We start from the raw sequence: 144,179 nt of genomic DNA on the forward strand, positions 1-144,179 counted from the left end.
ACCACAGGAGCAGACATAAGACCATTTTTAAAAAATTTAACATCAGAAAATGGAGAAAAATACTAGTCACTACTCAAAAAATATTTCAAGGATGCTTTTGAATATTTTTCCCTGCAAAGAAAAATCAATTTTCAATAAAATTTGGGTATTTTCTGTGTTATCTGTTTGCCCTTTTTTTTGTGCAGCTCATTATTAGGGCAGCAAGCAGTGTCGTGATGTAGGCATCCAGTCGGTAGCAGCAAAGTGGAGATGAGAGATTACAAATAATAAGAGTTTCAAAATGTATGAGTATTTTTAAAAAAATATTTCATTTTTAAATTTATACAGTCAGTGAAACAATCCTATAAAATGATTTTTCTAGGATGTTACAAGGCACATAAATTACCAAATATGAACATAGAAAAGTAGCCAAAATAATGAACTAAGCCCACATACACCTTTAGCTATATTAGAGGTGTGTGAATGATTTATGAGAATGTGAATCACTCTATTTACAGGGTAATGAATATTTCACATTTAGCATGACCAACAACATTAAAAAGAAGGGGAAGGAAAAGCTCAAATCCAAGAACAGTGCCAGGTTTTGTGACTCCAGAGGGACTTGCATCTTCTGAAGCTCCTCTTTGGCTCTGAGGGCTGTGCGCCTGTTACTGCTTCCCCTATGGGCTGCAGAACATCACCTCACTGGTGTGACCAGCCAGCTCCACTGTCTGACACAGCAAGGGGCAATCTCTCCACTTCCCCATGCTTCTATCTTGGGCAACTTTGTGAAAAACAGAAAGGATCCACACACAGATCCAACACTCAGCATTGCCTTCAGCTTTAAACAGTAAAATGGTGTGAAGGGGTTTCTTGGGCTTTTTTTTATCTTTTAAGTAATGGCTTTGAGAAGTTGTTTGGCATGCAACAAGCCATTATATTCTACTAATTAAGAAAAGATTGCAAAACATACAAATAGTCAATTTTTATTTCATTTCAAGAGACATTACCAAATAATTTCCCCAAATATCCATTTCCCACCTGCATATATATATTTCAACTAGCCTAAAAGTCAGGGATTCAAAGTAATAAGTTTTTCGTACAAATATATTTCATTGTGTATTTTCTTCCATTAACAGGATCCACTCCTTTATGTGGCTCTAAGTATACATTCACGTATTAAAGAGTAATAATTTGGCTAAAAGTATATGTCTATTTATTATTTGATTGTAGTAATTAGCCTATCAAGGGTAATTTGCTATAAAAGATACAGTACTAGAAATAAATAGTTCTAAATTCAAAGATCTTCAAAATGGGGTGTCATTTCCAGTCTGTGTTAAATTTTCCAAAGTCCTTTTAAAGCATTAACTAAATTCACTACACTTGGGAGAATAATTTTGACCTACATAAATGAAGTCCCACTCACATGAGAAGCTCGTTTCACTTAATCTCCTTCTTGGTTTTGTAATGGGCAGAAACAACCAGGTAATTGTCTGGATTCATGTCCCTGAGGTTTGGAGACTTGCTCTGGACTGGGGAAGTTTTCCCATCTACTCGGGAGATCTGAAGCATTCGGCATGGGTCGTGCTTCAGTAAATAACCTGCAAAAGTCTCCCAGCCTCCTCCAACACGAACCATCACGTGTTTGTTGTGCAGCATCTGAAATCACACAGGCACAGGGAAAAAACACAAACACTGTTGAGAGGCAACCATTCACAACGAAATCTTTTTTTTTCTGTAAAAAACTGTTTAATTGAAAGTTTGTTAATCGTTTAATCAAAAACATAACATGGCAGTCTACTTTACAATAAGAGGAAAGGAAAACAAATAGTAGAGTGGTTTTTATTTGCATTTAAAAAGTGAATTTAAAAAGAACTGTAAGAAAATGAGCTGGTATTTTAAAATAAGGATTTTCATACTTTATGTAAATAAATGCTACATGTTTTTCTAATCCTTTAGCATGGAGTCTTTCTGTTCTTCATGTGTTTAGTAGAAATATACTAGGGAACATGAATGCTTTTAGATTTTTTTTTTGAAAATATGTTAGCAAATACACAATTTTATATTGTCTTGAAACTGGCTTTTCTTTATAGGAATAGTGAAGGGCAAACAACCAAAAAAATTTCCTCTGAAAAATTACAAAAAAAAAAGGAAAAAAAAAAAGAAAAGAAAATGAAGTTCCATTTATTTTAACAATTAAATCTTGCTGACAATACATTCTAATAAAATAGTTTAATGATGTAATTAAAATAATCCAATGAGGTGCATCAGAAGTAATTTATCTGGAACTGTTTGGAAACACCTGAATTTTCTGCCTAAATTCAAAAATAATTTTTCTTCAAGTGTCAGTGTAGTTTCTCCCTTGCCTACCCTTGAGTTCAGCTGGCAATTTTACCCATTTCTCCCTTTTGTTTCTCCATGCAGAACAATCATATAAATACCAGCAAGGTATCATAAAGCAGTACATCCTATATTTTATTGGTTTATTTAATAACCAACATTATAAATACCACATTGAAAAATACTTTGATCAGGATATCTCATGGAATGCTAAACAACATTTACCTGTAGTACCAGAAATTAAAAATTGGTTCTGTAAAAGGCAACTACATGACTTTTAACACAGTCTGGGTTTTTGATGCCTTTATGAACATGTCCAAAACTCCCTTGAGGGCTGGCAGTATTTGCAGTTGAGAATTACATGGCACATAAACCTTTTGTAACACAGCATAGCCAACAAAACAAGAAACATTTTCAATCAAACAAAATAACACATAAAAGAAGGCAAAAACTTAACCTAAAAAAAAAAACACCTCAACCAAAAAGCCCCCCAGCTCAGCCTATTGTTTAAATTCTGTGACATAAGGAAGCAGGCACTCTTCACCTGGAGTGAAGAAAGCATGGCCAGCTGAACAACTTACTGGAAGTCTGAAAATCAGGTTACATTTATAAGGGAATGGATCTCTTCATTAAAATAAGAAGCTGCAGATGAAATCTTATTTGACAGCTTTCATTTAAAACATTTTTACACAAGGAAATTCTTGCTTGTGCACTTTGGTTTTCATGTGAAACACAATGGGAAATCAAGTATGGATACTGAAAAAGAGTTACTTCTGACCCATTGCAAGGAGATGCTCAGGGATTCTCAGTTTAATGAGTATCTCCCAGCTACTGAGGCTGTGCTGTTCCTCTGGGTTTGTGTGAGGGTTAGCTTCTACAATATCCGTACATGAATGAGGTTCTTCTCTAGATTTATGGGAGTGAAAATGGAATCAGAATTTCAAGGTTTGTTTTTGAGAAATTTATAGGTAACTGTTTGTTGCTACACAGAGTTTTTCTACTTTTCTACTTCCCTGAGAATTCAGTGACCTGAAAACACCAGAGTGTGTAATGGGCTCGTGATTCTTTGCTTGCAAGCCAAATTTACAGACATTAAAACTACCTTGTTAACGAAGATTATGCAATTTTATCTCTACAATTCCTCATAAAATTTATAGCAAAATCCTGAGGTATGATCTGATTTAATCATCAGCCAGGTTCTATTTAGATAGAATCCTGTTTTAAAAAGTTTATGGACACTGTAACATAAATACTATAAAAGGCAGTACTGCTCTTACACACAGAGGAGTCACCTACACACAAGGAATAACAGGAGTAATTCCCAACAGAATATGGAAGAAAATCAGCATCCAGTGGGAAAGCTAGAAAGCTTCCTTCCAACTGCACTATTTCTTGGCTTTCTTTCCCCTTTTGTCATTGAATTTGTCCCTTCTTAGAGACGTGTTTGTGTCTAATAAAACAATAAAGCTTATTTTAGACTTTTAAGGAGTCACTTATGTGCCTGAGTGCATGTCCAAGAGATTCAAATTTAACCTCACCTCTACAAATCTCAAAAAGTGTGAATTATGTAGCCAGTTCTAGGTAGTAATTATTCATCCACACTGAAGTAATCTATTTTCAGTCTATAAATGTGCATTTTGGCAGATAACAATTTATTAATCCCTTCCAATCTAAATTTTCCTAAAAATAAATAAGTAAATAAGTAAAATAAATAATTAAATAAAATAAGTCTTTCTCCACCTGGAAAACAGGAAATGTGCACTCCTCATTTTCTCCTGTCATTCCCTCATTAAGTCACATTTTGCCTAGCTCCCCTCTTTATATAGGATTATAAAAAAATGTTTTGGATTATGTCTACTAGTTTTAAAAGTTCCAAATGATGTGACTTCAGCCATTACACATGAATTTCTTTAAGGACCAGCTCCAACTTTCTGTGTTGTCATTCTAAAACCCCAATAAAGAAGCCTGCACTTCCCCTCTCTTCAGACACCATGATTAATACATTGAAAATAGACAGCTCTCTGGATTAACATCCCCCTCTCATTTTTGGGGAGTTATATGTTGTAAATCACACTAAACAAATCTCATTTAGTTGGAAAAAAGGTCATAAAAAAGCTCGGTCTGAGAAAAAGATGTCTAGAGCATACGTTAATTGCTTGTCACAGTATTTCTAGCTATGCTACAGTTTGGTTTTAGAATTAACATACTTTCTGAGTTATAAATAATTTTATTTAAATGTTACATGTTAGGCTGTATCAAACACATCAACAGGCATCCACTTAATTTATTAAAACAACCTCTGTTTCAGATCAAAAGAACAAGCAGATTTTGTGTATGCCAATACAAAATGCATCTCAAAAATCATTCAGATATGCAAACACCCAAAGGGCTATTTAAACATTAAAAGTATGAAACACAAAATGGCAGGTGTAATTATCCACTTTTCTTACTTTCAAAATTTGGCTGTCACTTTCACAAAATTCATCAAAGAGGACTGTAGACATCTCTCTGCAGGCAGGACATTGAGGTCAGCCACAGTAAAGACAGTGGGTTTAAGCATACCCTTATCCTTTCCAAGTTAAAGGTAAGTGAGGTTTTCTGCAAAAACCATGTAATCCTCCTAGGCAAAAACTATTATGATAGAAAGGTCTGAAGGAAGCTAGGAAACACATATTTGATCATGAAGACACAGGGTGTCTAAAAAATGAATAGGATGCTGAATCATTAAAGCCCTGTGTGATCTAAAGGAAATAAGTAGTTTCACAAGCCTCTGTTTATAGCAGAGAGCAGGTAAATGGCATGTTTGCAGTGGCGTCAGGAACAATGTACCAGAAAAAACTTCTATTTGATGTATCAGCAGAACATCATACTAGCACAGTACCACAGCCTCCCAAAAGGGGCAGCAGCAATTGCTGAAAACAGTACTCTGATAAATTTAAACAGCACTCTGATAAATTTAACAACATACAGGGGTATCACTGAAGATCAGCTAGTGGCAGGTTGTGAGAAGTACAGACTGAAAGTACAAACTGGAAGTGGGACTGTCAACACTGTCCCATAAATTATTGGATCTAGCACAGTGTGATTTTTAGCTGATACACAGTCTGCTGAAGAGATAGTAGAGATTGTTCCATAGTTTCAATGATGAAGAAAATTGCACATGATACCTGACCTCAGGACATGAGATATTTGCAAAGACACATATGGAAAGCAGTGCCAGTGAAAGTGAGAATTTTATAGGAATAGTGGGTAGGAACAAAGAAAGATCCACTTGCATGGTGAAGTGAATGGGAAGATCTCATGAACCCTGAGACATTGAAGAACAATAATTTGATTACTGTAGAAGTCCCAGTATGAGGGTGAACATTTCTGCAATCATTCTGTGTGTCATTAAAGATACTTAAAAGCTATGAAATAACATCTTGCCTTCTGCAAAAGAAATAATCAAGTGAGGGAATGGAAATTTTTCCCTTTTCACATTGCAAAAATGCAACATCCTTCATCTATTTGTGCATGGCAAGAGATGAAGTCAATATGCTTGGTATAATGGCATAAACCACCAATGCACAGGAGTTCAGCTATTTGTATAACTGAAGCAGTCAGGAAGTGGTTTAGAGGATGAAACCACAGCCAGGTAAATCCTGTACGGCACAGATAGCTATTGACCTCTGGAGTTAACCGTTGTGTTAAACATTTCTACAAAGAGAAGGCATTGGGTTGACTATAGCAAAAATATTGCACTTAATGAAACTGTTTATTTCTGTTTTCAGACAATAGCAGACTCATTGAAATAATTATTCCAAGTATTCCAGCCTAACTAACTGAAATCAAGACACATTTTTGTACTGATAAAAATAACATGACAATCTGGACATTTGAAATTCTTATTCTTGATTTAATTTTCCCTCAAACCCTACATTTAGTTTCTGTCTGATACCATTTTATAGAATTTGGAAATAGCATATGTTTTGTGTCTAACACTAGATCTTGCTTTACTGTGTGAAAACAGCATCCTGCAGAGGTGAACACTGTGTGTGCAAGAAATAACACAGATGTAGAAGTAAACACAATCCCTGTTCATAAAGAACAAGTGAATTTCTGACAAGTGAAGGCATTTATGTCTGGGACAAAGATTATTAGTGTCAAGAAAAATTATTCAGACATGGGAATCATGTTCAGAATGGTATTTGTAGGTAAAAGGACTGTGCATTTCCAAGCACTTTGGGTGACACCTAGTGCACCTGGTTGAGGTCTGAGGGCAATGAAGATGACACTTTCTTGTTCCTTACCCTCTAGACGCAGATGTCTGGGCCAGCCACAAGGAGGACCTAGTCCCTAGTATCACACCTGAAATGTGTGATACTGAGCAGAAATCTAGTTGCCCTTAGCTGCAACACTGACTCATAAGAAATGCTTTATGCAACACTCAGCAGAAGAGATATGGCAAACAGATGAAATACATAAAAAGAAATCAGACAGACTTTGCGAGAGTAAGTGAAAGCATCAGCTTGCAGACAGTATGTCTGGATGGAGTTATGGAAAACTGTGTGTACTAAAATCAAATAATGGGGGTAGGGGAAGACTGTATTTAAGAAAAAAAATTTCAAAAACTTTTGCATGAGGCTACTAAAATAAATTTATGAGAGATTTCTTAAAAAAAAAAAAGAAAAAGACTTTACTCTTGTGTACTCTCAACACTCTTGCCTTTGAATAAAAACCCAAACAAACAACTAATTTTCTTAATTGTAATGATTATTTCTATTAGCATTTGGGGCCCTGAAACATTTCTCTTAAAAAACCCCAAATAGCTAGAGACAACTCTTTCTCACTTTCTGATGTCAACTAGGTTTTTACTCCTCAAGAAATACCTCTAAAATTTTGTATCAGAGCAGTGAGGTATTTTTCAGAATAAGTTAGAAGCAGAATTTAATAAGAAAAAAAAAAGAGTTCTATTTATAAACTGAGCACAAATTTAAAATAGAAACCCTGCTAAATAGAAAAAAGAATTCATTTTACCCAGACTATCAAGATTCTCCTAAGTTACATTCCTTTAAGGATATTGAGTCACTTACAAAGTGTAATCATGCAGACTGATCATCTATTTAGTTTTTGCCACTGAATTCAGCTAATCTGGGGTTTCATCATGCAAATGTGCGTGGGTTGCATGTGAACATGTTCGTGTTACAGGATTGCAGAAGTACATAAAAATGTTCTTATGAATTCTGAAGTGCCATCTGTTTTCTAGCTATTTTATCAAGACTCATTCTGTCTCTTCTAATTTCCTGCCTCAAAACAGCCCAAAAAGGAGAAAATACCTCCTGCAACTAAACAAAAAACTGCACATCTTCTTCTACAATTTTTTCTCACTGCCTATCTCTGGAAGCATGTGGTAAGTGACAGATGTTTTAAGACCAGCACAGACTGATTTCAGTTATCATACGCATCCAACTGCAGCAACATGTGTGTTACCCTCTCTGAATTTTTTTTACCTTCCAAATTGCTTCAAACAGCTACTGTCAGGTGTATGCAAGAATACTGCAGAAGCTGGAGTTAAAATGCTTACTTGTTTCTTTTATTGTGTGTCCCCATCCTCCAGGACACCAGTACAGCAAACCCAACAACACCTTCCCTGTAGTTGTGATCTTTGTAATATTTGTCACAAAAGTGACTGTTGGCTATTTCCCCCAAGATTACTGTCCTTTGCACGCTGTTGAAATAAAGATGCTGCCAGTCCTTTAGTGGTAAAAATCATGACTCATAAACTTTAAAATTACATTTAAGGTATTTTGATTTACCTAACGTTCAAAGTTAAGTTTAGCTGAGATAGGTATGATAACATCCTCGAATTGTCCATTAGCATTTCAGTTTAACGTGTGAAGTCCGAAACAAACAAACAAACAAACCAACAAACAAACAAACAAATGGTATGTCTAGAGGCATCACAATTCAATTCAAGTAGCTTAGTATGGCCTATTAAAACAACCAAACAAACAACAATAAAAAACCCAACCCCAAACTAAACCAACCAACCAACCAACCAACCAACCAAAAAACCAAAACCAAAACCAAAACAAACCAAACCAAGCAAACACCCCCCCCCCCCCAAACACATCAGGTCAGGATTGCAGTTCTAAAGAGAATCACAAGGAGGCAGGCAAACACCACAAACAATTAAAAGCATGAGAAATAGAAATAAAAAAGTATATTCTAGAGAAATGAAGATCTCAAAAAGGATAGGTAGGACTTTTTCATTTCCTTGTAATAGAAACTAATAGAAAACTAATAGAAATTAAAAATAGAAATTAAAAAAAGAAATTAAAAATTTCCAGATACTTTAACAAGGACCTGAATGCCATGTATGTTATGTTTGCAGATTTATCTTTTGGAAGAACTAAAAAAAAATATGAGGCTGTAGAGGTCTTCTGCACTACTAGTCGGTGTCAGGAATACTTTGACTTCAGATGGTTTTCTGCCTTCCATGAATTTATTCAGGATTAGTAGCTGCCTCATTTGGTATGACACTATGAAGTAAGCAAAAGGAAATTCAATAGTTTTAAAGTGAGGATCCCAGCAAAAGAATACCAGAAAGATTTGCATTTTTCTGGACATTCTCAGAATCGTCTTTACACTTTCAGATGTAGAAACTGCCTACATATTTTTGGATGAAAAGTTCAATAATGCCCTTATTACTCAGGCTTTTTACTTCTTCGTGGCATTACTTTCAATAATTGCAAGTGCTGAGGTGTCTGATCCAACCCATAAGAGAAAATAATATGTAATGACTATAATACTATTTCACTTCCTCAAATTTATGAGAGATGTAGGTTTAATTATAAGCTCTAAAGACATATTTTTCACATGTCCTTCAGCAAGTAAATATACTTTAATTCTATGCTTCAAGTCTCTAGGCTTGGCATAGCATGACTTACTCCATTTCATCTGTGTACAGGCTTGCTGGCTAGTCAAAGGTAGGAACTGTGAATATATGTGGATAAAACATTAATATGAAAATGTAAAGTTTACAATAACTGAGATAAAACCAGTCAGAGGGTAGCTGTAGTTGAAAACAGGAGTTTTTAAGATTCAACATATGCATAAGTCCCCACTGAATGCTTGCAGATGAAACTGGTCTGTGCTCAAAATTATTGAGCTGTATATACAGCCCTGAAGATGAAGAACCTAGAGTGCATAATTTCAATGTACACTAGCCCCTACCTTACTGTGACTGCAGCTTGTTAAAAAAAAACGCGTGAAAATAAAGAAACAAACATGAAAGACCACCACCAACATGATGCATGGCAATGAGTGTAGTAATGAAGTTTAATTAAAGTGAGACATTTAAAACTGGGGAAATATCAGCCATACGACTACACTGGCCTGCAGAGATCATGTACTAAAATCCTACTAGAAATTATCCAAGAAAAGCTGTAATATGCTTACAATCAGCTTATCCCTATGCCAAAGAACAAATGTTCTTTTAAAAGGCTTTTTAAAGCAATACAATATACTAGCCAGACATAAAGCCATTTGTCCTTGGTTGCTTAGCAATCCTAGAATAGAGATGTAAATAAATTCATCCATCCTTTATTTCTGACTAATTCAAAATTACATTCTATTGTCTAGTCATTGTAAATATATTTAACAATATAGTCATTTAGAAGGAAACTATTATTTAAACAATTCTCTACAAAAAGATTCATTAAAATGTGGCTATATTGAGGATATTGCTTACACGAATCTCTTCTAATAGCATCAGCAATTAATAAATAAAATTGAGATACATTTATTGTTTTTTAGGGATGGGTTATACTTCAGTAATTTAATTCATCTATTTTTCCTCCATCTTTGCTCCACAGGATGTTTATTTCCTGTACTTCCATAACCTAACTCACAAGCTTCATGGAAGTATGCTCCCCACATTACAGGTGAAAGAAAACTAAAACCTCCTAAGGAATAGAAGCACAAAGGAGCGACCAGTGAAACAGAGAGGAGGGCAAACCTTATCTTTACAAGTGCCCCAAGGCAATCCAGTACTCCAGAATGGCAAGGAGAAAACAGGGAGCTGTTCTTGTTCCAGTCTCCTAGCTGTCTTGTATTCTGAGGCCAGAATATTCCTCAAAGAGATGCAGTACAATTTTAGTATCAGTCCAGTAGGAACTATTGCTTCACATTTGCATTAAGGTGAAACACTACATAGGGACATTTGTTGTGGAGTAGTAGTAGCTGATAACTCAATTCCTAAAAGTAATTTGGTTAATTTGTCCAAAACCCTAAGTTGCACAGTCTAGTTCTACAGAAATGAAAATTAATTCCCAATATATGGAATGAGATTTTCTAGTCTGACTCTCTTTCAAGAAGTTCTGGACCATGGTGTGAAGGCTTGGCCTTCCATGGCTTCTCCTCATGCTGTAGTGCAGCAGTAGCTGTGACCCCATCTCCTCCCACCAAGACTCTCTTCTGAGTTCCCAGGTTTCCAATACTTCAGACTCCACCTCCTTCCCCTGATGAGTTGCACCTACTACCACTTACTACTTCCTAAGCAGTAAGGAACTCTGGATGCTAGACCAATGCCACTCCTCCTTTATCCTGGACTATATAAAGTATACTTTAAAAGAAGAAAGAGTACATGGAGAAAAGAACAAATAATGGGCAGAAGACTGCAGAAATGAAAAATACTTCCCCCCCCCCCCCTCATATTTATGCAGTTCCACTTCTACAGCTTCATTCAGCTAGATGTCCTTTTCTTCTTTTGAAAAATGCCCTCCGAGATTCATAACCCTGTATGTTCATAAGCCTGTAGGTGGAGCATGGTAAGGTTAAAAACATGAGCTGACCAATATTCAAAATTAAAGGTAATAATGTTTATATGTCTGTATCTGCCCCCTTATTTGTTGTATGTCATGTGAACAGACAGTAACTGACAATTGATACTTAACGTTACAGTAATTATACTGAATATCAGTATATTGTACACTCATTCTAACAGCTACTTGTTATTAATTCCAGATTTTCTTTGCCCATGGTGGGAAGGTTGGAACTAGTTTATCTTTAAGGTCCCTTCCAACCATATGGCTTTTTTTTTTTTTAATTGTAGAGCAGTTATCCTTGAAAAATGCATGACTTATATATTTTATTTCATTCTTTTTCACACAGTCTTCTCATCATAATCCTGAGTGCCAGCAAGTTTCTGCTATCATTGTCCTTTGGCCTCACTCTAATGTCAATTCACAGAAAAAAAAAAAAGAAAAAAAAAGAAAAAAAAGACCCTTTTATGTTTTAACAATACTGTGTTCTCAGTGTGGCAAATTTCCAGATCAATTTGCCTTTACCTATAGGGTACATTATAAACGGAAGCCATCTTTATAGTTTCATGTACATTGAAGGAAATATCTAGGAAAGCCAAGGTCCCAAGGAGTGAGCACACTGCCAGCCAACTCTGCCCTGCAGTATCACTGCTACCACTGGCTTATTACTGGAAAAGGGGCAGCTACAGCTTTCCTGAGCAAGTTATTTCAGAGAAAAATATTTTGGTTACGAGCACCTCTAACAGAGTTAAAGGGCTTTTAATAAAAATAGCAGTGAGCTGGCAATATCCAGATAATATTACTTCAACCAATACCAATTATATTCATGAGAACTGTCAGGACTTTGTAAGGTAGTTCAGAAAACCTATGCAAAGCACAGATAACCCGTGATTCTGCTTGGCTGCCTACAGAGTGCCTCACATTCTTTCTGTTTTATGATTCTTAGTTATGTTGGAAACCTTAGTCCATGTGCTTTTAGACAAAATCTAATAGTCAAAGAAGAAAAAAGTCTCAAGTTATGTTTTCCAGCCTTACAAACAAACAGTTAAGGGCAACACCAAAATTATGAAAACAGTCACACCGTAAGAGACAGAAATCTGGAAACTCTCCTACCTCCAACCCCTGGTTTCTAAATCAACAAAGTTACATACATGAGCAAGAAAATTGCATTTGGAAAGTATCTAGAGGCAGATTGTTTTATTAGATCTTGCTTGAATTTAGACAAGAGGTTATTCTTTTAAATGAACAGGCCTGAAATAAATTTATTTAACTTCATGGGTTTCATTAAAATGCCTTCTAATTTACACTGGGGTAATGAGGGGAGAACAAGGGTGGCATAATTTCAATAATGTTTATCCTTAGGCTTAATTTCCTTTAAATAGTACAAAGCATTCTCTCAAAGTTTTCAAAATGATGTCAGTGTGAGTCCATGGGGCATGATGTTACAAAGCTGGAATGAAATTATGTCACTGCAAATCTATGAAACCAACATTGTCAGTAATGAACCAAAGCTATACTAACGTGTTAAAAAATTGTGAAAATCATCCAAATGGAATGAAAAACTTTAAATAAAATTAAGATATTGCAGATCACAAACTATTTATCCAAGTCAGCCATCATTGGTTTTGACTGTAGATCCAAATACACGTATATATTTGGCTAGAGAGTCAAATGCTCTCTGTAGTATTTTACACATTTCAGATCTACCATATCTCAAGTGACTTGACTAGCATGGAAGTCTTTGGGCCAAATTTGACCAGAGTATAAGTAATACTGGGAATTACATACCAAGTATTGAAGAAGAGTACAAATGGCTGGAAAATTTAAACTAGCATGCTAAGTGTACAAAATTTACTCTTGCTGCAATGTGAAAGGAGAAAATCCACAACTGGTCACTCTCCCAGCTTCTAAAAATAGCCATACAAATGCAAGGTGAATTAGTTGCATTTACAAGGATAGAATGAGCAAAAGTTAACATATGACAATATGGCTGCATGATATTTCACTGATACCAACTTTTCTTGCTACACCTTTTTCTTTTCTTTCTGGGCTCAGATTAGCACTTGCCATTGGCCTGAAGCAACGTTCTAATGTATTTGAACTTAAAATGCTCTTTTTGCTCTGTAATTCTACTGCTACAGAGGAATTAAGGATCTGCATTTCAGCTTAAAAAATGTATGAATTTTACATATTGAAGTTAACTATTTAATTTCATGCATAACACTACTTTGCCAGAGTCATTACACCCATTTTTAGAATCTCCTTACCAATGCCATGTGTATATCCTTCCAGTATTACTTCCATTAATACTGAACATAACTAAACATACAAATTAGAAGTATTTTATTTCTCAGCCACATTTATACATCTTATTAATGTCCTAAACTGTACACATATAAATCACTTCAGAACTTTTTTTTTTATTCAGGCTTTTCTTCTACACAGTTTAGCACAAAATAAATTTCAGCTGAAATCAGTCTCCTCTAGTTTGATGTGTTAATGTTGAATTTTTAACTGCTTTGACCCAAGATAAGATGTTTTACATGGACACGAAACTGCCAGAATTTACTAGTTTGGTAAATTTGGGCAATGAAAGACAAAATACTGATGTTCTTGTGCTCCACAGCCCTACTTTGACAGCACATCTGATACTAACTTTGTTCATAATCCTCACTTTTCCAGGAGACAGATCCAGGAAAAATCATGGTAATACTATCACTTTTGTTCTGTGGAATTCCAAGTTTATCTTTGGAATGCTTTCCAGGAGTTTACTGTACTTTCATGACACTTGTGAGTGGCTCACCAGGTGCCAAGCCTTGAAATCCCTTTGAAGTGCAGTGAATGCTACCAAAAACCCAGCACTTCCTTGGCATGAAATTTTAAAAATAAAAAATGAATGGGGTTAAAAGGAGAAGCAATCAGACTTAAAGAATGCACAGATTTTTCTTGTGCTACTTTTCTGTGGGGTATTTAATAATTTTAGGACTCTGGTAACTCTCCTGACACAGGAATGAATTATTTAAAGTTAGTATTAGTAATTCAGTTTAGTTTTGATAGCTGCTAGCTGTAACCTGACAGCACTTCAGTTCAGTCACATGGAAATTCCCTCTTGTATATATTCTAGTATGCTGGATCTCTTTGCACTCATCAGTTTTATATCTTTCTGCAAATACCAGAAGAAGGATCATTCTAGGTTCTGGCAAAGATCTTGGAAAGGGAAAATGTACTAGTTGCCAAAAAGACACTGATTACTCTAACAGAGTAGCCCAGAGTATCTCTCCTTTCCTTTTCAATATGTAAACTTGTTTCTGATTTAGACCTGATTCCTGGCAAAGGTGTTTTCCTCAGTGCTCATTTGTGTTTAGCTGGGCTCTATGTTGACTCTCTTGTCTTAGAGAACACAAATCACTTCTCAGTTATGTAGAAGCATGAAAAAATTTTATAACATCTAGTCCTGTATTTCAGGATAGGAAGGCAGAGCTGGCACATGTAGTAGGAACAGAAACAGTATTTCTATTGCATGTATGCTTTTAAATCATGATTGTAATAGCAATTATTATTTGCAATAGCAAGAATTATGTAAAACTCCTTTGAAAAAGTGAAACAAAAGGAAGAGCTATGCTTAGGCACATGCAGTATGTAAGCATCAAGTATGCAAGTATCCTTGCATACTTCAATATATAATCTTTAGATTTCACTTCCTTCAGAGATATACTTTTTTACTTACTGCCAGAATAACAGATTTTCCTTCGATAATGTTCCAATAGAGTGATAGAGAATTTAATGAATAGCTACAAGATGACTTCATGCTATGATGATATTGTTCTGAGGTGGTTTGGGGGGGTTTAGGGTTTGGAGGTTTTTTGGGTTGCGTTTGCTGGGCTTGGGCTTTTGTGGTTTTTGGGGTTTGTTTTTAAGGTGATCAGGTGATGCTTCGGTTAAGCCTGAAAAAGCAATGGGGACAGTCTTGACTGAAATGCCTTCTCAAATATTGTCTCTCATTCATTGCTGCTACATCTGAACTATGGGGTAGACAGTGCTTCCTGTGTTCCACAACTGTACAGTGCACCCTGGCCATATCCTAATCCATGAGAAGGCAAGATTTTCATTTTTAACCCTACCTCTCCTCCTGTTTTCAGGTTATCACAGAAGAGGCACCACAACAACTCCACCTGCATACTCCATCTGAATATTTAAGAAACCCCGTGTATCCAAAATTATATCTACTTCATATTCTAATAACAGACCTGACTAGGAACCACTGCTGCAGTTTCTAAAAATTTCAGTTGACTGTCTACAGGTCTGTTAAATCTTTAAAGCTTTATTCAATTTTTATTGAGCAACCAGTTTCCCAGCTGGCACTGAGGAAAGTAATTCCTACAGAATCTTTGTGCACTGATCTTTGCCTTCCAAGTGTCTCTCCATATATGCAGTTTAATAGAAACTTTTCATTATAGTGAATATGTTCTGCAAAACAGTTTGACTAGATTTAAAAATTAGCATGCAGACATAAATATTTCAAACTCAGGGCCAAAACAGAGAAGGTTAAATCAACATTTCCTTCTTGCATTTGCATGGGTAAAGGGTACAAGTTCTCTCTTTCAATTCACCTGGATGTCTAAAAATTACCCAGTTAACATATTAACTCTCCTTTGATGTATTTTAAGTTGACAGCACCTTAATTTTTAGTCAAAGGACTATGGTTTCACAGATAGTAGTGTGGCATTTGTACACACCTGTATGTAACTGTGTGCACACACACACAAAATACATGAAGTACCCTGTGCCCAGATAAGATGGGCTATAAAGCATACAAGAGTTCCTAAATGCAAACATATGTGTTAAGTTGGTAGATCATAATATATCTTCATAACATTTTTTTCCACATCTGTATTATGAATAAAGCAAAATGAATGTGTGTTGTAGAACAAAGCTTCTTCAGACTGGAGAATCTATTAAGTTAGTGTTGGCTTTTGTTCTAAAAAGATTTTGCTTTTTAAACAGTTTTTGTTATTATGTCAGTCTTGAAAGTAAAAACTAACAGTTAGGACAAGACTTTTAGTTCTAATTGCATCATGGATAGCCCCAAGTAGTAGCTCTAAACAGAGATAAAGCTACAGAGATCTCTCCCTTAGACAAGCCTTGCTAATGCTAATCACCAGTGCTGAGAAATTCTTTCCATGTAACATTTTTGTCAAAGTATCTCCTAAGCAGTTATTATAAACTTTGAACAGTTAAAGAAACATGAATGTGAAGATGGTAGTGTAAAACGCAATTATGTCTATTTTCACATCAACATCATCTTTCATCATCAGGATGCTCTTAGTTTTTGAATTGGACTCTACTTCAGTATTAGCAAAAAGGGGATATTACATAAAAATTCCTGTCAATACATTCATAGTCACTAAAATCTGCAAAAAAATACTTGATGGGTCAAAGCGAAATACAGCCAGAGTCTTAACTTCAAAAAATACTCATTGACAAACCTTTTTGAAATACTTATATACACACTGTCAGACCTGAATCAAACACTTGATCTCCACATTTCCTACAGCAAAGATTTCATGCCACAGACACCATGGTATATAGTATGAACCTTTGAGCTCTAAGGCATCTCCTCTGGCTCAGACCTCAGGCCAGTTTTCAGACTAAATGGAAACAACAGTAGAAAACAGACAGAGAAGCACCATCACAAGCCTAGTCAGTGTGTTACAGACATATTGTAATTACAGACATATTGCTTTTCACCATTCTGAAAGAGGGGATGTGGATGCCTTGCACATTTAACAAAAAATCTTTGCCCTACTATTCCATATGTACTGAGGTACTCCAAAAACACTGGTTGCTTACTTGTCTTCAATAGCTTTATTGTCCTGATGAGATTTCCTGATACACTGAGAACCAGCTTTACTTCTCAGAGATTTAATTTTTTTGGTGTTGTTTGCAAGGGACTTCAGGCTAGGTCAAGACTGAATGCTAAAATGATAATAGCTAATTAAAAAAACCCTGAACAAAATCACATCCCCTTTGCTATCACTTTTCCTCAGTTGAAAATGTGTTCTAAAATTAGGCCAGTAAAACTGTAACCCTGAGTAAATTAGCTACATTATACCTCAATCTGTAACAAAATTAAACACAATTATCAATACACGTAGGCCAGGTTTTCATGGGCTCCTTAAAAATATGGGTTTATGTCCAGAATTGCCTTAGGTAGGACTTGCTGTAGCATCTTTTGCAAACACTATATTATATTTTAACAAAAACAAAACAGGAAAAAAAAATCCCACCATTCCAGCAAAGACTTAAGGGAAGGAGGGAGACTTAAGAACAATATACACTTTCAGCATGAAATTGCCATGATATCATTCATTGGCTTGCCAATACTTTGAGAAACTGGGGTGGAGAGGAGAAAATGAAACAGAAACAGGGTTCTTTGTACCCTTATGAAATGCTTAATTTTCTTTCTCCCTCTTGCCTGTCCATAAAACATGAGGAAGTTGTTCAGTAAAAGAAATTTGCATGAGCATCACTGAAATTTCTGAAAACCTGGGTTTTTTGCAGCCTACCATTTTACTTGATTTATGTGAGTTGGGTTTGAAGGTTCTACACATTCTGAATACTACTATGGTTCTACACCTTAGACACAACAGAAATACATTTAAAAGAAAATTTAAAATAAAAATCTAAAAATGTCTAAAGTATATACATTTTGACTGGGAAATGTTTTAGGTTAGGAATTTTTAAAGCTTATCATATAAAGAATTCAATTTATTGTTCAAAACAATATTCAAGTATTATCTTCAACTACAGCATCTGAAAATAAGTGAGCTATATTAGTTTAACTTGGCATATAATAGGCTAGCTAATGGCAACATGTTTCTCAGGTCTGATATAGAAAGTGAAACCTGAGATGTAAAAGGAAAAACTGCTTCAAAAAATTTTAATGTATTCCCTTGATGGAAACCAGGAGGTATTTTGGAACCTGAAGAAAAACCAGTTTAGCTGAGCTCAAATATCTTCTAGGGAAAGCAACATGCTAGAGCAAAATGGTTAAATATCTCTGTCAGCTAAATATATATATATATATTCTAATAGAAACTCATTTTGTGACTTAGCTGGGTCATCTTTAAGTGTTCTATTGATATGTTTCATGGCAAATCACACTAGTAGAACAGGACCAGGAAGCCATCGGTTTGTTGCCAAGACAAAAGGCCCAGGGTCCACCTGTCTCTGAGTCTCCCTGCCACACCAGAACCACCTGCACCAGCACATATCCATTGTTACTCCAATGGAAAGATTCAAAATTGGGTTTTGATCTGGGTTCCAGATCAAAACTTGGAGTGTAGAGAGCAAGTATTCCTTGAGATCTTCATTCAAAAGGAAAAAGAAAAATTAAAAATTCAGGAAAAGGAAGGGTTTAAGATGGGAGCGTTGCAGGGGGAGAACACAGATGAGGTAGAAACCAGTTCCTTTACAGGTAGTCTAACACATGGATGACTTTGACATGGAGGCAGAAACCCATTTCCTTCACATTTAGAAAGTGAGATAATTAAAACCTGCTTCAAATGAGACAGGAAATTATCATGGTTATGCATTTGCAAAATTGTTATAAATATGTCTCCTTATGAATAAACAATTGCTCTTAAATACAATGAAGTTCACATTAAGTTAACGTGGTAATATGTTAAAGCTTATATGAGAAAAGCAGGACTGTCAAAGGCAGTAAACACAGCAGAGGAAGCAGCAATTTTCCTTCTGCTGTGCTGTGACAAGACAGGGCAAATGGTAGTGGTTTTAAAACTGATGGGAGAAGTTGATTTAGATTAGATATAAGGAGAAAGTGTTTGACAAGGAGGGTGGTGAGGCCATGGCACAGGTTTCCCAGAGAGGTTGTGGATGTCCCGTCCCTGGAAACATTCAATGTTGCTTTTATCTTCTTTTTTCCAGAGTCAGGATTAAATGCACAAGACAGTGTTTCTTGTTTGAACTCAGATGTTTATTAATTCTTATCTACATTACAGTCTCACAAACTGTGAGTTCTACAGCACTTCTAACTAACAAAGTAAAAATGGAGCCCTATCTCTCTCCCTCTCCAAGGTATTTTAAGGATAAACTGTCAGATGAAGAAATGACACCTCATTTTTTTTTACTTTTAACCCAATAACCAACCACCCATGGCCTGCAATGCGGACTTTTCTATCCAATTACAAAATACCACCCAGACCCATGAAGAAGAAGGTGAAAAAGAAGGACTGGCCTCCACCCTAAAACCTCCATCTTGCTTTATGTATATATTACTATATTCTAAAACCTTAAACTCTAAGATTTCCACCTTGTGATGTTACCCACTTCTATTCAAATTACACACCCATAATCCCAGTGCTGTCACTCAATTTTGGAAGCCTTCTCCATGGCCTCAGGTGAAATGCAGTGTTTTCTTGGGGGTCAGTGCCTGTCAGCACAGAAAGTCTGCAATTCTCAGTGTCCAGGGTTCCAACAATTCAAGGCTAGGCTGGATGGGTGAGCAACCTGGCCTAGCTGAAGATAACCCTGCTTATAGGAGAAGATTGGACTAGATTACCTCTAAGAGTCCCTTCCAAACCAAACCATTCTATGATTCTATGTATGATAAAACCTTAATGCAAATTTAAAAATTACTTAATGTCATGTCAGTATTATTTACAAAAGCAATCACAACCTAATAAGTAACACAAATGGCATGTTTTGGGCAACAGTTCTGGCTCTCTTCTGAATTTTAAAAGCTTCAGACAGAGTTGCATCTAAGTGGTTAGAGAAGAGGTGTATTCTTAGGACTGCAAAACCTAAAATATCTAGTAAAATATCTAATAAATTCCATAGCATATATTCATCTAAATGGATGTGTTTCTAGCACTTCAGCATCTGTTGCCATGATTGAAATACTATCTTAATAACATAAGACAATTTTAGTGTGCTGGTATGTGGAATTTGTGGGGGTACGAGCTTGAGTTATGTTTTAAACCTTAAGGTAAATCCATTTCTGATGAGTTGAAAGCAAGGCATGATAGCCCACCATAAAGAAATCTGTATCAAGAGACACTCATTTATGACTCAAGGAGCAACCTATCGCTGGTCTTCAGTTTAGTAGATGCTTTTGGTAAATACACTTAAGAACAGTTGACTGGGATCTCTCAAGTTTGCTAATCTTTGGCAAAGAAAATGTTTCCTGTGTTTAAAACTTCCTTATAGCAACATATTCTTGTTTTGTTCTGAGTTTCAAAAATCAGTGACAACAAAAAGAGTAAAAGGAATGCTCCTAAACTTCCATTAAAACATGCAAAACTATGTTTAAATGTCAGAGCAGTTTTACATCTGTTAGATCTCAATGAGATTTGTAAAACAAACTGTTAAGAAAAAAGTATTAAAAAGAGTTTTAGAAATTTGAATATTCACCATTTTAAAAATCAAAGTATAGCGGAAAGTTTGTTTTTGTTTTTTACAGTTAACCGTCAATGAAACAGTTAATTACTAGAAGACAATCACAAAAAAAAAAAAGCATTTCTGGAAGTATGTTGAACTATATTGTTTCCAGAAGGGAATAAATAATGGCAAGTGCATATTCAGTTTTAACTCCAAATTCCACATTAGGATTGAAGTTTTATCCTTTGTCTTGTGTGGGCTACCACTGACTTCAGGGTATTTCTAGCAACCTGAACCCATCTCAGAGTTGGTACTTACTCTGTAGCATTCGTGTGATAATGAATAAACTCTTCATCAAGGCAAAAATGCAGTAACTACAGTTAATGTTCTTAATGTTCTGTTGCTAAAGGAGAGAAACTACACAGTGAACTTCAGTGAAAATTCATTATTTGATGCACAAAGGGTGTAAGGGGTCTTGGACTCAAACCTCTAATATCAAGAAGAAAATAAACAAAACCAAAGAAAACAAAGTCAGGATCAAAGGGTGACCTTTGTTGGGCATTTATGATTTCTGCTGGTGGAGGGGCCATGGAAGCACAACCCTGGTCCCATGTGAACTGGCACAGTCACTTGATCCAGCTATTTCCATTTGTGCTATACAAGGAGATGAGCATCTCAAGAAGTAGAGACAGTAACTAATACACACTAGTCTAGGATCTTACAGGGACCTGTGCAGAACTACTAAAACCTGTACTTTAATCTGTTCATGTATTTTGATCATGAACTCAATTTTATACAGTTCAGCACAAATAGCCAGAGGATATGTTGTCATTATATTAAAATAACATTTATAATGAAATTTGAGTGCACTTAACCTTAAAACCTCTTTCTGTATTTATACCTTAATGGAGGCAAGAATATTTGCCAGTTTTTTTTTCTTTATTATTTACATTAACAAATGGAATTTAAAATATGAAGTAAAAATAGCTATTAATACTATCCTATATTATTAAAATAAATTATATTTAAAAGGATTTTTTTATGCTGTAGTCAGATAAAAATCCAAAAATCTGACTGAAAAAGCATTATTCAGTATATCCTAAGAGTACTATTTCTATGTTATTGCAATATAAGAGAGATACACTGAATTAATCATGACTGTTTCATACACTTTGGCTCCTAGACTAATAAATAATTAAAAGGGCATAACTGTTATGGATAAAGGTCTCATTGTTTTATTCCTTTGCTACCATGAGAGTTTCTTGTTAAATAATTCTTTTTACTTTTTGAAAGATAAATCTATTCCTACTGACAGACACAGATGCAGCTGAAGTTTTGTGTGGTTTTTTTTTCTTTTAAAGTTGGAACATAATATCTCAAAATAGAATCTTAATAAATCAATGTAAAACACATCCCCACACTTTATAACACAATATATATTTATGTATATATTGTGTTTTATGTACTATACTTACTTTATAACACAATATATATGTTACAATGTAAAACACAGCCCCAAAATATACATTCTTATATATAAGAATATATCAAATTGGCAGTTTAATTTTTACACTTTTAATCTGAAAGATAAATAATTGAAAATGCTATGTAACTGTACTGTTTGATTATCAGCCCCATTAATCATCATAGAAAATAGAGAGGAATTTCTTGTTCCTCCCCACTGAAAGAACCCTGTAGGGGATATGAAGGCATTCCTCTGATTCTAAAAAAAAAAACCCAAAACCAAAACAACAACAATGAAACCCAAACAAACAACCCACAACCCCACAAAAAAAACCCAACAACAAAACACCAAAAAACCCACCACCAAAAAACCCTAAACAAACAAACAAACAAACAAACAAACAAACAAACAAAAACTTCTTAAGAGAATAAAAATCAAAAATAAAAATTCAGCTTCCCCCATCTCTCTAGAAAGAGTGGGCATCTGACAACTTCTGCTAGGGAAGACAAAATCCTAGTGGAACAGACTAGTTGATAAATTCTCTGCCATGCAAATCATGACTATTCTCATTAAAACACATATTCTCTATTTCAACATGACAAAGGTTTTGGAAATATTTACTACTTTTCCTCTGGTCAGAACAAGAAAGCGTCACAGAGGACAAAGTCATCAATAAACACATGGGATAAAATCCTGCTGTGTTGATATATTGCAAAAAAGTACTTTATACCTTTACATACATGTTGCCAGAGGTGCAGTGGAGACTGAAAACGAACTATAGTACATATAGTTTTTGGTGAACAGCACGAATGCTTACAAAGTGTAACTGGATATAACGAGAGGAAAAAACTTTCTTTCACACTGACAGGAGAATGACAAAGAAATAAAAAATATTTTTAAATGCACTCTATCTTCCTCCTGTTATTTTAGGAATAGAAAGGTAAAACCACATTGTATTAAATGTTTTAAAAGCCTACATACCACTTCTGTTAAAACGTGGCCAGCCCAATTCTATGCAGAACCATCATTCCTGAGTCAAGAGATGAAGCCCACCTGGAAATTCCCAGGTAGGCTAAGATTTCTCTAAGAGTATTACACTAAAGCTAAGGAATTGGGCAATAGATAATCCATGCCTGAATTCTAAATGTCCAGTGACAATCCCTTATGAACAGTGCAGAGGCTTTGGTTAACCAATGCCACCACATAATTCACATCTATTCTTTTCTCCAGATGGCAGCAGAAGTTATGTTTACAGTATAAAAGTATATACACACAACGTATATCATAAAGAATCAGGTGGGTTTTGTCCTTTTCAATTAGCATTGTAAAGTAATTATCTAAATAGATACAGTGAAGAATATTAACTTAAATTCACCCTAAAAAATATTTCAGCATTCTTCTATAAAAGACTGACGTACTTACCTTGACTCTGTTAAATATAATTCCTCTTAGTGTCATACCGAGTCAACTCACCACAGAAGAAGTTTAAAGGAGAAATGTAAGGCTCAGTGCTATCCATTAAGAGCAACACTACAAACAGCAGCATCTCCGTTTCTAAAGCATCAGGTCTAATAAACTCTTTTCTAAACTGGAAGCACATGCTGCTGTCTCACCATTAATGCAGAATATTTTATTGTCAAGTAAATGTCAAATGGATTCTTACAAAGTGATTCATCTATTTAACAGAAACACAAAAAAATAACTGAGAGAAAGGAATTCTTTCCCCCATTAATGTTTTCACAATAAACTTAAGGGACCAAATCCATAGTTCTCAAGAATACACTATAAAGAAAGGCCTTTTTGTTTTGAAAATTCTTGTCTGTAGATTAATGGTGGACTTGATTAGCAGTCTTTGTGTGCTCTTAGCTGGGGAGATCCTGGTCCAGTTCCTTTTATATAAAAGGAGGAAGAGAAGCAAAAAAAGGAGAAGAGGGGAGTTATATAATTTGGTCTAATTTTGTATTCTCGGTATTGAGGGAAAAAAAGAAGTCTAGAATAATGAGATCAACAATACATGTTTTCTAGCTTTGCTTCTCATCTTTATTTACCTTTAAAGTATTGACAAGTTTTAGTATAATTAATTACCACACAGAAAATACTTCTGATGCTGGTGTACAGGGTAATTTTACCCTGGTTTATTCCTGCCAGAGAGGAAACTCATGCACCTGGGGAAAGTTTTGCTTTGCCATCTTTAGCTCTTGCTAAGGAAATCAGCTGAGATTTAGGGTGATGCTTTTAGACACAAAGCTTCAGAGTACTCTACCCTAGCTTCCCCCTGAGGACAATTCTCTTTCTACTAATTTCAGGTAATGTAAATATTGTTATAACTTCAGTTCTAGAAGCCTAAATTATACATACTATGACAAAAAATTACCACAGGTGTATTAGTCATCTCAAGAACTAGAATGTTACACTTTTTGAAGATGCCTTGCATCCTAAAAAAGCACAATATGATTTGCTAAAATTTTTTCTTAGCTCCAAGTGGAGCTCTCATTGTGCACTAATGAATAGAGGGAGATGCTTGGAATTAAGGAAGTATTTGATTTGTATTGTCCAGAGAAGGAGGTCACTGAGGCAAACAAGTCTAAGCTAGTGAGAAAAACTACAGAGCTTTTGCAAACCCCATCAGTTCCACTGAACCTGAATATTGCATCAAAGATATATTCTGTAAAAAAAGAAATCCAAGTCTAACAAGAACTTCATTGGGTGAAAGTAAAAAGGAGTAATTTCAACAGTTTTCCATTCAATTAGGAGCTAATGATTTGTCTTACAAAGGGCTTGGTTTTTTTTGTAAAGGAGTTTATGATGAATTCTTTCAAAGTTCCAGGCACTAAATTAACATGAATGGCTGTGCAAATGCAGTGAGAAAAGGTAGAAAATTAAATCAAGAGGGGCAAAAAATATTTATTTCATTTCTCATACTTTATGGGTTTGGATAACCCTCAGTGAAACTCAGTCAACTATTTAACTAAAAATGTCAGTTCTTCAAAGGACCAGATAGTGGAGATGTAGGTGCTTTTCTATCGAGTGCAAAACCAGCATCATCAGGCACAAAGTGAGGAGAGAGATGTCCATGGACTTCTGGCTCCATTGAGGCATCTAGACCTACATAAGAAAAGCTGAAGGCAGGAAGGGGAATAAAAATAAAGAATAAAAGGAGAGGCAGGAGAGAAAGGGTAACTAAAAGAACAAGAAAGCTGCAACTTAAGATGGGGCAGGGCAGGGTTCTGCCTAATATCAACAGATTAATGACTGAGTATAGAACAAAACAGATTTCCTGACAGTTCTATGGGCAGCACTCAACTCCAGCCTCCCACTGACACATTCAGGACCACTGTTTGTCCACAAGTTTCTGAGTCCTGTGAAGTGGATTTTACTGGCCCTTCAAGGACTTATTTTTTGTTAAACAATAAATGAGACCTGAGAAGGCTGAGAAGAATTTCACCTGCAGTAGCACAAGTAAGACTGAAATGACATCTATTCCGAGGTTCTAAAGCTGTTGGAGAGGAATTGGCACAGAGTAAAGAAGTGCCCAGCTGAAAGGTCTCCAAAACCAGCTTGCATCTGGGCATAAACTAGGGCTGGACTGCAGACATGCCTTTCCCCAGGTCTTTTGCAGCCTGGCGTTGAGAATTACTGTAGTTTTCTACAAACAAAAGAAGACGGAGATTAGAAGCCCAAAGAGACCAATGACTCTTGCTGCCCTGAGGCCCAAGATGTATCTTCAGAATTCACTCACAAGATCCCAGGCATTCCACTATATCTCCTTTGGAGTTAGGTTAATTGAAACTCCTGATCTGCCCATGATTTTGACATTTTAAACACCCTGGAAAGTTATTTCTTATGGATAAAGCTTAGGAAAGCATTTTCACTACTAAAATCATAAACTCTTTTGCAGACTGGAAGTGAATAGGCCCGGGAAAGGCAGAACAACTATGAAAATCTCTGAAATAAGGAACACAAAAAAAGCTAGGAAAATGATACTGAATAAACAACAAAAGACAGAAACACACCATGCAAAAGCTATGAGTACAACTTATGGACAACTTTGAATTAGAAAGGCAGAACAAAGCATTTGAGTCTTGAGATCTGTATACTCAATCTGCTTTCTGTTTCTCCTTATTTCCAATTCCTATATGGTGTATGGTACATCACCCCTACCTGGACGGTAGGAGTAAAACGTACTTCTATATTTATAAACACGTATATTTTTCTGACCAGGAAGAGGCAATAGGGCATACTAGATTGTCTGCAGAGTGATCTTTTTATATATATAAAAACATACATATTACACATACACTGTTTTAGTGCATCTGAAAATAAAGTTTCTATGCAGGTGCTGTAGCAGATAAATAACACCTTTCCTTTCCTGGGATTTAGAAGAAGAAATTATTAAATAAGCATTTTATTATTACTATAGCAGAATAATGTTGCATGATGCTAATTATTAAGAACATAAGGTAAATCATTTAAGAGCAATCACATACTTATCAACTGGTCTGCAAGATAGAGAACATCTCTATGTCACAGAAAAAATCAGAAGCTTTAAAACCAGGATCCATTATACCATCTGATGAGACTCCAGTTGCACTAAAGACAGTTCCCCAACAATTTGAATGCCATCATGGGTATTGACCAAAACCACAGATCTTGGAGAGAAGCTGGTTAGTTGGTGGGAAATGTTCATACTGATGCATATACAATGCAACAGGAGGTAACCTGGAAACAGAATTGCTGTCACTGAAACTGTTGAAAAAGTACTTTATGTGAAGGTGTGACTGACTTCTCTTACTATAAAAAATCTCTCTTAATAACTACTTTGCTGCCTTCTGTGGCTCTCCTTCCCAATTTATAAACCAAACATTTGTACAAGTTTTCATGACTTGTTATTCTTTATTTTTAAAAATAGGCTTATTCATTCAGTTCCATTCTGAAATATTAAGACATAATGGCAGGATGGTAGGAGAGTGAAAAGACAAATGATTAATTGTTTATGTTGCACACATACGGGGATCCTACTAATTAGAAAGCAATGTTTCAGTTTAAAATAAACTGGTCATTTATTTCCACTTATTAATATAATCCATTACTGTAAAACATGTCTTCCATCTTTTCTGTGTAAGTGGAATTTAGAATCATTCCTGTTTTGAAGAAAGGAAAAGGAATCTATAAGCAGATACATTTTTACTGAAAATACATTTTTAGCATCTAAGCCACCACAGCATTATGTTAATCTAATTCAGTTTATGCATGATAAGATCACTTCAGGCATTAAAAACTGCTTTGGGGGCATGCAATTTTATCAGGAGATTTAAGTATCTTAATGTTTTCATGAAGTTTCATAATTTCTCTTAATTCATGGATTTAAACTTCTATTAGGAATTTAAATATTTTCCCATATTATAAAAAATTACTCTAATTTTAATGGGACTGTTGGAGGTTAGGTTTGTTCCTTCTTTCTCTAAAGAATTTTTTCCCCATAAGTTACCAAGGAGACCAAGTGTTGGATACTTGAGAGTACTTAACCGAAACAAAGAGGTGGACAAAGTTGGAAGGGGGAGATAATGCAGGTACAAGACAGAGCTTGAGGCAGCTGCGGGCTCTTCTTTTTTCTGGCGTTTGGCGTTCGGGGAGAGAGAGAACGGCTGTTGCTGCCTGGAAGAGTTTCACTGTGGCCAAAGGGATCCAGTCCTGGGAAATCTACTATCGCCGGTACGGCCTGAATCCTGAGTTTTCTCTGCCACCCGCGGGAGCTGGGCCGTCTCTGCCTCGCCTTCGGCTTCTTCGGCGCTGCTCCTCTTACTACAGTGTGACCCTGCACCCCCTGCGCTGCCGGGACACCCTGCCATCCCAGCTACCATCCCGGGACTTTTCCACTGTTTCAGCTTGGTGCTCTGAGGATCCTGCAGGGACACCGAAACCAAACTGCCCTGGGTTTTGTGAAACAAAGCCTTCAAGGTTCTTGGTACTGTTTTCGTTTGTTATTAATGCTGTAGTTGTTTGGTGGGGGTTTTTTTTGTGTTTGTTTGCTTTGTAACACATACTAGTAAAGAACTGCTATTCCTATTTCCCAAATCTTTGCCTAAGAGCCTCTGATTGTAATTTATAATTGAAAAAGAAAAAAAGGGGGTGGGTTTACACTCTCCATCCCAAAGGAAACTGCAGTTGGTTTTTTTTTTTATTACCTGGAAGATACCTGTCTTCCCAAAGCAAGACAAAGATACCAGTTATAAACATAAATGCAATGCAAAATATTAGAATTATTTTTTTCCCCCAAAGATCTTGCAACGTTATTAGGGATAATAAGTTCTATAAGCTATAGGCTGACTTCATCATGCTGCATAACAGCTGAATAGAGTCTGGAAGAGGAGACTTTCCTGTTGTTATGCATTTTATGGGTGGCATTTTTAAGCATATTGATTTGAGACAATAACTATAAAAGACTTCAGGTAAGACAGTGCTCCCTAAAAAGTTTCCCTTGACTTTGTCAGAAATGACAACTGAATGAAAAAGCAAACTGAACCTCTGGTTAGTTATATCTTAATTTTATGATGTTTTCTATTTGATAAATTTAATCTCATTTGTCTCCAGTAGCTTAAATGTTACTAGTGTTGTCCAAACACTTCTTGAATTCTGTCAGGCTTGGTGCTTGTGACCATTTCTCTGAGGAGCCAGTGGCAGTGTCCAGCCACCCTCTGGATGAAGAACCTTTTTAATATCCAAATTTATAATTGAAAAAGAAAAAAAAAGGGGTGGAGGAGGGGGTTTACACTCTCCATTCCAAAGGAAACTCCAGTTGTTGTTTTTTTTTATTACCTGGCAAATACCTGTCTTCCCAAACCAAGACATGGGACCATTACCCCTGTGCTTTTTGCTACATATTCCAAAGTGTTTCCTTTCCTTAGAATTAATTTAAATTGACACATATAATTTGTTTCTGTGAATTTTTGCATGAAATCAAAAAATTCACTCTGCCATGTTTCATTTTCCTTTGCTGTTCCTTGTTCACTTATTTCACATATAGATATAAATTAATAAAAAGAGGAATTTGGGACATGTTCTCTTCTGGTTTGCATGTTTGCTTTGGGTTTTTTAACTAACAGAACTTGCAGAATTAGAAAAAAAATTACAGATATTATATTATTAAATAATTTCTGAAAAAATAATCTTAACCATCAATTACTAGGAGTTAACTCCTACCACAAGGCATACTTGTAGCAGCACTGAAATGATGGAAGTATTAAATTCTATAGAGGTTACTAGAAGAAGCTAATAGGCTAATACAATACAGTAATGGATATACTAAAGCATCTTAAACAATGAAACTTTGGGTTATAAACACATGGTATGTGTTTGGCTGTGTCATGCTATGCAAAGAACATACAGCGTAGGAGGAACTACCTCAGTGGCATCAAATAGGGTGCCAAATACCAAAAAAATTAAAAATCAGCTCCATATCCTAAATGTGCTTTTTCACAAGTGTCCAAAGGATTCCAAAGAAAGACTAATAAATCTCAGTTATGTACACAAGAACATGTACAGTGAAGTGGAAAAACTTACTGTGATCCAATGAAGTGTTCCAAAATGAAATTCAAACCAACCAAAAGACAACTGACTTTCAAAAGCTAGGAACATGAACTTGTTCCCATTAAAATGCATGGCAAGTTTCCATTGATGTAAGTTTTGAAGGAATGATCTTTAATACTGCTATTTAATACCTAATCTATATTACTATTTTTTTTTTTTTTGCACAATTGAATTTGGAATGCAGTCGTGTGATATGAAAAGGGTGTTTTGTTTGCAAACTTGGAATAAAATCTGGCTTGGACTAGATTGCATAGTAAAGAAGTAAGCAAAAGGGAATTCAATACCATTCTGGCAGAATTCAAGTTCCTCAAAACTAAAAGATTAAAAATACTTTGATACTGTTTTTAAAATGAAAACCAAAAGGAAGAAAATGTAAATGTTAAGCTGTGCCAGATTACTGAGATCTTTGGTTAATAATCATTACCTTCTTCAAAGTGCTTTGAAACCAATAATAAAGCTATTACCTAAATATACTGCAGAATTAAAAACATCTCACTGGCTACAAACCAGAAAAGCTAGTAATCCTTTATACTTTCATGTTAAATCTCAAACTATCTGTGAGATTTAACAAATCCCTTATTTCTTCTTCTTCATGATTTATTACTGAATTAATTAGGAGTTCTCAATACTTATTCAGCACAGTGCTTATACATGTTCCCAACTTCACACTCCTGAGAAAACCCAAATCTTCATCTGGCTTCATTGGCTTCATTGTAAGTTATGTTAAGCAGAAGTTTATGACTGAATAAGCACTCTGGTATTTTGCTGAACCAGGAACTTGACTTCTGCAGATAAGAAGAAGTCATGACTCAAGAACAGTACACATGGAGGGGAAGATAAAAGCATAGTATGAATCAGATTCTTAACATACAACTACAAGAATAACAAGATTAGCATATTTTCAATCATTATTACCATAGACATATATAGAGAAAATTAAGTGGATCAGAAGTATTAAGCTTTGAAAGTATAGATGTGCTAAATTCAGCCATATAATAATGCTAGCAAATATTGACACTGATTAATTTTGTGCTATGGGAGTTAATACTCTACATACAAAGTCTGAAATACAGCTCTGGGTTTGGAAATATCTGTTAATCAAATGAAATACTGTGGATTTTAATGGTTTGCTCATGCTATTTTAGCGATATGTCTTAGTCGTGACTTGGCAATTCAATGATCATAAAGCCTTTGATCTGTTTCCTGACCTGTTCAATAGCATCAGTCAAAATAGAGTGGGAGAAAGACTGTTTTAATGCAGTGGATATTCTTTCCAGCCAAACTGAGAAGTCACCAGGTCCATTTCTGAAGACTTTTCTTTCAGTTGCAATTGATTAAAGAGAGAGAGAATTCAATGACCTGAAGTGAGAAGGATATTTATCACATACTAATAATTCCTTCGGTCAGTTAACACACCATAAGTTATTTATTCTCCAACTGTGTCACAAAAATGAGTGCTGGTTAACCAGAAAATATTTTTTCCTGTTAATCAGTGATGTAATTTTCAAAGTGAAAGGTAGCAGTAAAGTAAAAACAAAGCAAAAATAAAAAAGTGAAAGTAAAATCTTTACCCTAATAAAAAGAATCTTCTCTCCAACTCTGTATCTTCCCTGTGAAAGACGCTCCACACAGAATTTAGTAGGGCATTTACAAGGTGGATCTTCAGAAATGTGTTTAACCTATAAAACAAGAAGTTTTTAATGGGAACTGTTTAAAATAGCATGGATAGTAAAACATTCAGTAAGAAACTTGTCATAACGTATCATTTGATAGAAGTCTTAATTGATGATATTTTTCTTGTTTTTTCTTAACACTACTGTAACCCCAGAAAGCACCCTATGGTGCTTCCAATAGCAATGATTTAGTAGCTGAGTTAAAAATGTCACACAGTTCAGCATCAAATTTGCACTCTATATCTGAAGTCAAGCAGTTTGTTACATGGAGTTTAGCACCAAACTTTTGTAAATGTATTCTCAGTATTTTATGATGAATCAGCTCAAAGTGCTAATACAGCTAACGGGCAAAATTAAGATGTCATAAGGTGCATCCTGCCTTCTAAATATTTATAAATATAGAGGTATCTTTCTTACCAGTAAGAGGCCCGGCCTCTTTAAAACTGTGCACTAACACCTTAGGGAAAAAAGCATACAGAAAATACTGTGACATGGTTAAAAATTCATGCCAAGACACTCCCCAGTAGTTTCAGCTGCCCTTTGATGATTTCCTTGTTAGGGCTAGTTCAATCAAAGTTAATTTAAAGGGACCTCAAGTACACTATCATTGCCAAACCTAACTACATAGGCCCAAAAATAACGGCTGAGAAAGAAACAGATGAAAGCCACTTTCCTGCTTGTTAGTAGCTGCATCAGCTTGGCTTTGACCTCCTTGGTCTGGCATGTGCTACCAAAGGCAGTGACGTTCAGTAAAAGTATATTTTGCATTCTTCAGTGATGGGAAAGTAGAAAGAATATCAAATATCAATATCAAATCAGTATCAAAAGAGCAGATCTGGCCGTGAAACTCTTACTTGACATTCAAATTGCACTTCTGCATGGGAACAGCAAGAATAAATGCAGCATTTTCATACCCTGTGGTTTTCTTGGACAAAGTACGTACCAGTATGTCAGAATCAAACCATGCAAGATGCCAGAGGAGCTTGTAGATGTTTGTCCACTTCAAACAATATTCCAAAGACATTCTCATATACAGTTTGTTAACCAAGGCCTGTAAAAATGGTCTGAGGCCCAGGAAACAATATTTTCAGAACAGCTAACAAATTAAAGTCTTAAATTGTTTCATAAAAAGAAAAAATGCCTGGCCAAAGCTGTAGCACTCTAATATTAAAGTGTTTTGTTTATCATGAATAGATAAGGCTTCTGAAGTACAAACGTTTTTCAGATCTGCTTTAGGAATTAAGTTACAGTATGTTAAATAAGCAAAAAAAAAAAAACTTATAAGGTAACCAGTTATTGTTTCTATACTTTTGAAGCTAGCCCTGTTGAGTGATTTAAAGGCTTTCCAATTATTTCTGAAATTGTTCAATGCCTTTATCTGAATAACTTTATTACCTTGTGGAGGGTTTTTTATGAGTATTCTAATGACTTCTTTTTCTTAAATCAGGGCATAATATTTCTATGAAGAAAAATAATTAAAATAAGAATTAACAGAGAAACTCTACATGTATTTTACACACTAAAAGTGTTTCTCAAGTATCAGATGAGTTGTCCTCAGTTTGAATGAGTCACGTTTTGAATTTTAAGGTAAGTTACTCAAGTGATTTTTATCAACATGGACGAGACTTAGCCTCCATTTCTGGCGAATAAATTATTTAGATAGTCAATGTACAATAGGAATAACTTACATGAAATCAGTGGTTGATGACTTAAATCCAAGTGCAGGTTGTTGAGGGTGAAAAAGATGTATTCCTGTATTTCTTGGGATGTGGTACCAAGATTGGTACCAGTGCTTAGGGAGCTTTTAGGCAATGGCCCTGTGAATACTGTTCAATCATCAGGGATTCCTAACATAATATCCTATGGCATTTATCACCCTGAGAGCTGAAAATGGGTAGTAGGAACTTAATGCTTCATCCACCAGAGTTCATACAAGGAACTAAAACCCCAGAGCAGCTGGACCTAAACAAGTTCAAGGTTGCTTTGAGCTGTGTAAGCAAAATAGACCCATCTTCAGCCTGCAGAGAATGAAAGCCAACAGATCTATCCTGGTGTACAACAGAAGATAATAAGATATTCATTGCTGATCCTGCTCTTGAGGGTTCCACTGCCTTACTGGCCCAAAGGACACAGAAGTCCTGAGGGGAATTTGGAAATCAAATCAGGAAGCAGAGGGAGGAATTATATTCTATTTTATTTTGTGTCTGGACTACATGAGCAACTGCTGCTGTTTTATGGTGTGAGTGTCTGGGGCAGTGGGGGTCAGGAATCTAGCTGGATGAATTCCATTCTGTTTCTATCCATGCTGCTTTCTAAATTAAAGGAGGTGGTTAGAGAAAGCCTGCATACTCTGTTCAATTTCCACATGATATGTAGTTACCAGCCTCCTTCTACGCGTAACTGCTCTTTCTCAGTTCTGTTGAAACATGAGTGCTTTTGCAAAGAAAAAGAAAGAAATACAAACCAGAAATTTTAAAATGTAATTATATGGATCAAATTAAAAAAAAAGAAGTGTTTCAATAAAACAAACGAACATTATATTCCATCTGCTCTTTGTAACAGGAAAGTGGCACATGGTTTTTCAAGAAGTGCTTTGTAACTCCCAGGTGGCACATCTACCTTGCAATGAAGTAGTTACTATGGTAACTGCTTCTTTTTTACAGGCTAGATTTGTACTTTTCCAGTTTAACCTCTTCATGGTCTCAAAATGTGTCCTTTTCATCTGATTCCAGCTATTTCAAATGAACCCCTATGGGTTTGCACCAGAAACATGAACACTCAATATGCTGCAACAAGTTTAATGAAATTCAAAGCAAGATTCTAACAATGAGGAAAACAATGCTTGTTTGTTTGGTTTTTTTTTTACAATGCGAGAATCATGCAGAACAGCATAAAAGTTAGGCTGAAATATCTTAGAAGCGTTTGTTAACACTCAGTACAAGTCAGCAGGAGCCAAATCTTGTCCTGACTCAGTCCTTCCTCAGACAATGCACCAAGTGGGAGTTGGTGAATAAGGAGTAAAAGAGTAATAAGAAGGGAATGTGGCCCTAAGCACAAAGCTAGGCTAAGCTGCAGAGCTCCTACACACTGTGACTTTTTTTTTTTTTCCTCAAGCTTCAGACGTAAATAATTGTGGTCAAAAAACAAATAACTCTATACAAATGTTTAAAATAGAGTGTGTTGTGTGTGTTTTGCAAGTAAGTGCATATCAGAACTGATAAGAGAGGAAGAAGTTCCACAACTTACAGCATCATCCAACAGTTTCCCTGTGCTCTTTTTCCCAGGAGACTTTGTGGGTGATGGTGAAGGAGATGGAAGGGGAGCTGAAAGGGTTTCCTCTTGTTCAATCTCTTTTTCCAATTTTATTAACCCAGGAGGCTCCACCCCAAACCTTTTGGAAACATGCAAATAATAAATAACTAGTCCATTTAAAGTTTTATGTATTTTAAAACAAAAGAGTGGAAAGAATTTCTACTTTGTGTGCAATAACAGAATGATACACACATTAATAAACATGTATAAAAGACACCAACCATTATTGTCATCATTTCAAATTAATAGAAAAAAATGACTAAGATGCAGTCTCTCAGTTCATCAAATTCACAGGAAATACAGGTACTTTTTCAGCTTCTCTGTCTGATTTCATATAGTGAATAATTTATGAACAACAGCAGACCTCAAAAATTGCAATACCATGCAGTCAAGTTCAGTACATTTGTGCTTTTCTTAATTTTATTTTTTTCTTTTCAAATTACTTGACAACTCATATTTTGTGTTAGAATTTTCCAAAGAAATCCAAATGAAAAGGGATTAAGGGTTTTCTTGACCTCAGCTATCGTATTGAATTTATAGGTAAGTAAACTGAGACATGGCCACTACTCTTCAGAAGTGGTTAGTGTTTTAACTAATTGATTTTTGACAGCCAGTCTTCAGATCTCTGTTCACAGTGGCAACACACTTGTAGCCCCAGCTAGAACAAAGTATATGCAACTTCAACATGGGTAAACTCAAAACAGAGCACCTGAAGAGCAAGGTTCTTTTTTGAAAGATCTTTCGAAAGCTTTCTGGCAAGTGATTGAGTCAGTATCTCACAGCAAGCAGCAGAGCCTGGACAGAAGTCAGAAGTCTAAAAGCGCATCCCATTTTCCTTATTACTGATAATCCCCCTCTGGGTTTTTTTGGTTTGTTTTTGTTTTTTTTTAATCCGCCAACACTGAACAAACCCCAGAAAGAGCACCCAGAGGTCCTTTTTCAAAGAATGACTTCAACTTGGAATAGCTGTCATGCCAGGTAGACTAGTCATAGCAAACCACTTGCACAAATGAAATCATATTTTCTTCTGTAGCAGAAAAGTCCGTAGTCCAGATGCAGAACAATACTGACTTATCTAGATAAAGATCTGGACATTAAAATATTGAGCAGCAACGAACATATATAATGAAAATTTAAGATAAATACAATAATGATCTTGGAAGTGCACAGAGAAAAGATAAAAGAGCATATACCAGCTTCTGTGTTTTTCTGATAACCTTTAATTTAGTCATACTGCTGCCTAGTAAATTAATAGAAAGTAAACCAAGAACCAAATCTGTGCTTGTATTGGCTTCTAACTGGTGCAGTCTGCCTAATGAAAAGTCAGCCAACATTGAAGCAAGCACTTATATACAATCTATTTACTTCCTGTCTGTCTGCAGATGCTGACAGGTTGTAAATCATTTCATTCCCACTGGGCTCTAAGCCTACTCCTGCATACAGCCTTACTCATCAAATAAAACTCTTCCACTGTAAGAAATGTTGCTTCTTTGCTTCTACTACTTTTCATAGGTTCCACATTTTGTCTTTGTGACAGATTTTTAAAGTTTCCTGTACTTCCAGTATTCTGAATTCGTCTGATGAACAGTTGAAAAATAAAATCAACAAACAAACACACACACACACGCTTTTTTCCACATGCTGTATGAACCTGAAGAAAAGTTGCTGGAAAGCTGAAATTGTTAAAACCACATCTTTTCTGAGAGAGGTAGAGGTGCAAATTCTGGGAAGGTATGCTAAGCAATTCCTTTTCTGCGCCTTTCTAGCCTGGCTTCTCACAACTACACAGGAAGCAGCACTGGACTGTAACATGATCTCTGTTAGACTTCTTAGAGCACCACTTTCCATTTTTATCAAGGTAAAATTAAATACAATAGCAGAAAGACCTTGAAATTGCCCAACAGCAATTCCAAAAGACCTGTGAGGGTCGTTTAACCCTGCAGAGTTTAACAGTAACCCAAGAACTCCATTCTTTGTGCAGAAAAAATAATTTAGCTGTTTTCCATTGTACAATGTCTGACTTTCAAATACTTAGGGAGAATGTTGGACCTGTGCAACCCACTGCAATAGTGCTGTGCATTGTCAGTGGTCAATTCCACCCTGCAGGTCACACTTCCCTCTCTCATAAATCTCACTGTACTGGCATAATATCTGCCAGTGACACAAGGGCTCATTTTAACTATTGAAGTTCTGCAGATGATCTCAGAAGTGAAGTTTGTTTTCAAAAACAAATGAAATCCAGGAAAATTTATCAGGCAATTTTATTTTTATTACTATCTTTGAACTGCCACTCTTTGAGCCAAGTGGTCACACCAGTTTCCCACTCACTGTGCAGTCCATCCATCAAGACCATCTGTTCCTAATTTGTCTAAGAAGACACTATGAGTTAACATGCTAAAAGCATTACTAAAGCAAAGGTAAATTATCACCTGTCTTCTCCTCCACAGAGTATCTGTTGAAAACAAGTTCAAGTTCAGCAGAACAGAGCTCAATTTAACTCCTCCTCAAGCAACCCTCATTCTTCCTCACTTGTGCCTCAATCACAAGTCTATTTGCATTAAATAAAAAATAAAAAAAAATAATCTTCAGGTGTTACAGACCCTGAAGACCAACAGTAATCTAGATGGGCAAAGTGTGCCAAAAGCTGAGTCCTTGTGATGAGTAAACCACTTTGGACATCTTTCTGCTTCTAAAATTACTCAGTCTCTCTTACTCTTTTAGTTCTTTAAACACAGACTGAGGCCCTTTTTCAAATGTCTCTGCAGCTCCTGTTTTGGAAAGGAGATCCTTAGGACTGCCAGCAGACCTGGGTTGCTTTATAAAGCACACATCTGACTCCTGCCTTGTTTCAAGCAGCTCAGCAACCTCACTTGAATATGCTCTTTCCTACACTTAATGAAGGCAACTATCAATTCTCCTTTTCCATACAGTTCTAGTTTACCACAGCTCAGGCAAAACAGGCATCATATTTTTCCTTTTCAACTGTATTAACCTGACATTCCACTTCAGTTTCTATGTACCTTGAAAGTGTACAAGATTATAAATGGGGGTTTGTTCGTTTTTGAAGAGATACTAGAGCAGGGAAAAGTAGACAGACATGTTATTTGACCCCTAAGTTATAAATAAAATTTAAAAAAAAGAAACATAAATACAGAAACAGAAACACAATATATAAGATAATAATTAATGATAAATGATAATATTTGTGTATTATAAATAAAAAATAACATACAAATATTATAAGGGTAAAGGGATAGATATGCAATATAAATGAAAACATGGCTTATTTACTTGTTCAGGACTTCATGTCTGGAACAGAAAGTATCTGAGACATGGAAGCTTAAGACAAATATAAAGGATAAGATTCTATTTTCATTCCCATGTAGATTTATTGAGACATCAAATCTCACTGCAAAATGAGATTAATATAACTCAACCAACTTCAGTAGAATCCAACACTGCCTAACCACAAGCATGCATTACCTGAGGAAGTTGGATACTATAAAGTAACCACCTGGGGCAGATACCCCTGACAGTTCTGGCCCAGGCACAGGGTCTTTGAGCGCTGGTAGGCTTATCTCCAAGCTGGTCTTGAAAGCACAGTTTGTTTGCTCATGTAAATTAAGATTCATTAAAATTAATTTCATTGTGCACCTGCAGATCAAAATACTTTCTTCTTTGTGGGAGCTTAAAACAATTTGCCATTTGAACCCAAGTTCTAGAGATAACAAAATATTGAAAACCTGAAATCACTATTTTTTGGTAATTGCTGTTCTTATGCAAGCTTCCAGTGACAGGAAGGGTTTTTTCTGAAACTTGATCAAGAGACAAATTTCTAGTTTTCCATGTGAGTTCATTCACAAAATATTAATACACATGATACAATTTTAACACAGCCAATACTAGTTTTTAAACTAGGAATAAACAGGGGTCTTCTTCACTTTGACTGTTACCACAAGGAACTCTTCTGAAATTAACGAAACTATCTAAACAGCAAAGTACTCCAATTTGATACACATCGATGAATGTAACTGCAATTTACATGCAAGACTGGGCAGCAGTGCTGCTGCTCATGTATTTTTCAGTAAATCTTATGCACTATGCTGATTAAATCTACATCTGCAAAAAGGGGGAAAAATCACATTCTAGTTACTGTAATTTTGATTATTTAGCAAAAGTCTTTGTGTTGATGTCAAAGATAACATTACAGTGTACTGAAGGTCTAGCATAGCTAGAATAATCTTGGTCAGATTTAGGTCATGTGAAAATTAACTTATTATCAGTAAACTTAATTAAGTTGCAGTTGTCTATAGAGAGATCTGACTTTATAAGGAGAAACAGCTCAAAGGTTTATAGAAAACAGAATTTTCTCAAACCCTTCCTCTCCTAACACAAGGATAGCCAACAAATATCTTCATTGAGATACAGAGATTTTGTAATATTTGCTAACAACTGAGACAAGACAAACATTCTATTTGAACCTAATGAGCACAAAGGTTAGCTTGAGATGTCCTGATTTAATATGTCTGTCAGTAGCCCCTGCTGTCAAGAATGCAAATATTTCATCAGTCTTTAAATATTTTCACCTACCTTGCTGCAATTCTTCCAAGTTCCAGCAAACAAAGGCACACTTCTCTTGGCTGCTTGTGGAGTACTAGAAAAGCAAAATAAAAATGGAAAATGTTGATAAATAAAAGTTATTTTAAAGATCTTAGTGATTGAATGGAACCTAATCATCAACATCTGTAACTCTTGACTCCGATAAAAGTTTGTTTTCTTTGGCTTGCAGTAGAGTTTTACTGGAATAAAAAGGATGGGATTGATCAGTGTTTCTCGGAGTTCAGACAGGTCAGAAGTTCCATGAATAATTACTTGGGGTAATTGGTAATCTGCAAGCAGTTCATAACTATTTAAAAATAATCAAGAGATCTGGCAGAACACTTTAATTAGTAGAAAGTCAAAATTAATAACATTAGAGTGATACTTATCTTTCTACAAACTAAGAGAATTCATATCCTTTAGATCACTATTTTTGTTAGCCAATTTAAATTTAAAAAATAACAAAATTGCATTATCAAAGATATACCTCACTATAAATTTGGTCCTGAATTTTTTCAAATCTACTTTTAAAGTAAATGTGAAACTAGAATGCTTCAGGAATCAGTTCGTCACAGTATAAAAATCCCAAACGGACAAAAAAGAGTTTCTTCTTCATACATACATACATACAATACAAGTCTACATGTCTGGATTCCACACAGAACACTTTTTTATGTTTCAGAAGTGGCTGTGACACAGCATCACCTTCTCATTATTGTGAGAGACTGGAATGTTAGGGGTTAATGTTCCAACAAAAGCATTTGCAGGTGCTTTGCTGAGGCCAGGGTTGCACTCCCTATTGGAAGAAGAGGGGGAGAGTTTTTGGGTGTGTGGTGGTGAAACATCTCAGCGGTGTAAGAGCAGTCCAGGCACAGAGGCGCTGTGCACCCACCACCGCAGGATGACCACCACAAACGAGCTTCTGTTTATCAACAGGCTGGGTTTTGAGCCAAATAAGGGAAAAGACTCATAAGAAGCAGATTCTGCAAAATGGGATAGTGCTTTTTATCATGCCAATGTCCTCCCTTACATAACTCAGGTGTGTAAGTCCCCTCCGTGGAAGGTTTTGGGACACTCACACTTGCACACATCCCTCCTGATGGGGCACAGCTGGCTCAGCCACACTGATGGGACAGGCGCTGTCATGCTTTGGGTGTCGCAAACCACCAAAGTAATCTTGATGGGGCACAGCTGTCTCAGCCACACTGATGGGACAGGCGCTGTCATGCTTTGGGTGTCACAAATCACCTAAGCCCCTCAAAGTGTGCCCAGACTCATCTCTGAGCCTTCCACCAGAGGACTGCACACGATGCACAATGTTGCACCACCCCTGCCTCAGGGGTGGTACCCTGGATGTTCTCACCTCAGCCTGATTAATTAGTATACCTTGACCCATTGAATCTGGTGTCTCATGGGCTTACCCCACCCTCCACAGGTCAACACTGTGACCAGCACTTCAAACAAGAGACACTAAAATTGCAACAATTAAGTCTCATTTCACTCTGAATTCTTATCCTTCCCTTTCCCTCTATATTTTCTTAAGTGATATCTTCACACTTTCATATTGTTGCATTTCTGTAGATGATAACTAAAATGGCTACATATTTCCTTTCCACTGCAACCAAACTGATCTAAAATAAACCTGCCATAAATAAATATATCTCTATATCTCTATATCTCTATATCTCTCTATCTATCTATCTATCTATCTATCTATCTATCTATCTATCTATCTATCTATCACTAGTCATTCAGTGTAGTTTCAGTCCCATCTACCAAAAGAAATCTATTAGCAAGAACCTCAGTTACCCTTGCCTTCAGGGGCAAGTTATAACAATTATGAAATACCACCATAAACCGAGACATTTCCCCCCCCCCCCCCCCCCGATTCAGAATGGGAGATGTTCTGTAAAGAACTCCAGCAAAGCACATAAGCAAAATCCAAAATCAATATATGAAGAAAGGTATGTGGCTGTTTGCATAATCAATTACCCAAAACTCCAAGAAGAAAGGAAAAATACAAGAAAAGAGAAAAAAGTAGCTATGAGTACATTGTAACCTACACTTCAGAAATACTCTACTAGAGTAAAGCCCTCATATTGTGGGTAAAAATCAGGTTTTAAAAATTTCCACAATAATAAAAAAATTTGCACCTTACACTTCAGATTGAATTGAGACCAAAAAGTAACTGCGTGACTATTTGTTTAAAAATTTAAAAAACTCACTTTTTTAGTTTTCAGAAGAAAGCTGAACAGCATCAAAATAAATTTTTTCCTAATGAGCTAAGGTCAAGACATCAGCTATATAAACTTTTGATAATCTAAAGACTCACCTAACTCAAATGCATGAAGGAAAAAATACCATACCTGAAAAAGATATTTTAATGTCTTGTTAAATCTCTGAAAGCAATTACTTTGTTCTATGTATGTATGAGACCTAAAAGGGGAATTCACAGACCTGAACATTTCTAGGTAACCAATGCCCTGAACCTCCAGCTTCTGTGACTTCCACCTGCAGCTCCACCGACATGAATAAGTGTGAGTGGTGTGAGTTGAATGCTCATCCCAATATCTTTTCCAAGTGCCTGTGTAGCCCTTTGAGAGCTATGGATTTGTCCTCTAATCTCATCCAAATACATTTTCAGAAGTGAAACTGCAGAGCATGAAAACCAAACAGGCACTGCACTGGAAAAAAAGTATATTTATTCTTCAGCCATCTGTTACTAAGAACATAAATGATGAACACTTGGACATTCAGCTACTTTCAATATTTTTCCTTCCCACAACACAGTAATTACATCAAATATTTACCTTTATTAGTAATCAGTATTTTTGAAATGTTACATTCATGACCCTAGAAATGTATTCTGCTATTTTGCTTTTAAGGTGGTTGTGGCACTCCCAAAATAAAACTTGATTTTAAGAAGTAAGGCATCCCCCAAAATATAAATGGAATAAACTGGGTTTGGAATAGTCAAAGAGAGTCAATTGCAATTCATGCGTATGCACATCTGAATGACTTTGGAATGGAGGAAAAAGAGAGCTTCAACTACTACTATTTGCAAAAAGATCCGTAAATATAGCTAGAAGAAAATTTGATTAAAAAAGTAAAAGTATGATCTACCCAAACAAAGTTCATAGACCATAGACCTTTAGCAAGTATGACTCAACATAATCTAGACACATTTCATGCATTTCACACTGAACAACGTGGCATAGTGAAATCATTGTTAGAGGATGAAGATGTGTGCAGGCAGAAACCAATCACTAAAACAAACATCAGGTCATCTCATAAGACAGTGCTTCCAACAAGAAAAGATTAGCATTCCTGAGGACTACACAGTATATGTATTTGGGGACTTCAGAGACCAAGAAATGTCATTTTATGCAGATCCCCTGCATAAAATGAATGGAAATATCCATATTTCTAGAGAATCTCATTGGTGGCATTTGCTTGACAGGAACACAACGGGAAGATGGAGAAACAGTGCAAACAAGTCTGGCTTATTTTAGGTGTCCTGCCGTTACACTCTTTATCTCATCTCTAAATGCTTCTTACTTGCTGTCCTCATTGCATCTTTATATGCTACCTCCAGCCATCCTTGTTAACAAGAATTTGTTTTCAGCTCCTGGAAGTTTTTATCCTTGCTTCTCTCTGGCAATAACATTTTTTTTCACACTGCTCCCATCTTGTTGCTGTCTCATTCTCTTTTTATTTCTTTTTTGTCACTCAGCCTCTGCACTTCTTCTGTGTGCTTGCATTTCTCCCCTACCTACTGCTCACCACACTGGTGGTGAATATATATATGAAAAAAAAAAAATATATATATATATATGAATGAATATATATATTCATATATATGAATATATATGCATATATATGAATATATATATATGAATGAATATATATTCATATACATTAATATATTTTATGAATATATATATATGAATGAATATATATGCATATCTATATCTATATCTATATCTATATATTAAAAAAAAGAGACTTCACTAGTCCATTCCCCAGTGCTCCTGACCTCAGTGCCAGGAGAAGCAGAGGAGGAGCAGCCTCTACTTTAAGCACTATTGGAACCTGGGACTGTGAGGAGACAGAACACACAATGCACAAGGAGTCCAAGTGTTTACTGAGCACGTTGAAACTGAGAGTTCACAGTAACATTCAGGTTTTTTGTTTTGTTGATGGTTTTGTGTTTGTTTTAAATTAGTAGAATATCCAATCACAATACAAAAATAAAGTTCTCACAATTTCCTGCCAAGTTTCAAATCTTGGCTCTTAATACTTTTATAAACCATTTTTAATGAAGTCAGTCTTCCTTCCGACATAAACTTTTTTGTTTTGTTTTGTTTTAAAGATTAAGGTATCAGGCATAGCTGAATCATGAAAAGCAAATACGATTTCTATTTCTAAAGCATTCCTTAGCCCACTGGAAGCAAAGAGTTTTACCAAGTGCCTTAGTGTTTATTATCACAGGCTTCCAATTGCCATCGGAACTCACAGTAGGTAAGGGAAAGTTTTCCAAAAGGTTGGTCCTTTGATGGTTCTTCTTATTGTCTCTCACTTTTTCCTTTAATTCTTATTCTGATCCTACAGAAGGCTTTTTGTTCTTTAAAAGAACCCCAACATTGCTTTGTTAACACTCTGTTAACTTATTTCAGACTTACCCTTGCTTCTGCAAGTCATGCTCTGACACACTTGTGCTTCTCCCACACTCCCTGCCCCACTTCAGCTCAATCTCTTATGCAAGTCTCAAAACAATTAAGGTGTCAAACATACTAGATCTGATGACAGCAAAGAATACATCTAGAAGGAATATAGAAATCATCTAAACACTAATAACTTACTGCAATTCATTAGTTTAACGTGCAAATCCAGTGGTAACAACACAGAGTCCAGCATGCTTCTATAGTCCTCAAAATGAGATATATTCAGTAATATTATGAGTTTAGTAAAGAGTTGTGAAAGATGGGACAAAATCTTATTCTGATGCAACTTCATGTAAATTTTAAAGTGGTGTTACAATATGTGGATGTGTCAGTATCTAAAAGAACAGAAAAAACTTGCATCTTGAAATCAGATAAATTACAGTAATAATTAAAAAATAATATTCCCCATGTATAAAATATTTTTAAGCAAGCAACATTTAAGAATTTTTAAAAATAACCTTTAAACCAACAATGCTAGAAGAGAGATCAGAGGTGTTACAGTTTACTATTTCCACTAAAATACTAAATGCTTTTATTTAGGAAGCCTGTCCATGAAACTCTAATCAGTCAGTTGCATCAAAAGAAGTCCATGTCACATACTGTGTGTGCACACACATAGAATATACAAGCACAAAACATGAACCATCAGCAGCATCCAACAATTCCCAAAACAAATGAGACATCAGCATGCTGGCACACTCAGTGGCAAACCCTTTTCTTGCTGGGTAGACTTTATCATGGAAAAGATGCAGAATATTCATTGGTCGCAAATCCTATAATCATCCAACAACACTCTGTTACCACAAAGAGTTCAGAACTTATGCTTTATGTTCACTTAACTAAAGCAATCTCAGAAAATCTTAGCATTCTCATTTGTCCAAGAAGAGTTTTCTTTGAGTATTATACTCTTCAGGCATGAGCAAAATTACAAATATCTCCACCTAGAATGCTTAGATAAATAAAATTACCATAACTGTGGGGATCTGCTGCCCTGAAACCTATACAGGGTAATTTACAAAGTACATTTATGGGAAGAGAGGAGTTAAGGGCAGTATTAATATCCTTACACTGCAAAGAGTTAGTGCATCATGTTTCAGAGTCCTACATAGTCTGATACATCTAAGAAGACCATCCAATGACACTGCACCTCAAGATTTGCACAGACGATCAAAATTTGGATTTTGGATCATAATTTTTGGTATTAACAAAGCTAATTCATTCTCCTTTAAATACACTAACTTTAAAAACAAAAATATATGACAAGCATGCTAAATATGGCAATGAGTGCAGGGAGCACACATGGTGTCCCTTTATTTTGCAGCACTCAAGGTTATCCTTACTGTGTTTAATTGATCTAATTTTTACAGATGTTCATGTATGAGCTGCAGATAACCCAGCCATCCTTTCTTTGCAAAAGCATTAACTCAGAAGATTTTCCTGCCAAGTCTCTGCACTTAGAGATAAATTGCTACCAGTCAGCTCTGGCTGTGCTAAAAATCTTAACAGGAAACTGCGCTTCCAATTTGTTTGCATTTTAACCTATGTTATAGAATGATAACATCCAGCAAGACAAACTACATCATATTATAGGCTACTAAAAAATTAGCAGTACAAGTTTTCACACTTTTGACCTCTCTATTATTCTCTTCCAATGATATTTAAAGTAACTAGTGATTAGACAGCATAATCATACCTACTAGTGCATCAAGCACCTCTATTTTTCATTCTATTTACGTTTCCTTCTATTTATTTTGAAGACTTCAATCTTGTTTCCTTGTTTAGCTCAGCTGAATAGCCCAAATCCAACAAAGCATTGGAAACTGTACTTAACTTTAAATAATTACATAAATAATAATTACATAAACTTTACTTTAAATAATTACATAAATTGCTAAATTAGTCCCAAGTGAGGGACAAGACCAAAACGACATGAATAGGTCTGCTCACCTGCTTGTCTGGACCAGCCCTGAAATAAAATCCTTTACAGAAGCAAGCCTCTAAGGATACTCTAGATTCCCATGAACATCACTTACCTGGCTGTTCACCAGGCAGGGACTGCCCCTATCTGCTCTAGTCTCTGTCTGAGACAGCTCCATTCCAGTGACGAATACCTTTGGATCACTCCAGTCTAAGTGCTAAGAAGTTGGGAGTGATGGGTGCATTTGTGTGCAGTAATCCTTGCATGATTTCAAAGACTTCTTCAGAACACACAGCCATGAGACAGTATTTTTGAGTAATGAGAAATAACAACTAACAATTTCCTAGCCAGTATAGATTTCATTTTGCTGATCTCTCATAGACTTGGTAATTTTTTCTTTTTAAATCAGTAGTGCCATAAATCCATTGTTCAAGCATTTCAGTGCACTAAACCCTCAAAACCACTCTTATAATTCTAGAATACATATTTGCCAGAAAAAGACCTCAGAATGTTTTATATGATACAGTAGCATTAAATAACACAGCATTTGCATACCATAAAGCAGAGAGAATAAAAGTAAAAAATGAGGACAAAAATCCACTCAGTTGAGAACATTGTTACAATAAGGTTCTCCAATACAGACAGAAAAAAGCTGCTTTATCACTAACAATTTAAACCCCAGTTTATGGAGTTTATTAGCCGTGGGGAAAACCAGAAGGAAATACAGAAACCAGTTACCTCTGTAACCATAATTTCATCACAGTTAATCATAAAAAATACAGAATTCAATAAGGCAGTGCATAGACAGATGTCATTCACACACATTTCTCACTACTTTGAAAAGAACCTTTGATATTACTTACCTTGGCTGAATTTTTGCTTCCTATGCATTGGTGAAGTGATTTGTGGGAGAGAGAGGAACACAAAAGCTTTAGATTGGCAACTATTAGAATTTATAATTATTTCTAATGCATTAGGAAAATCTCAAAAGAAAGCAAAACTTTGAGTTGATGCTTAAACTGAGGGAGAATAATAGATACTGGTTTTAGCTATCTTTTTTTTTATGGCATGATAACAACCTCCTTCTCAAGTTCATAAAAATGGGTCAAAATATTACCAAGTCCTAATCCTATTTCAAGCACCATAAATCTTTTCTACTAGTACATTATATATTAAGGAAAGAAAAAACAGAACCTAGTTTTTAATCAGTGAAGAAAACCAATCACTAATCAAACAAAATAGAGCACAGGTTTGCACACTCAGTCATATTTCACTTTAGTTTTCTGAGAGAGGAAGTCCTCTGGAACACACCTTTTCAGGTGCACTTGCACCCTGTGTTTTGCTGTGGCAGGCAAGGCACTGTGTATGTGTGAAAATTAACTCCTTAGGAAATGTCAGTATTCCAGGTATGTCAATTCCATCTCTAAACAAGATCTAGTTTCTTTAAAACGTACAATAAATTTGTGGAACAATGGCAAATGGCTGGGCTTACCACAGCAATACAAACTTCAAATACCTTGAAGTATTCCATTAACCAGAGATTCTACTGCCTATCTCAGGCCCTGGAGGTCTGCATCTCCTGGTGCTTACAAACTTCTTGGTCCTAGATTAATGACCAACTTCCTCACCATTTCAAATCATTGAAACTACAATTATTGTTCATTTTCCACATGATTTACCATACCAAATAAGAATTTCATCTCAAAGATTCAGTTAACAAAATAGAGTCAATAAATATATTCAGCTTACTATTTGTCACCTTTAAGATACTAATCTGTTCTCTGCCAAGCATTTTCTCTCAGACATACAGAATAATGCAATTAAAAAAACCTCCCAGGATAAAAGAACAGACAAGTGGAAAAGAAAAACTTTCCCAGAAATGTTTGTGCTAGACTACAGAAGTAGAACAAGACTGTAAAAGGATGGGAATAGATCAGTCACAACACATGTAAGAGCTTCATCAGGGAAAGGCTTTTTGAGCAACAGAACAAAGCAGCTTCTTCATTCAGCACAGTGTGTTATTTGTCTTCCAGAGAAACTGATCTGTCACCATGACTTTTATCTTTACACTTTTATCTGATTTCAGATAGCAAACATTGGACTCTCTTCACTTCATGAGATTTGGCTGAAAAACTCTGAAGTCAAGATTCATAAGTTTTCCTTCAAAGAGAGGAGAGTTTAAACAATGAAGAATATCTAGTATTAGAACAGTGACTTCCTAAGCAGTACAATACTTCACATGAAACACCCTGAAGCAATAATATTGGATAATTTTTGTCCAGAACTGCATAAGGGAACCACCTGGAAAAAATGGTAAGCATACAAAACAGAAAAATTTTGTATCTTCTCGCCTCCTGTGCAATGCATTAAATATCCACAAATAGCCAAATGTCTGCGACAGAACTGTGCATGCACTTGTGTCCTACTCTCGCAAAACAGAAAAGCACTATCTTATACACTGAACTAAGGAACAGCATTCCATGCTCAGAAAAGTATGTGTAGGGTGAAAAATCATTTGTGTGCAAGAAAACATTGCAAGATTTTTTTGTCTCATTTAAGTTCCCCTTAAAATTGACTTAAATGAGTATTATGTGATGTGTACTTTATTTGTTCATTCTACAGAAAAGTGGCAGAATTAACAAGTCAAACACAGGTCATATTTACAGTCAGGACGTATTAAAAGCCTTTCTGTCTTTCCAGGCTAAACGCAAAGGAAAAGTTATTTTAAATTACCAATTACTACATAAAAAATAAAGAAATACATACCCAAACCTTCTGATTCAAACAGGCAGGTATCATCCACACCTACATCTCTGCACCAAGATAAGAAATTTGCTGTGTTGTCCCGTGCAAAAAAAGACCCTGAAGGAGCATTGGCTTTGCATGGAATTTTTCGAACTGGTAAGGTCTGAAAAACAGGAATTCTTTATTTAGCTAAATGACACATGCTAGCATAATACTTAAGTATTATGAAATCACTATGCAAGTTTTGCATAGATGGATAACTCCATCAACTTCTTTCCTTGGCCATTAAAGAATTCCCGGCAGAGAAGCATGAGAATTTTAACAGCATGAAGCTCTCAACCAAAAAGCCTTTCCAAATGTCCACACAATGAAGTTGAGAACTGAACCAACATTAGCTACTTCTTAGGAATACTGGTAACTACAGGCTTTGGATTTAGTGTTTGGATCAGTTCACTGAATAAAAAAAAAAAAAATTATAGAGACAGACTTTAAACTAGGAACTGAACTTTCTCACAGTTAAGGTTGAAATACTTTCAGTTCTATCTTAGGAGGCAACCATGGTGTAAAGGAATGGGTCTTGAGGCCCCAAGAGTACAAACACTTCAGACAGGCCACTGCCTCCTGTTTAGCAATACACAGAAGTCCCCAGTGCAAAACACAGGAGTGTAAATCTAGTAAGATTTACAAAGTCAAGGTCTACAGAGACAGGCTCTCACTGCACCAGAGTAGTTCCATTTTCATTATTTCAATAGCAGACAGGATGCTACTGATATAGCATCAATATCTGTACCAAACAGACTAATTAGCACAGCAGTCCTGCTGCCTGCATTGGTAACCATTAAGTGAGACACATAAGAAAGAAGTCCTTAGCATTTAGTTCTCACTTAAGGCTTCTTTTCCTCAAATAAAAAATAGCTGTGATACATAGCCAAGTGAAGACAGAAAATGAAACATTGGTGCCATGTAACTTTAGGAATCTCTAAATCTCTAAATTCAGACCATATGTTAATTTGAATGCACTGTTTTATGAAATGCTTACTCCTGTTCTGGAGTCAGTAGTTACCCAATCACAACTGACCTAAGAGGTAGAAAACTGAAAATATGGTGTCTCTACTCATTCCTAGCTTAAAATCACTGGAAATGGGGAGGGGGGGGGGGGGAAGGAGGGGGAAATACACAGAAGTAGGCTTCCCCTCACAACATCTTCTAGCAGCATAATAATATCAGTATTAACCACAGCTTAGAAGGAGTTTAAATATTGTCTTATACATATGACAGCAGGAATGTAATGGCAGAATAAGTCTACATACACAGAGCTACTCACTGCTATCTACCCAATAAGCCAACTAAACTGAAAATAGATCACCTGCAGGCATAAACACCATTGTACTTATCAATATGTCAATGGGGACTAACAGATTGTCTTAGATATATGTGTGTCTCACAAATTTATGCATTTAAATCTGTTCCTTAAATCACCATTGAGCTTTCATTCCCCCATGATTCTTACTCCAATTACACAATTTATTTTTCCTTGTTTTGGAAAAATTAACTTATGGTACAAACTATTTGCAAGGAGATATTAATACTTTTCTATAATTTATATAAAACACCAACCAATTTTGCATGGTATTTTAAACAAAAATCCAGGTAAACCTTATGTCACAGATACCATATCACCTCCTGGACCATTCTGGAACAAGGACGGGAAAGCAAGAAGAAAGCAGGGCAGTAAAAACACCTATTTTCTAATCCAGAATAAATAAAGAAACTATAAAAGATGAATTATTTCAGGAGGCTCTAGATATGGAACAATCTTACAGATCAGAGCTCAATAAAGTCTTAAAACATTAATTCTGCCCCCTTTTCATTTTTCAGGAGGAAAAAAAATACAAAAAAGTGGGAATAAATGCTCAGTTCCTTACAGATCAGTGATTTTTTTTCTTTTCTGAAAAAAAGTTAATAAAAACTGTTAATAAAAACTGTTAATAATCCTGTCAGCACTAATCATATTTTTTAGGCTAGCACTCTTTTCACATCACACTGATTTCTTCAAAGAAACAATGAGCATCTCTTCTGAGGCAAATACTTATATGCACTCTACAGACTGTTTCTCCCATTGAGTTTCCTCTTGTTGACTTAGTCTTTAGGAAGAAGTAATGCATCATTTGTCCATCTCTGTCTTTCCCTATGTCCTTTCCCAGGAGATTTTGACTGGACAAATCTAATAGGCTTAAAAGTACACTCATTTCTTTTAAAAGGAGTCCCACAAGTGACTGGCTCTGGCAGCCGGTTGGAAGAAGGTCAGCCAGTTCAGGCTGCAGAGGGGAAATCTGCCAAAACAGGACTTCTGTTTCATGATTTTCCACTAAAATCTTATACAAAACATTGCAGAGACATTAATGAAGTTCCTTCTTCAAAATTATTTCCAAGGGAAGGTTCAACCCAACCTTACCTCTTTCAGTACCAAAGAGGAACAAGCAATGTGGGCAGGGATATTGGACTGGCACAAAGCAAAATGGGAAATAGGCAGAGAGCAGCAAAAGCTGGGCTGCTCCATGAGGGAAGACAATCCAGGGACAAAGGGTGACCCCAGCACAGGCAGGGGCAGCCCTCACTAGCAATGGTGCAGTTCCAGAGCACCCAAATAAGGCAGTGCTGGGAACACAAGAGCTTTAGACAACTGCTCTGTTAGAAAAGGAAGAGTGAAGCCAAGTCTAGTGAGTCCAGGGAAGTCAAGGCAGGAACAGCAGAATACAAAGGTGGACTCAGGGCTGCAGCCATGAAACTCAGCAAGCAGACACCAGGCTGGAGATGGGCTGTTCACAGCACAGCTCTGGCAAGAACAGGGGGCTGAGGTAAAAGGGTGGTTCTGGGCCATGGGCAGGGAGTGCAGCTCAGGGTCCCAGCAGAGGCTGGTCCCCATTATTAAGGTATTCTGATTCCCTTCAAACAGCTAATCTGTTGTTTTTAGTGATTCAGTGGAATCAGAAATACTTGGTGGTTTATAATAAACTCCATCTTGTCAGTAGGCGCAAAGAAGTGCCATTTCATAGCACTCAATCAATCTAGTTACATAAAAACATCCACTGTACATACATCACACTTGATCATATTCTCACTGAATCAAATTACCAGCAGCTCTAAAATGGTTTAACAACATGAAAATCAAACAGAATGAGATTCTTTTCCCATATCACCTCTGCTTGGACCAGATTATCTGAAGTGATTTGTGGATGCTGAACCAACTGAGTTAATAGTCAACATAAGGGGACCAAACAAACTGTATCTGACACTACTATACTCTTTGTAATTTTTGATTCATTGCGTCTAATTAAAAGCACAAATTCTGGATGATCTATTATGGATGAACAACCCTGTGACAGGAACAAGATGCCAAGAGGCCAGCTCCAGTGTTCCTGGCACTTGCAGACTTGTGCATAAGAACTTCAGAGAGAATGGAAAGGAGACAAGGATACAGTTACCTCACATGTAAGAGCAGACCTGCAGTGTCAAATCACGTCACCTCTCAGTTCCCTCTTCAGTTTTCATCTCTGGATTTTTCCACAGTGTCCATGTATTACTTTGTTCTCAGGCTTGCCTTTGCAGAACCGCCCCTCCCCCCCCCTCCTGTTTCTAATGCCAGGAACAGCTCAGAAGGGTGCTGACATCCTACTGGATTTGTTTGCTTCCACACAGCTCTCCAGCTGCAGACAATTCTGTACCTTTAAACTGCTTTGTGCTGACACAACCAGAAGAAATGGCCTATATTCTTTCAAGTCCTGCTTAGGATAATGAACACTGTTCTGGAAGTCTGTAATAAACCACTTAGATTACCTTAGAATTATTCAACAACAACAACAACAACAACAATAACAAAAAACACAACAAAAAACCACCCAAACAGCAAACAACAACAACAACAAAACCCCCAAACAAACAAACACCCAAAAAAACCCAAAACAAACAACACAAAAAACAGAAATTCTTGTGTGTATGACTGGTGGCTGCTATCTGGCAATCAGGGGAGATTTGGGCTCAGGGTGGGCACAGCCCATCTGCTCTCCTTGGCCCTGAGCCCAGCAGCATGAGGAAGCCCCAGCACTGGAGAGCAGGACCTGTTGTGTGGCACAGTGCCTTCAGCAGCACAAAAGCAGCCAGAAGTGAGGAGATAGCCAGGAGAACCTGCCCTGCCTCTCTTTTAAGGCGCCATTGGGAAGGCTCTGAAATGCCTGGCACAGGAATGCAGAAAACCCCTAGTGACCCTTGGGTCACTGCTGCTCCCCAGTACTAACAACACGTTGATAAGTCTGGTTCTAAACATTGTGTATCTTTTGATTTATGTATATTGCAGTGACTGAACGTAGAATTTCTTTCAAGAAGAGCAATTCAGAGCAGATGGTTTATGTGTCAGTAATCACCTGAAGTTTCCTACACATGACTGTCCATAAATTACAATTCTGTGCCTTGACAACTAAGACTTCTAAACACATCATTTAACCTAGCTTCACTATGAAGCTTAGACATTCATGGAACTTGCAACATTCCTTTACAGTTATAAGGACTACAGTGTCTTTCAAAAGCACATTTTTGGTAAGAGCTACTTACAGCAAATAGTAAGAGTCTACATAGAGAACGTCACACTTAACTAAGCAAATTTGTGATATTCTCTAGTTTCATAGTGACAGAAAAAAATGACAGATGTCCTGAACAGTTCAGAAGTGACTCAGAAGTGACAAACAACCAGATGTAAAAAAAAAGACATTGTTGCAAATAACAACTACTTAATTTACTGACCCAACAGACCACAAAAGCTTCGAGTCATTTTCTGGTCCAAATATTACACAAATAAATATCCCTGACATCGCATCTCACTAAAATACATCCAAGTTTCATCCAATTTCCCACAATATTAGGGTCTTGCTGAAGATAACAGCAAAAAACCCTACCCTATTTTCTATTCAGTAATAGCCCTACCAGGTTTATCACACAAATCACAGGGAAATACTCGTATTTTCTAATCACCTACTAAATTTTCCTACCACCTCTTAAACAGAAGTCTACGTTTTTAATATTTCCAAAACTGTCACTTACTGCTCAAACTATAACACATGAAAGCTTTTATTCAAGAAAGGTTTCATGCACAAGTATTTTTTACTGAGTTGTATAAATGGCCTGACTATTTCAAAAGTGCTTTCTAACAGATCATTCTGAAATAATTAGGTTTCCACATGGCAAAACTGACTTTTGTTGACATAGTATAGTATGACCACAGTTGCTTTGAAGCAGCAGTGGCCGCAATTACTCCTATCAAGTATCAGGAAAACAATTCCCCAGTCGCACTCCTTTTACAATTTTGTCTTGTTGACATGCATGCATGTGGTTTAATACAGGATGTGAAAGTGCGAGTGAAACTTATGATGCAATCCTGGAAAAATTCTGTCAGGTTCACTTCTAAATCCAAAGGGGACTCTCTTACATCGATGCTCTGAAATCACATGGAAAAATGTATTTTTTGTACTGTTTTTTGAAAACGAGTTCACAGACATGCTGAAATCCCCATTTATTGATGGCAGATTTAGACTTAAGCCATATTTTGAAGATTGTTCGTCTTATTTCCCTCTTTGAAAAGACGATTTCAGGACATTTTGAACTGTCACTTATGCTTGAATGAAAAGAAAAAGATAAGCAATTTGTCTGCTATGAAAAGGGTTACAGTTAGCTAGGTACTCATAGAAAAAAATTGATTTTATCTCCTGATGACCTACATTAACCAAAAAGAGGGGTGCAGGGGGGAAATTATGCTCTGCAGTAACTGCAGTGGTGTCTTGCTAGGCCATTTAGTGTTACATGAGCATAAATTCATACTGAAATGTGATTATATCAGCTAGATAGAACATGTACCTATTTCAAAACTTTCTACCATTTGCTTTTTAACTTAGCTCTGTGGCCAGTACCAGTACCAATCCTTTTCCTCCTTCAATTCTTCCCTCATTTTGCTCAAGTGTTCTAAAACAATTGTGTCAATGGTCAAAATAACGTGCTGAATGCACATGTAAAACAGAACATGGAAATACATACATAGAATTTTAAATTAAGCATTTCCCACTGGAAAAAAAAAAGAACTAAGGAAAGAAATATAAACTGCTCATGCCTCCCTAAAGCTGCAAAATAGAAGTTAAACCCCAGGGAAAATTTAGAAAATGAAAACTCAACAAGGAATTTTTGAAGGCTTAGGACACACACACACACACACACAAAAAAAAAAGCGCCAGATTTTTCCACAGACATAGAACAAAGAACAACCTCTAGATTGATGAAAAATAACTTTGAACCTATAAGAAAGCAAGCACCCCTATGCAATTCACTTAACAAGTAGCAAAACATTGTCCTTCTGTAAAATACCAAGTCTTTACCTTGTCATATCATGTCATTTTAATGGAATAGGAGATTGCATTTCAAGTTTTTAGATCATGTTTCGACCAGATTTTTACCCTATATAATAACTGCAGAGATCATCAAAAGCCAAAAATCATTCATTATCAACTTCCTAGATTCTAAGACAGCCTTTGTGGATACTTTGGAATCCCTAACAGATCTACAATATGTCAATAAAAATAACTAACATCATCAAGGCTTCAAAGAAATATACAGACTACAACATTCAAATAAATGCAGGACTAAATGAATGTTTTAACCATGTTATTAAGTGTCAAAGTAGAACACATTCTCCCATGTGGCATTAGCTGTAACTTCTTGACATTAAGCTTATAAGAAAAATAAATTTAATTTAACAATATCATTTTCAAAGTTAAACATTTTTTTCATGTCTTTTTTTCTTTTAAGTCCTCTATCCAAGACACAGCTTACTCATCACACAGCAAAAGATTGGTTATTCAAAAAAGATAGTGTTAACAGCAATGAAAAACTAGTTTCACAGAAATGATGCAGCTTTGACTTCTAGCAGTGTGCCAGAAAGCCAAGGAGTACAAGAGACTATTCAATCCACAGACAATGCCCTGTGCAACCAGATACCCAGGAGTAAGTAATGTCAGAAAGCAGCAAGGCAGAAGCTTCAGCCAGCAGCTTAAGCACATTTCATTGTTTGACTAATAAGTAATTTAAATGTAGTGCAAGACGTACATTTCAACATGTGGAGGCAAAACCAGAGTGTGACAGAGCTGGGAGGCAGCCAGGTAAAACACAGAGATCCACAACCACGAATTCTGCACTGGAGAGCACAACTTATGGAGGATCACAATACAGAGCCCACCTAAACAGATGCCAGACACTCTTTCTTCCACTCAGTTTGTGTAATTGAGGGCAGGATTAGGTCACTGTAGTCCAAAGACTTGGGGAGGTCTGTAAAATGTCATTTAAAACTTCTAGACATCCATGTCTGTAACAGATCCATGCCTACTGACAAGCTCACTTTTATCAACAGTCTTTCAAAATCTTGAAGAAGTAACTTGCAAACTCCAAGCATGCATGCACCAAAAATTAAAAGCCCATACTCCTACTCTCTGAAAATGCTAGCAGGCCAAATGCAAAAATCAATGGTGGTTTTTGTTGGTTTTTTTTTTTTCCTTAGTGCTATAATAGCATTAAATAGAGTGACTATAATTAGATAGCATTTAAGAGAGAATTCAATTAAAATTCTCATTTTGAAGTGTATTAAGATTTTATAAACACAGACTGTAAGAGAGACACACTAGGGTAAGCCATGGCAAAGACCTCCCTACAGTATCCATGAAAACAGGGATTCAGTGGCTCATTCACACTCCATAAATGGTCTGTGTTTTTTTCCCTTAGATCTCTGGGTTTCAGAATTAACACTTAGATGGGGATTTTAAAAACTGGCATTTCATAATAGGCTTCTTCAATAATATTTGATTGGAACAGAATGGGGCAATTCTCACAGTTGCTCTTTCAGAGGGCAGTTACATCTTATCCTTGGTAGATAATCCTGAGCTTTTCTCCATCACAACCTCAGAGCTGAATTAGCAAAGAGTTAGTTGAAGAAGACAAAAGAATCCTAGTTTCTGAATTTCCCTCATTTTTGTTACAATTAAATGAGGAAAAAATTGGAGAATTGCAATTAACAAGAGAATTGCATTTTTTTGTGGCATTGTCACACAGCACGACTTATGAGTGAACACGCCAACAAGCAGCAATTACTCCATGAGACATAAAAGTATTTCCATGAGATATAAATGGAGAAATCTGGGTGTATTTTCATGGGACATATTTTGAAAAGCATCTTATTAACCCCACAATTATGTTTTACCAAACATTACATTCTTAAAGGGGACCTGATTCTCTCAAAATAAAGTATAAAAATTATTAAATTTTGGCAAAAGCAACTAATTTTAGTAACAGCAATTTCAAAATCACTTTACCCCTTAATTATTTGAGAAGAACCCAAGCTAAGGAAAAGGCTTCCAAAAAATCCTAACTAAATGAAGTTCATCAAAACACATTACAGGTTCTAAAATTTCTTATTGAAAAAGGTTTCCATAATTTCACTGGCAGTGTGGTCAAATAACATATTACTCTGGAATACGGAATTATAGTGAATATAATTCTGCATTCCAAATAGTGAATATTTCACTGTCAGTCTAAATAACAAATGTAAGAAGCTATTAAAATTCCTTGATAAAGGTGGATATACAGCTGTATTACCATTATGCCTCCTCTTCCTCTTCCACCTGGCTTTCTCCCAGTGATCAGTCTCACATTTTGTGACCTTCTGAAGTGTAAGGCAAGGTGAGGGTAATATTAGTTCCAAATTTCTGTAGGATTAGTTCCAAATGGTGCTTTACCTCCCATGAGACAAGTGTCAAGGAAGACTGTGAAACATCTAGAGAATCTAAAGAAGTATGGAATTTTTTGAAAGGTTTTATCTGTTTTCTTTTTGAATGCCCAGATATTTAAGAAAGATAAAGTTTTTATGCAGATGCTGAAAACATTCAGGAAGAATTTAGCATGTATCTCGCTGCAGGTAAATCTGATGCTCCAAAGCCCTGGATGTTAATTTTTAAGAAAAAATTGCATCTTTTTCTTTACGATAAAGAATCTGAATTTCTATAAGTTTTCCAGTTGGAAACCACAAGGAAACTGCTAGAGCTCAGGGAATTCTAAACAGGTGTAGAACTTAAAAACTTTTCATGATTTGAAAAACATGGTGGAGTATTTATCCATACAGCCAAATTTCTAAATCAGTCTTAAATTGGCCTCAAGTTAAGAGCAAAGCTTTACTGCCTACTTGAAGCATTTGGGCCTGATTTACATAAACAAAGACGAACTGGAATATTTATTTAAATAAGCAAATTAAACATAATTATGGTAGCTATAAATTTATGTCTATGCCTCATAGGGACTTTTGGTTTTTTCTTCTGCATTGCAGTCGTCCCTTATGTTCACCATTCCCATTGTTTCAGAAATTTAGGCTTATTTTTAAGTTCAAGGTTCACTATTGGTAATTGCATCAAATTCTGTAGTTCTTCCTTATTCATTATTCTCAAAGAACCACAACCACTAACTTAGACCTAAGAACTGCACAGTAAATTGAGGACAGTTGATCTAAATTATGTTGTTTTCAGAAGTTATAAGGTAATTTCCATGCAAGTCTCGGTTACATTTCTGCTCCAGACTATTCCTAGAAGTCTAAATAAAAAGCCAGATAGAAAGATCTGTTACAAAGATGTCTACAGTTTGCTTTAAATGCTTAACAAAATAAGTAATAGGAACATTACAATGCATTTCACATAAGTGGCAAAATCCAACAAATCTAAAAAAGGCTGCTTATAAATTTCTCTCAGAAAATATGTGATCCCTATCTTTAATACATGGATTGAAGTAACAGCAAAAATGTTATGAAAACATCTAGGTTTAATATAAATTTTATGAAGCTTAAGTATTAGAATTTCATGCAAAGTCATTGCTAATTAAAAAAATCTCTGGAAAAAAACTTGGTGTTTTCGTGTTAAATTATATTCCTAGAAATCAAAATTTGGTCCTCATGACCTGGTTTGCAGTCCGAATCATTATATTTTCCAAAGCTGGAGCTACCAAGTAGTTAAGTACTTAAATCTGCCCTGCTTTTTCCGTGACAATTGGCTTGTGCTGCAAATTCTGGTTATTTCTGCAATGTTGAACAGGAGCAGAGTGTCCTGGGTTGAAGTATATTCTATCACCATCTTCATGAACTGTTGAAACCAGGTGAGGCAGTGCTCCCTGCCTCCCCTACTCTGGATTATTTTCTGTTAATGGGCCCATCAGCACCCTTGCCACATGACTCACAGATAATCCCTTCCTGGACTATCTCCTGTTAATGGGCCCATCAGGCCTTATCACATGACTCACCATCCCATTGTGAGATGCTCTGCCCAGAGGGAGGAACCAAGCATTCCAGCCTGGATATAAGCTGAGACTCTGAACACCAGAGCTGCGCTTACCTACTGGATTCCCAGAGGACAAGAGCTACAGGTGGATCTTCAGACCCATTATTTCTACAGGATCACCGCTTCAACAGAACCACTCTGCTTGGACTGCTACCACCATAGGGTGTTAGGTTGTATTCTGTCTTTGTCAGTGTTCTTGTACCACTGCATTTATTTATTTCTTTTAAATTTTTCTTCCCTATAAAATTATAATTCTGACTTGCGATCTCCCACTGGTTTGATTTCAAACTAGTACAAGAGAGAGGTATGCAGGAGAACCCCTGCCTCAGGTACACTGAGAAGAGCAAAGCCAGTTCACATCCATTGTGCTTCAGCCAACCAAGGAACAAAACATGCCTTCCCAAGGACAAGGGGTACCCATGAGAAGAACAATCTAGGGACACATGATGTCTTGGTGCTCCCTCCAGGATTGTACAGCTCTGCTTCCAACACAGTGCAGGGCCTGAAGTGCCTTTAAAACCTTTTAAAGTAGTTCTTCAATGTATTCACCTGGAACATGCCAAGCAGACAAACACATAATACCCTGGAATTGTTCAGAAATCTGCTTTCATAGTCTGGTGGGCAACAGCACAACATTATCCTACCATGCATTCCTCCTGCAAGCATTAACTTCAGTTGTAGGAGTATTTGTTGAGGCATAGAAGGTTTGTGCATGTGACCTACTACAGACAAATCCTACACTATCTGCAAGAAACCTGGTAGCAACCCAGCTGAAGGAGCAAGCTATTGACATGTCTGAGAAACAGAAAGCAGCTGCTCTAACAAGTCTTGTGGGAATTATTCCTTCTAGATGGATTGGCTCTTGTGAGTAGTTTTGCAAGATCATTTTCCACTCACATCCACATCAGTCTGCCATTAGAAAGATTAATACACAAAAAGACAATGCTGTAGTTTTTTAATCCTCCCAAGTAACTGAGAGCCATATCTATAACGTGTATGATAAGAAATTGGTTCCATGAGCTTTTATTGCAAAACAATAGTCCAGAAAGTACAAGTGTGCAGAAAAGCAAACTGCTGCTCCAGACCACAAATGATCTTTTAATAGCCTAACAATCCCTGCAGATCTACCCATGAAATTCTCGACTGGAGAGTCAGGTTTGTAACTTACAGAGAGCACCTGAACATGGCTCTGGTGCAGCTGACGTCTCTTTACACTGGGCAGACAGGTTCAAGGCACCAAGTTTACAGAATACCATACATTCATCCCATTGTAGGACACAGATAATCTTGAGAAACTGAAGTCTACAGTATAAATAAAACCACCATTTGTTTAGATCAGACCTTCAGCTTGGCCATCAGGGCAAGATGAGAAAGATCCAGACTCCAGATCTAATTCTGAATAATTGGTACAGATTCTCTTAATTGTAACTCTTAAAATGCATAGCATGACTCTCAAAGGTAATTCATCCTCAACCTGCTTCATGAAGATGTTGTTTTAAGTGGAGTGTTGATAAATATATTGGCAGCTTCAAGGATGGTGGGCAGACTACTGTACCCTGCTACAAAAATGGTAACAACAATTAACACAGTTTATTTATGTTTATTTAAAAGTCCATATTAATGGTCTTACTAAACTAAGCCAAAACAAATCAAACGTGGGCTTTGTGCATATTGCACGTCTTGATGCTCTGGATTTGTTTGTACAGCTGTGAAATTCTCAAATTAACTATCTGTCAGGAAAAGTAAAATACTGACAGGAGACCATGGAGAAAAAATATAAGTCAGTGGGAGAAAATTACAAAGTGGCATTGTGCAACATTAATTACTTTTATGGAATAATTGCTGTTATAATAAGTCTGTAGTTTCAAGGCAGTACTCCATTAGCAGCAGCACAGGGAGTTTCAACAACTTACTACCATACAAATCTAGAGCATCTATTGATACCTGTCATCTCCTTGTCATTTTATAAATGCACATTGTGAGATTTATGACTCTAAAAATCTCCAGAAAGAGTAAAAAATTATTTCTTAGAAAATACATTATATAGTCACACAATCTTGTTGTTTAAAAAATCAATTTTCATCTAAAACTCAAAATTTTTGTCTGTTTGTAGCAAAGAACCAGATATAACATCAATGCTTTCAGAATAATCAGGTTTTGGAGCATGGTTTAGCTGCTTAACAATGAAGAGTATTGTCTTCTGGGACTTGCAAAAGAATCCTAGGGCCTAACATCTTCTGAAATGAACACTTTTTAAATGCTTCCTCTTTAGAAACGGCAATGCTTTTAATATCTTATTACTGAATGGTTAACCAATCAAACAGCAAAGTAGCTAGAGTCATGGAAGACACAGAGTACCTATTATGATATCCAAAGGTGCTTATTATGGCATTAAGCTCACAACAGCAACATGCAGAGACTGCACAAATGGCACCAGAGATTGCCAAAGTCCTGTATTCTAGATTCTCCTGAAAAACAAATACCAAAGTAGAGTGTGGCCCAGGTGGTATTTTTAGATACAGGGATTCAGCTCTAAAAAGGCTTTATAAAAAATACAAATATAATTTAAATAATTTATTTGAAGTTTGACTCTTGTGATAGATTTCCCTTCATCCACTGGCAAAACCAGTAGGGTATTCATCCCCAAGAAACAACACACAGAACATGTCAGTGACTTATGTTTATCAAGTTCTAATAATTTTCAGCTACAGGGACTCCCTCATCTGGGTGGGGTTTCTGTGTATTCAGCCTTCTCTCTTCCATTACCTTATTCAGTATTTACTTGAACCCAGTTTAATTTAAACACTTAGTTTTCAAAACACAAGAACTTTCTAACTTGCATGTAAACAAACCCCCCCCCCCTTTTGTTTGTTTGGCTTCCAGCAGCTTCATTCAATGTCCCATAGTTTTTGTATAGAAACTGACCTTTTACCACACCATTCCTGATTTGGCAAGTTCCATTATATGCCCCTCTTTCCACACCCAAGCATCCTAACCTATCCAGTCACTCATAAAAAACAACTCCATTATCTCCTTCATGCAGGAGATGTTATGCCTATTTGCCTGCCTCTGACTCTTAAGGAAAGAAGACTACTTTTGCATCACACCCCATTTAATCTCCTTTCAAATTTTTCTTCTCAAAGCTCTATTCCCAAGTCACATTACCGGTAGTTTCCCCTGTATTTCGAAAATGTCCCCAGTATCCACCCACAAGTGCTTCCACATCACACAAAAAGGAAGTGTTGATATCAACATGACAATCTTCCTTCCAGATTTGGAAAACACAATATTTTGGGAACTTTTTTGACCTCTGTTTTCCCAATTTATTAAACACTCAAAAGGCTGATGCTGACCTAGGGGATTCCTAAAATTTGAAGGAAGTTCAATGCTCACTAATAAGAAAGGGAATGATACAGTTTAGTTAACAAACTGCAAAACTGGCATCTACTTGAAACTTACTGCACAAGTTATTAAACCAGAAGCAATAGGATTTAACCTCTGCTACTTTGTAGAGTATTGCAATATGAATTTAGGGAATTATGGCCAAAAACCTGATGAGTCAGTGCATGCAATATTAACTTTTAATGCCTTTTAAATCTGTTGCTATAGTTGCTAAACTGACCAGACAGTCCCAAAGAGCTGCACAATGAATTCATGATCAGTAGTACTTATCAACCAGAGCAGCATATATGATCCTTCTTTTAGACAAAGCCAAACCAAAAATATTATATGAAGCTTTTCCATAGGAACAAGTTCATGTTCAAGGAAAAACTTTGCTTATGGAAACAGACCAGGTCTTCAAGCTTGCGGAAGGCCTTAGTAAGATTCCACACACTCCCTCCATCAACCATACCCTTGTCCTGCCCTCCTCACTCAGATGCAAGCTGGTGCAGCAAGCACCTTCTGGCTCATTTTATATCAGCTGTTTCTATCTAAAAGAATTAGAATTTACATACATGGATAGAAAACTTTGCTATCTATTTTGACAGAGGCTGAACTCAATAGAAATCAGTGGCTTCTCCCAGCTGCCAGTGAAGTCATCAGGGCACCTCATGAAAGAACATGTTTCTGTTTTCGAGTGCAGAGCAAGGGTCAGATGGCTTCAAAATTCTACATATATTATTAATAAAATGCATAAAAATAATTCAGGGGAGGATTGTGGAATTCTTTCTATGCTAAATTTCGCACAGTATTATCTCCTCCTAAATGTTCTTGGCACCACAATGTCAGACTTTTCACCATGAAGACTGATCCTATTGCCTGAGAGTGCTATACAGGGAATTAAAATCTGAAATGATGAATAGCTTCCTAATAGTATACAATGATATGAATCTATTATTCTGCTATGTCTTTGAATTTATACTGTTCTAAGTATGAAATAACATACATTGAGAAAATAACAGTGAGGCAGACTTTTTCCCCTTTGAATGCATTGTCAGTTGTACAAGCCTGACAAATAAAGACCAACAAATCTAAATAGTGACCACATATGGGACTGCAAATGTCTAATTGGCTTCTAAAGTAACTTAGAACACAAAAAGCAGTACAAGTAACCCTTCATTCTGCCTATCTAGTTCCCAGGCTCAATCAAAAGGACTGCCCTATGTGTTTTCTCACTTGAAAACTACCATGACACTTAGGTGAAGATGAGCCAGACCATATTACAAAGAGGAACTCCAAAGTCACCCAATACTTCTACTAATGAGGACCTCATTATAATTTGAACTAGGAAATATGACAAAATTTCTTCTACAACAATTATGAACTTGGAACCAAGGAAAAGCAACTTACACAGGTATAACTGACACAAAGCTGTCAGTTCTCAGATCAGCTGATAAAATTTATGCCATGCCCTAATTTTTGCTGCAGACAATGTATGAAACATGAAGAATAGAAGATGCATTACGTGATTTCTGTTCTTGGACTCTTTTTTATCTGCTCTTTATTTGCCTGTTTTAGCTATCAAGGAAGATGTACCTGAATGCAACCAGAAAAATAAGAACAGTTCCACACTGAATGTGTTAATGTGTCAACCATTTAATTCTACTTCTCCAAGAAATGAACTTGCTGCACTCTTGAATTGTCCCATGAGAATACTTTAGATTAAAGCAAGGTTGTGTTCAAACAAGTGTTTAAATTGATCCTTCCAAAAGTCCTAAATATCTTCTAAGTTTCACATTTTCCATATCATTCCTTCAACTCTTTACTGAAACCCCTTCCAGTACACAGGATTTTCAAACTCAGGGCACCAAAACTAACTATAAAGTTTTATTATTGATCTCCCTAGAACTGTTTTTGGAGGAAAAGACACCTCCCACAGCTACTTAATATTCCCCTTGAAAATAAATACAAAGATCATATTTTCACTATTACCTACCACATCCCCCTGCTAGATCTGGTTTATTCTTACTCTCCACATATTACAAGTACTTTTTGAGTAAGTGCTTTGCATAGATACTTTAACAAATACCAAATAAGCATTATTTCTCCCAGTTTATTGTAATAATATCTATATAATATGTAAATATTGTGATTTTTCTACACAGCACAATTATCTCCCCACCCATTTGCAGAATCTCCACATACAAAATCACTGAAATGTCCAAACCAAAATGGTTGGATACATCAGACACATCTAGATTAAATGGTGGAGTGTTGACCAGCACTTACTTTGCCAGGCTTGTTTGCATCAAGGCTGTTCTCTTTAAATTTCTCCTGCAGGGTCTCAGCTAACCGGCAAAGCAAGGCACCATTATCCAATTTCTCCATAAAGGTTTCTGCTGTTATTTCTCTACCTGAACAGCAAACAGAAAGTTAACATGGCAGAAAGTATGCAATGGTATAGACTGCATTTGTGTAAAAAAGAGAAATCAAAAGAAATCTGGACAATATTTTGAAATAAGCTTTAACTGAAAAACTTGCAATACTTTGAATATTTTGTGAATAACCTTAATATTACTTTACTGGTAGATAAACAGCAAGTTATGAAAAAAACCCCCATGCTTTCTTTGGGAAGACATGTGGTATTTGAAAAATAGTTCTAGCACATCCAACTCCACATAGTTCACTTTACTTATGAAGATCCAGTGCTTTTAACACAATGTTTTAAAAGAGAGAGTACAGCAGGCAAATGGTTTGCAGCAGTGTGCATGTGTAGTTACAGCATGAATTGCTAAGAGTTTATTTTGCAACAGAAGTAGAAAACCATATCAAAAAGGAAAGGGTGGTATATTTTTAGAAGACTCTTAAATCTTGATCCTGCAAGTAGACAAGACAGTGACTGCAATGCTCCTATGAAAGTTCTTTTTTCAGAAGTAAAGTTAGGTTTAAACAAAATAACAGAGAGTGAAATTCCGTGTTATAGATCTACTTGCCACATAGATTAAAATTTTCACTATAAGAACAAAGCTCAAATACTCTGCTTTCAAAATACCTCAATTCTTCTATCATGCTATATGACAGAGTACTTCAGCTGCCAGGAACTGCCCTCTCTTCTACAGCAGGCCAGACAACCTTACCTAACAATGGAATTACATCCCCCTGGAAGAGGGGATCATGTGCTCCATGATGAGACTGCATGCTTACCCCAGATGAGAAGGGAATTATTTACCATCCTAGACTAAACTTCCAGGATCTTAACATAATTTTCAGTTAAAATGTTCCTATTTCTTATTGAAGGTTTTTCATTTTCACATTCCACTGAAAAATTTGCCTTTACTGCGGACACTGTGTTGATGAGCAGCTGTGGTTTTCACCTTTTAACTTCCACTCATATCAAGAGAACATCAAGGAATAATTCTTGTTCTTCCAAATAAGACAGGATTTTCTTCCCCCCAGTATTTACATATGCCATTTAGGAAATAACACTATTAACTCATTTTTCAGCAGTTGTTACACAGCATGCATTAGCAACAATAGTCTAACATGCCAAAAAAAACAAAAAACCAAAAAACAAAAACAAAAAAACCAAAACCAAATCAAAGAAACAAAAAACCAAAGAAAAAAAAGAAAATTATTTAAAAACTGAAGTAAGACTTGTTCCTCATCCCATCCAGGTCTGCTCCTGCTTCCATGACATGTCTGGAAACTGAAAATATTAATCTGTTTAGAACAGGTTCACTGCAATTTTTTGTCCAATAAAACAGGGTAAGTAAAGCTTTCCTGTATCTTTTTGCTAAGAAGAGAGGGGGGAAATAACATTCAAAAGTAACTAAAATGAAGTATCTAAATTAGCACTTAAGTTCTTGCTGATACATTGTAACCTGACACTCCATGACACAGTACTGAAGATAGCAGCTTTAAAAAGCAGTATGATTTTTAAAATGCCATAGGAAAGCTGATTTCTCCCTTGTCAGAAAACTTTGAGATACTTTAGCACCTTTTGGGCGAAACCCAAAATGTGAGTCTTTTCAGTTTGTTAAGATAAAAAAGATAAAGATTGTTGCAGCAAACCATTTTCACATAGAGCAGACTTCTATTTTCCACAGATGCTAAACTTGCATTTTCTAACACACTTTTTCTTTAGAAATGCCTTTTTAACATGAAGATTTCCCCTTTTTTATTCCCACTTAATTCTATTTGCCATATAACCCAGTTTATAGCTCCTGTATACATAAATGACTTCTCCAGGCAAAAGACCAGTAGTAGCACTGCAGACATGTAGAGCTGGCTTATGCCTAAGTGATAATATTTTTTGCCATATCTCCAGACCAAATGAAGCCAGGACTGAAAGTATAATAGCCCAGACATAAAAATCTGAACAGCTCAGCATCTCAAAAGACTTTGCCACCATTCTAGCCTACATAATTTCCCATTTGCCCCATCAGCATTTTTCTAAAATGCTCTAAAGCCACTGGAAAGCTAAATTTTAAAAATAACTATGCTACAGGAACAGTTTCAGTATTACTTATTATAATATACTCCTTTTCGTCTAAAAAAATTATTTCAAGTATTCTTAACAGACTAAAAATTTTTAATTTGCAACACATAAGTTTTCACAAAAGCAAATTAAAAAAAAAACCCCCATATTCTGCACATCTCTTCTGTCCTATGGTTTACAGATGCATCATTTCATAATAATAGAATGTTATAAAACCCTTAAAACTTATTTAATGATATTTTCTTTTTTTAAAAAAATAGAAAAATTTGGTTATCTTCTCCTGCTATTTAACGATATATTTATATTATTTTAAGTGCTTAATTGCATTAGCAGTTTGGTCACTGCATATTGTACACTAAACTGGATTATTTGAGTTCTATTCACCTTTATGAAATCTGAAAGAATGAGTTTTGCATTGAACATCTGTCTCCAATGAAAAGTATATTAGGTGTCAGCTTTCAATTCACTGTATTTTATGGCTTCATAAGGTGGCATTTCTTTGCGAAAACAGACATGCTGACATATTTAACAGTAGAAATGTATTGATTCAAGTAAAAGTAATGTTCATAACCTGAGGAAAAAAATTGCTCCATGTATTGGTATGTAAAAAGCATCAAACTCCATTAAAAATGTACAACTCCCCCTATAATTGCAAGAAAGTAGTTGCGATGTTTTTATAGAATGGTAATAACATTAAGTATAATAAAAAAACCAACACTGCAAGTATGAGAAAAAAATCCAGGAATACGAAGGCTTTCAGAAACCTCTCAAGCACTGCCTACCCTCTCTTTTACCACAACCACAACCACCAGATTCCCCTTAAAAAAAGTCCAACAGCTGCACCTGGACACCTACCACTTGCAAACTGTGAGCACCTGTCTGTGAGGTCACCCAATCCTGGGGGACCTAATAAAACCAGACTGGAGGTCCATGAAAAAATAATGCAAGAGTTCATGCCTTGGGTGTGTGCCCAAAAGGTTGAAGATAAAGCTTTCCTGACAGGTCTCAGACAACCAGAGAGCCTCCAGAAGAAGAGAGGAACTGAAAGACCCAAATACCCAAATCTAGCTGATTCCGCTATTACACTTGGTGTAAACTACTGTGCAATTCTGACTCCAGCCTCACAACCTGCTGATGGACTATTTTAATTGAACATTTTATGTAGCAACACAAAACTGGTAGTTTGAAAATAGAAATATTTCACTCAAGTGAATCTCTGAAACATCTGCAATACCAAGACAATACTGAAACAATTGCTTCTCACCCTCACAATTCACATGGCATACAAACAAACCCAAGAAAACAAAATGTGATAAAAAAAAGAAAACTGAGGCAAATGACTATGCATGTACAAAACTGATTGTTTTCTGACAAGGCTACTCTGTTCCCTACAATAGCTGACAGTAGGAGAAACAATTTTGAAAGCATTGAGACATTATTACTTACTTGAAATGGGACATATTAAAAATTCCAAAGGCATGCTGATAATGAAGAAAATTATAAAGCAACTCAGCTAAGTAAGAAACTGTACCAGTGCTACCAGAATCACTGGAGGTATCAGTACTGTGAATGTCTTGATATTCAGACATTTAAAACCTATATTCCCCGCTGGCTAGATCTGAACAAACTGATGTTGAAAATACATGTTCTGTTAAGAATGCTCTTAGGCAACAAGGTGAGCAAGAACATTAAGCTGACACAGATTTAATTCAGAATCAAAGACCGTTTTCTTGCAGATGACTTACCATTCTCCAGCCTCAAGCTTTACACTTCCTTCAATAAACTTTTAAATACCTATCCTTGTCTTCAACTTGATGCCTCTCCTAACATCCTCACCTCTGTCTTCTCTTCAAGCCTCCATCCATCCCTTTTGCACCCAAGCAACTTTTACATGCATCGAACAACATTCAACGTTTACATGTCCAATTCCTCAGCAACTCACATTTCCTGGCCCCTCAGCTACAAGCTTCTGAAGCCCTCTTCCTCTTCAGAAGAGGTCTCAGGACTGAAACTTTGGAGCCCAGCACATGCCTGAGATGTACTCAGTCCCTCATGCTAAATGAAGGGGGTTGGAATAAAAAGACAATGTAACCCTCTGCAGCTTGTAAATAAACTCTGGGAATGGGGGAAAAAAGACTGGAGGTCCACAAAACTACTAAAGAGGAAACAGGGAAACCACCTCTCTGTACCTGTCCTAAACTCCAGGCTGGTAAGGAGGCCCACTCCTCCCCATGTCAGCCATTTGACTTCTGCAGACACACAAAAGAAAAAAGAAAATACTAGAGAGTAAAGCAGACAAGCAAACCTTTCAAATAGCCATTTTGCCTCTGCTAGAGGAGTTCTGTGGCCCAAGTGTGCTAACTCCCATATGCAGCTTGCTCAGGCTGGATTAGAATTTTTCAGTATCCACACGAACTTTCTACTAAAGTAAGTATAAAGACAATCTACCACATTTGGAGTTTGTCAGCAGTGAAAACATTCCCAGATGCTTCATTGGCTCTATACCTAATAGAAACAAGGCAAAGAGATCATCATGACCTGCAAGTCAGCTAGGTTAACGCATCTTGTTAGCTTTGTCACTGCCACTTTTGACTGAGACACCAAAGCTCAACAGAGAGAAGCAAGAGCAGGAAACAATATCTATGGCTACAATCTTCCTTTCCAGCAGACAAACCACAACACTGATACGTCCCACTTTGAAAATGCTCTAATGTACAATATTGTATGAGTTAATCCCATCTGACACATGGATTTCATCTGCAATGCCCTTTTTCCATCCCCCAGAGTACAGACAGCTAAAATCTATTCAGCAATGGAGCTGTAACGACAAACTGTCCTCTCAGAAGCTCTGAGTTTCTCTGACATAGTTCCAAAAATAATGAGCAAAGTGCAGACAAAAGTACCAGCGATTACTAAACAAAACCCCCCGCAACAATGCCCATGCTAAACTAAATATCCAAAATCTCAGGATTAAAAACTCTTTCAATGTTATTTTCCAGCTGCACCATGTATCTCACTTTTTTGATTTATCAATTGGGTAAGGTCAAATTCTAGCTATGCCTACTTTCTATCTGGTATCAAAATACTTCATTCATAATATAAAGTGCAAAACCCCGATCATGTTTTCCAGTTTGATCTTGAACACACATCAGGCTAAACTGCTGTAAAACCATCACCATTTCAACTTCCAGTAACACTGTATAGGAAATAATTGCCTCTCCACAAAAATCTCCTAAAACACCTTCAGTTGATCAAACTACCTCAAAGAGTTTCAACCCCATACTTGCCTAAAATACTATGTTTTTTTTAGATCTCTTTTTCTTCGAAAAGATTATGTGCCCTTGTTGAGTCCTAGTACAGATAAATGACAAAAATACAGATGAAACAAAACATGAACCAAAATGGCAGAAGTTAAATGAAATGCATATTAATTTCTATTATAAATTGAGAAATCTATTTGCATGAAAACTGCCATAAGGCCACTTACAATGAAGACACACAAGAAACAGAGAGAGCAAGCTAGGATGTGGATACACAGAGTATTATCTGTCCCATGTTACTTGCATATCCATGCATGTAAAGATCTACTGACCATTAATGCAAAATACATTATTTCTTCCAGGCAGAGGGGGAAGAAACCCAGACCAAAAAAACCCTTCCATATCTACTATCCTTTTGGATGCTGAAAAAGGCATGCTGTATATTCATTTCTACTTTACTGTACAGCAGCATGCTCACACACAGCTTCTCTATTTAAAGTTTATCCAAATTATGCAGTAATTAAACAAAATTTGAATTCTGAGTTAATATACTCTGATGAATAATAATTATTTTAATTCACACTTAACTTATTTTGAATGTGAATTTTGACCTAATTGAATTATCAATTTGAATAACAATGTATACATAGGAATTCAAAGCAGTCTAACAAATCACTATAATTTCAATTCATCAGCACAAACTCTGAGAAAAGGAGAGCTTAGTGCAAGAAGCTGTGGGGGAATGCATTAAACAAATGAACTGTATACACTGCTTAATTAAAAGAGGGTTGCTCCCATTTAGTTCTGCAGTGCAGAATTTGGTGTCCATATGAAAAATCAGATATTTAATGACAGTTGGCATTTTGGAACCTCCTGCTGATTGCTACTTACTTGCTCAAAGAGTGACCTCATTCCTAAATTTATCACTGGGAGAACTCTGTTACAAACTGCAAACAAGCTTCTATTTGTTTTAGAGTGGATCACTAAAAATTCATTGTTTAAAACATTTAAACAATATATTGAATCCTTAAAGGAATGTGCTGCTTTCAATTCAAAAAACAGTCACTTGGATTACTGTCTTGTGGTAATTGAAATGAAAAGTTTCTGAAATTTGTTCTGGTTTTGCATAGACAATTTTATATTCAAAACATATTAATTTAAATGGAAGTACCACACAAATATGTCATTTAAAACACCTGCCACTTTTGCAGTTGCAGATTCATAACTCAGCTCAAAAATGGGTACTGTCTACCTGCAAAATATTGTGTTCTGTTAACATTGTGCTTGTTGACTACACCTGTTAGAACATAAGTGATATTTCCTTTTCTTTCTCCTAAAAAAGAGGAAATAGGGTAATATAGAATGTGCTGATGAAAGACACTGGATGTACTCTGTTCCTGTATGACATCATTGAGATGGTTTAACTACACCACTGGCCATGACAAGACGCTGCTCATGTCTCACCAGAACAGATTTTCAGAATTTTTTTAAAAAAATTAAATAAATCCTTCAAAACCATAGACACCAAATTTAAAAGTGCTCATCCAAATTTTTCCTCCAAAATGCCATCAACTAATGTCCCATGTAAACATAGCTTCTCAAATACTTTTTCTTCTTGTTATTTAATGAGAGGAATTACTGCCATGTCTCCCTTAGGATGAGGTATTGTGTAGGTCATCTTTTTTTTTGGTACTGTCCTCCGTATTTACAGAGATCCCACAAAAGCCATTTCTCCCTGAGTGTTCTCAGCAAGCAACATACTATTTCCTGGCTCATAGTTTCTAAATTCCACCTTCTTGAATAATTAATTTGTACACCTCCAAATACTGTCTCTCTCCTCCCTGCCTGGGGCAATCTCATTTGCTCTTTTTTTATATGTACCTGATTTTATCCCTCAATTTTGGTTTGCAATCCCTTCTGACAACAACAAGCTTTGTGTTCACAGACCAAGATGTAGACCTGCAAACAGTAAGCCCCCAGGTCCCAGCTATGCCAGGTCAAACCCCTCTGTGCACAGGCTACCACTAGTCTTAGCATGCATTGCCTTTGGCAGCAATTATCAGTTACTAGGCTGCTTGGTCAGAGAACTATTTAATGATTCCTTCTGTCCAAGACAGTCAGTACACCATACTCTTTAGGAGGCCTATCAATAAAAATGGAAGACATAGGTGAAGGCAGCAATTAGCACCATTCAGCTTAATGGTATAAGTACAGAAAACACATGCCAAAAAAAAAAAGAATTAAAAGGAAACTTGAAAGAAAACCAAACACAGAATGTATAATGTTCAGTTATGCTACTCACAGAAACACAGTGTAGGCTAATTACTCCTTAGGTCTTCTGACCTTGCTAATGTTTGTGCTATATGGCAGTAGCCACATAATCATAACTTTATTCTTGAAACACAACAAAATCTGAATTCCCAGCTCACAGTGCAAGGAGTTTTCATGCTGCCCAGTATCTGCATTCCATCTGATTGTACCTTACCCAGTAGGTTTGTGAGCCACAGGGCCAAATCCTCTTTCATTGGCAGCAGGTTGGCTTCGTGTCTGCTTGCCAGCCACTGACTGTACTGGTGCATGTCAGAGAGGCCAGGCCCTCGTGCCTTTGGGCTCAGGGCAGTGCACATTGCTTAGCTGCTTGTCGTACCTGTTCAATCACATAAAAAGAGAAAAAAGCAAAAAAATCCTTCATTATACCAAGTAAAGTCTTGCGTGCTCCATTTTTAGAATTGTAGGAGATAATCCCATCCAGAATATAATCCCCATCTCTGGAAGTGTTCAAGGGCAGGTTGGACAGGTCTTTGAGCAACCTGGTCTAGTGGAAGGTGTCTCTGCCATGGCAGGGGAAGGGGTTGGAATGAGGTGTCTTTAAGGTCCCTTCCAACCTGAACCATTCTGTGATTCAATAATGACAACAGTAATTATGAGTCCAAGAAACCAGATATCAGACAAACAGACATGGGTCTAACACACGGTTGCAAACACCAATGACTGAAACTTTGTTTTGTTAATGGATTTTTTTTGCAAGCGATTAAATCATACAGATAAATGTTAACTTCATTTGTACTCACCAAGCTACATGTTGCCAACGCAACAAAATATTCTGCAAGGAATTATTAAAATCAAATGAAAATAAACATTGTACACAAAGCTAACAATTAACTATGGTGCCTGACCCATTCAGATTAATTGGAGAGCTTCAGAGATTTTTGGATCATGCCCAGGAAAAACATGGCAACAACCAAATTACGCTCCTACAGCAAACCTATTAACAATTAATAAATGCTGTGGAAACAGTCTATTCTACAGCTTCAAAATTATTAAAGAAAAAAACGACACCAAATATATTGAATGAATAGCATTATTTCTTCAGAAGCAGCAGAACAGTTACTGTTGGTCACTCACACTTGCCACTTCCCAAATTCTCCCCTGCTTCACTGATGACTTGCTGAAACTTTAGTTTTGGGTAAGACAACTAATCTTTAACATATGATGTGTTAAGTGTTGTCACTTAAGTGACAATTCAAGTGTATTAAGTGGAGCCACTGTTGTTAGAACTATAGCACTTATATCTCTGCGTTTGAAGTTTCCCACCTGTGGCAGAAGTGAGCTAAAGAAAGGTTATTTTTTCCTCTCTGAAAGAAACCTGTAGCAATGAGCTGAAACACTTCCTTGCCTGGTAGGCTGTAGCCTACACCAAGCAGCAGACACAAGGTCTTGTAGAGGTGGCATTAGACAGATATTAAGTGAATGTGAGAACCATAAGGAATAATTAACTTTAATTAATTAAATTACATTTATTTAATTTAAAGGAACCATACTCTATGGTTCCTTTGAATTAATTAAATTACATTTATTTAATTTAAAGGAACCATACTCTATGGTTCCTTTGCCTATTGTCAACTGGCTGATCCACACAATTATAGTAAGACATGTCAGCTGGCTTCCATTTATGATAATCTGCAAACACTTTCTTTCTGTCCTTTGCATACCTTTCATACCAGGTAAGAGATATTTGTGACTTTAAAAACAACAGCAGAAAAAAGAACAATTTTTATACTATCCATTAATGGCCTGATAACTAAAAATATTCAAATCAATTTCTTTGTCAAAAAAGGAAAATATTTGCTAAATGTAAAAAAAAAAAATTGCCTTTCAATAAAACTGTGCTGTAACTGACTTTTCCAAATGTATGTAATGGCATTTGAGATCTCTTAATACTTGTATTAAAGTGCTCCAGCATTTTTTACCCTACTCTCTGTAACTAAACTCCATGTTTGCAAAAAGATCTGCGTAAGCTCTCGATGACAGTACCTCACCTCAAGTCCTGAAGTTTAGCTCGCCCTTGAGATAGGCACAGCTTTCACTACAAATATACTTCTTACTGAAATTAGAAAATTTTTTTCAGTTGGGGAGAAGCAAAAACATACATTAAAATGATTTATTCTCTTGTATAAACACATATTTCTGAATTATGAGCAGATTTTACATTTTTCTAACAAAAAAAATCCTTATGCATCAAAGTTTCTTTGAAAGGAGAGGGGTTTAAAGCAGACTAAAGTACATAAGTTATGCACAGCTCTGTTGTGAAACTGACTTTGTAAAAATGTCAGCTTGGATTTATGGCTTCCTGGTAATTAAATTCAAATCATACCTGCTCATTTAGGGCAGGCCGCAAGGGAGGGGAGGGACTTGGACTGTTAGCTCTGCAAAAATTTATCTAGAAAGTCACTCTTAAAATAGATTGATTCAGACTAGAAGCTACCAAGGAATTTCAGTGACAGTACATTTAAAGTTTCTCTAAGTCACCCAGAACCACATAAATTAGTCTTTCAAATCACTGCTTCATTTTGGATAGAAACAGAGGCAAGACAGATAACTGACACCAGTTGTCTTCAAAGATTATATGGGAAAGAACAAGTTTCTATCATATACCTGCTTTCCAGAAAGAGCCTTCAAATAATTTTGACCACTTTCTGGAGTCTATAGCCTCCACTGATACAGTGAGAGCCAGAACTGGAATTAATTTGTTCTCTTGAATTACCTCTGCAGTGATAGTGGAAAAAGACAATTTGGAAAAAAAAAAAAAAAAAAAAAAAAAAAAAAAAAAAAAAAAAAAAAAAAAAAAAAAAGAGAGAGAGAGACAGAGAGAGAGAGAGAGAAACAGAGAGAGTTCTTATTCCCGAGTGCATGTATCTAAATATTTAGGAAAATCATACAGTTCATTTCTCTTTACATACAAATTGGAAAAAAACAACAGAAAAAGCAGAACCAAAAGGAACCAGTTAGACCCTGCACCTCTTCACTGGATATAATTTTATAGTTCATACATTCTTTGTGGAGGGGGTTAGACTGAATGACACTTGGAGGTCCCTACTAACCTAAATTTATTGTTATTTTATATTTCATGGATGCACAGAGCAATACTAATCATGAATCCCTACGCAGGGTCTGCCCTGCTCGAAGGGTAAAAATTAGCACACAGACTGAGCTGGGTTGTGTCAAGAAGAAAACAACAGGCAATACCCTTTTCTTTCACCCTACTTTATCACTTCCAAGCCCATGTATATGAAGTGCCCTATGGGAACCTGGGGCTAATTATTTACCAACATTATGATATGCCTGACAGTCAGCCAGATACAATACCGGCTGCTGACACTGCTGGGGCTGAAGGAATTCTATGGTGTGAAAGCTACATTTCTTGAAGACAAGACAAAACAGAAGGAAGGCTTCTTAAACAGCTACATGGAGGCAGTTGGGGTTTCCACATCAGTTTGTGGAAGAAGCACTGCAGTCTATTTACATTTCAGGCGGTTTCTGTGGAAATGCAGAGTAGAGAACTGGGGGAATAGGGAAGTTATTTCAGTTTGTCTCTAAAATACATTGTCTTTAAATATATTTCATACTGACCTAACTCAGCAATCAGCCTGCATAAAGTCCCAAGAAACTTTTGAGACTCATTCAGAGAAGAAAAGTGGGAGAACAAAGATTTTGGAGGATGTAAGGGTGCTTCAGCTTCTTAGTGACTGTGGTAGCAAGAAGAAAAAAGACAAGAAGGGTATTCTGAGTTTAAGGTAGTTTTCATAAGACACACTCTCAGAACGAGAAACTGGAAAGATAACAAAAGCCAGACAGACAGGTGACAAAAGTCTCTAGAAGGTGAAAATTATTCATGCATCTCTATGCTGGGACTAGGTCTGCTTGAAATATTCACCCTGAATTAAAATAATATATGAAGGTATAATGAAGTGGGCATGCAAAGCGAGGACTGGGGAATAAGAAAGTAAATAGTGATGAAGAGCCTGAAGAATTACAGATAAATCACATACAAGCTAACCTTGCCTCCGTGTAAGTTTTCTTCGATTTCATTTCCAAAAAAACCCCAAATTTTTCACTTCCCCATTACTTTTCTGAAAAACTGCCCTACACTTCAGTAAAATCCACAAAATTCCTACCTTGGACTTTTAAAATTAATTCTTAAAAAAATTAAAACTCAGTTTTCAAGAAGCAGAGTATCTCCTGTCACAAACTCTACTGATGATGCTGGAAGTCAGTTATCAAACTGCAAGCATCAGAAACTTTCAAGCTCTGAATTATTCTTCATGCAAACACTGATCACTACTGAACTTGTTAAATTCAACTTCAGCCTTCACAACACTTCAGTACTGAAGTACCCAAGTTTCAGTATAAAGTTCATCTCCTTCATCAACTGTACTAGCACATACACATTAGAACTTCATCACATAGTAGCTGGGATCCATGAAGAAGTCAAAATGAGATAATTATGTGAAAGTGACAGCAACTGAGTCCTGAGCTCCTTCAAGATCTGTTGGAAGATTCTTCCTGTGGTGAAGGCCAGGCCCTTGTTTCATCACTCAGATACCTTCAAATCTCTCCCTTAAAATGCCTTAATATATTTATTTTTTAGTGAACAGAAGAAAAGTTTCATGACCATTTATCAGTGAGGAATTTGGTCAGAGGAATGGACTAACTTGCATCAGAGGTAGACAGCAGCTTTCAAGGATACACCACCACAGCTGAGGCAAGCCTTTGGCTCCAACAACTATTTCATCCTTTCCTTTTGGCAGACAAAGTATGAACGAAGTAGCCAAAAAATATTGGGTTTCCTAATCTCACTACTTTCTAACAGCAACATAAAATCATCATACATACAGCTGTTTAAAACTAGCCAACACAAACATGTCAAATATTTTATAGAATGTTACACTTCTCTATAAACTGTCGAGGCTGACGTGATATGCAGAAGCATTTTCAAAACTTACCTCCAAATGCTTTAAAGCAACTGCTTCCCCCTACTATTCAGAATGTAGACTCATTCAGAGTCTAGAATAGACCTATTCAGAGGAACAGTCTGACTACTTTTCATCCTGTTTTGTTACAGTTCATATTTATGTGGCACAACTCTTTTTTCGACCTCTCTCAATAAGAAGACGACATCTCAAATTCTTAGCCTTATTGTCTAGATGAAGAATTCAGTGTGGGATGGTTTACAGTACACTCAGAAATGTGTCTCAGATTCAACACTCTAAAAGGTCCTATTTCTCCCTGCTTGCTCCTACTGAACAGTGAAGTTCTTATTTTACTCTACAGTAGTGCATTTAGCTATCTGCATATTGCAGTTTACTGCTTGTATTTTGCCAGCAGGGTAACCTTACACTACCTGATGATTGTTATCAGTGATCATCAGGTGAAAGCAATGAGAATCAAACAAGTGATCTGTGTTTCTACTGGCTTTTGTTGGGGTTAACGGGTAGGAAAAAAGGAATCAAGAATGATACACTCTACTCAAAACACACAGGAGGCAAAGACCATTTAATCTAGAAAGTAAAACTGGATGCACAATGAAGAACTTACAGTTGCAGATCCCCAGATTCAATACCCTTCCCTATTCCAACCACCCTCCTTACCTGTAAAATAGTAATAATTTCCTTCAACTGAGTATAAAAAGGGAGGAAAAAAAATATACTGCATAGGAAAAGTGTATTATAAAAGCTTGCATGTATGGATAGATATACAGACAAAGAAAATACTTTGTGTGCTCCACCCTGCTAGTTAATCATATAAACCAGTAAGTTTTTACTCCAAATTGCCCATCCAATTCCAGCATATGTACATAACAGCTCATACTGAGCAGCTGCTGGCTATGCAGTGCTCTCTGTACCACATGAGTTTCATTGTCACTTCAATCTGCTTCCCAATTACAACACGTGCATTAATTCTCAAACAAAATGGGGCTTGAACCAATTGTTTTCAGCTTGCTCCTACATATAATCTTTCCAGGACAGGAATGTAGAAGACTTGCTGAGTCACTCGCTCTTTATGACTTGACTTAAGAATTAGCATAGAAGTTATATATCCACTGATACAAGCATTTTTCTTACTATTCGGTTAGAGAAGAATAAAAATAAGTTCAAAGTGTCTATGGAGGGAAAAAAACCCCATCATAAAGCAAATGGAGAACTCCCTACAGTGGTCAATCAAATCACCTCTGATGCAAAGGTCCTACATGATGTGCCCTTTGCACCATAACAACCTGACAGGGACACTGTGCACACACATTGGGTTTGGCCCACTCAGGCACTATAGCCCAGCAGGCAAGTTCATTGACTGACTCTGTGCAGCTGGCAGCTAAACCAGAGCTATCCAGGACAGAATATCTGCGCATATGCCACTTCAATGGCCCAGCTGCTCTACACAGCTGGAACAATTGGAACAGAAGATGGCATAAGTCTGCCTCGGACCCTGGGCTCAAAGACTCTTTTTCATAAACCTTCACAGGATTAAATATGCAGGCTTTAAGCTTGTGCAATGAGATCTGTTGTAATATGACTGAAGAAGCATATTAGCCACCAGTAGTAGAAGAAACTAAACATCATACACACAACTGTGCAACTGCTTTATTGTCAGTGATAGAGGAAACAGACAGCAGCTTAGACAAGATAAGCAAGTTTTTCTCTGAAGAAACTGGAACTGGAGCACTAGACTGTACATAGGCTTTGACAGTGGGGTATCAACTATAAACGCAGACAATCTCCTGCTGTCTTAGAGAGAAGGTAGTGCTATTGGAAAGCAGCCAACCTGGAAGGAGAGGAGACAGAGGACCAAAAGCCAGAACAGAGCTCATGAGTGTATCTGGCAAGGATCTCTGCTGGATCTCCCTGCTAGTTCTAATCACCTCAAGCAGATGGAAAAGAACAGAACTTTTGAAACTTTACTTGAGTTTAAGTGGACTGTGTGAAGAAGTCACTAACTGAAACAGCAAGTTGAGTGCAAAAAAGGCACAAGATTCAATGTTCATAAACAGATTAAGTTGCAGAACAAAATGCATAATTGTGCAAGTAGAAATGAAGCTGCCCACAATTTGGAACCCATATTGCAATCACCACCTTCACATCATCAAGTGCCACTTTTATAGACATAGCACAACCAAGGATAAATACATTCGCATTTTAAAATTTACTTCAGCTTTCCTGTCTCAGTGTTGACTTATTTTTCAGATCTGAAGGGTATAACATCAGTTCACAGACTAAAGGCTGCTCTTGATTTTCACCCCCTCACCCATTTATATACATATGTGTATATATGCACATATATGCAGAAGGAGGGAAAAAAGATATACTAATGCCTTCCTCTGAGAGCCACAAAAATAACTAAAAACTTTTGATTTTTTAACATTAGGAAATTGTTCCCTGTGGTGAGATCTGCTAGACAGTGGAATGACTTTCCCAAATGAAACTGTGAAAGCTCCCTTTCTTAAAATCCTAAAAATGGACTAAAAGAAGCAGTAAGAAAAAAAGAAAACAAACCAACAAAAAACCAGAAACCTGCCACTATCTGTTATATGTTATTTAGTCAATTTCCTTCAATTTCCAGTTTACTACAGAGGACTAATCACTCTCATTTTGCCCTTTTACATAAGTAAAAACAAACACAATCATTTTTAAAGTCATTGTGCTACTACCTTGCATATTTCCTCTTCAAGAGCTATTTGCAGAGCTTTCCCTTCTGTAAGAAACAACATTCTCCTCTGCATTATCATACAGGGACCTTACATGTAATCTTAACTTCACTCACTACTATAAACAAGCAGATAAAACATTAGCTGACAAGTCAGCAAACATATTTTTATAGGGAAATTTTAATTTTTCTAGATATTTTATTATCCTTATAAACTATAGCACAACCAATTTAGCCCAAGGTTTCTGCAGTTTTCCCAGATTAACTTGGAGTATACTGTACATTAGGAGCACGGGGAGGGGCACTGAAGGGGAACAACCATCTGAAACTCATTAATCAATTAGAATTTTTCATGGCTTACATCAAAATGTGATCTACACTGATAGAGTAAGTTTTAACCACAAGAAGCCTTTGTCCTTTACATTATGAATATACATTACAAACGTGTGCAGGACTTGGAGGGGGGGATGGAGAACCTGGCACAACAGCTTACTGATACTTTATACCTGTAAGGCCCTTGGTCTGAAACCAGACCAAAACAAAATTAACTGCACTTAAAAATCTGTTCTAATCATTGGAAACCTAGACATTTTCAGGACTATGCCTGGTAGAAACTATTATATTGCCTTGATAATGCCTCCCTTACCAAGAGGAAGGCAGAAAGTCTTTCTCACACAGATGAAAACAAAACTTTAGGAACATTCAATATCTACTTGCTCATAAAATTATAACTCTGGAAACTGAGCCTAATGCCTAACACTGTCCAAAACCCCTGAAGTTGATTTCTCTTTGCCTGGCTATTACTATATGTTTTTCTGCTTGTCTAAGCAAAATAGCCATTAAAAATTAGTACAAAAGAAGTTTCAACCTCCACCAGTTCAAAAAAGAAATACACTTCTAAACTGACATATCACATCTCACAAGGAGCAGAACTGTCTCTTGCTGCAAGGACACTATGCAGACAGTACTACAAGCTGACTTCCAATCATCAGCTTTGCTTTTAATTATGATGTTCCATTTCTAAATCCTGTCCTGAAATCAGTGTCAAGTCTAACTGAGAGGTGTAAATTGGAGTTGAAGAGGTACTGTAGATATTAAGTGTGCCAATTTAAATAAGACAGTAGGTAAAAAAAAAAAATAAAATAAAGTGACCAAATAAGTCAGTAGGATAAAGTAAGTGGCAGCTAGAATTTGAGGATAGTGCTGACTCTTCAGCACCTCACCACCTTGACCATGGTTCCAACAAGGGCCGTATAGTCCTGATCAGATGGCCTATGGCACCCTACAGTATGAAATTAGGAATGTCCTCTTTAGAAACTTCCTATTAAATCACAACCGACGTCACAAACCCCTCATAAAAATGTTACACTTGGCACGGCATCTTCTTCCCAATGAAACAAAAAATACATAATTTAACGTACATGGAAAACCAATAATCTTCATTCATTTTTCATTGCAAAGTAATGTTAGAAGTATGTTGAAACTGCACTGGGGAGTCTGCAGTGCATCCATCCTGGTGTCCCAGGAGCTGTACTCCCCTAGGAGAGACAGCAAGCTCAGATGACACCACTGCACCAGGCTGCACACAGCAATCCTAGATAGGGACAGCAACCTTCATTCCTTACAGGCAGAGCGTCAGTGAAGAAACAGAGGCTTCTTAAAGGTGAAACTGTCCTCGGAGGTTTGAATATATAGCCCGAAGAGGAACCCAAGAGCCCTGAAAGGGCGGCTTTTGGCACAGGAGGGGGCTCGTCCTGCTGCCGCTGTGGGGGCGGAGGGGTGAGCCGCGAGTGCCGGGCGCAGCCCGCGCTGCAGCGGGGCTCGGCCGCCTCCCGCCCGCGGCTGCCGCAGCCTCACATGCCGACACTCACCCTCCTCCTTTCGCACTACCAGCACCCCAGAGTTGCCTAGAGAAGCCACAAAGATAAACCAGAGGTTGGGGCCAAGGGTGAGCGCAGAGTGAGTGAGAGCCACCCCTCGTCCCTTCTTGCCCGCCCCGCTCTCACCCGCCGCGGAGTCCGATGCGTTTGTCCTCCTCGGGGCCCCTCCACAGTCAGGCTGAGCTAATAGCTTTGCCATAAGTGCTGGAAGCGCTGCTCCCAGGTCTGCCCCTCGGGGGCAGGACCAAGCAAACCCACCGCGGCCCCCGGTCCTCCGCGGGATGCCCAGGGCAGCCCGCCAGCAACCCGCAGCCTCTCCGCCGTGAGCCCCTGGAGAACCACGCGTGGACCTCCGCCACACACCAACGCACACTCTCATCCCGCCTCCGCCATACTTTCAAACTCCCACGGACAGAGAGCTGGAGGAAAGAAACCCACCCCAAAAGCCCGCAAAACCCCACAGGCAGCCAGCCGCAGCAGCCGCCTCCGCTGTGCGGCGCGGTGCCCGCAGCCCCGCCGCTCCCCCACGGACCCCGCCGCCTCCCTGGGACAGCGGGACGAAGGAAACAAAAGCACCCACTCCCCACCGAAGAGCCGCCGGGCAAAGATCACCTCCTCGCTTCGCTCCGGCCCCTTACTCTTTAAACTTGAGAGCAGCCGGCGAGACACACGAAACGCCCTCAATTTAAAGGAGCCCGCGTGGCCAGCTCCGCCGTAAGGCCGAGAGCAAGCCCCGCTGCTGCGGCGGGCATGGTTCCCACCTCGGCCGGGGTGGGCAGGAAGGCAGACAGGCAGGGTTCCCACCTTGGCAGGGAGGGGGGAGCAGGCAAGCAGGGTTCCCACCTTGGCAGGGAGGGAGGAACAGACAGGCAGAGCTCCCACATTAGCAGGGTGGGGGGAGCAGGCAGGCAGAGCTCCCACCTTGGCAGGGAGGGGGGAGCAGGCAAGCAGGGCTCCTGCTTTGGCTGGGGCGGGCGGGCAGGCAGGGCTCCCACCTCTGCTGGACGGAATAGGCAGGGCTCCCACCTTGGCCGGGGCGGGCAGGCTGGGCTCAGGCAGGCAGGGCTCCCGGCGCCGCCTCCGGGGCCGCACTCGCTGCCCTGTCGCCTCCGGCCGCCGCCGCCGTTCCCCCGAGTACAGCTGAGTGGGCTGGGAGCAGCCGCACTGCCTCTCCTCGTACTTGTGTCTGCTTAGCTCTATGCTCTCTTTGGGAAACCCGGGCTTGAGTTTTGTTTGTATGATTGTTTTGGGGTTTGTCTGTATGTTTGGTTTGGGTTTCTTTGTATGTTTGTTTTGGGTTTTCCCTCTCTGACACCGATTTCCTATCCTTCAGCAGTCCGCATTGACTGAAAGGAAGTTTAATACTTTTTTCAGAGGGACGGCAAACGCAGTTCACAGTGATTTACCCTTGAAATGCTGAGATACTGTATTACAGCCGTTGGCAGCGAGTTGATTCTTGGTTCCATTTCTCTTTCATTATTGCTCCCTTTCCAAGTCTCGTGGCTGTGGAAATGGAAAGAAAAGAAGAAAAGAAAACGTCACATCCAAGATAAAAGTCTGTTTTTCTCTTTAGTTTAACTATTATCTCTGGAATTTTTCAACACTTATAGATACATCTTTTAATTGTTACCTTTTTTTTTTGTGAAACTTTATTGCATATTTCTCCAAAACCATTTCATGCCACCTTGTACATCTTGAATAAAAAAGTATGCTGTCCATAAAATGATCATTCATATTACACATTTTAAAGAGTGATGGGCAGAGGTTTGGCTTGTTCTTGTTATCATTGTTATCATCTTGTTATCATCTTGTTTCTTCATTTGCCAAGCTAACTTTTAGCACACCGTTATTTCAGACATTTCATTCTCACTTTACGTCATTTTTGTGATACTTCAACATTTTGTTGAATGTCAGAGATAACCTTCTCCAACTGTTGTTTGTTCACTTATTCCCTGCACAGTGAAGCCCCTTTTGTGAATTCAGTAGTGGGAAACAGATGTTCAGACTTCTGCTTCTCTTAATGCATGAATGTAGATTGTCCTGTTGAGTTTCCTAATGGTATCAAGCTATCACTTTCAATAAGAGTGTTCCAGACAAACAGTGCACCTCTTTTTCTCTTTCAGTGCAGAGTCACTTTTTTAAATTGTTCTAGCGAAAACACATTATGTGTAATTATACCGAAAGAACTGCTTTAAATTGATTGCTGAAATACTCATCAACCTGACCCTTATTTTTTATTCACATTAATTTCTTTGTACACTGATGTGCTGGGAAAACTTGGTTTGTGTAATTAATGCTGGGCTATTTCTCAAAAGCTGCACAATAAGCAAATTTCTATTCTCTGAGTAGCAGACATTCATTCCTGGCCAATCAAATGGATTCTTGTTATTGATTGTATTTCTATACTCTTATTATATTTTTCTGATGGACTATTAACTGCTGTGATGAGTGCTACTTACATGAGAGCAATTCATCAGCATGCTGATATAGTTAACTATGATGAGCTCTAGCCATGTACTATGTGAGTAACAGCACACAATTAAGTTACCTCCTAGTTTTGATCCAGTTAGTAAAATTTTAATGCCCCTGGGCATGACTGTTTTCATGGCTCATCCAATTTTTTACTCAGGGAAAAAAAAAGAAAAAAAAAAGCCCTAAAAATATATTCTAAAAATGTACTGGGTTGGAACTGATGGTGAGCTGATGAGCTGATTCCTGCATGCACTTGATTATCTTACAATTTCTTACCTGACCTTGAGAAAGATTTTATTTGTTACTTAATAAGGAGCAGCAATTTAAATCCAATTTATGTCAACTTAAGATACAAACCAGCTTGAGATGAGAAGACAAATTTTGTTAAAATGTCCCTTGTACTTAAAAGTCCTGCCAATTTCTAGAGAAGTTAAAAAACATTCCCCTAAGCAACAGCAACAGTTACATCTCGACTAGAAGCTTCTCTTTGTTCTTGTTCTCTCCAAGTTACAAGATTCCTACTAAGTTTAGGAGCAATTTGGAACAGGGAGTTAAGCTGAGGCTTTTCCAGATGCCATGCAGGAAACCTTGTGATCATTTGCATAGGTACCAGTGGGAAGGACTAGGAAAGCAGTTGTAAGATTCTGAAGCTGAAGCTGAAGTTGGTTGTGCACTCCTTTATATGGTAAGCATGTACCAAAGGAGAACCTATTAATAAGAGAGTATTCATAGATACTTTATCTATGTATCTTTTTCTTTTGGGGATTGATAGTACATAAGCAATATGTAACATCCAGTACAAGAGTCCAGAAAAACAAAAACCTGACAGACCAAATCTTACTCAAGCAAAAGGGACAGAAACACAGTGCCAAGTATGCATCTGAAATGTCCATTATGTGAATGGCATGAAAGTTTCAGTAGCAACATCAGAATAATGAACAAATGGAGATTCATACTTCTTCCATCCCTTAGCAAGAGAATTCGGGTTTCAAAATTGACACTAACTTTGGAGCCCCAACAGAAACACATTTCCTACATAAAGTTATTTCAATAACAGCCTTGCTTACCTTTAGCAGAGGAAATACACAAAACTTTCCTAGTGAAACGCTATCATTTTCATTAGTCCTCCACATAATCAATCTTAGGTCCTCACACTTTCAACCTCCTGTGTCCACAAGTTCTGATAATACTTTTGATAGTCTAGTTCCAAACAAATAAGAGGATGAATGGATACATGAATAAACAATGATTTGAAGACAGACACAGGAAAGGAGAGGGAGAGGGAGGACTTAGTGACTGAAGAAGATATAGCATATTTGGAAATCACATGTGCATGCAGGAAAGCTGAACAATATTAATACCACAACAAAATGGTTCTATACCTTGTCATCTAGATACTATTCCTTTCCTAGTGTTTAAATTAATTCTCATAATAGACGTGTGTACGTGGCTGAGATGCAACTAATTCTGTCTATAGATGTCATAACTTTCTATGATTTAGGACAAAAATTCAGGATTAAAGATTCTGAAAGACTTACTTGGTTGCACATTGTAAACCTCAATGCATAGATATTTGGAGATTAAATTCTGGAGCAGGAGGTCAGCAAGGATGACCACAATGGCCCATTTTATCTGTGTAATTCCTCAGCCCTTTTATAATCGCCACCTCTGATGACCTGTGAGTGCTGTATCATTCTGTGACATTATCAGGATTTTCTTACAAAGGTACCTTGTAGGTCATTTACAAATGGGAGAGAAAAATTACCTCGATCAAAGGTTTCTCAATGCCCAGGGAGCTGAAGCAGCAGTCACTGAATAGGAGGAGGAAAAGAGACCAAGAGAAAGACAATGAAGAGTGGAGAATGAAGTTCTCAGCAGGCAGAGATACAGGCATCTGTCTTGTCATATCTGTTGATCCCACTTTCCTGATAACTTTCCAAATTTCCCAAACACTCTCTCTTCCATGTGTAATTTTCTGGTCACAACTGACCAGAAAAAATCAGTCAAATATAACAGATACATTGAAATTAATGACTGGCAGCCCAATTCTGTATCAACTCCTAAAGCATATACATTAAACAGCACATACGTTGGTCAACTAAGAGAAAAGAGATGGGAGAGAACAACTGAGCTGAGTAGCAGAAATGCTGCATAAAGTGTATATTGAGTTAAAAATATCACATCTGCTGATTTTCTTGCTTTTTGTCATTAAAGGGACCATACAATTAAATTATTTAACTTAAAATTAAATAAGTTTGGATTGCAGAAATAGGTTTGCTTTGTTCTTTCTTTCAGTACATGCCACAGAAGTTAAAATTCAAAAATACAGTCAGAGGTGACTAAAAGTTGCTGGTAGTTGAGTCAGTTTGTTAGCATATGAGCAACCACAATGCCTGCAGAACATGTTTCATAAATAAACCAGTATTGCCCCAATATTACAGTACTTACTTTGCCAAAAATTTCCATGTCTTCCTTGACTTTTAATAAAGGGAGTGTAGTCAATAGCTTTGCAGGCCTGAGATCAATAAATATAACCTTATGGAACCCGCTGAAATATATTGCAGTAACTGGTGTCAGCTACACCTTATTTTAATTTTATTTCTAAAACAGTTGGAATAAAATGTGTAAATATCAGTTAAAATGTGTTCTTTGTATGGCAATTTTAAGAATAGTGGGAAAAAATTAAATGGGTAGAATTTAAAATTGTTACAGTTATGCATCATTTACTATTTTCATTACCGTGAAAATAAGACAAGCTGTAAGTCAATTCCATCCTCTTACAATTCCGTTCAACACACACAGTGACTTCACACTCAACTGAACTTTTATCAAACCTGCAGTGGAATACTCATGTTAAAGCTCTATGAATAAACTTCAAATAACTCTTTTACCACAAATGTAGTATGTTTTGTCCTTCCATTTTGTTAGCTTACTATGTAAGAACTGTACTTTCTATCCATATAATTATATATAACTAAAAATAATTACAATTTTCATGAAACTTGGGTTTTAGTCTTAAATATAAAACTGAGTGCTGTAATCTAAGAGAAGCCAATTTTCATCATTACAAGTCCAAACACAAGTTAACAGTTTCCTCTGCATCATATTTACTAAAACCCACCTACTTCTAATCTTTTGTAGTAACCTTCATTAGTGTCCTTGAAAACACCTGGATGAAATTTGACTCAGTCACACAGATTTCTACCATCACAGAGAGGCCTGGAATGATGTACTGTGCACCAGCATATAGAGACTGCTCAGAAGATCCAGGTCTATAGCATGTACATCACTGGGACAAATATTATAGAATAAGTGCTCACAATTCTGATTTATATAGAATGGTATTATTTGGCTGAGTGTCCTAACTGTTTATCCATGGAAACAGAGCATGCGGTTGATATGCACAACTGCGCAATAATTACCAGGCCAAATATGTTCTGTTGACAAAGCACAATAATCTGTCCCTAAACAAAGAGTGCCTTAAACATAAATGAAGCAGACAGTTATTAATTTTTTTTCTTAAATATTTTTTTCTTAGAACCTCAGTTAGTACATTGATAGAGATGATTAAAATCCCTACCTATATTGGATAGGCCTCATAACACCTTCCTTCCTTCTTGAAGTAAAATCAGTGATACCCTCACATACTGAACTCTAAACTTTTCTAACTATAGCTCATACTACACTGTCTTCCTCACAAAACAATGTAGCAATTTAAAGTGATTGAGACATGTAGCAACTTAATCTGAGATATTGGTCAGAACTAGCTCAAATGTAAATGAAGTGATGATCTCTGTTCCTGCTCCTTATATTTTACAAGAGACCTAGATTTTGTGGTTGGTCTCTACTTGGAATGGACAAATCATTAAAATAGGTTGCTGAGGTCACATAGAAGCACCAGATTTTAGCTGCTGACTGCACAAGAAGAGCAGTGAGAAAAAGAGGATCTAAACATCTATCACTGCTACATTGTCTTCTTGTAAATGTTTTGGAATAATTTTATCATCTTCTTCTTTTATAGTAGCTGAATCAAAATATATAAAGTAATTTTCATAGGAATTAACAGATGAATGCCGTGCTTGGGAGGCAATTTGCAAAGAGTTCTGATGCACACATTGCAGTTTCTTGAAACTTTCAAAATTTTCAGACCAAGAGTAACAGAAGACCAATCAGTTTTTCAAGAACTCAAAGATTATTTTAAACAGAAAATGTTCTAACAGAGTAACAATGCCTACCCATCCACTTCCCCCATGGCTGGTCAAATTCCTGCCTTCCTTCTTTTTCTTTTTGCTTTGGATGTCTTCCTTCTCTTGACACAGATCTAGGTTTCCCTTTAATCATTAAGATTCATTGCTTCAATTTTCCTTCCCTTTAACTTATTTCCTTTGTTACTGGGCTTTGTACGAAAATAGTTTGTTGAGTTTTGTTTATAGTAAACCAGATCCCAATTCTATCCCTTACAGTGAAATTCCCTTTAATAAAGTCAGATGAGGCTTTTTTGTGGAGCCTAGTTCATAAGTACAAAATTATCAACAGTTATTCCAAATCTGAGAGAACTGCAGATAAGTATAGACATAGTTTTAAATCTCTTCTTACAGGCAAGTGTATGGACTCAATTCAAAGTCTTCATAGCTTCATCATAACCACACTGATATTTTCCCAGACCACTTCAGTCTATATTGTCAGAGATATAATTGTAATATATTACTGAATGGAGAAAAATGTATTTCAGTAAGGGAGGTACTGATCTGATACCTCTAGATGAAAATGCTAAGGTCAATCCCTAAGCAAATATGTGGCATACAGAGGCATTTTATGTGAGACAACCATGTCTTTCTTTCCTACTGACTACCTAATGAAAACAATTTCATCAAACTAAACTCCCCTAGTCACTGGAACAACTTCTGCAGTCCAATTTAGGATCCTGTTTCTGTATCAAAGCCCCATAAATCAGAAAACACTTTGGCTATCTCACAAGTTCTGTTCTATTTTTCTCACATTGTTTCATCTGTGAAGCAAAAAAATTCTGCCCTATTCAAAGTGATGCACAGTCAAAAAACATGTAATTTGTAATAAACGTGCCTTTGTAACAAAGAAATTAAAAAACCATTTTTTTTAATTACATAGCAATGTAAAGGAAGAGAGACATGATGGCCCTTAAAGGTGAAAATTAGGTGCACACTAGGGTTTTTGCAAGTCTGAGTTTCTTCCCATGCTGCCTTCACAGTTCTCCCAATCTTTTTCCTGGTGCTTCTGATACAGCTGTTCAGCATTTATCCCTTAACCCTATATTTTCTCCATCAACATTCCAAATTAGGCTTCCTCAGAAGCTATTGTGGAGATACTCCCTCTATTGCTATTTTTTTCCAGGACTTTTTTTTCCAACTCACAGTGCAAACAGGCAATCTTATACCTTAAGGAGTGCTTCAAATCCAGCATTCCATTTCAATCTTCTATTACAGTGTCATCATCAAAGCATTCCTAATGGAAAGAACACCATTCCCTCTGCACCATACTATGTTGCCAAGTGAAACAGGGTGAATGCCAGCTCATTTAATAAGTTATTCCTTTCTTGTGGGGTTGGGAGATTCAGTTCCTTTTCCCAGCTCTGCAAATGTATCTGCTCTAGGAGTTTTGCTAAATCACTTTTTATATTAGTTTTCCCATCTGTAATATCGACATTCATAAAACATAATCTCATAAAGTAGTCTGATACCAGTGGACATCAAAAATTGGATAAAGATAGCCTTAATTTATTAAGTTGATTTATAGAAGCACCCTGCACATATTTCCCTTCCCTGTCTTTCCTTCTTCCTTATCCTGCAAGCCACATATCTGGTAAAATGCTAATAAGAGAAGGGAAATAAGGTGGTTTGGGAATAATTCTGGCTCTGGTTATCACTTGCTGTCATACCAAAACAAGAAATCTGTGTGTGATCTCAAAGTATCTAAGTTATTAAAGGAAAGTTATTTAATCTTCCAGATGCTTCAGAGTTACACTCTATAACATTATTATCAAGTATATCTCATGAGAGTTGTGAGGCAATATTAAACATTTTGATGTCACAGACTGAAGATTCAACAAATTACAAATACTACTTTTTAAGTGTATTACCTCTTTTACAAGCATTCTTGTTGTGAAGAGGTTGATCAACAGCAGAATCATCTCTGTGACTTTATACATCATGTAAGGACAGTTTTCCTTCAGGAGAAAATTCCCAGTTCACAGCATTGTAATCTGAAACATGATAAGGGAATAGCTAATTGCTGACAAAAGACTAGTGTTTATATTTTTAGGATGTCACTTCAGCACCTGCAATCCACAGATCATCCTTTTCCAGTTCATCCTTTCCTTCACTTGGAATGATCCTTTATTCTGTTAAACTTATCAATGTCAAAATAAGGAGCTGGTTTTGTTCAACAATGTGCACATTTAGTTTGCCTCTTGGGTGAGCCTGATGTATCTCTTTTTATGCTATAGCCAAATGCCTTGGGCATGTTTTCCTAATTGAGGTTGGCTGAAACTTCTGCTTTCCGGCTGCCTGTCATAGGCTGAATTACAAACAATGGTGGGACTGGTTACTCACCTCCCCACATTAATCATATATGTTGCTGAAATGCATTGGGAAACTTTTAGTAAGATCAAATTGCAGAACAACTTCAAAATTCAATTCCCCAAACCAGCAATGAAGAGAGAAAGATAGATACAGAAAGCTAGTTTTCAAACCTTGTGAACATTATAGCCATGCCTACAAATAAGACCAGGGTCATAGTTCCACTATTAGAACTTATTCTGTGTCATCTTTAAATATAGGACATTTCTATTTCTTCATCTGACACAATCCCATGCAAAGAACCCACAAAATAATTAAACCAAGACATAATTCAACAAATGTGAAAAAAACACTTGGACAAAATATTATAGGTCTGACAAGTAAGAAGAAATATGAACCAAGCGGACCAAACAACTCAGAATAAATATTTAGAATGGTTATCTGAATGATATGACAGTATGAGATGCTGGTAATTCCATACGGAATTTGCTACCAAATATGGTACTGTGCATCTGTGTCCCTCAGGCTTCATACAACATCAACAACAACAAAGGGAAAAACAGCAATCTGAAATACTGCAGTCTTAATATACATAAGTGCTATGGTCTAAATCCATCATAAGGACCTCTATTTCCACGCTCATAGCTATGAATGTGAAATTTTCATCTATACGAAAAGATGTATGGTAAACAAAATTATGCAGTGATCTATCATGTCATAACTGGTGATACACATCTGCTGTAACATACATGAAGTCTTCCTAGACAGAGATAAAAATTATAATGTTCTTAAGCTAACTTTAATTTTTATTACTTCAATAATAAAAACTAGATTGTTAACCAAATAATAAATAGGTAGCCTAAGTAGAATATATAATGATATTTTACATCCTATGAATAGGCTGAGTTCACTGTCTGCTTCTCCATGAGACACTATAAAAAGCAAATCAGAAGAAATGCCATGAGACTGGAATGTTACTAGTTAATGACTCAAAAAAACAGGCATTTGCAAAAGCAACAGGGGCTTTTGCAAACAATGCACTAAGTGATTGCCCAGGAGCAGAGGAGGTGCACAAGCTCAGACCTACAAGCTGGGTTTTGTGCCAAATAAGAGAAGAGGCTGATAAGAAACAGATCCCTCAAGGTGGGATAGAGCTTTTTTTTTTATGCCAATCTGCTCCCTTACATAATTGGTTCAGGTGTGAAAACTCCCCTGGAAAAAGTACTGGTACACTCACGTGCAGACCTGAATGTATTTATCTCTCTGATGGGCCATAATTGGCGAAACTATGCTGATGTGAGAGGAGCTGTCATGTCCTGGAAGGTGTCATAAACTGACAAAGACCCACAAAGTGCCCTGTGCTCCACAGATTACAGCATACAGTGTAGAACTGCCACCTGGACCTGAGACTATATTAAGCAATTGAACTTTGTAGTTCACGTGCTCTCCCCACCCCTGATGTATCAAGCGATGTACCAAAGTGATGTACCATCACTTTGACCAAGGGATGTTGAAACTGCAACAATCAAATCTCCTTGCTTGATCCACGGGTGGTGACTATCAATCTTTCCTCTCACACTTTTTTTTCTTTATACGTGTTTTGAAGTGTTATCTTTATATTGCTTTATTACAGTAGATTATAATAACAAAAAGCAACATACCTCCTTTTCATGGCAATTAAATAGTTCTAAAATAAACTCTACACACACACACACACATATATAAAAACATTGAGCATTCAGGGTCATTTCACTCTAATCCACCCCAAGGGATCTATTAACAAGAACCCAGGCTACCCTTGCATTCTGGGGCAGGTCATAACAAATTCAAAAATGTGAATGAAGCAAAGAGATTAAACTTTAATGGAAGTACAAAGACTTGCACTCCTGAGCTAGTACAAAGAATGCCAGGCCCACAACACGAAAATTTTCAAAAAAGAGAATCTGGAGTAGTTTTCCTTGAAAACTTATTTTAAAAATTAAATAAAAGGCTACAGAGTCTCCCAGTTTTCCAAAGTGCAACATAACCCTCCCCAGGGATATGGTACAATTCCGTTGATCTTGCTGAATGTGGCAGACCAGTTACAATGTTCAGTGAGCTGTTAATTCAACTGGGATGCTGAATCACTTTGGAGACAAATTTAGTGGGAAATCCATGACCAAACCTTGTGGACTAAATTTGTGTCTATGTTCATTAATATATTAATTGAGACATGCTTGGAACTGGAGTGAAGTTAGTATTTGCAATTAATTAATGTAAACCACATGTAAAATAAAAAATGAAAAATGGAGTAAGATCCATATTGTTATTTTGCAGCAATATCTTTGTCAATACTTCCCAAGTAGTAGTTAATTCAAGTTACCTGACACACTGATGCACTGGCTCTAGTAGCATGTTGGGCAGAAGGCATCTCTTCACAGAACAAATTACCTAGAAACAATAGTTTTTGTATAACTTGAAATTCACGTGCTTGCTATGAAGCCTAAATATAACACATTACAAAGTTTTCACATGGAAGTGATTTCAAAAACTGTAACAGCAAGGACTTGGAAATGAGGAAGAACAAAAATGTGATTAGAAACTCAGAAAAAATAAACAAAGCACCCTGAATACATTGTAAGCAAAAGGGGAAATAAATATTTTCTGTTCTGAATATCAGCCCCTTCTAAGCCTGTTCTCTGAGGAACCACTGCATCCTAGCAAGCAGTCTCTAAATTTCCAGTTCCATGTCTTTCGTGGTTCTTTAAACACCAGCAAGAGAAATGGTAGTTTTGAACCAGGACATGTATCTCAATTTTGTCAACAGGACAGGGATTGAGATGACCCTTTCTTCTTTCCCAAGTCCCTTCAACAGAATAGATAAACTGTACTGATTTCATGTAAACAAATATTTGGATTTAGCCCAAATAAATTTACTTCATAGTTTCATTTAGTAGAAAATTTCAACCTCTCATTCGTAGCAAAATCACTGTTTTGATAGCAAAGACTGCTAAAGAAAATAAGACCAAACTGCATCCTGAGATTAAAAAAATTAAACTGCATCCTGAGATTAAAAAATTACTCAGATTGCTCCCATGGAAATGCTCTGGACAATTTCCTTGGATAAATCATTTCTGTACTATAGTCCATAGCATCTATCCACTGCAGCATTTAGGTGAGTTACACCCAGATTACAAACTGTCGAGTTTCCCATATAAATCCTGACTGCTGCCAGATGCACAGGATGCTTTCACCACATAACTGAGGATCCCTAATTTGGACACAATCATCTCTCTTAATAAGAAATTTTCAAGAGCTCTCAAGACCCTTAGGCATCTGGTTCCCATTGACTTGCTATTGTGGCAAGGTGCCTTAGGTGGTTTAGAACAGTCAATCATCAGCAAGTTTTTTCTGCAAGACTTGATCAATATTGTCCATTTTCTAAGAACTATTAGATCCAGCTCTTTCTACAAAAAGCAAGGGAACCAATTCTGCCCCCAAGGGTTGTAAGTTGTCAGTTAACAGAACTTCACACTCTTTCAAATGCTGATGAGCATCAGCATTTGATAGAGAGAAAACCAGACACAGTATTTTTTCATTGTTTCATGTAATTTTCTCCTCACAGAATATAAATACATTTCTGAGAGAGTAATTATTCCTTGATGAAGTTACCAATATATTTTTCTCAAAATACAAAAAGCTATTGTAATATCAAGAAATATGAAGACACTTTCAACAGTGCTTTCTAGTAAGAGTAGTGGGTTTGCTCTTTTTGTTAGAACAAATTGAATTAATATGAATTTTATTATTTCCAGGTTTAATACTGGTCTACTGCTACTTAAAAAACAAAACAAAACAAAACAAAACAAAAAAAAAAAAAAACCAAAAAAACACAAACCTTTACTAAATCAGACATTTCTTTTAGAGTTTTCCTTTAGATCTAGGAATTCATCTTCACCCATCACCATCACCCCATCCACAGGTACAAACTGCACAAGAATTTTCTTTTGCTGGCTTTTAGTTTTATGCAAATATCCTTTGTCCTAGAATCTCATCTCTGCTGCCTTTTTCTTTTTAGTCCATTGTTATTCTTTTCTGCAAGTACAAGGCAACACTGTTAACTGGGAAAGCTAATAGCAACATTTCAGGACCAGCTATGAACTAGCATATGGTACTACATATGTTACCTGTCTTGTCATGCTTTTTGGATATACACAAAAGCTCCACTCTTTGCCATTACAGATACCCTTAAGTGCACTGGATAGGAATCAAGTCAACCAAAATAATATGCAATTGGCATGACATACACAAACCTAACTGCTAAAGAAATGGCAACACCAAAACATTTTGGGTTCTGGGCCTTTATACTAATTAAGTATCTTTGTTTTCAGTAAAAAATGGAAAAAAACTTCTTAAAGAACACCATTAATTTAAAAACCCTGGAGTTGGGAAAAAATCTTTAACAGCTAGAGGCATTTTTGAGACAGGTATGCGACTTGCTAGTAGGAAGCAGCTCTCAGTAGAAACCAGCATTATTTCACTGTACTATTGATCTCGTAAGTGGCTGTATGAGTTTTAATGATCTGCTCTTAGAGGACATTATGAATGTAGATAACAGAATCCAGTATTCCTTTATACGCATTTACATAAATAAACCAACAAACAAAAAATCCCTTACAATTTTGTCAAACAGGAAGAAAAAACCTTTCAAAGCTTGGCATTAACATTTTCTTGATTCAGACATTTATATGATTTTTTAAATGGAATGTTCTTCATGATATACTTGGATGGAGAAAAGTAAAATCTTTTAACCTTAATGAGATTCACATATAAGCTCCTCTTCACTTCAGGAATGATTCTTACCATCCCACTCTCCCACATTTTCTTCACAGAGAAAAGGATGTTAAAATGGAAAATCAGAGGAGTTTGCAAATATTAACCAAGGAGCTTCTTAGCAAAGACTGAAGAAAAAAAATCCAAAACCATTCTGTGGTTTCCATTTCCTTGGTTTTATTGTTTTTATGTAAATTCTCCCAGGACTGTTCAGGTTAGATGTCTGGAAGCTGCAACCATTCAGCAGAGTAAAAGTTGAGAGAATAATGAGAAATGTGCTGGAAAAAGTCACATAGAAGCTTTTGAGACATGAAAATGGAAACAACAGATATGTAAAAGCCTAAATGCTCAGAAAAAGAATTGTCTACCCAGCATGAGCATATATGTGCTTTAGTGCAGCTCTCTCTGAATACACAGACACATTATTTGAAAAGACACTGTATACGGCAGCAAAGGAGTAATATCTGACAATTTTGAGATGTTTTCAGGATATTAAGGCAATGAAAGTGAATAATCCAAATGACTTCTGTTATTAGAACCCAGACATACATATAGATAGCTCTACAGATAGTTGTCTTGCATAGAGTTTTATATACCTTTATAAGTAAATGAAAAATATAACCAAATACGACACGAAAATGTGTTTATGAGATCTACCTGAACTCTTGTGCATGACAGCAATTTAAGTGTCATGGAAATATGCAGAATCTAAAAGTAGGAAAGAATTTTCAGTTGTTGTTCTTAAAATATTAACATTTTTTTCTTCCAATACTCTTACACTTTGTCATTCAATACTAAACCTGTGAGGCTAGACTAAGCTTAATCAGAGTACGCTTCACTTCATACAAGTACTAAAGTATTATGTATCAAAATTCCAAACCTTTAGCCATAGCCAGCTTTTATGACTTAAACTTTACAGAATATTATTTTCAGAGCATTCTGATAAGATGATGTCTAAAACAGATAGCTCTTTAGGACAGGCACCTAAAAAAAGGGAGTTGGGTTCAACCTGGAAGAATGGTTCAGAAGGATGAATTTGTGCACCTCATCCTATAAGAAAAGCACTCCAGTAGATAAGAGTGTTCTTGGCTTAAAGGAAAAGAAGGCATGCAGGCAAAGTAATCAGTACATGCTGGGAACTATCAAGCCCACCACGGCAACAGGCAGCAAATTAAATCTCTCTAAAGAGCATCACAAACAAAGGCAAGGGACCAAAGCACTCAGCTAAATACTTCACTCTTCTTCAGCTGAGCAACATTAATGCATGCTCTGCTCCCACAACAAAGGCAACTTAAAAATGCATTAACTCAAACAACCTCAGGCAAAACTAGTTGTAGCTAATACACACACAACAACTGCAACTGTTTTTTGGAGTCAATAAATGATCATTTAACAAGGCTCATGGGGTGCAAGGGAACTTTAAATGTCTGTACTAACTTCACTTCTAATTGATTATTCACATAGAAAAAGGTGACTCCATTTGCCACCCAATTACACTTATGTTTATGTCTATAACACTGAAGAGCTATACCCTAGCTTAGCAATTTTGCTAGTATAACTCTGACTCATAGTATCAAAATTAGAAATAGAGCTAGGCAGCAAAATCTGCCTTTTTATACAAAAAAAAAAAAAAATCACTTTTGGTATAGCCAGACTGTCCTGGGTTGAAGTATATTCTATCACCATCTTCAAGAACTGTTGAAACCAGGTGAGGCAGTGTTCCCTGCCTCCTCCACTCTGGCTTATCTTCTGTTAATGGGCCCATCAGCACCTTTGCTACACAGCTCACAGATAACCCCCTCCTGGACTACCTCCTGTTAATGGGCCCATCAGGCCTTATCACATGACTCGCCATCCCATTGTGAGATGCTCCGCCCAGAGGGAGAAACCAAGCATTCCAGCCTGGATATAAGCTGAGACTCTGAACACCAGAGGGGCGCTTACCCACTAGATTCCCAGAGGACAAGAGCTACCAGACCTTTCTATAGGATCACTGCTTCAGGAAGACCACCTCACCTGGACTGCTTCCATCACTATGCTCAGATTGTATTCTGACTCTGTCAGTGGTCTTTTGTATTATTGCATCTATTTTATTTTACTTTCTTTCCTTTTTTCCTATTTAATTGTATCTCTGACTTGGAGCCTCTCATTTGTTTTGCCTTCAAACTACTACACAGACATAGGTGAATTAAAGTGAGGTTTAGCTTATCTCAGTGACATGTTATATATAGCATTCTTTCAATTTGCTGAGTTTCAAACAATTTTCACTCTAGTGCATTGCAAAACTGATGCTTGGCCATTGACACCAGTTACTAAAATCCTAGCCTAACTCACCACAAAAGGGCATTGCTATAAGACAAAGATATACTACAAGCAGGACCTAGAGGTTTCAGGGGAAATTCCCCTGATGACAGATATACCTTTTGTACAATCTGAGGCTCATGCTGATCTACAAATTAGTAGGTTCAACACCTTTATTATGCAATTTGATCTGTTCTTATACCAAAAACCCACCACAGCCTTGCTCTTTTTTGAGATATTGAGAGATTACATTGGCACACACACAAAAAAATCTAAATACTTTACCAGAAGATATGGAAGGAGTGATATAGTCTGACAGGTAGTGGCTTGACTAATAACCTCAGTTTTCCACAGAGTTTGTTACAGAAATAGAAAGAAATTCTACAAGAATGTTTCACAAGTTTAGTCTACACTACATGTAAGATAAGTGTGCCTAACACAGAATTTGAGGCAACTAAACAAATCTCCTTACAGTTAGAAAGTGAATACTAGAGCCAGAGATATAGAATATGATCATACATCTCTTTCTCAATGTATTAATTTTTATAATTTACAATGACATCCCCTTATCTATGAAAATACTATTCTGGAGTTATATGCCAGTTAGAATGAGTAAACAAGGTCCTAAATTTCTGTTCAGGAGAAATAGTATAACCATTTTATAGCCAACATGACTTCTGAGAGGAAGGAAAACATAACAATGAAACCCAGACTTCAGGCTACTTTGACCAATTTTGCTTCAAAACTGATATTTCCTGCCAGGGTGAATTTTACTGGCTCTGTAAGCAGAGTAAAGAAACTCACTAGTTCCATAAAACTCCATGTGAATCTTTTACTTGACTTCTCAGCATAGATAAAACAGCACAGCAATTCATATTAAATGCAAGGCTTGTGAAACTGTTTTGCAGTGTCTCACTGAAAAGTGGGCTGGTTTTCAGGGAGCTGTGAAAATGACTTCCCAGATCTTTGTATCTAACAGACACTTCTCTTACTTCCTCATCAACTTTCTTTGCCAGGTATGTTATCAACCAAAAGTTGTAATGGAGGAACACTTACTATAGCTTAACACAACCATAGATGAGGATGCACAATGCTCTTTCAAAGAGCATTATGCTTTGCCCTACAGTATTGTAGCTCAGCATTATAGTTTGGTTTCTGTTGTTGGTTCCTGCAGTAAATTCCAGTCAAACCTCATTTACTATGCCAGATGTTGCTAGTGCCTTTCAGAAAGCTAAAGGAGTTGCTCAGGCAGGTTGGCAGTGTTGTCCTCACTGTGACTGAACACAGGGCCATGTCCTGGTAGGCTGTGGGTGAGAAGGGTGTACACACTCCTCTCCTGGGCATTGCTGCAGCCCAGCTCAGCCAAAGGCACCAGGGGCTCACCAGGCAGTCACCAGGCCACTCTGATGCCTCCAGACCGGCTCCAGTGGCTAGGACTGTGCCTAGCCTTCTCTTCTAGGACTCCTTCCAGAGGAGGATCCAGCAGCTCCCAAACCTCCCAGCCCCAGCACCGAGATGCCAATGCTGCAACCCTGAGGAACAGGGGCACAGGGAGCATCTGTGGAAACTGCCAGAAGCCAGGGCAAGCCTGCTCACTTCCACTCTCTGAGGGAACACATAGTGTAGCTCTGTCAGGGAGATGAGGATGGAGGGGAAATGTTGGGGAAGATGAATCAGGGAAACCTTATAAATATGATTGTTTAGCAAAAGATTCTGAAAATATGAAACCTATAATAGAAATGGAAACTTACTTTGAGTTGTAGGATACCGAGTCTTAGTTACTATATAATCTGAAAACAATAGCCTGGCCAGCTAAAGGAGAATCCCTTTTGATTGAACAATACCTTTCTGCTGGCTAAGGAACCAAAGGTCAATGTAACAAAACAGAAAAGTCTAAAGAGTAGTTTTTAGAGTTTAAAATATAACATAGTATGGTAATGTAGTAGTTCTTATAGGCTATATGTAGATTCTATAGGATTTTGTGTCTTGTATTGGTTGGTCACTGTAAATTAGAATATTAATCACAAAAAGAGATATAATGCATTGTAACAAGGACCTCGCTCTCTTTTCCGACCTCTATTCCTGGCTCTTACTTCTACCGCTCTATTCCTTGCTCTCTTACTTCAACCTCTCTATTCCTAGCTCTTACTTCTACGTCTTTTAGCTCTTATTTCTACCTCTCTATTCCCTGCTCTCTTGCCTCTTCCCCCTGCTCTCTGACCCCTGCCACCTGGCTCCCTTCTCTCTTAACTCATACCCCCTTGCTCTTCATCTCGCTCTCTTTGAAACTTTCCTTCAGCCGAGGCTGGTGGCTGAAAGCAAGGCCCTTTTTACCCACGACCCATGCAATAAAACCACGTATTCTAGAATATCTCAGGTCAGCAGAATTCCTTCTCCCTGCCGTCCGTGGATGATCCTACAGGGAAAGAACCTGTAACCCAGCTGAGTGGAAGCCCTTGAGGCAATGGATATTAGGCAAGCACCTGAGAACAGTCACCCCAACACATAGGCTGTGTCAAGTCATGCCTAACTTGCTTGCCCTGTAAATTTGTCCTACAGCGAGCAGAGGTTGAACGGGAGTCATCACCTCCTGTCCCTGCAGAGAGGAGCTGTGACAATGTTTCCACCAGGTCGTCTGGGGCATCTGTGTGGGAAATCCCAGCAGCCCTGCTGCCCAGGCAGCCAGGGCAGGTGTCTGCCTTTATCCCTGCAGGCATCCAGGAGCTTGGCACAGGTACTGGGAGAAGGCCAAGTGTCCTGGGGAATAGCTAATGAGCTATTTTTAATTAATTGGTGGGATAGAAGGGTGAACCCAACCCCTGGCAGCACACTGAGCTGTGGGTAGCCATAGGCAGCCTTGCTCCCTGCTGAGCTCGGGTATGGCTGCCTTACAGGGTCTGAGCTATCACGGAAATTGGGAAATATCCCCAAAGGTGGGGAAGGGGAGCTTTGCTCATGAAGAGGTTCATTTTTTAGGGGGTGGCTAGGAACACTATACTACATATTGCTCTGTGCCTCTTAGCAGAGACAGTCCGGCCGGTGGCGGGTGGTGATTGCCCTCCTCCGCTCTGGTGTGGCCTCACCTCGGGTCCTCTGCGTGGTTTTGGGCGACACAATATAATAAAGAAATAAAGCTACTGTAGAGCGTCTAAAGGAGGGCAACGAAGAAAGGCCTAAAGGAGAATGAAATTATTTACTTAAAAAAAGCGCTAGGTTTTAATCATTTTTTTTCTCGGCTCGGTTTTTATCATTTTAACTCGGCTCAATTTCCGGCTCCTGGCTGGGCGACGGGCCGGAAGGCGAATGACGACTCTTTTAACAACGGCTCGGCCCGCATGGATTGACGTAACCGCTCAGCCAATAGAGCTACAAACGCCATCCCTCCGCGGCTCAGCATGGTCTCTCTCCAACCTGCAGCGCCAAGGCTGGCTATGGAGGCTGTGCTGGGGCAGGTAGAGCAGCTGCCGGCGCTCCTGGCTGTGTCTCGCTCCGCGTTGGTGCGGCACTGGGACTCCCTCACCCTGGACAGGGCTCTAGAGTGGGCGCGTTATTTCCAGCACCTCCATGACCGATTCTGTGCCCGGCCCCAGCTCCGGGAGGCCCTCGGGCGGCGGCTGCGCCGCTCTCAGCCGTACCCTCCGCTCGGCTTCCCCACCCTGGGTCGCTGCCCACAGCTGTTGGGGCTGGCGCTGCTGGAGAACCGCGCTTTGCCGCCCGCCGCCGGCCGCCGCCTACTCCGCAGCCTTCTGCAGCCTTTAGGCGCGGGGACCGGCCCGGAGCCCGGCGGCCTGGAGCTGCTGGCCCGCCGCAAGGCCGCGGCCTGCCTGCTGGCCCTGCCCCGCCGCCCGCCTCCGCGCTCCGTCGGGCCCGAGGCGCAGCTGCCGGCAGAGGCACGGCTGCAGGCGGAGGCGCGGCCGCAGGCAGAGGCAGAGCTGCTGCTGAGCCGGCTGCGGGAGGAGCGGCAGGAGGGCGGGGAGGCCGCGGGGCAGCGGCGGTGGCTGTGCCGCGTTCTGGAGCAGCTGACCCAGCCCCGCGCCTTCGAGGTGGTGGCGGCCGCGCTGGCTCTGCTCAGACAGGCCGGAGACACGGATCGGGAAGGGAGAAGCCCAGGCGGGTACCCGGCCAGTGCTGCAGGAGACGGATGCACGGCCGGGCTCCTGCTTTCCTGGCTGCTGGGCAGCCAGGAGCGATTCTCTGCCTTCTGCCTTTGCCTGCCATGTTCCCGTCTTGCCTTCCTCGCTGGTCACTATCCGCAGTTAAGCAGATCCTATTTGGACCTCTTAACCTGCTGGGGAAGCCGCTTGCACTATGACCCCTTGCAGGGACGGTGGGTTAAAAGTTGCCATGACAAAGCTGAAGTGTCCTGGGAGGAATTAAAGGAGCGCTTCAGCTGCCTCTGTCAGAGATCTGCACTGCTTAAAGAACAGACCCAAGCTGCTCTGAAACTCCTGAGCACACAAGATGGAGACTTTAAAGTCTGTGGCCTGAGTGTGTGGGCTGACTTGCTGATGGAAGTAGGTTACCAATGCATGGACACAAAAGCAATGTAGAAAATCAAGCAAATATGGTTAACTTTATTTGATGCAAAAGACAACACAACTACACTTCGTTGAAATACAAATGCCATTGTGACTGCTGATCACAATGATTCTGACAGCATTTGGTTCTGAAGTCTTTCAGGGAGGCCTGGTGTTTTCTTTTAATGGTGCTGTCATTAAACACTGAAAATCTTTGTTTTCAGTACTTGTTGATTTATATGTAATAAAATGAACAAAAACCTTTTTGCTTCAAATATGGAGTAGTTTTCTGTTTAAAAAATATGGCGGTTCAGATATGGTCATTGTAGTAATTTTTTTAAATGTTGGAGGCTGAGCAAAAGTTCAAAGGGTGGGTGGAGTTTCAAATGTGAAAAACACAAATTCAGGGTTCCTTTAGTAGTGGTTGTCTTTATTGGGCTGTCTGCTCTGGTGGCCAAGGCAATGTTTCTGTAGCTCTTGCACATGTCTTAGCCCCAGGGTTAGTGAAGAAAGTGAGAGGAAGCCAATTGGAAAGCTTCTTGAGGAGTTCTAGAATAAAAGTCTTTATTAGTTGCTATATTACTTGATGATATGCGGGTATTTCCTAAGAAAATGGTGGTAAAATGTGGGCTGTTCTGTGTGGTTTTCTTCCCATTTCCATAATTTGTTACATGATTCATTGCTTTGTGAAGCAGAAAAATGAATGATCAACAAACTATTTTATTATATGTATATGTAATATGTATTATATTTATAAAACTTTATATAGTTATACAAAACATATAATTGTATGTATAAAATATGTGATATATAGTATATATAGTATATCCCCCTTTTTTATTTTATCTTTTATCTGTTTCTGTGAGGAAAACTTGAACAGGGTAGTTTCTACCTTTCCACCTTCATTAAAATGAGTACTGTAGTGCAGAAGTAAACTAGTATCACCAAAAGTGAGCACTGTAAAAAGAAACTAGTCAGGGAAGATGAGGCAAACATACGGAACTACTGCCAAAAGAGTTACTCATTAATCTTTTGTGTGCAGGACCTGTTAGAGTTCCTGTAGGCTATATTCTCACAGTTTCAAGATCAATTGAGACATCTTTTGTTGGGAAAGCCTTTTAGGAGGGGTTAGAAGATTCTTCACTTAGGCTTGTAAGTTTAAAGAAAGCAAACAAGCTCTTAAGTGTATAAACTGTATTGAAGTTAATTGGAGTAGTAAGATGTCTTATGCAAGAAATAGTATATATAACTATGGGAGATATTTCTGTATGGCAGAACTAGAGTGGGAATATTCTTGTGGTTTTGAAATGGAAACAATTAGTACAAGGATTGAATATTGTTTAGCTGGGAAAAGAAATTATGCTTGTTTGAACTTGTGTAGAAGTAATTACAGATATATATAAATTCTTACTCTTGACCTATTCTAAAACAGAGGAGATACTTAGGGGTAGCAACCTTCATATAGTTAGAAGGACATGCTACTAACCTATCAAGAAAATACAGGTGTTTTCTTTGTATTCCTTGCTACGTCACATCAGTGAGACAATGACGTTATGGAGATCTGTGGATGAACATACTCTAAAAGTACAACTGTGGCAGTTGTCTTGCTCTGTCTTAAATGGAGTTGTTGCCCCTTCTGGAAGTTGGGATCAGTCTTAAAAGACACCAATATCAGTGGACCTCCTGACTGAGTCAGTATTCTGTGGTATCAAAAAAAAAAAAAAAAAAAAAAACCTGTCTAAAAATCTGTCTGAAATCTGTCAGTGTTTAAAACTGCTTAGAAGTGTAAAGCATGAAGTATGAATTTATGTTGTCTAGCCACAGTTCCCTGTGTTACGTAGTTTTGGCATTTGGTGTGGAAACTCTGCACTTGAGCTTGCTCTTAACGCTTTTAACAGGCATAAGATTTTTTTGTCTGTTAGAATACTTTCTGCCATCAGAGGTTCCTGATGAATAATATACCCAAAGATGCTAGGCAAAGTTATTTGCTTCTCCCCAGAAATGCATTAAGGGTGATTATCAAATATTGCAATAACCTTACAAATGTTATGGTATCAAACCAAACCTCAACTATTAAAACCTACTGTTTCCAGGTACTGTACCTGAATCTCTGGGACAAATTTCAATGAGAATTAAGTTTTAGTTTTGCTTGTCAGGTTAGATATAATTATACTTAGAATATTCACTGTAAATTAAGTCTCTTAACTATTTCTAGAATAAATCAGATCCTTGTAGGGAGTTTCTTGCAGTATTTAATGTCTTGCTTTATGATAAGCTTTGTCTTACAAAATTCAGTTCATGAAGACCTATATCTTCCTTTCAAGTAATGTATATTACACCTTTTATTAACTAAGTACAACCACAGAATCTTTTATTGGCATAGCTAGTAATAGGCCCATCATTGACTTTATTAAGAAAGTAAAGAAATAATCATGGGCATAGACAGGCAGGAGACAGGCCACTATAAACCTTACATACTCATTTCCAATTCTGTCTTCCTTACAGAAACAGGGAGACTAAAAGGTAGTTTAACCTCAGTGAGACAAAAGCACCTGGTTGTAGCAATTACACAAAAAATGTTCCAATCTGTCCCAAATACATTTTAAAGAGATGCCAGATCCCTGATTACCAAATTCCAAAATCCATATGGTATTCATTGAACAAATACACTGGTTCACATTCCCTATTATTTCAGCATGCTTGCTGAGTTCTCCAGGTAGCTGTGTGAATGTTGAATTTTTTCTGGAACTCCATTTTTAATAAAAGTGTAAACAGAAAAGGAAAAAGTATGATGTCTGCAACCTCCTCCCTCTATATATTTGCAGCTCATATGTGCAAACTCTTGACAACTTCAACTATCATGAGAAGCAAGATACTGTAAACGACAGGCTAAGGCCTCTTCCACAATCACCTTCCTGCTTTTTTTTTTTTCCCTCCTTAATGAGGAGAAGCAGATCTCTGCTATTTATTAAATGATGATTGAGGAAACTGCTGTGCTTGTGCTTTAGAAGATTGGTAGGGATTGTGGAATGCATCAGGAGGCTCTTGTCCAATTAACGGCTAAGACATTTTCCTGCTATTGATGTTTGATTTTTTTTTTCTCAAGGAAGAAAAAACAATTTACTCCTTGTCAAACAGAACTGTAACGCCACAAGTGACATACTATGAGATGTCTGGATACAAAGTTGCCTTTTTTCTTATTTCACTGTGTCTGTTCCCTTGTACTAAGCAAAATCTAGAAGAAAGCAAATTATACATTCTAGTGTTTCGCAGTATGTATGCAGATACTAGAATAAAGATAAATGATGTAGAATAAATTGTTCATTTATGAAAACAGTATTAACAAATTTGTACTATTCAGGTGAATATGCAAGCCTGATTGTGACAATGCATTAGCATGATTTTTTTTTGCACACAAGGCTTCTTTCCCCCAAAACCTTTCCCCCAACAGGTGAATAAGAGTCTAATGTTCTTTTCAATGAGCATGAAGATGACTTTTTTTTTCTTCGCATGTGTAAGAGAATATTTATTAGGTCACGAAGGCGGACTAATATTTAAATCACATGGAAGTAACATTTTCAGATACTGTTTAACTAGAAAGTTAAAGTTGTATGGCTAATTTTGGTTCTGCTGTTTCTGAAAAATGGAAGATTTAAAGCTAAATTCTATTCCTTGTGAACAGTTTGAATGAATGACCCATTGCAGAGTGCTGGCAAAGGTCCTACACCATTGCCATTCAGAATACAGCAAACAGCAGTAGCATGGGCGCTCTGTACTTGAGAAGGTGATTTATTTATTGCGTAGCATCACAGAAAAATAAATAAAATGCAGGTGGAAAGGGTGAGGAGAAAAGGTGGAAGGCTGCTCACTTTTGAAGACCCATTGGGAAAGGGTAGATTTTCCCTTCACCAGAACTGAATGGCTTTGCTACTGGTGGAGACAGCATTAGGTTGGTAATTTTGTGATTAGAACAAGATCCAGGAGAGTTTTAATTTGATGTTGGCTGCTCTTCTAAAGCACTCATCCTCTCTGTGCCCTAATGACCACATTGATCAGTGGTTTAACAGGCAAGAATATTAAGGTAGTAAATGAGAAATGTAGTTGTGCAGAGTAGGATACTGTTTATTTAAATAGGGGCTGGTCTCACAGAGGTGAGACTAAAGGAACAGCATCTTATCTGCCCTGGTATAAAATAGATTTGAATAATCACAAGTATGGTCTGGAAAACTAGCTTTTTATCAGGTAATAATTAATATAAATCCTTCGCAGAGGCAGTTTGCTCTCAGTATTGTATCTGTCTCATGAGGAATTAAATGGGCTTTTTTTTCAAACGTATCCTTTCTTAATCAGTTATGCGCCGTACTGAATTTCAGATTAAGAGATGCCAGACAATGTGGAAAAAAATTTGCATGTTTGTTCTCCCCTATGTACTCCTTTTTAAAAAGTCTCAGGATAAGAAAATGACTGTAGCAATGAACTAGGCCAGAGATAAACAAAGAGTTAAGGTGCATTCTCTTTGATCATTTTTCAAAGGTAGCCTACAAAGATGTTAAGCTGGTTAAAGTAGCTACTATTTCAATATTGAAGTCATTCACGTGGCAACACCACTTTAATTCCTTGTGTGCCACTACCTTAGAGTTACTGTTATTGTTTTAAATATTTAATTATAAGCCAATAGTTTTCCTTTGTGTCAGTTCTTTCACAGCTAGGTATCTGCGTCCCTAAATTTTTAGAGTGGTTGGTGTTTTATTTACATTTTGGTTCCTCTCAGATACCACAGAGGGTGGCAGTAGAGTCTCACTGCACAGATATTCCTGGACTTCTGATCCAAGGGGGGAATCCAAGCTCAAGGGCCATTTCTAGAAGCAGAAGAGATGCAGGGAGTGAACACCCATAGTTGTATTAGCCAGTCAGAAGTTCCCAAATGAAAAATCCTAGTGAAAGTTTATTTTGTCCTTGCAATTCTAATTTTACCAGCTCTTTAATGTAATCTAGGATCAGGTAATAATATAAACCATATCCTCTAAGTGTCTCTATCCAAAGGCCCATTTTATTTATAATATTAGCTATGCAGCTCTTAAATTCCATTTCTATTACATGATAAATTCCATAGCGTTATGTGATCAATTTACTGTAACACTTAACTAGTACATTTTACCAGAAATCATAGCAGTATGCACTGAACAGAAAACGTAGCAATCAAATTCTGAATCCTGTCTTGAACTGCACCTTCCTATTATATTTCTTCCACTGGAAAGAATGTTCAGGATGATTGCTCGGACATGGACTATTCATAGTGTGTAGCTCACAAACACACAAATCACAGCGTTTGATAAAGCGCTATTTAGATTTTTGGCAATTGTCATGAGTTTTAGATCCCACCACAAACATTGTTTGAATGTTTACCTAAGGATAATTTTCAGTAATGAAATATGTACTGCTTTTACCTGCACATTTGTATCATTGTTCCTCTTACAGTGTGTTGGACTCAGAACAGGAAATCATCATTGTGATCTTGGGTTCCTGTGCATGGCTCTTCTCTCCAAATGAAGTTAGCAATGGAAGAAAATTATCATTTGCTTTCTATCATGTATAATAAAAATTACACCCATAAGGATAAGCTAACAAGGCAAGACTATTTGCTATATGATTCAATAATCAGTTAAATACCTAGATAAACACTGGGTTTTAATGCTGAGTAACTGGGAAAAAATTTGTGTTTGTTTTGCTCTCATAGGAGGAGATAATGAATCCTCTTTAAAGACCAGTAGGCTGAAATGTGAATGCAGCCTCTCTTTCCAATACTTATAGGCAGTGGAGTCATTAATACTTTCTTATTAATGTAAATGAGCTAGGTAAGAACAATTGATTTCTTCTAGGAATTAATTGGACATGATCAATCCCTAAAACAAGTGGGACAGCAAGGTCATTCATCAGCTGCTTAACATTGCAATAGCCTAAGCTTGCCCTTTCAGCTAGGAAAAGATGCCATGCCCTGGAGAAAAGGCTTTTAAATCATTATGATATTGACAAAATTGTGTACTGTTGTCTCTCACAGACTCATCATTCTTCATGTTGAAGTGTAAGTCGCTGACTTCAGGTGTTCTATAATTTGCCTTGTTCAAGCTTTGGTTTTAGGGCAAAAATATGAAGTATATATAGGAAACTAAGGGTCTTCTCAGCTATGCAGGGATCTTCATGCATTGGAAGTGATATGCAAGTAAATGTCATAATTTAATTAATGTCTAGATCTTCTACACACTTTTGAGTGAGATGATGGCATTTTTTGATCATACCAATGAAATAATCTGACCCATCACTTATTTGCTTCAAATAGATTTGAGCACTGAATTCGCCTCCTATTTGCGTTTTGCTTTTTTGTTAAGAGGTTTGCTTTCTCCCTAATGCAGCAAAAGCACCTTTCCTTTTATTCTTCATAAATATGTAAAAAATCCTGTTCAGCTTCAAAGATATTATACATCAAGGCAACAGAAGGATGACTATAATGCAGAAAATAATTTCTTGTATGTAAAACTAGAATTTCTTAATACTGCTGAAGTAATCAAGGACTTTCCCTATTTTTAAATGTGTCAAAATTCAGTGACAACACCCTCCACCTGCAAACAGCATATCAAACTATCATTTAACCCAAAAGACACAAATAAGATCCAATAGCAAGAAATGGAAGCTTGAAACAATTAAAAAAAGATTCTGTTTTCTGTAATGATAAGACTGTCAAGTTAATAAGATAATTTATCAACACCTTTTGTGGTTTTCATTGCTTACTTGCAATCCTTTGCAGAGACTTTGTGTGTTCCTAAAATATGCTTTTTTATTTCAAGCAATAGTTTTTTGGCTAGGAGGACCAAGCATATGGCCTGGTAGGGAAAAAACGAGGAAGGCAAGAGGAAGGGCTGGTGTGTGCCCTTCCCCACCATGAAATTTGGCATGCTATTTCACACCTCATGAGCTTGATCTCTGAGCAGTGAGCATAGTGTAGAACACGAGAGAGAAGTGTGGAGCATGTGGGTCATAATGACAAAACTGCCACTGTAATGTTTTGATGTTACCATTGTTCAAGACTTTTGCAGTCAATCCAATAAATGTGAGAAAGGTTTTATCTGGATCAGACTTAATACTGCTTCCTTTGGAAACAATTGGGTTTGTGGCACTGGCTGTAATTGAGCTAGGTAAAGCATGAATTTTGGTGCAAAGTGTAATGGACAATATCTCCTCCAAAGCAAGAAGAAACACTGGACTTGTTTTTTGAAGACCATACAAATGTGTAGGACTGTGCATTTCTATGAAAGAAATTTGTTATGTGAAAAAAAAAATTGTTTAAGTGACTGAGGAATGATTCCTATGGTATTAATTCTAGTAATGTAAAATTCCCATCTTCACACCTTGCTTCTATGTCAAGCCCTCTTAGATTTTATCTTTGTCCTGGCTTCCTACATATGACAATTTTTATTCCTTTTCAATCTGACAAGGGGAAAAATGACTTAAATAATTCTCTGTGTTCAGTGATGTCAAAAATGTGTTGCTGACACTGCCAGTTCAAGATTGTTGGAAACATGAAATAAATTGCAAAGGACTAAAAGAAGCAATTTAAGAAGGTGCACTATCCAAACACATGCACATGCACACTCCACTGGTCCTTGGACATCTGCTTGAATCTGGAATTACTACAGTAACTTTCAGGTTGGTGAGCATGCACTCGCCACTAATTAAAGTAGGAAAATACTGGACCCTGTGCATGGAACTGTCACATTGGTCCCAGTGGTATCTAAGATGTTTCACTGTTGTCATTAAAGCCTCTAGCAAAGTCAGGATATTTGAAAAGAGTATGGTGTCTGCAATGTATTAGAGATGTTATATCTCTCTTTATAGTCCAATTCCATGAATAGAAAATTCCAACAGAGAATATTTACTGTAGAAAGTTTGGAATATGGAGCATTTAAAGGCAGGTATGTTTATTTTGTGGGCCAGGTATTTAGAAAAAAGCAATTAAAGCCACCTTGCTCATTAAACTTTCAGTTCCTCGTAGAGCACTTTAAGCACAAGAAAGTGATTGCATTTTGATTTGTAATGCTTCAGTGAACTGGCCCTCTTCTCTGGGTATGTGTGCATTGTACTAGAGCACGATCTCTAAACACTTGCATGTGTTTTTGTTTCACCACAATTTAACTGGTATGCTGATCTAAATTCTTTGAGCTCATGGATTCCAAATGCCTTTTGCCATGAACTTTGTTCAGTCCTTTTTGCATTTCCTTTGCAAAGCTATATCACATGCCATAACTGCATTATCATGGTAATTGCTATTTGAGAAGACTCAACAAATTATAAGCAATATTAAATGAAGACAATGATTTATAGAAATATAAAATTGGTTTATGTGGATAACATAATACTTTCAAAGTATATCTGCTGTGATCCAATAAAATTAGTATGGGGTAGTTAGGCAATAGCCTCCTAACAACTAACTTGACTTCTGCACTATAAATTGGAAGAAATGACAGCGTATTATTTTTCCATCACTGAGTCTGATGACCACAAGTCAACAAATTCTTACTCCTTTTAGAAGGTATCAGAGGTGAGGAAAAATGCCAAACTTCATCTCATGTAGTTGGCCTAAGAAATGGATTAGCTGAATCACAAATCTTATTTTAAAACAGTGTATGTATTAGCAAAAGAGACATCTTGAAAAGTATTTGGGTTCTCAGAAGACAATGAGAATTAATGTTTTTTGGCAAAGATGATGCTCCTATGTTAATTTTTTTATTTTCTTTCAACAGCAATTAAAAATAATAGATAAAAAGAAACCCAGAAGGTGAAAGAATTTTTTTCCTCTGTCTTCTAACTACAGAAAAATAACCTGTGTGTGGGATGGAGTTTTTTTTCCTTCAGCCTTCATAAAGGCATATCCAAATAAGCCTAAAATACAGAGCTTCTTAAAATGCAAGGGTTTTTCATCATCTTGGAAGCTGTGACATTCCATTGTAACACACCTGTTGTATCGTTGTCTCTACAAAACTTCAGGCACTTTGCTGAACTTTCAGGGATTTTGCTCTTCATTTGGAAGTTTGTGACTTCAGTGTTTAGAGAACATTGCACGAGTATGTGAGGTAAAATGTTCAGCTACTGATCAAGGTCTGGAAGGGACTTTTATCCAACAATATTAGAAGAGACCTTAGGTTTTCATTTCTCTTTGTATTTAGCTTCATATTTTGTAGTGTGAATTGTCACCGCAAGGATTGGAAATGTTGATTCTTTCAGTCTCCCCTTCTGAACCTGTCACAGGCATACAGCATGACTGAAATGGTTTGGTCCAACTAGAGCAATGTGTTGAGAGAAGAGAGATTATGATATATAATGGTAAAAATAGGAATTCCGTGTATTATGAACTGCCATGCTATTTATATTATTTTAATACATTTTTACAAAATCAATCTATAGGCCCGCCTGTACTTCTGGACATACCAAATTTTTTTTTTTTTTTTAAAGCAGCATTATTACTGCCACAACATGGTTTTGGATTGTGAAATTCTTGATTTAAATGTAACACATGCTCAATTAAGAGTTATTTTCCAAAAATTATATATTTTAACTAAGTTGCAAAGAAAGTAAATAATGTTGGTGTCAGTCTGCTGAGTGAAGCACAGAAAAATCAAACTGCAGAGTGATACAGGGAGTTTGTGGCAGTTGTCCACTTGATGCAGATATTTATACTCCTGGCTCTGAGTGCAAATCTGTTCTTGTGTAAATAGGAGACTAAGATGTTTGGAATATTTCACAGTGGTTCACAAGCAATTCTTAAGAAAAAGCAAATAGAAATTTGGTATTACCAACAAAATTGTTCATCATATACACGGTTGTAGACTTCATCTTGGTGACTTTCTTATTCCTTTGGCACTCCTGTGGTAAAATGTAATTAACTTCATATGAAAAAAATGGAAAATGGTAGCTTTTCAACCACAATGAAATACTGAAATCTGAATGAATGATGAGGCCTTTAAAATTAGTGGCTATGTTACTGTAGTGAACTGAGAGAGTGACCTGCCCTGAAGGAACAGGAAAAGCAATAATGTTCCTGTCCCATCTGTCAGGAAGGAGTAGGAGACATTTGTTACATAATGACTGTCCCATTCACTGAAATATTATGGGGATTAGAAAATACCTTGCATAATTTATATACACCACCTCTGTTCTGGAACCATCCATTATGCTTCCCACAGACAGATTAAGCTGACATTCGGAACCGTATACATAGTTTATGTGGGTAACATAATACTTTCAAAGTATATCTGCTGTGAGCCAATAAAATTAGTATGGGGTAGTTAGGTAATAGCCTCATAACAGCTAAACTAACAAAGGTTTATAAAATACTTCTCTCCTAATTTTTCATGGGGCAGTCATTGGTTTTTAGTTTTTTTCTCCTTAGCTTTACTGATAAAAGGCAGCATTACAAAACAATTCTGTTACTACCCAACATGCTGGTGTTCTCAGGCATATATAGAATTTGAGTCTATCTCTTCTGCTCAAATGTGAATTTCTATGGTTCAATAACTGAATTTTCAGCTAATACAGAATTCCCACAAAGCTATGCGAAATTGCACTCACTTAGAATTGAGCTTCTTGAAATAGAAAATGTGATAATTTTAGACACACTTTCTGAGACTGCATTTTACTGTTACATCAGTTTTTATTTCTGCATGGACATTTTTCAAAATACCTTCACTGACTCTCTTCCAAAACAGTTACTGAACAGTTTCATTCCATTAGGGCTTTGTTTGGGTTCTGGGGGCAAGAGGGTGCTTCCTCTTTTGAGCACATCCCACTAGTACAAAACCATTGGCACTATTGGACATTGAAGAACCATATATCTATTCCAGACAATGACAGGATGAGAGGATTAATTTTTTCTGTTATGTTGGGATTGTCGGATTCTGAGCTGAGAGAGATGGAGCCAAGGCACAGTAGTGAGGAGGCCAGCAATGCACAGCTTCTTCATCCATCTGGGAGTTGGCACTAGGTGCTGTGTGAGCTCAATGTATTATCTATAGCTTTGGATAGCTTTCTAGCACAGCTTTGGTGTATTTTCTGTGCAGCCTGCCATGTCTTCATGAGGAGCAGCCTGGCTCCTCTTCTGCCACGGAGGATAGTGCTTCCTGTTGGCTCTGCTTCCAGCCCAGTAAAGCTGAGCTTCCACAGACCTGCCAGCTTTGTTGCTGCTGAAGGAGGTACCTGGCCTTCCTGCCTGTGGGAAATATTAAAGGTAATGAGGCTTTCAGAAAGCTGTGAAAGCAGGCCCCAGAAACAGAAAGAGCTGAAAAATTTAGAATTAGCTATAACTACAAGGCTTGAAACTAGGAAAAGTTACGATAGTACAGCAAGAAAGGACATAAAAAATAGTCTGAATCTTAGATTTTGCTAGGAAAGGCTGCAGAAAAATATGCTTAGCAAGAGAGTAAAAAAATTCAAGCTGAATATTGGAATATTGTTTATTGCTAACAGAAAGCATACAAGCAAGCATTGTTCAAAGCAGGTGTACGTGTGCTTTCAGTGATTGGCTAGAACAATTGTCTGTAAGCTTTAGCAATGTGTTATTGGCTAGAAAACTTTTAAAATGCCCTGTAACAAGGAGATCTTTGGCTGCTGCTGGCAGATGTGGTCTGTTGCCATCCTTTAATTGTGTAAAACCCTGTTATGAGACTGATGCTGCAATTAAAGCTCGAGGAATGTCTAGCAGTAGTCCTGTCCCATTCAGGCCTGAAGCCCCAACATACCTGCCCAGTCTTAGGGTCTGTGTGGCTGTGTTTTCACTTAAGTGGAATGCCCTGCTGTCCCAGCACATCTTATCTCAAGTGTGTGTGCTAGGGCAAAGGATGTGGGAACATATGGCCAGGGAAAGAGATACCTGCAGCATTTTCTCATGGCAACATTAGTGGTTTATGCTTTGTTCAAGCATTCAGTGTATGTTTTCTTTATTCCTCACCAACAGTTTGGAAAAGGGAAATACATTATGATTAAATGAAAAGCACTGGGAAGGAATGGAGGTTTTTCTGTTGCACTAGTCCTTTCAAAGATGCAGAGGATAGACTGTCTTAGAGAATTACTGATGTAGTCATTTCAGATGGGTAACATCTGAAAGTAACTTTTGTTCTGTTTTCCTCAATTAGCTTATATTTTTTCTAGAAGTACATTATTGTGTTTAGGTTATTTCCTGAATTTATATTTAAAATTCTGTTTCATATTTTGAAAACAAAATTTGCTTTCTGACCATTAGTGTGTTACTACAGCTGAAAGAGGTGTAACCTCATAAAAGTAAGCTCTTCCTACCTTTGCTACTGTTTTAAACTTATACCAGAATTTAATACCACTAGATACATTTGCTGAGAAACTGTTTTAGTTAAGCTTTCTCTCACACCTAAACAAACACACCCCACGCTGAGTTCTTAGCTAAACAGAATCTGAAACATTTCCCTGCTGTAAAATCAGCAGGTGGTTAGTGTCAATGGCAGCATATTTTGTTTGTATTTTCCTGCAATAACTATTGGTTTAGGGAAAAAGAAAAGAAAGAAAAGAAAGAAAAGAAGACCTTCAATTTTGCACAAATAAAATGGGAACAAGGCTCACATTGTATGTAATCATACCGACACTGGTTTTGCCATCTTATTGTGCTGTCTTGGGCTTAGGTAGAGTTAACTTTCTTCACAGTGGCTGGTGTGAGGATGTGTTTTGGATTAGTGCTGAATACAGGGCTGATACTGTAGAGATGTTTTTGTTTTTGCTGAGTGAGGCTTGCACAGAGCCAAGGCCTTCTCTGGTTTTTGTAGTCACACTGGTGAGGGAGTTGGGAGTGCCTGGGAGAGTGGGAGGAGACACAGCCAGGACAGGTGACCCCAACTGACCAAAGGGATATTCCACACCATATGGCATCAGGCTTAGGGTATGAAAAAGGGTAAGAGGGAAGAAGGGGGGGGGGATGTTTGGGGTGATAGCATTTGTCTTCCCAAGTACCTATTGTTCATGATGGGGCCCTTCTCTCCTGGAAATGGCTGAACACCTGCCTGCCCATGGAAAGTAGTGAATGAATTCCTTGTTTTACTTTGCTTGTGTACACAGCTTTTGCTTTCCCTAATAAACTGTCTTTATCTCAACCCATGAGTTTTCTTGTTTTTACCCTTCTGATTCTTCTGCTGCTCTCATGGGTGGGGCAGTGAGCAAGAGGCTATGTGATGCTTGGCAGGGTTTAAACCATAACACCTACCATAAATTTTCTTAGAATGAAGAATTGTTGATGATAGAGATCTAAGGAGAATAAAGTTATAGAAATAAAACGCCATTTCACTAATGTGCTTGAAAATCCTCACAGAAACTTAGTGGTGCTTTCACTCATTTCTTGAGTGTTCCTTCAAGAAAATGGCCTCAGGTATTTAATTCTGTTTGACTGCTGCCTGTTTCTGTGCTGCCCTGCATGCTTTGTAAGTCAGCAAGCAGGCTGATCAGTTCCTCTTGTGCTGTAAATCTTTATTAATAAGAAATACATAATATTATCTGTTCTGAAATTGCCATTTGTAAAATAACTGGTGCTTTTAAAAAAAAAAAAAAAGAAGTATCAAGTATGAACCCTGTTTCTTCTGCAGTATGGAAAGGAATTAATAGTTCGGAGCCTGCCTCCCAATTCTCTGCCCAATAACAGCAAGCAACTGTTTCATTACGTTTCCTGTATTTTGTTACTGTGTATCAGGAAACAATAATATGTTGACTTAAATAAGAAGTGAAATGCTGACACTGTTGAGTCACAGTAATCTATTGTCTGCCCTGACCTGCAGAATGGAGTAAAACTGCACAGTTTGAGGTAATGTCCAATGATTTTGAGGGAGCAGAGCTGCAGCAGATCACTGAGCCAGTACTTCTGGCCCCTCAGTCAGAACCCCATGGCACACAAGTATGGTGGATATACAAGCAGGAAAATGAGACTTGTACCATAGTTATTTCAGGTCACTAAGTCAACAGTGGGAATCAAAATTATTGCAGTTAAGGAATCAAAATTTACTAGGCAATTCATGATATTGCCAGCTACTATAGAAACCTTTATGTCATTTCATTATTATTCTATTATTCATTATTTCAAAGACAAATGAAAATTGAGCCCTGTTAAATATTGTTTATTTTATGTCCTTGGGGTCTTAACCAAGAACAGTAATTTTGCTGGGTTTTTTCCCTCTTTTCTGCAAAAGCTATGATGAATTTGAATATTTAAATTCTTTAATTAAAATGTTTCCTTTTCTGCTTGTTTTAACATGACACACAGAGTTGATTAAGTTTTCCTGAGTATATTTTGGACTTTTGATAGTTAAATTTTGCTAAGTTTAGCTTTCATAAGGATCTTACCTGAAATTATTTCTGTGACAGGTCTTGTTCCTAAGGTATCATACTACTTGAATCATAATAATGAATCAAAAACTGAAGACTTTGTGCTAGGCTGCCACTCTTTGTAATGTAACAAGAGGGTGAAGCAGAAAAAAAATACTGTTTACAAACAGAATCTGTAACAGATGAGAAAAAGAAAAGCTGGATAACAGTGAGGTGCTCTGCAGAAGAGATGTAGTAGCAGTGGGGAGCACTGCTCTTCCTGTTTTAAAACCTACTGCTTTGCTGGAGTGCCTATGTGAATACAGGAACTCTTTACAAATCTCTCCCCATGTGGATATGTGAAAATATTATTTATCTCGAAAATGTTTATCTGAAAGTTTTGCATCTTTCTTTTTAAAATAACAATGCAAATATTCTTACAGTTCTTTGTATTCATGAAAACCCATCCCCTAATTCAGAGAGGTTAGTTACTTTAAAAAGAAACTACTTTTTCCTGGCTATGGAAAACAAAGAGGTATTCAGCAGTGGTTAAGAGGCAGAAGTGCCAAGGCATTTGGAATGCTGTATGTAACATGAGAATCCCTCAAGCAGAATGGATTCATGCAGTCAGTGCTGCATATTCCTACTTGCCTACAGGGATATAGTTATGCAATATTACATGCTATTTTTATTAAACTCATAATATTTTCCTTATTAATTCTATAACCTTTTGAAGAATATTTTTGCACTTAAAAACATTAAGATAGTGAAGTATATATAATTTTTATTATTAAATTTTTATTAAGCATTCAATACTTGAAAAATATTTTTTCAAATCCAAAACTGAAGAGTATTTAACTATTAGATGTGCAAATATAATGAAATTGCATTTTGAAAACAAGTGAACAAAAAGTCAGGAGCAAACAGATTTTTCATGTACAAGCTGAAACTCCTTAAGCTTTTTGTAGCTGTGTCTTGAGTTGCAATGCAAGATGTATTCTATTCCCGTCTGTTGAAACCAGTTGAAGAGCTGTTTTTCTTTATCTCATAACTCTGGGGGGGAGGGGGTGGGTGCCTTCTGTCATTGGGCCAGCTGTTAAAACCAGGTGGGGCAGTGTTCTTTATCTCTTCCAGGACCCATCCTCCCTCCAGGGGATATCTGCTGTTAATGGGCCATCGAGGCTCACTGCAGGGCTGATACAATTGCATAATCCCATGGGGAGATGTTCCCTCCAGGGGGAGGAGCCAAGCTTTCCTACCTGGATAAATGCTGAGATTCAGAACATCAGGACAGCCTGTTTGCACTGGATTCCCAGAGGAAGACTGGACCCATCTCAACACCACTGGACCCTTCTAAAGGGTCATCTCTACTCCAACAGAGCCACATCTGTCACTCCAGGAGGACTTTATTGGATTGCTACCAACACCCTGACCAACAGAGTGTCAGGTCATGTTCTGACTCTGTCAGGGGTTTTCTCTTTTTTCTTCGTTTGCTTTTCTGTACTACTACATTTTTAATATTCCTAGTAAAGAACTGTTATTCCTATTCCCATATCTTTGCCTGAAAGCCCCTTAATTTCAAAATTATAGTAATTCAGAGGGAGGGAGTTTACATTCTCCATTCCAAGGGAAACTCCAGCTTTCCCTGGCAGACACCTGTCTTTCCAAACTAAGACAAGTTGCTGTCACAGGTACAACATCCATGCTGGAATGCTGTTTGGTTTGGGTGCTGGGAAGGTGGGTGCTGGTTTGCACTGGGAGTGGAGGAGAGCAGCAGCTTGTGCTGAGCAGAGATTTAGCGCCCTCAGTGCTGTGGTCTGGATGATGTTTTGAGGAAGCTGTTTTGCTCTGCTAAGAGTGTGTCTTTGCTGAGTTTTTGATTAAGACACCCTGCCTGTTGGTGATCTTCTGAAATGGTCTCTGCACTTTTTCATAAGTTTATGGTATTCTTTGAGCCAATTCCTGAGCAAAGTGAGAACTAGAGTGGCTAATTCCTCTTACTCACACCAGTGGAACCTTATGCATTTTTATGACGTCTGTGTTTGCTTTCCATGTTCTTAGAGATCTCTAAATACACATTTTGTTGGGTTTTTCTTTTCCCCTGTAATTCAGCATTGTTAAATGCTGGGTCATTATGGATTCTTTTCTGGTGGATGATGCCCATTGGGCATGGGTGGGACTTGTGGGTAGTATTCACTGTTATTTGCTTCAAGTTCACAACAAAAAGTTTCTCTCCTCAATTCTGGTTGCAACTTTTGGCTTCCTCCTGGTATTGGAAGATTGAAAGGGTTTGTTTTATTTTTTAATTTTTGAAATATTTCTTTTTATCTGGGTGCCATAATGTAACGAGCCTTTACGGTGCTCCTCTGTTTGCTTTTTGGGCAGCCTTGATTAGAGAGCTCTGGCAGTTTGCAGGTCTTTTGAAAGGTTTGAGATCTGAATTCTGGAAGGCTTCAGAAAGGTCTCTCCTGCTGGGACACAAACCAGTGTGAGAGGACTGGAGGACGTCCAGGCTAATATGGAGTAGAGAAGTGTCCATGAAAATGTTATAAACAAGGACCTAATAAGCCTTGAACATTCTATGCTTTCAATATTGATAATAAAATGCACATTGTCACAAAGAGCTGTGCTGTGCAGATGTAGCTTGCTTTGGTGCAGATTAATTAGGCTTAACAGGAACCTAAGTCTGCCCGACAAATGCAGTGTGGACAAATCATATGTTCCAGATGCAGGAAGAGGCTTTCCCCTATTAGTAAAAAACAACCCCTGATGCAACAAAGACAGGCTACAGCTATATTGGTTCATGATCTGGTTCATTGTCAGCTTTAGGTAGTATCCTTTTCTTCTAATGAATAGCAAAAATAATGTTTTTATTTTTTTCTGAACTGGTTTGAGTGAGTGGTGGACTAATACTGTAACATTCACTACTCACTGAATTAAGGAAGACAACTGAAGTTCATGGCACAATGTCTGCTCATACTGCAGTGGGGGAAAAGTCATGGCCCTTTCTACCTGCTTTTTGTCTGCATGTCTGCACAGTAAATACTGCTCATGAGAACAAATCTTGTGTAAAAGATGATAATGAAATATATTACATTAAGATCTTCATCTGAACCTACTGACTGGGACAGATTGAAATAACTTTTTTTGCAGAGTATTTCTTACAGTATGAACACTCCTACCAAGAACAAAGGCCAACAGTCTAAGAGAACATGTAAATTTTCAGTTTAGTTATTTCAGTATAATTAAATGTTACAATCTCTTTTCAGATGCTTTTATTCTCCCTTAAATTGATTCCTATTTTTTTCTATTTCATGTCTCTAATTTAAAAAATATTTTCAATAATGTCAAGCTACTTTTATTTTGTAATCAAAATATTAACATAGGGTAGTTACGCTGCTTTGATCTTAAAAGTTTAGCTGTACTTCTATAAGAGTACCACTCTAAGCACATCCTCTATGGACAAGCATGTAGTTACATTACTTCTGGAAGTAATATTTCTCTTTCAGTTGTTCTGTTCTAATAAAATTTAACAGAATAAAATATATGGTTAAAAGTAGACTAGCAGTTTAAGACTGTTTAGACTACCACGTAAAGACTAACAGTATGGTTCAGTGGTGCTAACTTGCCTTTTAATAGGATGTTAGAATTGTGTTATGGTAACCTGATAGAGCTAACATAATAATAAAAGGTAATTTTTTATATATCAAGACATACCAATAAGTTGCTGTGACATAATATCTGAAGATTTTTTAGTATATCTTTTGTTTAATGCCAGCTGGCAGAGGTCCATCTCATCTTTATAGGGCACTTTCAAATATAGCCCAGCCTATTGGGTTTTAGCTTGTGCTGACATTGCCCCAAAGTCTGTCTCCTATCATCCCTTCTAAAATGTCTTTTTTGGTGAGAGAAGCTCTAGGCTAGGACCAGTCAGATCTGATGTAGAGCCAACATGGGAGTCCTGAAGCTGACAGGCACTGAGATTTTTAGTGAATATCAGAAAAGTGACAACTCTGTCCTGTGAGGCGCAATTTTAGTAAATGGAAGAGAGCTCAATATCTATTGAAAATAAAGTAAAATTGAACGGTAAGCCTTAAATATTCTGAGTGAAGAATAACACTGGACAAGCCACCTCTGCTACTTGTACTGTAAAAATAAAAAGGTGGGCCACAGGTATCTGTATATTTATCCTACCAGAGATTTTAGTCTAGAAATAGAAATTCCACAGCAGTTTTCATCAGAAAAATAAACTGCATTTGTCTAAGACTATTTACCAGACCAGACAGACACTATTAGCCCATCTGGAAAGCCTTTTTGTATTACATTATTGATAGCTGATAATTGGAGGCACCCATAACACCCAGTAATAGCTATATTATTGATAGCTGATAATTGCAGGCACCCATAACAAGAAAATGTGGAACACTTGTCTCTGTCTCTTGGTTACCACTCTGCAGATAAATTCGTAGTCCCAAACTCTTCAACAACAGGAAATGCATTTTTAGCACTGCAATATGTTACTGTCTATATGTGTTTTGTTTGTTTTTACTTATCAGTTCTGTTGATAAGTTATGATTGGTCTTACAATTGATGAACACGTGTGGGAAAAGTTATTGAGAGTAACTGAGGAATTTTGGGTGCCTCAGGTTTTGAAAGGTGCTGATTTTCTGTCAGCGATATTCAGAGATTTTATTTTGAGGTTCTGGCATTTATGTGCTGCATAGTAGACCTTTTCCTCTTTCACAAAAGCCATATTGAAAACCTGTGTTTATTTATTCTGCAGTAGTTTGGCGCTTGGAAGTGAAAAATGAAAGGACTTGCTGAGCTAAATCACTGGGGATGCGTGTGGGAGGACGGTTACCAGAGCACGTCGTATTGTGGCTGTCAAAGCCAATCATCTTGCATTTTCACCTGCTGTGGATTTCTCCATTTCCAGGAAATCATTGTTTATCTTTCTAGCTCAGGCTTTTGGGCCACTTTTTTAACAAGTGGAAGAAAAAGATTATAGTAATTTATGTCAGAAATTACATATCACACAAGGAGGCTATGAGAAATACGCATTAAGATGTACTGTGGTTAGTATTCCATGTAATTCAGTGCCCTTTTTTAGTAACTTCTCCTATGAAATTGTTTGCTGAAGTACCAGAGATTCAGTGTGTATCTGTTTGGCGCAAATGTGTCCCATTCACAATTGAATTCCATGCAACACTTTTATATTAGGAACCAGCAAGGCAGTGCATGGCTGCAAGTTCTTTGTCCGGACTATTGCAATGTTTGTTTTACAACTCTGCTAAAGTAGATGGCCAAACTCAGGCCTAATATGAATCAATGAAGGTTTTTTTTTTTAAAAAAGGGAAATGTCATTCTTCTTTTTGAGGTTTGTTTGAATAAAATCGTGAACAAAAATTAATTTAAAAGATAATTGCCTTAAATGTTTTAAAGCTTCTCTATCACTGTACAATTTTTAGTTTTGAGTCTTTTGGAAAGAGATGAAAAATCTCTTTTATCTTCCAGATGTCAAACATTGCAATTGTTCCTTTTGCCACCGGGCTAGTAGATAGTCACTGAGGGATATTTCCTGGCATCTCTCTGCTTAGGCTGCAGCTTCACAAATAACTGTTCATAACTTCTTGTCTCTTAGCTGCATTATAAATGCTTTAAGGTTCCCAGCTGCACAGTGTTTTTACAAACATCTTAAAATTATGAGCTTACTGGCATGCAGGTGGGTGAATGTAGTTAAGAATGGTTTATACTCAAGGAAAATTTCTGAATAGCATTGGAATTCTTTACTTGTTGAAGTAATCTAGTGTTAAGAAAGTAGGGCCTGCAGATTTTGTTGGGTTTTTTTTCCCCCCACCATTGCCACCATATTTTTCCTTTCATAGCTGGTGATCTGACATCTGTGAAACTGTCTTGTGTCACCATCTACTCTGAGTTTTAAAGAGCAACCATCTTAAATGTGTATATCTGCAGTGGGTTTGTAACAAGAGGTGATGAAGGAACAAGAAAATGATAGCTGTGCGCATATTTCTAGCACAGAGTACTTTTAAGGTTTTGTTCATTGAAACTTTTAGGATGGCTGTCTCTTAGGGAGTATGCCACAATAAATAATTTCTCTCCTTAATTGATGGCCTGGTGAAGTTTTCAGTGTTAACACCCTAAATGGGGAGGACAGAATCTTGCTTCTAGAAGGTCTGTGTACACTAAGATCATAGCCTCTTGCACAGCTAGAAAAGCAAAAAAGGATGGGTATCTTGAAAGCAGCTGTGGGTTAGCCTTGCCTAGCTGAAATCAATAGCAATTGCATGTATCACTCCCTTGGAGTTGCCTGCTGGCATGTTTCTACATCAGAGAGTATTTAGAATCTTAATATTTCACAGATTTCTTCATTTTTTTCAGATTTAAGATCCCTGATAATTTAGTGCTTAGTTTGAATATCAAATTACAATTTTTTAAATACATCTGTGTCATAAAATATGGTGTGTTATTTTTGAACTTCATTGTCTACCGGACTTGCTTTTTGTTAATTTTAATGATCAGCTCCTTGGGGCAGAAGGGTTGCTCTAAGGTTTCACAGTATTGAGTGCAATGACAGAGATTAAGTATGTGGAGTTGTGATGAACTGCATCCTCTCTGGCATGAAGTCAAGAGCATTCAGTTTCTGGTTTAACAGTTCATGAACTGGCTTTTGTTTTGACTGATGATGTATTCTTTCTTTTCAGACATCTGGGAGACTCAAGATATCTGCTAGCAAACTGTGCTTTCCTGTCTCACTCAAGTGCTGTTCCTTCACCTAATGTTCATCTCTGGGTTTAACACTACTTCATAACTCTTGCTATTGATAATATATCATCTGCAGAATTACAGAAATAAATTGTAGGCAACATAGATAGGAAAAATCTTCTTCTATCAGCCAGTCACCTGATGTAGGCAGAATTTCATTTAGTTTTTACTGTATTGGGCTCATTCTCCTACAGAAACTTACACATCACATTGCTTTTGCTAATAGACTTTTGGCAATCTGATCTTTTGGCAAACAGTAATTTTTATCTTCTGGCTTTATCACCGGGCCTGTCTCTCTTATTCACGAGGCACCTATTGACTAAAGACAATGCAAGTAGGCAGGTCTCATAACCCATAATTTGTGCTTATTTTCATTTTTGATTTCATTTCCTTCAGTTAAGGAAACCAAATTTTTTTCTTTATTGCTAGTTAAAGGACTGAGGTAGATCTTATCTTTATAGGACACTTTTAAACACAGCCCAGCCTATTAGGTTTTACCTTGTGTAGACATTGCTCCAACATCCTATCTTCCCTTCCAAAACCTCTTACTGCTGAGACAAACTGTGCTAGCACCAAGATCAAGTGTAGAGCAAAAAAAATATTCATTCATATTTAGCTTTTGTTTTTAGTTTTCAGATTAAAAAAGTCTTTATGTTTATTCATTAAAAAAATATTTCAAGTTGCTCTGCATATATATCCATAATTTGTAATTAAATGCAGGGATTTATTGATGCATTCATTAATTTATAGGTCCACTAATAGAAATAATGATTTTTTATTAATAGTTTAATGATAAATGGTATGATTTGTTATATTGATAAGATTACTTTATTAGACTGGAGCAAACAGGAAAGAGTAGTGGTTCATGCTTGCAGCATAATAATGCTTAAAATTAATATGATTGCCTTAGGCCTGCCATCTGTCTTGCACCGATGACAAGCATTATAAAGTAAATAATCAAAATTTTTACTACTCTTGGCACAGGTACTTGGAAAATACATTCAGTGTTCTGACTTTTTCCTCACTTTCCATGGTGTTTTCTCTATAAACATTCTGCCAAATGTAGAGAAAATTCCACTCACCACTTGCTCGATTCTCCTCCTGTGCTAGGATCTGTTCCACACCTGTACATTTTTCGTTCATGCTGTGCCCTTATTGGTTTGAGGCAATTTATTAACTGTGATTGTTCAAAGACATTTTATACAGACAGCTCTTTCTTGATGTGGGACTTTGGTCTTCCATAGCTGTGGACACACGGCAAAAAAGAGTTCTGTGTGGCAAGCCTTTTCGGTGGCCAGCAGAGCTGCTGAGCAAAGGCTGACATAAGCATGGGTGGTAGCCACTAACCCTTTTCTGAGTGTCTGAATTATGTTCTGAAAACCTAGTTTTAAATGCAGGTGAAGTCTGTGTTTTCTGCTGTTGTAGGAGCTAGCTGTGTGTTGTAGCATGCTATTTAATGTCTGTTGGTTTGTTATTTTCTTAACTTACAAAAAGTTGCTTATATGTTCAATGTTCCCTAGAGGGCTGTGAATCCAGATTAATTTATTACAATATGCTTTGGCATCCTTAAATGTTACAAAACTACTACTGATTAATGAAACAATCGTTTTCCTAAAATATTGAGAAAAATGGGCTTGGGTGCATCTTGTCAGATTCAGTATACATTCATTGTAATGTATGAAAATCCACAAAAACCGTTTACTAGCATTTGTGTTTATAGCGTTTTTGAACTTATCAATTAATATCTGTTAGGCATAAAAATGTCTTATTTTCAGGATTACTATTCTGATTTATCTTGTGTGTTGGTTAAACTAAAGGCGTAATTTATTCTTTTGCAATAGTAAAATGTACAGGTGACTAAAAATTCAATGATTCAACTCTTTCAGAGGAAAGAATAACAAATTTATATTAAGAATGGAACTGTAGATCATAGCTTCAGCTTGATCTGGGAAAAGGTTGAACATATATGAGGTAGTTCACATACTTTTTCAGTAAAGAAAAACTGAAGTTAAAATTTTAGTTCAAGATTCTTGAGGTTTTTAAGCGCCATACATAATCAAACTGATAAATAAATATGATGTTGAAACTTGCGTTGAGTCTGTGTTTTACCACTCTAAGATTCATAACCAGCTTTCTTGGTAAATAGGCCATTTTGAGGGAATATGAGACATCGAATACATTTACCAGATATACAGCTGAATCCTTTGTCACAGATCTTATACTTCAAGTGAACAGACTAAATGATATTTTAATGCAGATTTACATTCCAGGAGGCAGAGAACAGAGCTCCTGTCATTTCAGGTCTTTGCCACTGAGAAATATCTTAGACAGCATGTACTCATGCAACCTGTTTTTGAAAGAAAAGAGTCAGTGCAGAAACCCAGGAGATAGAAAAGGTTCATTTTCCCTAAGCAATACAAAATCATTTATCTTGAATTTCTCTTCCAGAAGACACTCTTAATATTTTTAAATTCTTCAGAGGGAATTTTTGGAGCCTCCACAATAATAGGGTAGTGAAGCACCTTCTTAAATGTCTTTATTTTCCAGCCTTTCCCATTGTTGTAACATTATCTGTGAAATGCAATACCAACAGATTTTATATTTGGGGAAAAAAAACCCCAACAAGGTGTAAAAGAATTAATATTCTTTTACATTTTGAAGAGAAAAGAAGAAAAACAAAATTTACTGCAAAAGCTCTGTTTGTAACCTCAGGAGGCCATTATATCAGAGTGGAGGCATTTAAATAACAGGAAAAATGAGTCTGTTATAATATTACCCAAGAAAAAATAGATAATTCCAATACTTTTAGTATTTGAAATTCTTCTCTAAATGCCTGAAATGTAGAAAATTAGATAAAATACTAGGGTTATCTCTTTATTGTTGTAATTTTAATATCATTAGAAGTAGGACTTTGTTCTCCCATATTGGAAGGAGGATGATGGGATCACAAGGAAATGGGAGTCCCTAGGAGCCAAAATTCTTCTATGTAGTTCCTGCATTAAAGCATTAAATTGTTTGTAAAGTTTGTGTCATGCTTCCTCTTACTTGCCAAGTCACATAATCAGCTTTTGGGGTAGATGCAAGCCTGGCCCTTCTTTCATCCTATTTCTTCCTGCCCTTTCTCTAAAAGCTACTGTTCTGGAGGTCACTGGCAACAGCTATGTTGCCTTTATGTTCTTTTCTGTTCTACTAGGTACAAGAATTTTTAGTTGATTGGTTGGTTGTTTGGTTCTTTTGTTGTCGTGGGGCTTGTTTTTTGGGGTGTTTTTAAGGCTTCTGTTTACCTGATTTTTCTTAAATTTTCCTAATGTGTTGGGGAATGCTGTGCAGATGCACCTTAGAGGGTTTTGAAGACTGGTAATGCTGGAGAGCAATAACCTATTTATGATTGCAAAGTAGGCAGGGATAAGTTTCTTTACTCTGTTGTAATGCTAATGGAGGTTGGGAAGTGTGCCTAAAAGGGAAAGATGCAGAAGAGCAGAGCCTTCAGGACTCCTTAGCACTTTTGGAACCCATGAGCACAAGGCAGGACCCACCAGAGCATTTGGTCAGGACTCCTGTTTTGCCAGTTGCCTGTGATAAAACCCTCCATTGTATTTAGAGACTAGTTTCAACCAGTCAACCACCTCCAAAAAAGGAGGTTATATAAAGCTAGCTAGCTTTCTGGAGCAGCAGTGTAGCTTCACATGAATACTCTCTGGAGCAGGACATTTGCTGGGGTAGGGAGGGCATTGCTGACACCTAGTTTTCTGCACTGTAGGATACCACAACAAATGTAATTGTAATTGTAATTGTAATTGTAATTGTAATTGTAATTGTAATTGTAATTGTACTGTCTGATGAACTTTCGGACCTAATGCCAGAACTTGTTCTGACATTCCACTGTTAAAGGATATTCTGTGTCCTGTGAAGCTTACCTTACCCACAATCAGGTTGAGTAGGCTACATTTTGCCCTTAATTTCTGGTTTTATTTTGTTCATCATGAGCACCCTGACTTAGTGAAAGAAGTCCCTGCCCATGACAGACTGCCTGGACAAGATGATCAGTAAAGGTTTCTTCTCACCTAAATAATGTTGAGATTTAGCTAAGATACAGCAACATCTTGATCTCAAGGCAATGTAGTCATGAACACAGAAGTTAGCAGATACTGTGAATAATATTGAGAAATTTAAATACATCATAAACTTGTACGGTATAATATATATTCTGGGAAAAATTAAATGCTTTTAATTATTAAGGTACTTTCAAATACAGAAGGTGGTGTCTTTAAAGAGCTTTTCTGAAATGATCCTATGAAATTCAGTATGCCTATGTAATTTAATGAATCAAAAGTCAAATTAGTAGTAATAAAATAAAGTGGTCATTTGAATCTGAAAATGTTCTGCTACAGTTTCCACTACAGCAGGTGATCAATAACATAGTGGAGTGGAAAAACTTGAATTGATTCCACCATCCTTCTTGTGCATATGCTTCCATTTCTGGGGCTATGTCAGGCTCTACTGCTTCAATGTCTAATAGTATTTCAAATCCCTTTCATTCACACTGAAAAGCAAAACGTGTTGCCCTCTTCTGATCCGGAGTGGCACAATCAGGAAAGCTTTCTGTGTACAGCTGAAACAAACCACCCTATGAAATAAATGATTGGTAACCTTTACAGAGGTGTTTCCTTCCTTTGAAGGTGGATGGGCGAGGGGGTGGGGGGGAGTTTGGGTTTCCTATTAATGCAGTAAGGGTTAAATGAAACACTCACTCCCTCTGAATGAAAGTAGCCTCAAGTGCCCTTGTGTCCTTATGGAAAAGAACATAAGACCTGGGAGCTCATCGATATTACAGCAGGGACATTGCAGGCTGCTGAAAAGAAAATGAAACAGCTGAGACATGTTGGGATCCTTAATGCAAGAGGGAAATGCCCAACGCTTATGTAAGTGTTCTTCCTCACTAAAACCTTTAAAACACAAGCACAATTTGTTGGCAGATTTTGTCAAAATCTGGGGCTCAAAGGAGGAAAGATATTGCTAGCATATTAATTTTTGTTTTGAGGGATGCTAGATCCTGTACTGGGAACCTCCCCTAGTTTTAACACATTAATTTTGAGGATTCTCTCTTCCATGTTTGTAGAATGATTAATAGTACATAAACTGCATAAAATGCGCAGCATAGAAAAGTCTTGTTCCAATTATATTTATTACGATGCTCAATAGTTGCAGCTTTAGCATTTACAGATTATAAACTAAACTCCTAGTCATACATTTAGCTTAAACACCTAAGTATTTTAAACTGATACATTTTCTTTTTTTCAGCTTCCCTTTCAGTGCTAGAGCCTTAAGGCTTCTGTTCCTTAGATTTATTTTCCTACACACAGGTAAAGTTTAAAAAACCAATTTTTTCTCACTTGATATACTTATATGAACTTGGTATTTCTTAAAACAAACAAACAAACAAATTAACAATAAATCACTAAATAACTCAAGATTTTTGATTCAAATCACAGGATCTGGCAATACTGATTTCCAACCTTACATCTTCTTTGTAGCCACTCTTGAAACACTGGGCATGGAGATAGGTCTCTAAGCCTTCTTTTCTCAAGTCTGAACAGTGCCAGTTCTCTCAGCTTTCCCTCAAATGGCAGAATCACAGTTCTTTGACACTTTGTGTTCTTCCTCTGGACCCTCTCCAGCCTTTCTTCATCTTTACTGTGATTCTGACTTTTGGTCTACAAAACTGCCTCTTTTCATCATGGTATTCTTAGCTTTTTACTCCCTAAACACAGTTGATTTTGGCACTTGGTGCCATGGTTTAGTTGAGGTAGTAGGGCATGGGTTGGACTCATTGGTCTTGAAGATCTCTTCCAAACTAGTCATTCTGTGTGGATTCTGTGAATTCTGTGATTCTCTTATATTTTACTGCATGTATTTTTAGGAGTCAGATTTTTTTTGTAGGACTCTGCTGAGCTCTCATAGCTCCACTCAAGAAGCACTGTGCAAGAATATTCTAGTCATAGAATCATAGAATGGTTTGGATTGGAAATATCTGGATTAAAAAAAATCATCTTTTTGCCCTAGATCTCTAAATTGTTGCCTGTATAACACCTGCTAAACTGGCCTTCTAAGTGCAAAAAGTCACAAATTGATCTCAAGTTCTAATGCACACTGTAGCCTTACTGAGAACCAGCAACCTTGATGGTGTTCTCATCCAGCCTTCCTCCTGCCAGCCTGGAATGGGCCATGCAGCAGCTGGGAAGTTGCTGCTCTCATGTCCCCATGGTGTCCTGCCTCAGGTGAGTGCTAGCTGGGTGACGTTTAGGTCATGTGGACATGTCTCAGTGACACATGGATTCCAAGATGGAGAGATACTGAGCTCCTTTTTGGCCTCTTCCTAATGTCAAAGGAACAAAATGCAGTCCAGAATGAAGTCCAGAGCCTTACCTATCTGTCATACAAGTGTTTGTCAAAGTGTTGTGAAACTTTCATGTCTGGACTTCTTTCATGTGGAGGACCTTTGTATTTGAATAAGGTTCTCTGATGAAAGTTGCTGTATCAGCAAAATGAATATTTTTAAATGCCACTTGGTGCATGGCACTTCATTACTTTGGTTTTCCTTTCTCATTGAATGGATGCCATTGCCTTTGCAAATGCTCCTCCCTGAAAGAGAGAAAAGATTTTCAGTTTTAAAACCAGACAACTGCTACTCATAGAAACAAGTTTTCAGCCAATAAATGCTATAGAAGCCTGGGTGGAAAGGTCGCTGCTGCAATAGCCAGTCAGGGTCTGTTTTATTAACGGAAATGAGTGTTATGGGTCTTTGTTGAATAATGTGTTTTGCTGGAAGGTGAAGCTGTGCAGCAGTGAGCTTTCTCTAGAGGCCTATTCTCCTGGCTTTATGTTGACGACAGGCTTCAGCAGTAAATGGCTTTAAGCTTGTCAAAGAAAGGTTATTAAAAATGTTCCTGCCTTTCAGTATCCATGCTCAATCGACACAAAAATCCAATACTGTAGGGGTTTTTTTTCTATTTAGTCATGTCATTTGGCATTTTGCCTATAGCTAAAAATGAGATACCATCTGGTTTAAGCTCACTAATGATTCTGCATTGTTACCTGAACTGGTTCACTAGTTTATTGTTAGTACTTAAGAAATAAACTTGCCTTCTGCTAATTGCACTTTGGTTACTATGTTTTGTTAAGATTTTAAATTCTTGGTGATTTCTTGAGGTGGTGATTTGAAATCACAGCTCTTCTGTACTCACAGACTTCTGTACTAGTGCTCTGGATAATGTTGTTGTCTGCTGCCTTGACACAGTTCTTTTATCACAATGTATGCTGATATTGGAGTGGGACCTCCTCTGCCTTAGGGCCTTTAGAAATTCACTGACTTCTGGTGTGAGGTGACTGGCAGGAAGTTAAAGTGCAAGTGCTGAGGACAGAGTTGCTGCTTTTTTGAGCACAGGCATCAGATGAAATAAGAGGTGAGGGAAGGCTTGATTTTGCACTTTAATATTCCTTTTCAGTTTTGCACTTCTTGTCACTGTCTCCTTCTGCCTAGATATTTCTAGATTCTGCAACCCTAACCAGAGCGGTAGGGGTCTTTTTGTAATTAAATTAACCGTATTGGATCCTAAATTGCCTTTATATAATTTTCATCGAATGTATTTCTAATGTCTTTAGCTAAAATTGCTTCAGATTTGATGCAAAATTATTCTAGTGTTTTGTTCCCTGTTCTGGGAGATGACAAAAATAAATGCAGAAGGCCTCAAGAAAGCTGAGTTTATCTCATGATTTTCCTGCCTGGTGCTTCCTGCTGTTGCTGCAGGGTCAGCTTTCCCAGTCTGAAGGACTCCTCATCCTGCAGCTACCCAAGAACAGGCACTGTCCTCTCCAGAGAGTCAGCAGACACTCCTGGCTTGTCTGCCCAGCACAATTAGATGATGCTATACAAAGTTTGTAGCTTTCTGTTACGAACACCTGCAGAAGAAAATGAGCCAGGTCATCAATCTGTGATTTAGAACCCCCAAAGCAAAACATTTTGGGAACGAAAGAGCAACCACTTAAAAGGCAGTAGTGCAACATTATGAAATGGAAAATAATGTGACCTGAGACATTTCCTAGTGTAAAATTAAGCCATGGTTATTAAACTAGAAATCATTCTGGGCTCCAGTACCCTAACTGACCACAGTCTCACCTCCACTGAAATCATGTCTAAAAAGGGAAGAAAGGCTTTTCCCAACATTATCATGTAATGGGCATGTTCCAACTTATGTGATAAAGTACCAGGTAATAGAGTGAATATTCATAGAATTTATGCTTATTTATTGTGGAATTTTGTTCAGGATGGAGATCATGTCCTTAAAAGCTTATTTTAGTTCTTGTTACAAAAAAAGGGAACAATTGTTTTTTCTTCATTCTGTTTCAGTATTCCAAGACAAGTGTAATCACCTGGGACTTTTTCTTTAGGGATGTGGCTGCTCATTAAATGTTGGCATCTCTGTTTTTCCTGAGCTGTATTTTCACATTTAATCAAAATGTATACACCTGAATCTGTCACTAGGCCTGACCCTCATATTCAAAGCCTCTTTTAATGAAAAAATTCCTCTGCTTCAGGGGAGGAAAAAAAATTTGTTTATTCATCAGTGTAGTAAATATAATAATGATTTCTATTTCCTTTTAAATAAACACATAAGAGAGTAAAACTAGAATCAATGGTCTTCAGATTATATAAATTATATATATTATATATAAATATTCAAGAGTCCTCTCAAAATGGTCTTGAAACTTTTTTGTCACTTTGTACTAGTTTGAAATCAAACCAGTGGGAGATCGTAAGTCAGGATTATAATTTTATAGGGAAAAAATTTAAAAGAAACAAATAAATGCAGTAGTACAAGAACACTGACAAAGACAGAATACAACCTGACACCCTATGGTGGTAGCAGTCCAAGCAGAGTGGCTCTGTTGAAGCGGTGATCCTGTAGAAATAATGGGTCTGAAGATCCACCTGTAGCTCTTGTCCTCTGGGAATCCAGTAGGTAAGCGCAGCTCTGGTGTTCAGAGTCTCAGCTTATATCCAGGCTGGAATGCTTGGTTCCTCCCTCTGGGCAGAGCATCTCACAATGGGATGGTGAGTCATGTGATAAGGCCTGATGGGCCCATTAACAGGAGATAGTCCAGGAGGAAGTTATCTGTGAGTCATGTGGCAAGGTGCTGATGGGCCCATTAACAGAAGATAATCCAGAGTGGGGGAGGCAGGGAACACTGCCTCACCTGGTTTCAACAGTTCATTAAGATGGTGATAAAATATACTTCAACCCAGGACACACTTCATACGTTCTGAGAACTTGGGGCAGGCAAACAATTGCAAACAACTGCAATTTCATAAAATAACACAAGAGTGCAACTTTAATCTGACTGGCAAAATCAACTTCACCGATGAAGATTTTTCCCTTTTCAGCTTGTATTTTGGTGGAAGCATCGGGCCATGATGCTGTGAAGGAACACCATGATAGCAAACTTGTGTCTTTAATTATCTGGGCAAAGAAATTAAATTCCTTTGGTCGACCTGCAGTTAAACAAGTTATACTTCCCTCTGTCGTGTTTTTGAAGCATTCCTTTGGTTTCAGTGGATGCATTCATGATTTTCAGGAGTACCTGAAATTAACCTCTGCTGGGTAGGTGCAAGTTATTATTTTAAAACTGAATGGATCTGAAACTCTGTGAAGACAATACCAGTGTTTTAGTCCAAAGTTTTGGCTGCCTGGTATAGATTTCCACAGTGTAATCTGGCTACTGACAGCACTGCAGATGCTGTGCCATGGGCTTTCATTACAGGATACAGACATCAGGAACCAGGCAAATGATATTATTCTTATTATCCACATAAATAGCTGGTTCAAAGCTGGTCCACACACATCAACAGAAGTTCTGATCATGTTTTTATATTACAAAGTAGACATAATCTTCAGAAGCAATGGTGTAGGAGAGGCGGTCTTTATATTTACTCTTGGAAAATCAGTTGCTCTGACTTCTGTGCATGCAAGTAGATTTAAAATTTATTCTGTACTTCAATCAGCCAACCTTTGTTTAGCTCTTGTCCTATATTCTGATTGATCTATTGTAATCTCTAGGTTTACATGTTTCCGTGAGTTCTCAGAATTTTCACAGACTTCATGAAGTTTAGTCTTCCTGACTTAAAGCCTTAGTGCTAGGATATTTAAAAAAATCTGGAAGGTCAATTGTTTTTTTCTTATCATATATAACAGAGAGAAACCAGAATACTTTGAACAGTACCTAGAGTTCAGAGGTTAGCAAGTGAAAAGAATATCAAGTCTATGTATTTGAGAAAAAGGGACAAGTCATGTAATGTCTCAGCTTGGGAACCACAGCTTATTTTGTCCTAATGCAACTACTCTCCTGAGTAAATATATTAATACACTTTCATCTAATATTCTCAAATAGCAGCACCTATCTTGTGCCATATAGCAGTTTTAAACATGAGTTAATCTCAGAAGCCTTTAATAAAGTACCCTGGGCTGGAGTGATTACTGTAAATATACTTTCCACATAAAGAACCACCTTCCCATATGTTCTCAGGATAAGATGTGTGCTTTCACTGAGGATTCCTTATTGGATGAGCACTGGAGAGGAATTCAGGAAAACTCAGATCTAATCCAACTTTGCCATTAGGGAGTGAAATGAATTTGGTCGAGTCACTTCATCTTCCTGCCCTTCAGTTTCTGTGTGTATGAACTGGGGGTCCAGTGCAATCCATGTGAGGCACTGTTAGCTCAGAAATTCTGTTCCATTTTCCTTGTAGGGCTAGAACATCCTCTCTCCATCTCCTCAGAATATTTGAAATATTTTTGAATATATTTGAAATCTATTCTTCTTAATAGCTCCACATTTAGGAATTAAAGATAAGCGAGTGACTTTTTAGTAAAAAACCATTTTATTCTGTTAACAATAGCGGTCTTGCACACACAGTATTTTAGTGCAATTTTGTCACTACTTTTGAATTTTAAAGCTTCAGGGTATCATAATGGCTTATTGTTTTGTTGCTTTTTGAGCAGATATAAAATAACTATGGTTTTGCTTTCTCTTTCTCTTTCATGACTTTTTCTGCTGCTTAATTAATGAATGTTTGGGCTACTGTTGGTCAGTATGAAGCCATGTTTTCTTTTCCCATCCTATCTTACAGTCCTTTGGCTGGTTATATTATTATTTTGGAATTAATATTAATTTAAATTAATTTAATTTTTAGAATTAGTATTAAATATAATATTTTAATATTCGTGTTTATGTGTATGGTTAAATGCAAGTGTACCTACAGTTGTGCACATCTGTATATGCCTGTAACATCAGCTATGTACTAGTAGCCATCAGTCATAAAACATTGAGAGTGAAAGCACACAGACTCCAAGAGGAAGCAGTTCTGGAGTATAAATCAGTGTGATTTAGATGTAAGTGGCTCCTTGCGTGTGTTGGGATGAAGCCCTAAATCTGAAGTCTGTTGACTACAGGAGATCACTAATCAAGGCACCTTTGTCTCTTATTGACACTTAGGAATGCTTCACTCCCCCCACATATGGGAACACTAGGCAAATACAGTACAGGACACTTTACTTACCTGTTCCTCCAGAAAAAAAAAATATTCTGTGTTTTCCAGGATTTTAAATAGCAAATAGATAGCAAAGCGATTGTACATCTCAATGTTCTGCCACTAGAGAGCAGCAAAATGTTTGGTTGTAATGGAGTGATTGCATTAACTTCCCTTGCCTTAAAACAGTGTTCTTTTATGTTTTACAAGTCTCTTCCAAAATGTCTGCATAATTTTGGCTCAGTTTTAATATACGTGTCTAATGAGAAAATATCTGCTTCTAGGTATATATCATATCAGATAGTATAATTTAGACTTTAGGCTTGCAATAGTTAAACCCCATTTCTTTCACAGCTCTTCCCATAGGAGCCAAATGAATTTGCTAATTCTGCCAACAGACATTTTGAGCACATGAGTTTGTGGCATACCATTTTATTGATCAAGTGTAAAGTGGAAAACACAAATTATGATTAGAGACAGGATTCTGACTTTTTTTCTAGATAGAATTGCAATTAATGTGATTGTATCAGTGTTTAAGTTGAGGGATGAAAATCTGATCCTGACGTGCTGCCAGAAATGAGAGGTGCTCATTAAAAAGACATGAAGGTTGGGGCAGATTTCAGATATGGACTTCCTTGCTTGCTTGCTTGCTTCTCTGTGTTGCAGTGGTAATACTGCAACCTAAACTTGAATGCAAATGCTGATTCAGCTGTGCTTGCAAACAAGAGAACACGTAACAGAATGAGATTTTGTTTCCACTTTTAGGAACAGCAAAGCTAACATGATAAAGGCAGGATTTTTATTCTCAGTGTTGGGGGAAAGAAATATCTTTAGCTGTGGGGAGCATATTTACCATTCAAAAGGAGTTGTGTCTTTTCTGTACTGCTCAGAGAGATTCTCCAGCCCCTCATCCATGAGGATCTCTTCTATATTCCTGGGTTTGCAAGGTTCACCTTGATGGCCACAGCCTTGCAGTCTCCATTCTGTGGCCTCACGACACACAAGAGGCAGAGTAAGCTGAGCCCCTGAGGGAGTCCTTTTTAGTAAGTAACCAAACCCAAAGGATGTTAGAGAATGCCTTTCTCTAGTAGAAGATGCACAAGAGAGTAGAGTGAGAATCCAATAAAAAATGTGTGGCAATAATATGGAATGTGGTTGTTCTCCCAGTCCTGAATTGTGAAGCTCTAGTGATGCTGAGTCTCTGAAGAAATATGCATAAGAAATATTCTGGACTAGAATGGCCACTAGAGTGGGAAAAGAGAGATGTATGGGTTCTGCTATGATGGCCAATAACCAGTATGTGTAATTTGAAACATTAGGTTTTGATTATTGTGGAAATAAAAACTCAGTCTGCCAAGAATACTGATTTCTGGAATTTAATTTCACCTTGGTACTTTTAACTGTACATTCACAAATAAGTAAGAAATAATATTTTAGTGCATTAATATCACAGGTCCAAGCAATGGAGAACTCTGCTTCTGGGCAACACATCATTATGTGTTTTAAACATAAAGCTACCTTTCTTTCTAATTGAAAATATATCAGTAAGAACACTGTTTATCCTTTTTCCTGAAAAAAATGTCCCAACTCTGTAAACACTGATCAATCCTATGCTAAAAATGCTCATTTTAGCATTACAGGACCTAATTTATCTGTAAAAGACATACTGAGACTTGAGTAAAATCACCTAAAAAAGTTACCTAAATGCCTAACAGTCCAATATAATTGGTGGTGGTTGCACACACATCCAATAGATACTCCTACTGGACTTTAGAAGTACCAAACCTTGCTATTGAGAAAATAAACATCTTAAAGCCCATAAAAAGAGGAACAAAAAATTCAATAATTATCACCAGCTTGTTGTACAAATCATGAGGATCTGCAAGACTTGGTGTTAATTTCAATAGGTTTGATTCAACCAAGTCCCCAGTCCAGAAAATAAAGAACAAATTATGCCAAAACATCTGAGCATAAAAAATATAGCCAAATACATGTGCTTTAGCTAATCCTTTAACTACAACTTTTAGTGTAAGTATCTTCTTAGGTGTCTTTCAGTAGCCAGACTTGTGTTCTTAAATTTAAGCACTTGATTAAATACTGTGATGAACAGTCACAGCCTGATGAATGTGGGCCAGTTGCCTCATCCAGAACCATCCAGAGCTCAGAAAAAGCTTTAATTCTCACATGCCAATTATTTATTAGAAGGAAAAACCAGTGTTGACTATTCTTCTGGTGGTATCAAGGGAGCAAATCAGAGAATCGTTTAGGTTGGAAAAGAATTTTAAGATCATGAACTTCAACATTTAACTGAGAACTGCCAAGTCCTCTGCTAAGCCATGTCCCTGAGGCCAATCTTTTAAATTCTCCAGGGATTCCACCACTGCCCTGGGCAACCTGTTCCAATGTTTGACAACTCTTTGGGTGAAAAAATACTTCCTAATATCCAATCCAAGCCTCCTATGGTGCAACTTGAGGTCATTTCTTCTTGTCCTGTTATTTGCTACCTGGGAGAAGAGGACAACTTCCACCAGCTTCTACCCCTCAGGTATTTTTGGAGGGAGGTCTCCCCAAGCTACCATTTCTCCAGGCTGAGCCCCCAGCTCCCTCAGGTGCTCCTCATCAGACTTGTCCTTCAGAACTTTTACCAGTCTGATTGCCTTTCTTTAGACACGAAGTTTTCTTGAGTTTTCCAAGGTGACTAAATTAATTATTTTTTTTTCAGAATTACATTTTAATGGTACTGCTAAAAATGAAAGAAATATTTCTATGTGATCAGAACTTTTTTCTTGCAAAATCTGTTACTTCAAGGAATTCTTTAGATACACTTTTTGGTTCTTTTTTTAATATACCATTGATTTGCTGCATGTGTTTATGTTGGAATAGAGATTTAAAGGATCATTTTCATTTATGTTTTAAAACACATTATCCAACTGCTTCTCCCCAAATCATGTTTTTCTTGGCTGTGTTTAACTCCCATTGCATCTGTGGCAATAGATATCAAATGAAAGAAGAAGAAAAAAAAAAGGTGAAGGCAACTCCATTGTAGTAATTAGATTACTCTGGAAATAAAGCGGTGGATCACTAAAATCTAATTTGGAAGTGATGAAGTGCCTGTGATTGCCAAGTAATTATTTCTGCACAGTTGTTGTCCATGGGGAGAACAGAATTATTGGACACTACACAATGTTAATGCTGCCATAGTTTGACAACCTCATGAACATGCAGAAACACTGGTCTTTCCAGGACATTTTGTGACAATTTGTACTCATCCAAAATTCTGCATTAACATGTGCACCAAAACCAGTCTGTGTTCGCAGCTTTTGTTGCTGTTTATTTTTGCAGAATAAAACTTGAATGTGACCTTATGATCAGAATTTAACTTTATGTGTTGACACACTTGCAGAAGATGAAGAGATTTGGGGCAAGACATAGAAAGAAAATTATGCCATTATGGAAGTATGGAACTTTTAAATTTTTCTTCTAATATTATCTGTTGTTTTTTCCTAGGCAATGGGAAATGTAGAGATTGCAACCACGTATCCATGATTATTAAATGTGATTTTATTGTAATACTGATAATATTTTCATCCTATTTCACACTTGTATTTGAGATCCAATTTTTACCAATCTAAAAGAATTAATTTTTCTTCAGCAAGAATCAAAGTATCTCATTGCTGACTATCAGAAGAAATTCCAAAGTAAAGAGAAAAGATTAAAGCAAAGATGCACTGACCCTGTACCAAGGGTCTTGATTCCCTAAAGTATGTAACAGTATCAGAAATTCAAAAATTATCTTAATTTTAAAAATTGTGACTTGTTTTACACAGTTTTTGTTTGCAAGCTCTGTTCATACACAATGCAGAAGATTTGGTGAGTATTCAGAGCTTCCAGCAAAGTCCTGCCACTAGCTGGAAAAGATCTCATGGTGAGGTTGATGCAGAATACCTTTTTAAGGTGAAGAACCAAACATGCCCTATTCTGAGAACATTGCATTATTGATGCTGCTTGAGATGAAATTAATTTTTACTGCATTCTCCTCATTTGGAGGCAATAGCACTGTAGCTGTCCCCAGTATCCAGCTGTAATGACACTATAACACAAACAGTGAGGAAGCGTTCTACCAGGGTTTGCTCACCTTCTACTGACTTGACTCACAGAATGACAGAAAAGTGAAGTTTGTAAAGGACCTCTGGAGGCCACATGGTCCTCTCCCACTTCTCAAGTAGGGTCAACTAGAGCAAACTTCCCAGGATTTTGTCCAGATGGCATTTGGATATCTCCAAGGTGGGAGACCTCCATGACCACTCCAGCCAACCTGTTCCAGTGCTCAGTCTTCCCACCCCTACTGGTAGATGCAGTGTGCTCATTTTAGGACAGACTTCATGCCTGTCCCCACACCTAAAATGAGCATTGGTATTAATCATAAAATTGATCATAAAATTGATCTAGGGATCAATTGCGAAGTTACCCAGCATCTACTTCAAATGAATGCCAAATTGTCTCTAGAAATTGTAAAAACAAATGAACAATTGAAAACGCTACTGCTACCACCACCACCACCAAAACTGATGTCAAAGTTCACATTTTTTCATTCTACTTTATCAGTCTTAGATCAAAAATACCACCTGGTTAAGGTAAGCCCTACTTCTGCAAATACTAATCAGCGTTGTAAACTAGGTTTCCAAATGGAAAAGTTAAAGACATGTATTCTACTAATAGTTTTTTGTTCTAAGTTATTATAAACTAATATATATATATATATGTATTTAGTTTATAATATATAAATATATGTATACCTATAAATATATGTATGTATATACATATTATACACAGACACACACACACACACATATATAAAATGCTCTGCTTTTACTCTAGAAGAGTTATAAATTATGCTGGTGTGGTGATTATGAACTCTTTGGAGCAGCCTTTGTATGTTCCAGTTGGATTTGAGGCTCCTCTGTTTAAGACTTGACTCACTGACAAGATTAGAGACAATTTTGTGGAACTGCTTTGTGCCTGTCCCCACTTCTTCATCAGTGATTTAAAATACTCAGCAGGTAGATTATAAATATTATAAGGGGTTGTCTTGAAAAAAAACATGATGAATTAATAGAGATTTCCTGAACTTCATCTCTAATAGAAAAACTGACTCTAAAAGTAGTCAAATCCTATGACTTGCACCCATTTCATTGTTTCATCAGTGGGCAAAATTCACCTCTAAAGTGTACAAAGTTTTTCTGGTACTGTGGCATGAAATATTCCCATATTTTTGTTTTCCAAATTAGTGACTTCTTTGTAGAAATTTTTACATCATTTTTTACTCTAAGTGGTAGATTCATAAACCCTGATGCTCAATTGTAGTCCAATCTCATGGATTATCAGCAAAATATCTCATGTTTTTATCAGCAAATTTATTTGTCAGGGTTTTGCTCCAGGCAGGGGAGTCACCTCCACCCTTTTGGACGACAGTGATATGGGATTCCAAAAGTATTTTCTGAAAGGCTTGGCAAAAATAATCTGATTTAAAAGCCACAAAGTAAACTAGAGGTCAGTGGAAGAGTAGGAATTCAGATTGAGATTTACTAATCAATAATAATTGGTAACTTTTTTTTTTTCCTCATCCTGCTTTGTTGAAATCAGTGGAACGAGATAGAATCAGAGCTTAAAATTTCAATTTTCTAAGCAATATTTGAAGTTGCAGCTAGCAAGATTTGCATGCAATTGTTTATGCCTGCACTTGCAGAACTGAATTTCAGCCAAGATCTGTGTTTAGAAAGCCAGATGTGGAGCAGTGTTGAATCACTTATATTGCATGTAGGCCATACAGTAAGGTTTAAGTGCTGTGGGATACTTTGGTACACAACCCAGTAAAGAGAAAACCCTCTGCACTGAATCAGACTTTGTAACTACAGGCCATAGCTTGTTGCTTTTTATCTTCTTCTCTGTCAGAGTCAGGATTAAATGCGTGAGATGGTATTTTGTGTTCGGACTCAGATGTTTATTAATTCTTATCTACATTACAGTCTCACAAACAGTGAGTTCTACAGCACTTCTAGCTAACAAACTAAAAATGGCCCCTATTTCTCTCTCTACAAGGCCTTTTAAGGATAAACCGTCCAATTATGAAATGAGACCTCAATTTTTTTTTACTTTTAACCCAATAACCAACCACCACTGGCCCACAATGCGGACTTCTCTATCCAATTACAAAATACCATCCAGACCCATAAGGAAGAAGGTGAAAAAGAAGGACTGGCCTCTGCCCTAAAACCTCTATCTTACTATGTAAATACTAGTAATATATATTACTATATTCTAAAACCTTAAACTTTAAGTTTTCCACCCTGTGATATTACATACTTCTATTCAAACTACACACCCATAGTCCCAGTGCTGTTATTCAATTCTGGAAGCCTTTTCCATGGCCTCAGGTGAAATTTAGTGTTTTCTTGGGGGTCAGTGCCTGTCAGCACAGAAAGTCTAAAATTCTCAGTGACTAGAGTTCCAACAATAGGGCTTACTGTGAAGTGTTGGGCTGCTCTCTATTATGGGATTGAAGAATAATCACAGTGAGCTAAATGACCAGCAAGGGTTGAAGTTTTTCCTTTAGAATATAATGATACATTGAAACAAGTGATAACGAGAACAGCTGAATTGTTTTTGGATTCTGAAGGAATTCGGAAAAAAATCACTGTTCCTCTTAGTTTCTTGACCAAATAAGAGGCAGCATTCATATTCCATAATTTTCACCTATCAAGAAATTCATACAGAAATGTTGCATGAGGGGAATAATTTTCTTTCCTGTTGTCTTCTCATGCTTTGCCTTTTGCTGAACACCTGATGTGTCGTGCTTCCAGTCTGTGGCTGAGTGCAAAGTGCTCCAGGCAGTTCCTGGCCCCAGGAAAAATCTGGGGTAATTAATACTCCTGCTACCAAATTTTTGGAAGCTGTATGCAGCTGTCATAAGTTGGAACCACATCTTGCATCACCATGTATACTACCAGTGAGGAAATGAGAACTTGTGAGTTGATCAGTTTCCAAATTGAGTCTATATACTCATATATAGGAGTAGAATGAATTGATTCTTCAAACCTAGGTGGTGTGAATGCTATTTAAATGACATGTCCGATCTAATTTCTCCTGTGGCTAGAAAAAACTCCTCAAACAGTCTTGTAAATTAAAACATTTTAACTTTGAAGAGTGAGTGGCTGGGACCAGATCCCTGTCATGCCTATCTACCGTCACTGAGAAAGTAAGTTGGAAAGATAGTATGCTTTTCTGCTGGCATAACTACTTTGAGGATTAAGTCAAAGAACAAAAAATGTGCAAGAAACAGAGAAATGTAACCTGAGCATGTACCTAAGATTTGTTACCTAGTTGCTGGCATAAGTGAGAAAATGAAACCTTAGCCCTGAAAATGAGAGTTTTAGATTAAGTTCTGCAAGAAGACATTCCTATGAAATAGATTTTCTGCTTTTCACTTATGAGAGATATTGAGGAGGTTAAAAATATTTTTCAGTTACTATTATCTCATTTGTTTATAGAAGAAATATCTAACAAAGCAGTCTGCAAAGCCATTGTCCAAAATGAGGTACAGCAGCATATTCCAACTGTCCTTTTCAGCTCAGGAAAGTAATTGGAAGTGTATTTAATTTGAATGATTTGTAAAAACAAATTATTTCATCCTATCCCTCTATATCTGAGTTTAATCCTAAAAGCACAATTTTAAACTGGCTTCAGTATGCTTTTTACCATGACTGGTATTAAGCCAAGTCTCTTACCATCTGAGAAATTTGTCAGAGATGCTGCCTTCTCTCTCACCTCCTTTCCCTCTCTCCTGTAACCCTTCCAGGGAAAGATGGTTCTTGCCCTGCATCTTGTGAAGCCTGCACAATTTGGAGGTGTTACTGAAACTAGTAAAAACGTAATCACTATTTTCAGTTTCACATGACAAAGTCATTTTCTCATTTGTAAGTAAACTAACAGAAAGATGGGGTTTTTTAAGTGTTTGGCATTAGTTTATTCTCTTTCCACTTAATGCATAGAAAGAAACAAAGGCCAGGACTACATATTTTGGGAAATCTCAGCCTTGGGATGATAAAAATAGTCCCACATATTATGAAGCCTGCCTCCCTCAACATAAACTCACAAGTGGCAAGTCCTACTTTGGGACAATGGCAGCCATGTAGTAATTGTAGTGTTTAATTCAGTCTGCTTTGGAGCTGACTGAGATCCTTCCCCAGCCCAGGTACTGACATATCTCCTTTGATTAAATTGAGCCCAAAAGGTGTTACATATAGAAAAGAGAGATTCAAGAGTCACTAAATGTGAGGTTTTTATCTTCCTTTCCACCTGACAGAGCCAGGATTAAAGCAGAGGAGACACAGTTTTCTTGTGTTTGGACTCAGATGTTTACTAATTCATATTTACATTACAGTCTCACAATTGTGAGTTCTAGCTAACAAGGTAGTAAGTGGCTCTGTCTCTTTCCAAGGTCTTTTAAGCACTAATTGTCCAATAACGAGATGACACCTAAATTATTTTTACTTTTAACCCAATAACCAGCCACCTGTGGCCCTCAATGGGGACCTTTTCATCCAATTAGAAAACACCACCCAAACCCAGAAGAAAAAGGTGAAAGAAGAGGAAATTAGCCAACACCCAAAATCCTCCAGCTTGCTCTATATACATTACAATATTATAAAATCTTTAATCTAAGTTTTCCACCCTGTGATACCACACACTGCTATTCAAACTATACACCCACAACCCCAGTGCTATCACTCAATTTCGGGAGCCTGTTCCATGGCTTCAGGTCAAATGCAGTGTTTTCTTGGGGGTCAGTGCCTG

The 144,179-nt window shown here is 37.3% G+C and overlaps 2 protein-coding genes across 11 annotated transcripts; one reads left to right on the top strand and one right to left on the bottom strand.

Moving 5' to 3' along the window:
* Positions 1 to 721: 721 nt before the first annotated feature.
* Positions 722 to 90,598, bottom strand: GAS2 (growth arrest specific 2). 10 transcript variants are annotated; one of them, XM_066187473.1, is made up of 9 exons: positions 90,533 to 90,598; positions 82,972 to 83,448; positions 72,573 to 72,734; positions 64,619 to 64,743; positions 48,567 to 48,708; positions 39,150 to 39,213; positions 34,494 to 34,638; positions 31,146 to 31,253; positions 722 to 1,638 (listed from the first exon to the last, which is right to left on the bottom strand). In XM_066187473.1, the coding sequence occupies exons 3-9, from the start codon at positions 72,712 to 72,714 to the stop codon at positions 1,420 to 1,422; spliced, it is 945 nt and encodes a 314-aa protein (XP_066043570.1). In that variant the 5' UTR covers positions 72,715 to 72,734; positions 82,972 to 83,448; positions 90,533 to 90,598; the 3' UTR covers positions 722 to 1,419. The 10 variants fall into 10 exon arrangements, with proteins under 10 accessions (XP_066043570.1, XP_066043569.1, XP_066043571.1 ...); XM_066187472.1 differs by lacking the exon at positions 90,533 to 90,598 and adding an exon at positions 86,866 to 86,933; XM_066187474.1 differs by lacking the exon at positions 90,533 to 90,598 and adding an exon at positions 85,485 to 85,551 and having other exon boundaries at positions 83,352 to 83,448.
* A 10,806-nt stretch (positions 90,599 to 101,404) lies between these two features.
* FANCF (FA complementation group F) lies at positions 101,405 to 105,836 on the top strand. Its single transcript, XM_066187482.1, has one exon. The coding sequence runs from the start codon at positions 101,480 to 101,482 to the stop codon at positions 102,632 to 102,634; it is 1,155 nt and encodes a 384-aa protein (XP_066043579.1). The 5' UTR covers positions 101,405 to 101,479; the 3' UTR covers positions 102,635 to 105,836.
* Positions 105,837 to 144,179: the final 38,343 nt, after the last annotated feature.

The sequence above is a fragment of the Chamaea fasciata genome, unplaced genomic scaffold, assembly GCF_029207755.1.
Source record: "Chamaea fasciata isolate MVZ Bird 193981 ecotype frontalis unplaced genomic scaffold, bChaFas1.0.hap1 SCAF_7, whole genome shotgun sequence".
NCBI classification, from domain to species: Eukaryota; Metazoa; Chordata; class Aves; order Passeriformes; family Sylviidae; genus Chamaea; species Chamaea fasciata.

Excerpts from the sequence above, each read along its gene's own strand:
- GAS2 (XM_066187473.1), bottom strand. The coding sequence starts at position 72,714 with ATGTGCACTGCCCTGAGCCCAAAGGCACGAGGGCCTGGCCTCTCTGAC. Across the intron at positions 48,709-64,618 it reads ATGCAAACAAGCCTGGCAAA|ACCTTACCAGTTCGAAAAAT; the intron begins GTAAGTGCTGGT and ends CCTGTTTTTCAG. Across the intron at positions 39,214-48,566 it reads GTTTGAATCAGAAGGTTTGG|TACTCCACAAGCAGCCAAGA; the intron begins GTATGTATTTCT and ends TTGCTTTTCTAG.
- FANCF (XM_066187482.1), top strand. The coding sequence starts at position 101,480 with ATGGTCTCTCTCCAACCTGCAGCGCCAAGGCTGGCTATGGAGGCTGTG.